General features: G+C 37.3%; 2 protein-coding genes across 3 annotated transcripts; both read right to left on the reverse strand.

The window, feature by feature from the left end:
* Positions 1–14,068: 14,068 nt before the first annotated feature.
* Positions 14,069–77,558, reverse strand: CEMIP2 (cell migration inducing hyaluronidase 2). 2 transcript variants are annotated; one of them, XM_015812481.1, is made up of 24 exons: positions 77,443–77,558; positions 70,503–70,842; positions 65,996–66,136; positions 58,608–59,169; positions 52,013–52,182; positions 50,209–50,397; positions 41,879–42,048; positions 35,328–35,537; positions 33,816–34,021; positions 33,037–33,106; positions 31,007–31,135; positions 27,903–27,991; positions 25,711–25,842; positions 25,311–25,346; positions 24,792–24,947; positions 22,346–22,523; positions 21,962–22,177; positions 20,542–20,753; positions 19,580–19,762; positions 18,795–19,014; positions 17,267–17,347; positions 15,414–15,562; positions 14,673–14,776; positions 14,069–14,444 (listed from the first exon to the last, which is right to left on the reverse strand). In XM_015812481.1, the coding sequence occupies exons 2-24, from the start codon at positions 70,828–70,830 to the stop codon at positions 14,248–14,250; spliced, it is 4,128 nt and encodes a 1,375-aa protein (XP_015667967.1). In that variant the 5' UTR covers positions 70,831–70,842; positions 77,443–77,558; the 3' UTR covers positions 14,069–14,247. The 2 variants fall into 2 exon arrangements, with proteins under 2 accessions (XP_015667967.1, XP_029139271.1); XM_029283438.1 differs by lacking the exons at positions 41,879–42,048; positions 50,209–50,397; positions 52,013–52,182; ... (2 more) ...; positions 70,503–70,842; positions 77,443–77,558 and adding an exon at positions 37,264–37,429.
* A 9,301-nt stretch (positions 77,559–86,859) lies between these two features.
* ABHD17B (abhydrolase domain containing 17B) lies at positions 86,860–95,470 on the reverse strand. Its single transcript, XM_015812482.1, has 3 exons — positions 95,004–95,470; positions 91,995–92,174; positions 86,860–90,442 (listed from the first exon to the last, which is right to left on the reverse strand). Exons 1-3 carry the CDS (start codon positions 95,468–95,470, stop codon positions 90,223–90,225), a joined length of 867 nt encoding a protein of 288 aa, XP_015667968.1. The 3' UTR covers positions 86,860–90,222.
* Positions 95,471–102,111: the final 6,641 nt, after the last annotated feature.

Below are 102,111 nucleotides of genomic sequence, written 5' to 3' on the forward strand. Positions count from 1 at the left end.
AACTTCCTGACAGTGAGAACAATTAACCAGTGGAACAACCTGCCTCCAGAAGCGGTGAATGCTCCAACATTGGAAGTTTTTAAGAAGAGACTGGACAGCCATTTGTCCGAAATGGTATAGGGTTTCCTGCCTGAGCAGGGGGTTGGACTAGATGACCTTCAAGGTCCCTTCCAACTTTACTATTATTATTATTATTAAATAAAAATTAATTTTAATCCAAATGAAGGCTAACTGCTTGTTGGAGTCGGGAAACAGAATTTCTCACACTTATGATGTGAGCAGATCACAGGCTAGAAAAAGTGATTATGCTTGTCAAGTCGAAGGGAAATAGGAGGAAATAAAGAATATTTCTAACTCGGGGTTGAAATGAAGGGACTTTGATGCTCTCTTGAGCTTGGTTGTTTTCTTGCAGATGTTTCGTTACCTAAACTAGGTAATATCATTAGTGCAATAGGAGGAAAGAAAATAGATAAGGGGAATGCACAGAATTATGGAGATTCTGGGAATACCCTTGGAAGTATTTTGGATTGTTAATGCAAACAAAAGCTAATGAACTTTTGCAAACACCATGCAAACTCCAACAATTAAATACAACTGAATGCATTTGGGTAATTAGGGCTAAACAACCAGACCATAACATATAGTGTGGGTCCAGGCACTGAATCAGGTCAGATCTCACAGTTTATCTAGCATATCCTAAGATTTAATCCACACAACCATATTTGGTCCAGTACAATGTGAAAGTGATTGCTGCTTTACTCAGGTCAAGACGAAAAATTTACAGTGTAGAGGAGATTGCGTCCCAGTGTTGGAATTAGTTTAAGGTTTATCCTACTAATTGTTTATGGGCCGTGGCTTTGCTCTAAGTCCCACTTTAAAAATAAAAATGTCAGATATATTTTCTGGGAGAGCCAGTTTGGTGTAATGTTAAAGCACCAGGTTAGAAACCAGGGAACCATAAGCCCTAAGCTTGCTTTAGGTACAAAGCCAAGTTGTGACCTTGAGCCAGACCCTCTCTTTTAGCTCTAGGAAGAAGACAAGGGCAAAAAAAATTGCAGGGACTAATCCAGACAATTGCCAGAAGTCAATACAGACTCAAAGGTGCACACTCAAAATTGCTGAATGTTTATTTGGTTTTATTTGTACAGCTGCCCAGTCAGCAAGCAGCCATATAACCACAAGACATACTAACAAAAATAAACAATACAGAGGCCTTGTATTAAGCAATACGGCTTATTTTTAAGCTGTAGGCAGGGTACTCACAGTTCCCCTGTTACAAATAGTGACAGATAAAGGAAATACAGGGATGCCTATATTGGGAGGGCCAGAGCCTTGATTGATTCTCAAATATCAAATTGATTCTGAACACTAAAGGCCATCAGAAACTTATCATCCAATAGCATGCGTCCTTAGAACATGAACTGCTGATAACATGTCTGAGTTACTGCCCTTCCTCCCTATCATAATAATCCTCTTTGGCAATGTTTGTGTTGTGATTGTGGCTTGCTTACAAGATTGCAGATTCAGCCAGAATGTGTAGATCTTGGCCATGCACAGTGTCAGGTTACCCAACTCTTCTCTCTGCAGTTTGGTTCTCTTCCAACAAAGAAAAACATCCTGGAGGACATTATTAGGCTGAGAAGAGCACAGAATCGCCATCATTCCTCAAACTCTCCAAACTAAGTTTCAAGTTTCCAAGAATCTGGAAGAAGTCCAGATTAATAAAGCAGATGAACTTTTGCTGCAGAAGATGGTTCTTTCGGTAGACATAGGTAAAACCTCTAGTCAGGAATTTGCATAAGATACTTTGATTTTCTTTTGCTTTCTATATTGTACTGAAGCCTCATTGGCCAATGTTCTTATTTCTCTGGACTCATTAGGAGCTGTGTGTAAGCTCAGCGTGTGTTCAGAAACTTAGATTTTCATCTTTAGAAATTATAATCTCTAACATGTTAATACTCCTTCAGCATCTTCCCAGAGATTCTGGCAAGGGAAAAAAAACACAATTTGTAGCAGAAAAATGCCATCTTGTGGCCTGTCCAGACTATTATATTCTAATTTTTTTTAGACAGTTTGATCATTCATCTTCTTCAGCCCTGAAAATCTGTTTATCTGAATGTTAAAAACAGGTTTTACAATTTGTCTTTCGGTTTTTAATAGCACGTTAAGAACTTTTTTTTAAGGAAGTGAGGCTACAGTACAGTACATCATAATACATGGCTACACCAAAGCATTAGAGAAATTGTATCACTTTTTGTATTTTAATCGTCTGAAAGGCAATCTAGGATGTGAGACCCTGGTGGTGTTTCACACCCCAAGGATTAGTGCCATATGGAACTGGGTACCCTGCATAATCCCTCTCAAAGAACATCAATACATGACATAAAAGCCAGATAAGGAGAACCATGATGGCAAAATTATCTCAAAATAAGCTCCACTGAACTCATGGTGTATTACTTCTGGGTAAGTTTTTACGTGAGCTCTGCAGCCAAGTGAAATGTAAACAATTTTCCAATAATTATTCCCACTTAACTCCGAGCGTGAAGCTAGAAAGTCAAAAGGAAAAAAAATATATGTCTATCCCATTTCATTATCTCTTTTTCTGCCTTCCTGTAAACGAATACAGAAATTGCATTTCCACTCGATTCACTTGAGAGCCTAGCAAATCCCTGAATTATTTGGATGCTGCAGCAGCTGTTACATTTGCTCTGAAGCCACATTGCTCCCATGCTTCCCCCGGGCACCACATCACTGCTTCCTCTTGCATAACCAGAGATATTTTCTCCCATTTCTGTTGTGTTTAAACTTCTGTTGGTTTCACTGTCACCGATTGCACGATTAACCCTTTAGATGTCATTCTGACGGATTCATTCGAGGAGCTGGGCGTGTGCATTTTAATACATATCTGATCAGTCATTTCAGTTCCTCACATTATACTAAGACACGCTGTGTTTCAGCACGATTATAAATGACAGCTGAACACAGATTGCACTAAACCACAAAACATGGAAATCAAAGAATGACTTAGTCTAAGTCATGAATCCAGGTTGGCTTAACATGATCTGTGAGTCATGTTGTGGCTTTGCGAAGAAAAAAGATGTTTGGCATTATTCCCAGGCCACCTTGTAGAGGCCAAACTTTCATCACCTCCCATTTCCCCCTCCTGTCAAAGAGGCAGACAAAGAAGAAGGGAAACATTTCTCAATGCTCAGCAACCCTTTGTGTTCTTTGCAGGTACGTGACTGTAGACATAACAGTCCTGGTACTGCAGTCAAGACATTTGCCAAAACACAACTCATGGTAGACAGTTCCATTCTCACAAACTGAATTCTGAAGCTTTCCTCCATATTCTAACAGCCTGGAATAAAATCAACAACATTTTACTTGCTTGAAAAAGTCAATAAATAAAGAAATAAAAGAAACAATGGGATCTTGACATTGCCGTCACATTGTGCAATTTTATAAAATGAGTGATAATACAAGCTCAGGGGTAGGCAACCTTGGCTCTTTTATGACTCGTGGACTTCAACTCCCAGAATTCCTGAGCCAGCCATGCTGGCTCAGGAATTCTGGGAGTTAAAGTCCACGAGTCATAAAAGAGCCAAGGTTGCCTATCCCTGTATGAGCTAATCTGTTTGTTCTTATTTATTTATTAAATTTAGATGCCACCCAATAACTCTGCTCTTAATGAAGCAGACGTTGAGGGAACTGAATGAAAATCCCTGCCTTTCTGTGTGCTTTCCCTTTTTCTTATGCATAGACACAGGCATAAATAGTTTCTATGATGGAAGGCTAATTCTTCTAGGAAGATTGAAATATGGTTCAAACATTTTACATTGCAACAACATAGGAGGAGACCTGTGTTAGTCTAAAGCAACCAAGAAAAAAAAATCGGGAGTCTGTTAGCACCTTTTTTCATTAACAAATTTTATCAAAGGCAGAAGCTTTCATGAGCTGCAGCTCTTTTCATCAGATGCATCTAACACAATATCAGGTATCTTCTGTTTGATGTGATTTTCCCCTGCATCAGCTGTATAATTTATTATAAGAGCACAGTAATTAAAGACCTACAGAATGACAGTTTTTAATCTTATGGAATTCTTAACAGAGAGTAAGCTCTGTTAATACTTGGGTATCTGACTTTGCAACAGCAGCCATTATTAAATAAATTATTAAATTAGCAGGTTTCCTGCAAAAGTATTCTGAACATCTTGACCACAAAGTGCTCTCCTTAGTTTCATTCGCAAGGCCTGAAAAAGGCCTAAAAATCCTTAGTGAAGGAATGTTATTTGGTATGCATGTTCTGTTTTGCTGATTAAGATCTTCTTAGTATTATTCCAGTGAGAAATAGTTATTTCAGTCCCAAGTTAGCCATTTCTGCCACCTGGCGGCAAACCTCCTGTTAGTTCTTTAATATTAAATTTCCCTTCTCCATCTTCGTTGCTCAACATTGCTTTTGTCTTGTCCAGCTTTGACCTACTGGTTCCATGTCCTTTTGTGTCTACTAGGCAGGCTGCTTGCTATCTTGGAAGAAAACTGTTTCGTAAAAGGAGTGAGGAACTGAAAGTGCCCCAAGAAGCAGATTCAGTTTTCCAATAGCCTCTGTGGACTAGGTGGAATATGGTTTCAAAGTCTCATCCCCCTTATTTTCTCTAGGATTGTTGACCTACAGATAAGGCCAAGTGTTGAGAAAGTGGAGAAAAAGCTTCACTTCTGGTACCATATCCCAAGTGGGCTAAGCAGGTGGACTGGACGTTCCTTTAGTGATGTTCTCCAGAATGATTTTGATTGCATTCAACAGAGCGATTTAAGATGCATAGTCATTCTGGTTTTGGTGAATAATAAAATAGTCCTTTATTATTTCAACATGCAGCTGCAAAATATGCTGAAATTCTTTTAAGTAAAAACCAACACGGCATACGTAGATAGTAACCCTAACAAAAGAAAGTAGAATCACTAAATATAATCTGACTATAAGACAAAAACATTCACAACATTGCTGATATCAATTCTGAGATAGTACAATAGGGTCCAAACATATATGTACACAGCCAGGAACAATTATTTTCAGTTAGAGGTAGCCACTGTTGGAATCGTAGCTGTGTTTACAGTAACATATTAGGTCGGCCTCGCCTTGTGTAATAGTGAGTGAATCATTGTCTTGTTGAAGATGCCATGAAAATAATGCTTCATTAAAACATATGTTTTTGCAATGTCCTCAATTATGGTCTAAGAAGCAGTAATTATATTAACTAATTTGATCTGGAGACCAGGTTTAATATTTTTAGATGTCCATATTCTTTTGAACTATTGATTAATAAATGGAAATGGTCAGCTAGATGAAGCTCTGTACTGGAGATAAATTTCTCGTGTGTCTAACCACATTTGGCCAAATAAAGTATTCTGTTCTACTCTATTCTCAAAGGTGTTTTTTCAAAAGGCAACTGAACTTTCTTGGGTTTTTTTTTCCTTGAAAAGGTTTCATTTGGAGGAGAGGCTTCTTCAGAGCTGCTAGAGCAGATCCTTCATTTCCATCATCCTAGGAGAAGGCAGTGCAAAAAGTATCAGCTTTATCCTACTCTTAAATAAGTTGCAGATTCTTTCTTTTGAATATTCTTCTCCTGTCAACTACAATTGCCCGATGGGAATTGGAAGATAAGAAAAAAAATAATTAGGTGATTTGCTGATAAGGTTCTAGGCACCAGTCATAATACTGGCATATATGTAAGCAATCCTATGCAAAGACTCCAGACCACAAATTAATTCCGCACAGATAATTTTTGGCACAGAAAGATGCAGGAAGAATTCAATCCAGCTGCTTAGCCCTCCTTAGGTAAGGGACATCAATAGGACACAAGGCCACTTGGGATATGGTACCAGAATGGGATATGGTACCTATTTTAATCTCCCCAAATTGTTTTATTGTACCTACTGTCAATCTGAATCTATATGGAGATACCAAAAAGAAAACAAATACCAAGAAATATATTAAACTTGTGGAAATGGCCCGGCAACTTCTTTAGCATCAGTATTTGGCCCTGAGGAGCGTAACTATTGGAAAGAGACTTGCCAGCTGCCAATGCAATCCAGAAAATAGGAAGTGAACAAAATGGATTGAAGACTGAGAAAAACAGTGTGGCTCTAACAGGTTTGGGAATCTCCCTCATCCCTCCTGAATAAGATACACAATAAATCTAAAAGGATGAGCTAGTGCAGAGGTGTCCAACCTTGGCAACTTTAAAACTTGTGGACTTCAACTGTCAGAATTCCCCAGACAGCATGGTTGGCTGGGTAATTTTTGGTGTTGAAGTCCACAGGTCTTAAAGTTGCCAAGGCTGAATGTAATGTATTGAGTTAAATTTGAGAAATTAGTTGCTGAGCTCTGTGTAGTAAGGTTAGCTGGCCGGAGAATGCTATGTTTCTATTGGCTGCCGCCTCCTAGGCTGAATGTATAAATAGGGGTGGAGCAAATGCTTGTTAGTTTCTGTTTTGACCTTCAATAAAGAAAGTAGTTTTTCACCTGCTGCCTCTTCAATGCCACATCGAACAGAAAACATAACACTGAACATCTCTGATCTAGTGCTTTAGCTAGAAAAAGAATAAACATCAAGAAAATTATTCTATTATTTTTTGAGTTGCATAACAATCCTACCTAAGGCAGACCTCATGAAAGGGCAGAAAATTGATACAGACTGTGCTTTCTGTCAGGATGGAGAGAAATGGAAAATTCTTGGCTGATTTTGGGTACTCTACAGCTTGACTTAGGTGAATGAAAAAACAACAACAATGTTTGCTCATATGCTTCAGGCAGCCAACTGTCTGGAGCTAGTGCTGTTACATAAAATCATCCACAAAATGTACAAGAAGAAAATTACTAGCTATTACCCAGGGATGGATGACCCTAACACTTAATCAGTCTCTCAAAATGCACAAGTACCTTTTGGTAGCTCCCATCTGCTAAAGATTTTGTAACAATAATTATATCTGGAAATTAATTCTCCAGAGTAAGAAACTACAGAAATGGAAAATCTCTTCCTTAAAGTTATTTGTGATGCCTGTTGTAAGCTGTCTTCTAACCCAACCATCTTGGTGGCTGGTAGCCATAGCAACAGCTCTTTATATTTCTTTATCCCGAACTTCTGCAAGGAAGTGTTAATTTGGTTGAGCTAGAGGTTATTTCAAGGCCCTGCTTCATTACAGTTTCAAATTACAGGCATGCATTAACTCTAATGATTAAAGTGACCTTTTCTGAAAAAATGCTTCAAGTTAATCAGACAGAATGATGGGTGGTCCTTTGTTGAATCTCTTTGTCTTCTAGGAACTCTGTTTAGGCATCAGCCTCCATTGGACAAATGCCCAGATCAACCTCAATAAGCCATCTTTGTAGCAAGCTCTAGGGCAGGGGTGTCAAATTGCCGGCCCGCGGGCCAGATGCATCATGCCAAAACTGCACCCACCCTAGCTCCGGCAATGGAGAAAAAGTTGCGATACATTGTGACACGTCATGTGACATTGCGAGTTTGACACCCCTGCTCTAGGCCTAGCCCAGGGGTCTTCAAACTTGGCCCTTTTATGACTTGTGGACTTCAACTCCCAGAATTCCTCAGCCAGCGTGCCTGGCTGAGGAATTCTGGGAGTTGAAGTTCACAAGTCATAAAAGGGCCAAGTTTGAAGACCCCTGGGCTAGGCAGTACTGTATGTATCAGATGGAAGAACTTCCCAATTTAGCTGAATTAAGAAACACAAAATTTTTCCATTCTGTTGCCACATTAGCTGAAATTGGCAGTTGTATGTGGTCAGCAGAAGTCAATGACCAAGGAAACTTATCTTGCACATATGAAACAACTCTAAACATTTGAGGAGGGCAGAGGGAATGTGAGTGTGAATTAGCAAGAACACCTGTTCCTGTGGCTGGTCATGGCAATCGTCATCAGAAACCTTCTTGATTACTGTTCATCTGCTACATCAGTTACAGACTAATGGATGCCTTCTAGGTGTTTAGAACTTTGATCCCCAGGAGCCTTGACCAGTGTAGTTAGTGGTAAGGGATTGTGGAAGTTATATTCCAAAACATATGAAGAGCAGATGTTGGTCTTGCAATAGAAAAACTAGAAGATGGGTGCTTCCAATCTTTGGAATGCTTCTCTCTCTCCCCAATCTGACCAGAATAAAATGAATATCAACTTTGACTGGAGTACACATTGTTCTTTAAGAGGGGGATTTTTTTAAAGATTTGATTTTAACAGCTGACTCTGTTATTAAGGGTTGTTGCATATTAGTCTTCTGATGCTGCGATGTTAAACTTATGGCAAGCAGGGTAGGATAAGGTTATATAAACGATGACATAAAACAAAGGAAGGAAATTAATAGTTGCTTGATGTTTCTGCTGTCAGACTATTTCCTCTTGGGAGAAATTATCTTTTTTCCATACTGATTGGGCTACCTTGAGAATTTTTCAGTCACACAAATCAGCTGGAAAGGTTTTTCTTTTTTATTTAATATGATTACTTGCTTCTTCTCTGACGGAGATTCCTTACAACTCCATATTAAAAAAAATAGCATCTGGTTATCTTACAAAGACAACTAGATTGTATGGTTTTGTTGTCTACATCTGGACAGAAGCAGTTTTCAGCTTTTTGTAGCTTTTCTGCATTCTCTGTGTTGTTGGATCTGAATGTTGACTCTTGGGTTTACATCCATTCCTATTGCATAAAAATGCTATCTGTCGGTCTGTCTGTATACATGCTTGGAAAAAGAGCCGTGATTGATCTCCAGATGATCTTTAAACTGTAAGTTCTAAATTCAGACTTGTAGGAACTGTAACTGAACTAGTCGATCACAAGTTTGACTAATGCTTCCAACTTGGGCTTCTAACATTGCAGAAAAAGAAAATGAAAGGCAAAGCCCCATTGTGGTGGATTTAGTATGCATTTGGCAGGTCTTGTGAACTCAATTATTTTTTTATCGTGTTTATGTAAATTATGATTTTGATGGCTTAGGATCGTTTTACATAGTCAGCCACAGTTAAACAAACATGGCTTAAAGGGTGAATGAACCAGACAAAGCATGGAACTTGGATGCTGGCTTGTGCTAGAGATGAACAGGAAAGAGGGAATCTCTATTGGGCTGCCTGGATATTTGATAAGTTTTGATAGCAGTTATTGTCCTTGAATATTTCTTTCCCAAATATTTATTTTGCACAGAATAGAATTCACAGTTAGTAACAAGTTCACACATAACGTGAAATAATATTGTGCTGTTTGGGGCTTTGATCCCATAGTTCAGTGATGGCGAACCTTTTAGAGACCGACTGCCCAAACTGCAACCCAAAACCCACTTATTTATCGCTGGGTGCCAGGTGGGCGTGGCCCACTGGGTTGGCATTGCTGTGGTGGTCATGGCAGACTGGATGGGTGTGGCCAAGGTCACCTTGATGTTGCTTATGGGGAGGGATGCCTGTGGGGGCCAGGCAGGGTTGGGGGAGATCCAGGGGGTCTCTGGCAGGTGGGGTGCTGGGCAGGTTCATTTTGCAGGGTGAGGTGAGGCAGGGTGGGGGTGCCATTGTCGCAGGGCAAGGCGAGGTGGGCCGGCTGCTGCCTGACACCATCGGCCCCCGCACACAGAGGCCAGCGAGTGCATGGGGCCGACAGTGTCCGTCAGCAGCAATAGCCTGCCGGCCCCTCAACCGGCGCACTCTGGGGCTCTGCAGCCCGCCACCAGTAATTCAGAGAAGCCGCCTCTGAGCTGGAAAGCCGGCCGACAGCTGAGGAGATGATGCAGTGAGTCGTGCCCAGGAAAAGGAGAGCATGCGAGGCCAGGAGGGATGGGACAGTGGGGAGGGAAACCAGCCCTGCTGGGATGCATCTGACCACGTGGGACCTCGGCGAGTTAGAGGGCAGCTGGTTGATGGTTGCCATCTCCAGGGCATGGCACGCGTGCCCACAGAGAGGGCTCTGAGTGCCGCCTCTGGCACGTGTGCCATAGGTTTGCCACCACTGCCATAGTTTATTGATCACTCATCATTCTAAATTATAAACCATGTTCTCAAACTTCAATGAATGCATTCATACATTCTGCTAAGCCATATTATTGTTTTGTCTTAGATTAGTATAGGTTCTAAAGTTAGCCGTTTATTGTTATTTCTGGTTTATTTAACCACCCACGGTTATGGTTAAAAAAAAAAAAGACTGCTACAGTGGATAGGGCCACTCCCCAATCACCAATTTACTAGTAATTGTTGTTCTTGCCACATCTTTCTTGTATGGGCAGATGTGCATATTTACCAAACTTTGGGTTGTAGCCAATTCCAATCTGTATTTTATAGTAATGCCTAAGGCAGGTGCGTCCAACCTTGGCAACTTTTAAGACTTGTGGACTTGGAGAATGGACTTCAACTCCCATGCTAGCTGGGGAGTTCTGGGAGTTGAAGTCCACAAATCTTAAAGTTGCCAAGGTTACACACACCTGGCCTAAGGAGAATCCAGGAATATACTTGGGGTTTGATTACCACAGTGGGTGGAAGGAGAACAAAGGTCATGACTTGTTAATATTTGGGAACTAGACTAGTACAAGAGGTGAATCAGTGATATTAGAAATAAGTCATAGAATATACTTACTCAAGTTTCATAGAGCTCAGAAATTCTAATCCAAGCTATGGAGACCTATTTTTTTAAATATACTGTTACTGAAGATTTTTTTTAATGATAAAGAAATACAAATATTAGAAAAGAAACACAGGAATTAAGAATAGTGAATAAGCGAGAAAGTGAAAAATGAAAAAGGTTATAAAGATGTAGCTTCCAATCCGTTTGACAGTGGTTATAAATGTGTTTATATTTTACCCTCCCTTTCTCCAAGGGCACATCATAATTTCCTTCTTTCCATAAGCAATCCTTTCTAATCCTCAAACCCATAAATCACATTTTTTCAGCAAATAGCTCATAAGGGTTTTACAGTCACTGATAAATATAGTAGATCTTTTTCAAATGAAACAAATTAATTTTGGCTGCCATATTTCCAAGAATCAGAATGATTTTGATCTTAAGGTTGGTTAGCGCCTTGAAGGCCCCCCCTCCAGCCTTAGCTTTAAATTATTCTATCCTTGTTTTAAATGTCTCATTTTACTGAAATATTATAATTTTATATGGTTTCAGAGTTGCTTTGTGAGTTAGATCACTAAATTAAATATTTTAAATAAATGCATCTAGAGTAGCTTCAACAACCAACCGGTATGTACAATACTATGAACTGATAAAAGAGTTTAATTATTTTTTCAGTCTCTTCTGACCTTTAATCCTGCTGATGATTTGCAACTCATCCAGTAGAAAACTGAAGGCAGGGAATATTGCCCTATTATTGCTAATGGAGACAAAATAACACCACTGTCCATCCCCTTTTTATTGTACAATTCCTGATCAAAAGTGAAGGCCGGTCATAATGGCTGTGTTACACATGTGATGCTTATGCAAGACAGGCTTCTGGCAAATTGTTCATGTCTGAATCATCTTGGATTGAATCTATATAAGCTTTTCATGAGCAGCACCTGTGGCAGATTTCTGATACAGCATCAGGAAAATAGTGGGTCTTCTTCAAAGCTGAGAATTGTCTCTGGCTATTTTGCTAAAGGGCATTTTCTGAACAAAATGTTGTTTGGCATTTGTTCCTGCTGGCAGAGTAAAAACTCAGTTCAACCCTTTATTTCCTCACTATTTCGACCAGTGAGCAATGTATTTGTCACATATTGCCATAATCAGCAATATGTGGTTGTACTCATCAACTTAAATTGTTATATATTCTTATTGCAGAGTACTTGGTTATACACTTGCCACAAACATTTTAGCATAAAAGGAAGCTATTACTACAAGACATCTGTTGGTAATGCCCAAGGTTGTACAGTGTTTAAGATTTTCATATTTAAGTGGATGCTCTCCAAATTTATTGGACTACAATCCCCATATCAGATTGACTGACAGTGATGGAGGATATAATCCACCAGAACTGAGACATATTCAACATTGCATCTTGGTGTATCTTGTGCAAAAAGGAATATTTGACAGGAAAAATGCTATAAAAAGAAATCTAGGGCTGCTAGGACCCCAGAAGAATAGCTGTGTACAATTTAAGAACTATCTGCTTGGCATTTAGTTCCAGACTATCTGCAAACAGTTCAGATCTTTCTAAGGTGCCTTGGTTTGTTTGTAAGCTTTCTGCATCATCTGCTAAATTCATGCCTAATTCTGATTTGTATGCTACAGTACTTAAATCAGCTTCTTGATTATTTGGAGGCATTAGGCCTACTATGTTCTGACTTCCAATACAGCTGCTAGGATAGAAACAGAGTAACAGAATAACAGAACTGAAAAGGGACCTTGGAGGTCTTCTAGTCCAACCCTCTACCTATTCTGTCCCAGCCTACGTCCGTCCTTGTTACGTCACAAGAACAAACCCCTCTTAAACAGTAGGCTGGGAAAACCAACCTCTTTTTATTTCCAAAACAGTCCTGATAAGTTTTTCTCCAAAACAAAAAACACAGAATACTTTCCTAACAGATAATTGGTTACAAAAGCAAACAGAGCAGAAGTTTAAACAAGAAATTCACTGATAAAACAAAACAGACCATGATCCTTGGAAGTTCTTTACAAACGGTTGCCTTCAGCAATCAGCACCACCCACACCTTCCCTTTTTATAAAGCAGTCCCAAGGTGTGGCTTCTCAATGCCTTCTCCTCCTCCCCTGGAGTTGTCGTATTGACTGCTGCTGATCTGCTCTAGATAATTGCCTGCGTCTACGAGCATCAATCATGTCCATCAGCTGTGAATCCTCCAAATCCGACTCACTCTCCCCACACTTCATCCGTAACACGACTGGAGGGGCCTGGCTCTTCATCAGACCGTGAGTCTTGTAATTCATCAGAGCCTCCCTCTGACCCTGATGGCCCTCCAAATGCCTCCTCCACCTCTTCCTCAGATTCCCCGGACTCAGCTGTTGGGAACACAGGCTGGCACGGAATCACGACACTACCATTCCAGACAAATGGCTATCCAATCTCTTTCTAAAAATCTCCAGTGATAGAGCACCCACAACTTCTGGAGACAAGCTTTCCACTGATTGTTTTCACTGTCAGGAAATTTCTCTTTAGTTCTAGAAAAGTTTTCATCCGTTACTACTTGTCCTGCTCTCAGATGCTTGGGGGAATAGGTCGATCTCCTCTTCTCTGTGACAGCCCTCAAATATTGGAAGACTGTTATCATTTCACTCATAGTCCTCCTCTTCATTAGACTAGACATACCCAATTCCTGCAACTGTTCGTCATATGTTTTAGCCTCCAGCCCACTAATCATCTTTGTTGCTCTTCTCTGCACTCTTTCCAGAGTTTCAACAATTTTTTGTATCGTGGTGATGCAGTATTCCAAGTGTGGTCTTACCAAAAGCAGTATAAATCAGTGTACTAATAGTTCACATGATCTTGATACTATTTGTCTGTTGAGGCAGCCTAGGACTGCATTGGCTTTTTTGGCAGCTGCAGCACACTGCTGGCTCATAGATCCCTTTCACAGTTACTGCTGTTGAGCCAGGTACCACCTATTCTATACCGTGCATTTGGTTTTTCTTTCCTAAGGGTAAAACCTATCCTTTCTCACCACTGAATTGCATTTTGCTTGTTACATAGGGCTTCAGTTTCCTAACCTGTCTTCTCTATATCCAATGATATCCCAATGAGATGACAGAACGCCCTAGAAACAGCATCCATAATTTTCTCATCCAAAGAATTATTGTCACAATAAATCAATTTTTGTCTGACTCGTTCATTATTCATGTGCATAGCCACAAAGACAAGTTTTTTTTAAAAAGAAAAATAAGCTCCAAAACTGGAAATAAAACTGGCTTTTGAATAACGCACTAATATGCCAGTCTTTGGCTAAGATTTTCAAGCAATCCAAGGTAAACAATCCTAATTCTTCAATACTTCTTTTTCTTGAGATTATAATGCCATCTCTCAAATGAAAGACTTTTAAAACAAAACACGTAATAACAGAAGCACACCTACCAAAGGACTGATATTCTTAACAAATACTTTTTTATTCTTTAATATTTTGTACAATCCAAAGGTGCACAGGCTGCCATTCAAGCATTTGGTTTAGGCATATATCCAGATCAAAACAGCAAGTGGGATAATATATTTTAAAATCCCAACAAATAAATAAATTAGTTCACATTGTCTTCAGTACTCCTAGGCACTTTTAATTCCTACTGCATTCTTAGAGCCTGCTTTAAGAGTTCAAGATCTTTCCGTTTGCTTGTATTCACTCTGGCGCAACCATATTCCTCCAGTTGTAAAGGGATGTACTTTTCAATCACACCTAAGTCCTCTTCGGCAGAACCTGTAAAGAACTTGACCCAAGAGGGCTTAAAATTCCCTCTGAATCCCAGAAAACGAATGGTCTCTGAAACAGACAGGAGAGAAAAAAATAATAGCAAGTCTAAATGATATTTGACATAATTATTCTCAACAAATAATTATATCATTTTTAAAAAAAGAGTTTTGCTCTGGTAATACTGCAGGTTTGAAAAATGCCCCAATCTCATAAAATAACATACCAGTTCTAATTTGCACACCCTTTAGAATTTGATTTCAAAAGTTGTGGGGAAAAAATGTACAAAAGCAAACAAACCTGCATTGTGAAGATTTGGTGGTTTTGCTGCCCCCAGGGTCGTTAAGGCTTCAGAAATGTTAAGGTTTGTTATGTTCCCTCTGCTGGTTAACACAACTACAGACCTAAGAGAAAAATGCGGATCGGATAAAGTTGGAGAGCAGAGAAGAACACTGACTTATTGCAGCTAATAAATATGAATCCTGAGTGGGAGATTTTGAAAGCTGCAGAAATAATTTCAATATGCTTTGAAAATATTAATCTCTTTTACACGTTGTACTAACACATAACATGGTACATTCTCTGTAAAATACTAGAATTTCTGTTTTCTTTCTCTTCTTTAAAAAATAAGATTCTTTTCTTTAAAAAAAAGTGGTGAGGTCTTGGAAGCCAAGGGGAAACCAAAAAGATTTTGGAAATATTCAATGCTGTTTTGAGATTTCCCATCTATTGAATGCAACTAAATCTACAGAACAATACGTCCGTATGCTCAATTTCCAAAACTGATCAAACTGCAGAACCATTTCAGGCACCACAAGTCACGCATGACCAAGCAGTTTTAATAAAAGAGTATGATAGTTCTTCTAGCATTCTGTATTTTTTTAAAAAATGACCGGTTCACAGCAATCATGAAAGTTCTTTGTTCTTTTATAAAGCACCTAACTATTCTGACAGCATTTTTGTGGATTTTAAAAACAAACACTACATTTGCATTTCTCTTTCCACTTACATTAGTTTATGGGTTTATACTATATTGCCTACCTTTGGGGAATTCCGGTTTTTATATAATTTTCTATGAGCTTGGTCTTCTCTTCAGGAAAAAATGTTTCTTTTGTTACTTTACCCAAACAGGCATCAATGACTAGGGCAAGAAGGCCCACCTTTTTCAGTGGAAACTTGACATCATTGACCTGAAAAGGAAAAAAAAAACTCTCTTAAAAGCATTTATTTTCTCATGCCTATAAGAGTTATTTGTAAATACATTAATCTTCTGCCACTAACAGAATGCCCCTGCATTTAACCATGGTTTGGCTTATAAATGGCAATACGGGTGGTCTTCAACTTACAAACCATTTGTTTAGCAATCGTTTGAAGCTACCGTGGTGCTGAAAAAAAGGGACTGATGACTGGTCCTCACGCCTATGACCATCGCAGTGTTCCCTACAGATCAAAATTTGGGTACTTGGCAACTGCCACATATTTACAAGGGTTGCAGCATCCCAGGCTCACTTGGGATTTTCACAGTCGACAAGCCGTCAGGTTCACTTAAGGACCACTTAGCGACTGCACAAAATATAACTGTAGAATTTGATGTGACTCACTTAACAATTGCTTCGTCTAGCAATGGAAATTCCAGTTCCACCTGTAGTCATATGCTGAGGACTATCTGTGCTAAATTTCTGACCATGGACAATTACTATTAATGATGTACAAAGAAACTATTAATGGACTCCTTTTAAAAACTATGTTTTATGGCAACCACCATAAAGGGGGACCCATTTTGAACCCTGGAAAAGAGAATTGTGCAGGGGACCCATTTTGTGCAGGGGACCCATTTTGAACCCTGGAAAAGAGAATTGTTTCAAGCCTTGTACAGATAATTTTACTTAGAATTTTTAATGGTAGAACTGTGGTCTGCAGTTTATGCCTTCCTTTCAATTGCCCTGGGATTTAAATAAAACTCTTACTAGTAAACCCCCAGCCTACTTTTTCCCCCCTCCGATCCTGGTTTTTTATCACAGTGTCAGGATAATGTTTGAATTAAGCTCTAGGACATAAATACCAATCAAGTGAAAGATTTACTCTGAAGTTCTGTATTCAGTCCTGAAGTAGAAAAAAACGGAAGGAGATCAATTAATGCTACCTCGTCCTCCCCCCACCATTTAAAACAACTACTTCTCTTCTAAGAATGAGGAGTATTAAAACATCACTACTGTGTGTTAGTGTAGAAATTCTCCCACGGAAATTTATCAAAGGCCTTCTGAAAGCCAATCCTGACAAAATATGCAGCAACAGGAATGCCAAAAATGTCAATCCCCTCACTTATTTTCTTTCTCCTGTTTGCAGAAATGTGTGAAGCCTATTAAGCAGTTTTAGCAGATCCAGCTCGGTATGTGTTGTGTGTATGTGTTAAATCCAGCTCTCTTCCTTATAGGACAAGAGACTAACTTGCGTCCACTTTATCCCCTGTGCATCAAACTGAGATAAGCAGAGACGCCTGGGAGCCTCCTTCAATTCATGCTTCAGACTGTCTGTTGTTTTCTTTGTGTATCAGGCAGGGTGAGCAGCTAGCTTAGAGCAAGGAGAACAACACATTTCTTCTTTTCACTAAGCAAGATCTTCTTTGTTCTGTTCATGAAGCAGCCAGGAGATGGTACTCTGGGCTGGCCAGATTCATAGACAGCCTCACCCTTTTTACAAGGGGAAGTAGTCTGAGCCACGGCTTCCTTGCCTTCTCGTGGAAGGCAAGCAAAGATAACTCACACACTGCCAGGGAAGTGGCAAGGGCCTTCATCCCTGCCCTAACCATCTGCTGTCAAATCCCTACAAGTTTGTAAAATACTTTCTCACACTGAGAGGAACGTAAGGCCCAGGAAGAGAACAAGAATACTTACAGATATTGAATATTCTTGTGATTCTGAAGTTTGGATTTTCACAAAGATGTAGGTTTGATGAGGATCACTGGTAAATACCACCTGAAATGTTAAGGATACCATATAGATTTAAAACTAGTAATTTTTGGTATTATTTGACAGTTCGTTTTGGAACAGACTATTGAATTGGCAAAAAATAATAATCATACTAAGATGTTCAAACATCCACGTAAGATGAGAAAGAATGTATTTTTGTTGAATCACAGAAAACTTGTTAAAATAAATCTTTGAATTAAGATATAGTGGTCCTGGGGTGTACTGGATCCTGTACAGATTTGCACATTGGTAAAATCCTGTTCAGTTTTATATATGTATAAAACCCCATTTGTAATTTTATAATATGGATAAAATTACATTCTGGATACCGACTCTTCCCATGAGTCCATTAAACTGGTGGCTTACTGTAAAAATAGTATAAATCAATGGACTATAATTTTTCTAAGAAAATATTTTTAGACGATAACTCATGAAGCAATACAAAAAAAGGTCATATTATAAAAAGTACATATAGAAAAAGAGCCTCTACAAACAACAATAAATTATTTTGTTGGCAATTAAGCTGCTTCTTTCTTTCTACTTTACTTACCACTGTTTTATGACCACCATAAGGGCAGGCTATCTAATAATTATCAATTATTTTAGATTTTGTACTCCAAAGCCTAAATCAGCAAAATTCCTGAGAAGAATTGTAGAAATTGTAGTATCAAATATCTGGGGACTTATTTACCTTTACATACAAAAGTCCACCCTAGGGCTTGAGGTAGTTTACAACTGAAGTAAAAAACCAATAACAACAGTAACCTATGACCACCCACACCGGCCATGATCTCCATCTACAGATTTAAGAATACCTTGGGAAGACATTTTCCACTTCCAAATAGTGGAAGTGTGAACCATCATTGGGACTGGATCAGGCCACACTGACAAATGTTGACAAATAACATGTCCATCTTGCAGGGATTCTTTCTTAAGCTTATTTTGACCCATGCAAACTCTGATGGAAGCTACGACCAGCTAGTACTTTGAAGCATTCCTTAGTCTGGCCCTGGGATATTATCAGCATCATCACCTGAAATGAAGGATCTTCTAAATAGTAAATATTGCTCTTATTCTAAAGAACATCCAGGTTCTACTGGAAGAACTTTGGACTTAACTCCTCCATTCTTTTTGGAAGAGTTTTTAATCTGCTTCGTTGTTTTATGATTTTAATGTTTTTTTAATGTCTTTATGCCATAAGCCATCCAGAGTCATTTGACCTGAGATGGGCGGCAAACAAATTTTGTAATAATAAAATAATAATCTTTTGCTAGTTCTACTAAACACAAGCAACCATTCTGTGAACTGTGCTTGACAGGTTCCCATGCCTATTTTCCTTGAGAAATACATTCAATTCTTTCTGCAACTCACCTGCCAACCTGACAGATAACCATGGAATAAACCATTCAATATTTTTGTTTCATACAATCTTACCTCCACAATCATTTCTCACCTGATCTGAGCCACATTTCAGACAGATGTTAGTTATTTTTGTGGGCATTCTTTTCACAGCTGTTGGTTTCTGGAAGTACTTTGGATAAGCGTTTGCTGAGCAGTTACTGTAAGATTTTGACTGAAAGCTGGCCTGTATTTTGACTCTTTCACATCCCTGAGATGAACAGTAACTATGCCCTTCTCTGTGATATTTGGCTTGCAGGAACAGAAACAATAGCCTGCCAAGGAACACAGAAGTAGAGAAATATTAAGCAGAGCACACGCCATTCCACAGGATGCTACAGTGGCACAACTGTTTACTTGTGCGTCTTACTTTATGCATCTTCCACCAGTGCTATTGATTTCATTTTTCTTGTTGTTGAAATATGATCAACTCCCCACTCAGACTGTGAATTACATTCATTCTGCCATTTATAACAGCCATTTTGCTAGAAATGAAAGCTCCTTCTTTCTAACACACTGTGTATGTGGTAGATGAGAGAAACAATGTTTGTGTGAGTAAACATATTCAAGCTCATGGAGGAGACAAGATACAGTCCTGGATAGAATTATTTAAGATAGACAATGAAATTGACAAACTGAATGGAAAATAATTTCTGGGCGTACTTAACATCCTAGCTTGTGCTAACCTTGAGAAAAATGACCCTTCAGTCATAAATCTGTTCATAACCACAAACCACAAGGATTTCTCTTAGAACTGCATCCACGCTACATCTCTCAACTCTTAGACAGCCAGACCAAACAGTCTTTAGTCATTACTTTAATTTTATGGAAAACGTCTACCCAGTGCTATCATCAAAATAAAAAATTTTCTCTGTTCGTCTCTTCTGCAGCTCAGCCATTGAAGACACGGCAACATAATCCTCCATATTATAATAAGCAGATGCCTGTCTCTGGAATACATCGAAGGTTACTTGAAAAGAGGCATCTGGTGGGTAACAGAGGCCAACTCGGATCCAGTCATTCCTGAAAAAGAGAATTGATGAAAAACATTGTCATTTATGATTTTATGATTTGCTCTTTGTTGCATTTAACGTTCTTATTCAGCAAAGACTATTTGGGAACTGGAAATTTTGCACGAAAAGACAGCGGCACTTATTAGTGGACTGAGGCAGAGAAAAGACAATTACAGCAGAGACAATTAAACAACGCCTTAGGGAAGGGACATGATGCATTTCTATGTAGTCCTCAAAGCCCTTATACACTTGGAAGGTATTTAACCAAATTCTGTTTTCAAAGGAGGACCTCAACTTTGCCATGATTTGATGTGCTTTAACAGTGGTTTCAGAAGGCATCCCATTCAATTTCAGACTTTGCCTATCTGGTGAAAAAGGTTTTGAAACCACCGAACAAGTTTCATTATGCTGTCCGTTTTATGCTAGCATGTGTCATAAGTCATTACCCCACATCTAATTAAATATCCTGGTCACTTTTATTAGTTTTATTTAAAGCCTTAACTTTCAGATTCAAATGATTCTATTTCCTTAAGTATGGTTGCAATTATTTGTGTAATATGTAAGTTACACAGAAATTGGGTTGATCTGTGTATCTAACTGGCTATCAAATATTACCAATATATACACAAGTATGTTTTATGGACTGGAGATTGACCACAATAAAGATCCTTACCTACATTTTCCTGAGGACTGTCAGGTTCCACAGGATTTAAAGCCCACAAAGACTATTGATTACATGCTTAAATAGTATAGCAATCTACCACAAAAGAACACCACATGCAAACGTACTTGTTGAAATTAATGAGGTATAAGAAAGTTATTTGTGGGGATTGTCCATTCCAATGTATCGTGTAGCCCTTTTGAAGCATTACCACTGGCTGGTATTGCTGGAAGTCAGCTTTTTGATTATTAATACCTCGAAGTATCATAGGGTTGGAAGGATATTCGTCTCGTACCATAGTCATGATTAGATTCTGTGGGTTCCGGGTCTGGATGTATACCTACAAGAAGAAAGGGAAATGCTAAGTCCTATGAAATGACAAAGATCTGATCTATCAAAAACACATGCAGTATAAATGACCTGGATGTAAGACAAGTTAAATCTCAATTACATAAGAACTCTGAAGGACGAAAACTATTTTTACAAAGAATTATATGATCTAAGGAAAACAATAATAAGAATGATTCAATTACAACTATGGGGTAGATATAGGTTTTAGGGCTTAGCAAATCCTCCTTGTCAGCAGTTATCCTCTCTCTTTTTTGTTGTTGAACCCTAATAATACGTTGCCATAAAAAAAAAAAAAAAAATAGAAGTTATGGGTTGAATTGTTTTTCTGATTTGACTGGTAATCTTGTATGACTGGAGGAACAATTAAGCTTTAGGTTGCCCTCAAGTCAGAAAGGAAACCGCAGTCAGGAATGCTGGAGAGACTATGAGTCAGATATTTAAGTTTTCTAACCCTCTAAGCCACATTTGAACAGGATTAGTTCCATCATAATCTCTTCCGTGTGAAGTCATAGCTCTACTCTAATCTTTATACACAATATGACACATGAAAAATGCATTATTAAAACAAAGCAATATTATTACAGAACAAGCATAGATACATCAACATGTTACTCATACTTCCCTCTCTCATGTCCTAAGGAACAGAAAAACTGTGAATATGATATGGATAAAACAATATAATGGAATTATTCTTTCTTCATATATCTGACCCTATATTTGCTTTCTTCATGCTAGTGTTTTACATTAATTAGTATTATTTAAAAAATATAGAAACAGAGATGGTGGTGAATGAATGATGCATTTATTTGTTTAATTTTATTTATTTATGTTCTATAGCCATCCACCTCAGTCAATGGCTCTACAGTCTTTGTGTAGCTCTGTTTTTATTCGTGTTAACCTAATTCTCATTTCCTGAATTAACTTAATCTTCTGGGTTTGCATTGAACCATAATTAGCTGCCCCACAGGATAAAACGGGGAGGATAATTTGTGGTTTAGACAATAATTCAAACACAGCCATTGTATGAGTGTGGGTGAGAAGACAGAAAGATAGAACATATATACTCAGCTAAAAAATATTCAAACTGCTGAATTTAAATGTAAATACAAATCAATAATTCAACCTTTTCCTCTAGAAAATCGGACACACTATTCATGTTTCATGCATACAACACAACATTCACATCTCTCTTTTAACCTGAGCAAAAGTTCCACTGCAGACTACACCATTCCATGTGATAAAGTTAGAACAGTCTGGATGTCGAATCAGATAGTTATCCATTCTACCAACGTAAGTGTCCTTGAAACCCGTCACCGATCCATCAACATCGTGGAATATTGAATTCTTGTCACCATCCTGATCAGCTTCTTCAAACCATGGGCCAGGTTTTCCAAAGAAGACTTTTAAAGAAACCTTACAAGACAAAAAGTACATTATTATTTATTTGTTATTTAATTTATAAATTGTCCATTTCCCTCACAGAGACATCAGTCTAATGCCACTGATTACCATTATTGTCTTCAAAATCCTTTCCTTTTTCATGTGGAAAAAGCAACTTTAATTTTTTTTAAAAAAACTTACATTTTCACCAAATGCCACCAGGGAAATATTGTTTTGAGGTGTAATTTGCCAGGTGTTTTTCAGTGGGAACCCAATTGCACTAGTGAATCTATCAGTAGTTGGCACAAAGTTATTGAATGTACATTTGGTGAGGCGAATAGGTCCATCATAAATTTGAAATCCACGGATTGGGTAAGTCCTGTAAAAGCAGAAAAATGTTTAGAAACATCACTTTCCCTGATATAAATATTTACAGAATAAGCAGCTAAGAGGAGAGTTATTAGGGAATAAAAGCTATTAAATATAATGAGACTCAGTGAAATAAGCTTTAGATTATGGCAAAATTTATGAAAATATTTGCATGCTTATTTTTAAATGTAGTATTTATTCTGGGCCCTATTTTACTGAACTTTCCTGGCCCAAGGAATAATTTAAGACAGGATGACATAAATGTATGTATGTATCTATATTTTAGACCACAGGTCGGCAACCTGCGGCTCCGGAGCCACATGCGGCTCTTTGAGCCTTCTCCTGCGGCTCCCAGCCTCTTCTGCCATTTGCAGAGAGAGACAGAGACACAGAGAGGCACTTGTGCTTTCTCTCTCTCTCTCTCTCTCTCTCTCTCTCTCTCTCTCTCTCTCTCTCTCTCTCTCTGTGTGTGTTTGTGTAAAAAAGAGAGTGGCCTCACCCTGTTCGACGAGCTGACAAGCTTACTGGGTAGGGCTCCTGCCTTGGCTGCGTGTTTGCAGGAAGCAGGAAACAGGAAGGGCAGGAGAGAGCCAGCCTGTTGGAGAACAGCTTGAAACCAGCTTGCCAAGTGAGCAGAAGATTGGAGAAAGGGAGAGAGAGGGGACAGAGAGAGGGAGAGAAAGAAAGAGAGAGAAAAAGAGAAAGAAAGAAAGAAAGAAAGAGAGAGGGAGAGGAGAGGAGAGAAAGAGGGAGAGGAGGAGAGAGGGAGAGAGGAAAGAGGGAGAGAGGGAGAGGAAAGAGAGAAAAAGAGAGAGAGGAGAGAGGGAGGGAGAAGGAGAGGGAGAGGGAGAGGGAGAGAGAGAGAGAGAGAGAGAGAGAGAGAGACCCTTTTGGCATCTAAAATGAAGATAACACTGCATATATCCTTTTTTACCTTTATGTGATATATATATACCTATAATAAAGGTAAAAAAGGATATATGCAGTGTTATCTTCATTTTAGATATCAAAAGGGTTTTGCGGCTCCCAGTGTTTTGTTTTTGGTGGGAAACGGGTCCAAATGGCTCTTTCAGTGTTTTGGGTTGCCTACCCCCGTTTTAGACAAAGTCCCCTTCTCAGTGTGAAAACTGTAATTAATGAATCTGAACTTTGTTCTTCTCCCGTTGATTATCCTAATGGCAAGTGGAAGCTATTGAATCCCCTGAAGCTCCTTAAGAAGAATAATTATATAGGTAAAAGATATCAAGGAACAGGTGGATGATGGTTTAATTTTCAGTCATATTTTCAATCCATTTGAGAATAGATAAGCACCAGATCTTGTAATATTGGTAAATTAGCAGATCCAAGAGAAAAAAAAAAACAGGTTAAAAAAATATTGTCATGGAGAAAATATATCTATGTGGTCACTAGTAGCAGAAAACGACTTCATGGCACATAATCAATGAATATATATTTTAATACTATTGAAACACTTTAGCTCACCATAATTCTACATATATCCTGATTGGGCTGGATTTCTGCAGTACATATACAGTACAGGCTGATTAAAGATGCACGTATGTATTTATTGGTGATTTTTTTTTACTATTCAATTAAATAAATACTCTGTGAAGTTTAAAGGTATCATTTAAAAATACGACAGAAATACAAAATGTGTTTAAAACCATGGCAACAAATAAGCAATCATTTTCTGACAACTGGGAACAAGTGTAGATGATAAGAAGAGAGGATAACATGGTAATATCTGCAAATCTTAGCTATGCTTTGCTCTATTTAGGAGTAACAGAAGAACGAGTGAAAGTGGCTGGCAACCATCCATGTTAACTCCTTGTCAAGGAATCTATGCTGGTATACACCCATCAACTTACATCTTGCAGGGGCAATCTAAGTTTCTTCAGGAACTATCTGATTATCATCTCTTTTAAAGAAACGGATACTGTCCTCTTTGTAAAGAAAAAAAAAGATGCATAATTTCTTAAATAAGCTGGACATCCTCTTTGGACTGTTCTAAAGAATGAAAAAAAAGCCCATACAGGTGATCAGATATACCAGGCCAAGTGTTTTCCTCAACATTCAAATGGATACAATTGCCTTGAATCTCTTTTGCAAAACAATCATAGAAAATTTCTAAGAATTCTGCAGTATAAATTCAAAGCTAAATTGTGGTAGGTTTCTAACTAAGTAACAAAGTCATGTCAAAAGCTATCCTTGCTAGGGCCACAAAATCAGCCAGATAACAAAATCAGTCAGATAAACCCACATAGCCAGAAACACTTACCGGTTTCTAGGTAATGTGCGTGTTTTATTGTTTACTCCTCCAGTCCCCCAGTATTTGTTCTGGCCTCCTAAATAGCCATAATTCTTACTTTCACCAACAAAAAGAGAGTTTGAGACTTCTTGGCTGGATCCTTCATCACTCGGAAAACTTCCATCACTATCAGAAACAAAACCAAAGACTTTTCGCAGATGTAAAAGATCTAATTCTAGTAAGGCTTGTGCCACATTTAACAGAAGAAATGACCACCACTGTGTTCTTGCCTGGTTTGGTGCTTCACCTCATCCGTATGACGGCCTGATGAGAGAACTAGGCTAGTAATATCTGGTGAGATTTAAATTTTTTGAAACCCCACTATCTGGCAATATTGCCAGGAAATTAAAATAGAAAGGAAGATGGCGTGCTACCCTGATCTATTTTAGAGGAGAAACAAAATATAATAAATGAGTTTCTGTGTGTATACATTGTCCAGTGGAGTCCAATAAATGACAACCACTGAAAATAAAGCCAAACAGTACTAACCTGGCAAAAGTTAAGCCTATTCCATTGTCAGCAAATCTAGGAGAGAGAAAAAAAAATAACTTGTTTTAAAAAACAGCTTCTTTTGATTAGCATTAAAATAAATACATTTTTAAAATGCGGCTCAGAACTTAATCCAGGCAAGGTAGAAAATGCTGAATCAGAGCTTGGCAGCTGAACCCATTTTCCTCAAATACAAGCGGCTGGTTCAAAGCAAACTTAAAACAGATAACAGCAAAAAAATATGTTTGTATATTTTTTTAAGCATACAAATCCAGTATGTTTCTGCTACCTTCCCAGAAATTATAATGCAAATAGATTTAATGAATGTAGTCAGCTCTGCCAGCCCTGTTCAAAATAATTTACTTTAGCAACATGCTCACATTTGCTCTGGAGGACTCACCCTGAGTTCTGAATGATGATGTCTCCACCTCTGACCCAAGCCCCGTGGTCATTGTTTTTATAAGCTATTAGTCTTTCTATAAGAGCAGCAACCCGGGGCTTCTCAGGATTTGCATCTTGATGAGGACGAAACCTGATAAATGAAAGACAGACAGAATTGTACTGGCCTGTGAGCAAATCTGCCTACATGTCCAAAATATTAAAACTACTGCCTGACGCAGGAGATCAGCTCCAGTATTAAACACGTCCAAAGAAATGAAATAGAGAATAAAAGATTAGCTTGGGTTTGACACGGAAAAAGAGACAGAAGATCTTTGTGGCACCATAGTTGTTAAACTACAAACTACCATGCTAGCTAAGTCTAACATGAGTTATCTTCCAATAGCAGTCTACTTCCACCCTCTCACCTAAATAATGTGTACTTTCTCCTAGTAAACTCCCACTGAAATAGAGAGAACCGTGTACTATAATATTTACGTACATTACACTCCTTATATTCTTTGTTTTCCCAATTTCTTTATAAGAAAGCAGGGAAGCACCGAAGTTATGAGCAACCACCTAACTTGTAGACAAAGTTCAGTGGTGATTCAAATACCTCTAATGCAGGGCCTAATATAATGTACTATGGTGTAATGTGGTGTGTTGCAATGAAGAAGCTAAATCTTTAACAGTGTGGTCACTAGGACATCAAGTAGCTTAGCAGTTCAACAGAGAACTGGGGACAAAAAAACCCTGAATGGAATGGAGTAACAGATCTATTCATAACAGCAGTCAGCCATCAGAGAGGCAGGAGAAAGCATTCAAAGAGACCAAGGAGGCAAGAATAAAAATGAAAACTGGAATATTTTATTATTTAGCTAAGGGGTATCAGCAGAAAAATAGCTAATATTTAGCTAATATCTGCAGAAAGAAAATCATAAACACTAACTTGCGAAAAGAATGTGGGCTTGTAATTCAAAATTACAAGCAACAAATTAGAAGCAACAAAAAGGGCTTTTTGTCTAAGTGACTACTTATCTTTTTTCAAAAAAGAATGCATTGCTTTGTAGCTACTAATATTTATAATAACAAATTATGCCACATCATTATTTCTCTTTTTACGAAGTAATTTAGTTGATCAGTGGAGTGCAGTTGACATAGATTACCTTCACTTCAGGAAAACATCTAATAAAGTTTCCTATATGTCCCTAATAGAAAAGATAGCAAGATGTAGACTAGAAACTACATTACCATCTGGTTGAAGATCAAAGGCTTCATTCTAGACCTTGTATCATTCAACATATTCATAAGTAACTTGAATGACATGTTAAAATATGACTTCTAGGTGGCACAGTGTATTTGACAGCAAATACTTTACAGAACAGCATTAAGATTCAAGCGCATCTTCTTATTTGGAACAATAAGCAGAGGCAGCACTCTTTCAAGAGGCACAAATGGAAAATCCTTCATTTGGATAGAAAATTCAGTGGCATAAATACTGCATAAGATAGGGACAACATCCAGACAGTAGACCCTGCAAAAAGGACCTAGCTGGCTTGATGAATCACTGACCGAACGTAAGCTAGTAGTATGATACAGCTGCTAAAAAAGCAAATATAATCCTAGGTTTTATCAATAATAGTGCCAAGATCAAGAGAAGTTATTCTGTGTTGCTCAGACTTAAGTTATGGTACTGCATTTTAGGAAGGAAGCAGCAACCAAGAATATAAGGATAATAAGTATAAGAAAGTTCATCAGGACAGTTGAGAGGTTACAGGCATTTTTAGCCTGTGCCTTGATTATAGAGAGCTGTAGAGAAACAAATGTTGTGTCCAATCACTTGAAGAACAGTCATACAGAAGATGGGAAAAAATGACTGTAGCTCTTCCAGAAGAAACAATACGTTTAAATTAAAAGTGTGGACATGGGGATCACCCCACCTCCCCATATTAAGAACTGTTCAACAATGAAACAGGCTGTCTTGGGAGATGGATTTAAACCAAAGCTGACTGGCCATTTGTTAGGGCTACTGTAGTAGTGGAACTCTAAACTGTCCAGAGGCAGAATCTTCATGGTCCATATTTAGTTCTTGCATTCTATGATTCTGTCTGAAAGATTGCTACGTACTTTGTCTTTCGATATTAAAATTCTGGGCAAGACTTTCCAGATGTAATCTTTAATCATTCTGCTTTCCATCCCAAAATTTCATTTTACCTTGCATTAGTGTCCAAAGACAGGTATTCCCTTTTATCTGTAGCACTTGCATTGGTGATTTTTACTCCTTTATCAATGAATAAGCCAGCCTCAATAAAGAAAAAAAAAGACAAATTAACCTTTTCCACAACTGAAAATCTGTGGATAATCTTGCGAATCTTAGTGATATCCTCTAACAAGGAACAACTAGGTTGTTTCCCAAGTGCTCGAGGTTCCTTCATATTAACATATATTAAAATAGTCTTATCTTGCACACTAAATATTTCAGAAAGACCCTTTATGAAGGAATCAAGAGGCAGATACTCCTTTTGAGCTGAACACATGACTTGTATAATACCATTCTCCCCCCCCCCAAACCAGATAATTGGCATAGTTACAGGTAAACGCAACATATCTAAATTGACCAACATTTTTAGTGATATAATTTTTCAGCAATTGATGTGTCCTTTTTAATTGAAACAAAAGGAGAATGACTACAAAGTCGTTTTAAAAGATTGTAAATCAGTTTCTTTGGGAGCTTGAGAAGAATGCCAGGTGCCAGGTTACTATCTACTAATTAACATGTCTTTTTTCAAAAAAAAAAAAAAAAAGAGCTTATAAAATACCTTCATTGAAAGGATGTAAAACAAAACAAACAAATATTCCCCTGAGGGAAGGAGTAGGGACAAGGAGGCCATCCTGTTTTTTGATCATCTGAAAATGTTAGGGGAAACGATGGATTGTTCTCGCATATCCTGATGCTGAATACACATTGCAATATTTATTCAGAGACCAGTTTCACTGCATTCAGTGGGGATTAGTTTTAAGTAGAGATACATAACTTTTTATTATGTTCATCGAAACCAGTGGCAAATAGTTCAGGAAGGAAGGAAGGAAGCCATACTTAACAAATGCTTATACATAATGAGCTGTGGATTATAAAGGATATGAGCAGTTTATTGTTTTCTTTATTTTAAAAAAATCTCTCTCAAATTACTGAAAAAACAAAACGTGGCAAAGGCATAAAAAGAACAAAGAAAAAAAAGATATGACTGTCCTATCTTAACATTAATCCCTGTTTAAGCTCACCAATATATGACTTTGGGTTGATGTTAACAAAGCTATGTAATCTGCACATTCTTTAAAATAGTATTCTGTATTTTATACAGGACCATTTATACTGCAATTGCAGCGTATACACTGGTTTTAATAGTCATGGTTTTATAGCCTTGGAAGAAAAACAATCCCTTTGATTCTAATATCTCAAAAAAAGATTAGCTAGAATTTGATGCCATTTCCATCTTATTTCCAAAAAAGCCATTTATGAGTACAGTAGGGAAGAGATTATTTCAGAAATATATATTCTTAACTAAAATTCCAAACCAAGACAAAGAAGACGGTTAGGAAAGAACATTGTGCATTTTTTCCTACATTAAAAATTTAAGTAGGCTAGCCAAAAATAATAAGAAGCCTTTTTCTGTGGTGACTGCTGTTGGAAGAACCCCAAAGGCTCTCTGAGAAACTGGCTTACCCCAATGGGGTTAGCCCAGTAGTGGGGAACCTATGGCACAGGTACCAGAGGCGGCACTCGGAGCCCTGTCTGTGGGCACACGTCCGTTGCCCCAGCCTTGCCTCCTCCCATGACCCCCTCCTTACCAGCAGCCCCCCTGGAGGAGAGTCACCCCTGAGCGTGGCCCACGCGGAGCAGGGCAGCCAAGGACATGGCAGCCAGGCAGCCTAGACAAGACTCTGCCCTCACGCCCCATCGCGCAGTTGATGCTGCGGGGTGCGGGCAGAGGGCGTGGCCGCCATGGCGCTGCTGGGCGATCTGTGGCGGCCCTGGAGGCGGTGAGCGGCCCTGCGGGCAGGCAGGGTAAGGGCGGGGCAGGGTGGAGCAGGGGCGGGGCCAGTTTTTGGGCACTCAGCCTCTAAAAGGTTCGCCATCACTGGGTTAGCCCATCCTACCCGCACTGGCAGAAGAGACATGCTGAGCGTCCTATCAGCCAAGAAATTTCAGCTGGCAGGGTCCAGAAGAAGAGCCTTCTCTATGCCATGTGAGACATCTTGCCCTCCCCAGGTCAGATCTGCGTCCGCCCTTTTGGCCTTTTGAAAGGCCTTGAAGACATGGCTGTGCCAACTAGCCTGGGCCCCAGATGGGGGTGTAGTATTTTGAACAACCCCACCTTCTCCCTGTACACACTTTGCTTCCTTTCTTCTCCATCCTGCTTAGTTTTACTTTAATTGAATTTTAAGATCCTTATTTATTGTTTTAATGTTTTATGCTGCGTTTCATTCAATGTCTGTAAGTCACTTAGAGTTGCCTTTAAAGAGATAAATAATAAAAAATAAAAATAAATAAAATGTTGCTGGAAGTTCAAAAACAAGCTATACAGCAGGTTAAGTTGTAAATAAAGGCATTCCATTGTCAAAGCATATATCAGACAAGTAGTTCTGGCCACTAAAAAAGTATGTAACCAAGTTTCAGTAAATATTAACCAAATGATTCTGTTTGGTTTTTTTGTGCCTGTTCAATATTTTCAGTCAAATGTTCAGATGAATTAATCTTAAAAGAAGTATCTGATTGCTTACAAGTGAGACTATGAAGCCTCAGTTAGTATTAATATATATTACCTATGTTAATATAAGTTAGTATTAATATATGTAATCTACAGGATTAATAATGCGATATAGATTTATACTTTATTTAAGCTCTTTAGGAACCTCTCCTGAAATTATTTCCACAAGATGATCCCTGTAAGCACACAATACCATATCAGATGTGCATATAAAAATAGTAAATCTTTGTAAAGATTTTAGCAGCATGCATACTTACATTTCTGTGTTATATGGTTGATCGTATAAATAAACATAATGAATATTTAAAAATGAACAAATGAATCAGTGTAATGAAACACAGAATGGCTTAAGAATCATAATTATAATTCCAAGCACACTTATAACAAACAAGTTATAGTGAAACAGCAGGACATCCCTTTTACCTAAACATATTAAAGAATGCCTTTAGTTAAACTGTATGATTTGTCTTGCGTTGAGTACGGCCAGTTTTGTTTAATTTAGATCATGATACATTCATAAACATATAAACCATTAACAGGTTCAGTTACCTTAAAGTTGGAGTGGACTTTGTTGTTATAGAAAATTCCTAGGGGGGTAAGTTCAGCTTTTGTTTCAAGGAACAATCCATGGGAATCTCCTGTAGGAACTTTATGAAATATATACCATATTCCAGCATCCTAGGAATAAAAAGTGAACTTCAGGGATATGCCACCCTATTTTGTTTGTTTTGTTGTTGGATTTTTATCTCCAGGAGTTCAAGATAGTGTACACAACATTGCCATTCATGCTGGCTCAGGAATTCTGGGAGTTGAAGTCCGCAAGTCATAAAGTTGTCATAGTTGCCAACCCCCTGATTCAGATCTATTTCTACCTCCATCATTAGAGTACTAAACCATTTGGGTAAGAAAACCAGAACACAATAAAGGACCGTGCTATGTTTTAAAATCAAATTACAGTTTGGCTCCACAAGGTTTATCATCATCAACTGTAGTGGTTAGCTGCCATAGTGATCAAAATACTGGACTATAGTTAATGGAGCACAGTTCTTCTCTTTAAAAGTTGAAAATTATATACTTTTTTTTAAATAAAAAAAAAACCAATTGGTATTATTCAGTGGCCAAAGAAAACACTAGGTTTCTATCGATTGGGTAATTTTCTGGCTCTTAAGATAAAGCCTTCTTTGAATTGAGCTGAGCTCATGGTGATTTTGTGGACATGTGCACGCAGTTTTCTTGGCTACAGTATGGAAGTGGTTTGCCACCGACTCCTTCTGGGATGTTTATTTGATTTTCCAAGCTAGTGTAGAGTTGAAATTTCCTGGTACTATTTCATCCAAGTACTAACTGGATCCGACTCTGCTTAGCTTTTCAAGATCAGACAAAGTTGGCTAGCTGCTATAAAGACTCTTAGCAATAGACTCTTTTGATTTTCTCTTCCTGAGAATATATTGGAGGTGGGGGGAGGTGTGTGTGTGCTTTTCTTTTCTCCATAATTTTTAAAAGTCTCTGGAAGGGTTAGTATACTTATTTTGACAAAAGAATGGAACATTTGGTACCATCTTAGAAGATTTTGGCAGGTCATTAAAAAAGCATTTAGTTCATTGATCTCTGTCCTATAGGTAGTCCTCGACTTACAATAGTTTGCTTAGTGATCATTTCAAGTAACAACGGCACTAAAAAAAGTGACTTATGACCGTTGCAGCATCCCCATGGTCACACAATTTACATCTGAATGCTTGATAACTGACTCACATTTATGACAGTTGCAGGGTCCCAGGGTCATGTGATTATCTTTTGCAAACATTTGAGAAGCAAAGTCAATAGGGAAGCCATATTCATTTAACAACCGTGTTACTAATTTAACTATTGCAGTGATTCATTCAACAAATGTGGCAAGAAAAGTCGTAAAATGGGGCAAAACTCACTTAACAAATTTCTCACTTAGCAACATAAATTTCCTGCTCAATTATGGTTGTAAGTTGAGGACTACCTATATACAATATAATATAATACCACACACAACTGGAAATAAAGTTATATAATTTATATATAAATAAAACTTTATATATAAAGTTCACTGTTTTTTTTACAAATAATAGCTTGTTCATGTTTCATCGGTATTAATATAAATTCAAACGTTTTAAAAGTTTTAAAATGTCAAAAGTTTTAAAATAAACCAGTCCATTCAGATCTTGATGATATTCAGGAAGTGTGAAATAGTTTAATCCACATACATTATGAATAATTGAAGCCTTCACTTTTAACGAAAACAGTTGTTCTCTTTGGAAATAGAACATTTCAGTGTGTTGGCTGAACAATTCAACTGATATGAAAGACACAGATATATATTTCTGTATATCAGAAAAAGCTGATAAAAATACTGTTCTACAAAATATATGATTAGCAATGCAAATATAGATTTAACCTTTTTTATACATCTAAGAAAGATTGCTTATCATTTAGGATACTACAGAACTAGTTAACCAAAATGAAATTCATAAGAAAGCAAATGATCTTATAAATATATTGGTGCCCCAGAGAAAAAAACATTAGTTACTGCAATATGTCAGACCTCTCACCTGTGAGCCAGCAGCTACATTGCTTATAAGATTATTGTTGGGATGAGCAATCCAAAATGTTGATACAGCCCTACAAACAATTGGTGAAACACAATTAAGAGTGACAGATCCTTAGAAGACTCAAGTCTAGTCACGTAAACAACAGTCATTAGTATTCAGAAACAAAGAGAGATCTCCAGCAATTCAATTTTCTAGCAAAGATTGTGAGACTTTTATGTTGCTCTTACAAAAATACTTGTTTTTTAATGCTGAGAATAAAAGTCTATATATATATATATAAATTAATTTTTTTCTGGAATATATGACATATTTGTGATATGAACCATCTTGAACCATCCCCACTGCATTAGTAATACATGAAAAATGTTGTTCAGAACATTGAGAAGGATTTTTGTTGTAAATCAGCTTTACAGGGTTGGTGAGTCCTCTGGAACAGTGCAGAAGTAGACCAACGGTGATCTACCTTCTACCAGAAAAGTGGATAATGAAATGAGTCCTTCTGATTCTGGAAGAGCCACCCTATTTAGGTTCTTCTTCAGGTAGACCTTGCAAGCTGTAACATATATTTAGTTACTTGAATCTGACTCAGATTCTCTCTCTCAGACTGGCCTAAAATCTCCTAATGAATTACATGTGATTTGAATCTAGATTTACTTAGTATACCATTCACCTTATTTCCAATTATGTCAGATATGTACGTTTTCTCAAAAGAGAATGTCTTATATAGAGACCATCAAGATCGTAATCAGGACATTCAAACATTTCTCTAATTTACTCACATGCAATCCGTGGCTGGTACGGGTTCATAGTTTCCATAGACATGATCCCTGATTGCTGTGCACATTGTGCTATTTCTGTCTGTTGGAAGAAGGGTGCCTGGTTTGGTGACAAGTCCTAGATTATGAAACAATATATTCCTTTGCTCAATACCATCCTCCATGAAAAAACAATGGCCTAGTGTATTGTATCCAACAGTGTCTTTTATCTGCAGAAATAAAAAAAATGTTTCATCAGATCTCTCTATATATAAGTAGTTCTAAATATAACTATGGGGACACGACTCTTCTTGGGGACTACAGTTCAATTATGATTTTCCTATGTCCCCAAATAAATCCATGGTAAACAAATCTTCAGGGTGTCTTTGAATCTGTTTCCACTAGCTTAATTTCTGACAATATTTTTTATTTCACAAAATAATTAGTCACCAACAGCTATGGCACTGCCAGGTTAACACATGAAATGTCCCTAAGTGTTAGAAATCATGTTTATACTTCTTGCCAAAGAGTTGTCCCATATTCTCTCTCTTTTATGAGATGGAGAAAGGCCTGGAGGCTAAAACATACGAAGAACGGCTGCAGGACTTGGGTTTGGCCAGTCTAAAGAAAAGAAGTCTAAAGAAAAGAAGAAATAGGGGAGACACGATAGCAGTATTCCAGTATTTGAGGGGCTGCCCCAAGGCAGATGGGGTCAGATTGTTCACGAGAACATCAGAGGGAAGGACGAGAAACAATGGCTGGAAACTGACCAAGGAGAGAAGCAACCTGGAATTAAGGAGAAACTTCCTGACAGTGAGGACAATCAACCAGTGGAACAGCTTACTCCCAGTAATTGTGGGTGCTCCATCACTGGAGATTTTAAAGAAGAGACTAGACAACCACCTGTCTGAGATGGTATAGGTTCTCCTGCTTGAGCAGGGGGCTGGACTAGAAGACCTCCAAGGTCCCTTCCAGTTCTATTCTATTCTATTCTATTCTATTCTATTCTATTCTATTCTATTCTATTCTATTCTATTCTATTCTATTCTATTCTACTCTACTCTACTAAGATAGTTCCCTGAGTGATGATTCCAGCACTCTACTCTATTAAGATAGTCCCCTGAGTGATGATTCCAGCAATTCATGATGTGCATGATCAATGCAAGCTGAAGAATCAAAAGGCTTAAAAGTTTGTCTCTAATCTAGAAAAGGTCACAGATACAACATTATGAACGTGGCAGCCCTCTCATACATACGTTTTCTTTCACTTTGCTTTTGAAATATAAACATAGCACTGCCTAGGTTATCTCAATTACATTTCTAAGTATGGTTATAATCTGTGGTTTGGAGGAGATCATTGTTAGCAAAGCAATGCCATAAACATAATGGTTTGATGTTAAAAAGGAAAAACATTTCTTTCTGTACCTCTGCAATCAGCAAAATCAGGCAGCAAAATCAGGAATACCGAAAGACCTATTTCATTTTGGTTATTTGCACATTCAGTCTCCAAACTTTTCATTCCTTCATTGCTCTTACCAGCAAACCATTTGTGGCATGAATTGACACACATCTGGAGAAACAATGATGAATTGAGAGGCCTTCTACATAAGTTCTATATGTATATCCTCCTTTCTCATCCACATCGCCACAAAGGTAAAAGTGAACGGGGTAACTGCCGGGTATTTGTTGACCCATCTGCTTCAGCTCCACATGAGAGAGATGAACAGATGTGAAATTCTTTAAAATCTGGAAGAATATGCAAAAATAATCCAACTTATTGTTCACATTTTCTTCAATGATAATGCTTTGTACATCTTAGAAAAATATTTAAACAAACAAGGCATTATCAATAAACTAAAAAATATATGCATCATAATGCAAAAACTCCAATACACGAGAGGGGGGGGAGAGGGAGAGAAGAGAGGGAGAGAGAGAGATTAGGGCAAAATATCAAAATTTAAATTTCCACTTTAAACTCTCTTAACATTTGGGTAAATACAAATTATCTAGGATTAACTATATTAGCAGTACTAAAAAGGGTAAGTAAATATTACAAAGAGTAACTTATTACTAAAAGGAGACTATTTATAAAAGAAAATTCCTAAACTAGAAGATTTTTCAGGGTTCTCTTTTTTGTTATGTTAATTTTCTCTGCCAGGGCTATTTCCAACTTTATTAAATATTAATGATCCAGATTTTTTTTTACTTTTTCAATGTTTATTTAATAATAAATGAAGACTCTAGCAGCATGAATTTAATTTTCCACACTGTATCATTTTATAAGATGGGCAATAAAGCCACTTAGAATTAATTACCAAAGTAAGTTCTGTAATGTTTACTATTTCCTCAATCAAAAGAAGTGTGTGTGTAAGAGAGAAAGAGAGAGAGAGAGAGAGAGAGAGAGAGAATTGCATGTGCAGGAAAGAAAATCAAACACCAACGTAATTGTGGTCCTTCCAACATAATCTATAAAGTCTTCGACTGATAGAATGCAAAATTGTAGGAAGGTTTAGTACCATATATGATTTTTTTATAATCAAATATTTATGCTTTGATAAAATGGAGTTTAAGGGAATTTTATACCAAAGAGTTCTAAGCAGACAGATCCTCTTATACAGATAGTCCTTGCTTAGCGACAATTGAGACCATGTTGTGGTCGCTAAATAAAAAATCACATGAGCACAACTGAGCTTGCAACCTTACTTCTCCTATGGTCATTAGGAGAAGCATCACATGACTAAGACTTAAAACTTAACTCTGCTTGTGGCAAGTCAGTGGCACCACACACAAAAGGTGAAGATGGGACAATGGCACGCTGCAATGATCATAAATGCAAAGATTGGTTGCAAAGTTATTTTTTAGTTATTTGGTCACTGCATGAGGCAGACAGTAAACAAGGCGTACCTATACTTTTAAAGGCTTTCAAGAGAACTCATACCTGCTATAAGAATTCTGTGTAAAATGGGAAGAGAATTTTTCCTTTTAAATGATGTGGCTGTACACCTTGCTTTAAGTATTGCCTAGTAACAATTAATGCCTAGTATTAATTTAATAAAAACACAAACATAATATTTAAAGTAACCTAACCATGAAATTAAATATAGAACAGCAGGTGGAAAGCTCCTCTGTTTAATAACCTCTGTTTAATCATAAGCTGCATCATCTCTACAGTATATAAATCAAGTATCACTGCAACTGAGTTGTTGCAGAATAGAATTAATGGGCTAAATTTAGCTTCTGTATAAAGGCAGCTTCACTTCTTCATGCCATAAAAATCAACAAGATTTAATGAGTGGAAGTACCGATGCTGCAACATGATCAATATTTTACACAGCTGCTCAATCTACTGCTTAACTGGCAGCAGGCATTAAATGGTATGAAACAGGATGGAATTCCCTCCACTGTGTCCTATTTGCAAGATCAAAAGCCACTGGTGCCTTGATACGATGAAATTAAACTTTTCCTTCCATACCTTGATATGTCCACCAAAAGTATCAAAACTGAAGAATCTGCAGTCTTTGCCGGTATAGCAGGAATCTTCCATCTCTCCTGTGATTATGATGTTTCTGGTAAGAATTCCAACTTCTGCCCTCATATCCACTCCATCAACGATTTCTCCCATATGCAGGAACTGAGGCATTTCTGGTTCCAAAGAGAGAAAACAAATGAGAAAAAGATGAAAATGACACACCTTTCATTACTATAAATCAGGGGTCTTCAAACTTGGCCCTTTTATGATTTGTGGAGTTCAACTACCAGAATTCCTCAACCAGCTGGCTAAGGAATTCTGGGAATTGAAGTCCACAAGTCATAAAAAGGCCAAGTTTGAAGACCCCTGCTATAAATACAAGTAGCCAACCGGCTCATTTTAACTTCATTCAAAAAAAAAGAAAGAAAAGCTACTTGCCTCTGAATAGGTTTACAAGGATTCAGGTTTTAACACTGCCTGAAAATACAATGCATCAAAAAGGAGAGTAGGAAGTTTTTTTTAACCATTTTTTTTCATTTAGTACATGACAAAAAGTGGATTTCGCCTACATAAACTCTTGTTCTTTGAAAAAAATTTTTTTTTACCAGGCTTAGAATATTTTTCATAATTTAGGTTTATAGATCACTTGAGATATCCTTATTTATGTTAACATTTTTATGTCTATCTGCTTTTCTGCTCTCCGTCTTGCAGCTTATGTAGTGTAGTTGTGTTCAACATCATTGTTTTGGTAAGAAAATTGTTCTTGACTAAACATCACATCATCTCTTAATGGCAGGCCCTAAATTCCAAGTTTTTCCCAGTTAGGAAAAATGATTATTTTCAATAAGAATGAAACAAAAGCTTTACTGACACCTTATCTGAAGCATCAAGAACTTACAAAGTCTCATTCACCAGCTGATGACTGCAATGAGCAACAGGAATGCAAAGATTGTGGCATGCTATGACAAGGCTACGCAAAATTAGAATCTCTTTGTTATTCATACTATTTGTGAATATAGGTAAAAGGTTCTTCTGAGAATAAGAAAAATGTTTCCATAATGGCAATGAAAGCAATGTTGAAGTTCTAATCCTACGTATAGAAAATGATTGCTAGAAAGGAAACTATGGGAATAGAAGTTCTACCAGGGAATCTGGGTGATTTCTTAAAATAATAGACTTGTTTTAAGTGATATCCTAGAACAATAATATATAATACTGTGGAAAAGTCTTGGGCCACCATCTGCTTTGTTGACCATCAACAAATGACCATCCATAATTATTTTTTGGTCCTGAATGCCACATCTTGAATATCCAGTTTGTTTGTTGATTTCCCTTTGAGAGTGCCCTTGCTGATACAAAATGATTTTTTGTCTGCCAAATTCTGTGATCTTTGGCATTTTAACTGGAATGATAGGACATAAAGTTGGTCTCATTAGCATGCTTTTAATGAATTACAGGTAGCCCTCGACTTACGATGACAATTGAGTCCAAAATTTATGTTGCTAAGTGAAACATTTGTTAAGTGAGTTTGCCCCATTTTACAATTTTTCTTCCCACATTTGTTAAGTGAATCATTGCATTTGTTAAGTTAGTAGCACAGTTCTTAAGTGAATCTGACTTCCCCGTTGACGTTGCTTGTCAGAAGGCTGAAAAAGGGGATCACATGACCCCAGTACACTGCAACAGTCATAAATATGAGTCAGTTGCCAAGCATCTGAATTTTTAACATGTGACCATGGGGTTGCTGCAATGGTTGTAAGTGCGAAAAATGGTCATAAGTCACTTTTTTCAGTGCCGTTGTAACGGTCACTAAATGAACTGTTATAAGTAAAGGACTACCTGTTCATTAACACAACATGTGTCTATACTGATGTAATGCTCAAGCATGTCTTACACAAACCTGGTGTAATAGACCTTTTTGCACAGCAGTCATTTTGGCAGGAATTCATAGGACACATACAAATCTTAGCAATCATAGTACTTAGGGTTCTGTTCCATTTAGGTTTACAGGAGGGGCCCCCCAACTCCCAGACCACAGAACTGGGCTGCACAGCTGGAGGTGACTGGCAGGCGAGCAAGCAAAGCTTCATCTGTATTTGCACCCGCTCCCCAGCACTAGCATCATCACCTCAGTTCCACCTCAGATGATCAGACATTAGATTCTGATAGGAAAACGAACCTTAATGTAAACTGCGCATGCAAAGGATCTAGGTTGTGTGCTTCTCATCTACCCCCCCCCCAGTCTGTGGAAAAATTGTCTTCCATAAAACTGGTTCCCGGTGTCAAAAAAGCTGGGGACCGCTGGTTTACAGCAGGGGTCCCCAACCCCTGGTCCGTGGACCAGCACCGCGCCACGGCATGCCAGCAACTGGTCTGCACAAACAAGCGAAGCTCCATCCACTGGATGCAGGCAGCACACAAACCACGCACCCTCCAGTCTGTGGAAAAACCTCTCTCCACGGAACCGGTCCCTGGTACCCAAAAGGTTGGAGACCTCTGGTTTAAGCAATCACAAGTCTGTAATTGTGTTATAAAAACCTTACAAAGTCACTACTTTGTCCTGGGTAGCAGACAGAGTGATTGAGAATAAGGAAAGGGGCGTTGTCTTACCTGAACGCCTTTTCTCAGCACGGAGATGGAGGATCCACCCATGGGTAGTAGACTGTATTCCTGCCCAATCAGATTAAGTCAGCCAAAGTTGCCACGCCCGTCCTGGACCATAGATTCCCAGTCTTGACGCGAGCGAAGCCATTGACTGACATAGGACGTACTGGCTCAGAAACTAAANGGTATTTGTTGACCCATCTGCTTCAGCTCCACATGAGAGAGATGAACAGATGTGAAATTCTTTAAAATCTGGAAGAATATGCAAAAATAATCCAACTTATTGTTCACATTTTCTTCAATGATAATGCTTTGTACATCTTAGAAAAATATTTAAACAAACAAGGCATTATCAATAAACTAAAAAATATATGCATCATAATACAAAAACCCCAATACACGAGAGGGGGGGGGAGAGGGAGAGAAGAGAGGGAGAGAGAGAGATTAGGGCAAAATATCAAAATTTAAATTTCCACTTTAAACTCTCTTAACATTTGGGTAAATACAAATTATCTAGGATTAACTATATTAGCAGTACTAAAAAGGGTAAGTAAATATTACAAAGAGTAACTTATTACTAAAAAGGAGACCATTTATAAAAGAAAATTCCTAAACTAGAAGATTTTTCAGGGTTCTCTTTTTTGTTATGTTAATTTTCTCTGCCAGGGCTATTTCCAACTTTATTAAATATTAATGATCCAGATTTTTTTTTTACTTTTTCAATGTTTATTTAATAATAAATGAAGACTCTAGCAGCATGAATTTAATTTTCCACACTGTATCATTTTATAAGATGGGCAATAAAGCCACTGGAATTAATTACCAAAGTAAGTTCTGTAATGTTTACTATTTCCTCAATCAAAAGAAGTGTGTGTGTGTGTGTGTGTGTGTGAGAGAGAGAGAGAGAGAGAGAGAGAGAGAGAGAGAGAGAGAGAGAGAGAGAGAATGAATTGCATGTGCAGGAAAGAAAATCAAACACCAACGTAATTGTGGTCCTTCCAACATAATCTATAAAGTCTTCGACTGATAGAATGCAAAATTGTAGGAAGGTTTAGTACCATATATGATTTTTTTATAATCAAATATTTATGCTTTGATAAAATGGAGTTTAAGGGAATTTTATACCAAAGAGTTCTAAGCTGACAGATCCTCTTATACAGATAGTCCTCGCTTAGCGACAATTGAGACCATGTTGTGGTCGCTAAATAAAAAATCACATGAGCACAACTGAGCTTGCAACCTTACTTCTCCTATGGTCATTAGGAGAAGCATCACATGACTAAGACTTAAAACTTAACTCTGCTTGTGGCAAGTCAGTGGCACCACACACAAAAGGTGAAGATGGGACAATGGCACGCTGCAATGATCATAAATGCAAAGATTGGTTGCAAAGTTATTTTTTAGTTATTTGGTCACTGCATGAGGCAGACAGTAAACAAGGTGTACCTATACTTTTAAAGGCTTTCAAGAGAACTCATACCTGCTATAAGAATTCTGTGTAAAATGGGAAGAGAATTTTTCCTTTTAAATGATGTGGCTGTACACCTTGCTTTAAGTATTGCCTAGTAACAATTAATGCCTAGTATTAATTTAATAAAAACACAAACATAATATTTAAAGTAACCTAACCATGAAATTAAATATAGAACAGCAGGTGGAAAGCTCCTCTATTTAATAACCTCTGTTTAATCATAAGCTGCATCATCTCTACAGTATATAAATCAAGTATCACTGCAACTGAGTTGTTGCAGAATAGAATTAATGGGCTAAATTTGGCTTCTGTATAAAGGCAGCTTCACTTCTTCATGCCATAAAAATCAACAAGATTTAATGAGTGGAAGTACCGATGCTGCAACATGATCAATATTTCACACAGCTGCTCAACCTACTGCTTAACAGGCAGCAGGCATTAAATGGTATGAAACAGGATGGAATTCCCTCCACTGTGTCCTATTTGCAAGATCAAAAGCCACTGGTGCCTTGATACGATGAAATTAAACTTTTCCTTCCATACCTTGATATGTCCACCAAAAGTATCAAAACTGAAGAATCTGCAGTCTTTGCCGGTATAGCAGGAATCTTCCATCTCTCCTGTGATTATGATGTTTCTGGTAAGAATTCCAACTTCTGCCCTCATATCCACTCCATCAACGATTTCTCCCATATGCAGGAACTGAGGCATTTCTGGTTCAAAAGAGAGAAAACAAATGAGAAAAGGATGAAAATGACACACCCTTCATTACTATAAATCAGGGGTCTTCAAACTTGGCCCTTTTATGATTTGTGGAGTTCAACTTCCAGAATTCCTCAGCCAGCTGGCTAAGGAATTCTGGGAATTGAAGTCCACAAGTCATAAAAGGGCCAAGTTTGGAGACCCCTGCTATAAATACAAGTAGCCAACCAGCTCATTTTAACTTCATTCAAAAAAAAGAAAAAAAAGCTACTTGCCTCTGAATAGGTTTACAAGGATTCGGGTTTTAACACTGCCTGAAAATACAATGCATCAAAAAGGAGAGTAGGAAGTTTTTTTTAACTTTTTTTTTTTTCATTTAGTACATGACAAAAAGTGGATTTCGCCTACATAAACTCTTGTTCTTTGAAAAAAATTTTTTTTTACCAGGCTTAGAATATTTTTCATAATTTAGGTTTATAGATCACTTGAGATATCCTTATTTATATGTTAACATTTTTATGTCTATCTGCTTTTCTGCTCTCCATCTTGCAGCTTATGTAGTGTAGTTGTGTTCAACATCATTGTTTTGGTAAGAAAATTGTTCTTGACTAAACATCACATCATCTCTTAATGGCGGGCCCTAAATTCCAAGTTTTTCCCAGTTAGGAAAAATGATTATTTTCAATAAGAATGAAACAAAAGCTTTACTGACACCTTATCTGAAGCATCAAGAACTTACAAAGTCTCATTCACCAGCTGATGACTGCAATGAGCAACAGGAATGCAAAGACTGTGGCATGCTATGACAAGGCTACGCAAAATTAGAATCTCTTTGTTATTCATACTATTTGTGAATATAGCTAAAAGGTTCTGAGAATAAGAAAAATGTTTCCATAATGGCAATGAAAGCAATGTTAAAGATCTAATCCTACGTATAGAAAATGATTGCTAGAAAGGAAAGAAAACTATGGGAATAGAAGTTCTACCAGGGAACCTGAGTGACTTCTTAAAATAATAGACTTGTTTTAAGTGATATCCTAGAATAATATATAATACTGTGGAAAAGTCTTGGGCCACCATCTGCTTTGTTGACCATCAACAAATGACCATCCATAATTATTTTTTGGTCCTGAATGCCACATCTTGAATATCCAGTTTGTTTGTTGATTTCCCTTTGAGAGTGCCCTTGCTGATACAAAATGATTTTTTGTCTGTCAAATTCTGTGATCTTTGGCATTTTAACTGGAATGATAGGACATAAAGTTGGTCTCATTAGCAAGCTTCCAATGAATTACAGGTAGCCCTCGAGTTACGATGACAATTGAGTCCAAAATTTATGTTGCTAAGTGAAACATTTGTTAAGTGAGTTTGCCCCATTTTACAATTTTTCTTCCCACATTTGTTAAGTGAATCATTGCATTTGTTAAGTTAGTAGCACAGTTGTTAAGTGAATCTGGCTTCCCCGTTGACGTTGCTTGTCAGAAGGCTGAAAAAGGAGATCACATGACCCCGGTACACTGCCACAGTCATAAATACAGTATGAGTCAGTTGCCAAGCATCTGAATTTTTAACATGTGACCATGGGGTTGCTGCAACGGTTGTAAGTGCGAAAAATGGTCATAAGTCACTTTTTTCAGTGCCGTTGTAACGGTCACTAAATGAACTGTTATAAGTCAAGGACTACCGGTACATTCACACAACATGTGTCTATACTGATGTAATGCTCAAGCATGTCTTACACAAACCTGGTGTAATAGACCTTTTTGCACAGTAGTCATTTTGGCAGGAATTCATAGGACACATACAAATGTTAGCAATCATAGTACTTAGGGTTCTGTTCCATTTAGGTTTACAGGAGGGGCCCCCCAACTCCCGGGCCATGGAACTGGGCTGCACAGCTGGAGGTGACTGGCAGGCGAGCAAGCAAAGCTTCATCTGTATTTGCAGCCGCTCCCAAGCACTAGCATCATCACCTCAGTTCCACCTCAGATGAACAGACATTAGATTCTGATAGGAAAACGAACCTTAATGTAAACTGCGCATGCAAAGGATCTAGGTTGTGTGCTTCTCATCTCCCCCCCACCCAGTCTGTGGAAAAATTGTCTTCCATAAAACTGGTTCCTGGTGCCAAAAAAGCTGGGGACCGCTGGTTTACAGCAGGGGTCCCCAACCCCTGGTCCGTGGACCAGCACCGCGCCGCGGCATGCCAGCAACCGGTCTGCACAAACAAGCAAAGCTCCATCCACTGGATGCAGGCAGCACACAAACCACGCACCCTCCGGTCTGTGGAAAAACCTCTCTCCATGGAACCAGTCCCTGGTACCCAAAAGGTTGGGGACCTCTGGTTTAAGCAATCACAAGTCTGTAATTGTGTTATAAAAATCTTACAAAGTCATTACTTTGTCCTGGGTAGCAGACAGAGTGATTGAGAATAAGAAAAGTGACGCTTTTAAAGGCACTTTAACGCTAAAGCAAGATTACAGCCAAGAATGTTTTGATTAACCACTCAGATTCTTAGCTATTTTATTTCAATATTTCTCGGACTTGCTGACTGAGCAATTTCCTTAGATTTGCAATTGCCTGCAGAAATACAACACCAGAAGGCAGAGAATCTGCAAAAAGCTTAGCATCCAATATAAGACCAGGAGCACATGTGCATGCATGTGAAGGGGCACAAGGCTAATGACTATAGATAAAGATACTTTACTGGTGCCAGCCTTGTCTTTGAGAAATTCTGCAAAGCAAAGGTTATGTAATGGAAGAATTGTTTTCAACTTGAGAGTGATGTGAAATATGCATTCAAAGCAATAATGCATAATACATATGCATGGATTATTGATCTGAATTGATGAGAAATATTACAATCGTACAATTCTCCATCTAAAACTTTGAATAAAGACCATTCAAGACTTCACTATTTTATTGATGTTCCTGGTGGGTTAGATCCAGTTAAATACATGAGAGTGGCCAAAGGTCATCTCACTTTGTTTCCCATCATAGCATTTCTATCTCTCTAATTATGTTATGTAAATCTACTGGACCGTCTAGACCAGGGATCTTCAAACTTGGCCCTTTTATGACTTGTTTACTTCAACTCCCAGAATTCCTCAGACAGCGTGCCTGGCTGATGAATTCTGGGAATTGAAGTCCACAAGTCATAAAAGGGCCAAGTTTGAAGACCCCTGGTCTAGACATAGAATGAGGGCCTGAATAGTGAAAGGGATTAAAATCAGCAGAGGTGCATTCTATGAGTTGATGCCATAAGGGAAAAAAATGCCAGCTAGCCCACATGCTTAATTGTAGACCAATCCATCATTCATGTCATCCTTGACTTACAACCGTATAGGGACCAGACCTTCTGTTGCTAAGCAATGCGGTCATTAAGTAGTTGCGCCCAATTTTATGAACTTGTTTGGAATAGTTGTTAAGGGAATCCAGTTTCTCCCACTGACTTGCTTATTGGAATTTCCTGGGAAGATCACAAAGGTAATCGTGTGACGTGAAGACACTGCAACCCTTGTACATACATGCTGGTTGCCCAATGCCTGAATTTTGATCACACGATTGAGGGAAAGCTGCGACAGCGGTTAAGTGTGAGGCCCAGTGTAAGCCATGTTTTTCAGTGCTGGTGTAACTTTACAGAGTTGTTAAACGAATTGCTGTAAGTCGAGGACTACCAAAATTGCATAAGACAGCATTCTCAGAAAAAAATAGCTTTCAATATGCCTGCACCCACAAACCAACTAAAACATGAACAATCCAACTGAAAATGAGAATCTGATGAGGCAGCGAAGATTTACTTTCTTCCAAATTCCATATGCTGTTGAAATGTGTGTTAAAAACTCAAATTTTGCCCCAAAACATTAGAATAGAATGCATACATGCATACACATCATGCGTGCTCATACACAGGTGCACCCACAAAGGAACACACTCACAGGCAATAGAACAAAGTGTCTTTATAGGTCAGAGAAGCTCTTTGGAATATTAGATTATCAAAATACTTAAATATGTAATGAAGACTCCAATTTATTTTTTATGAATTTATCTTCTATATTGGAAGCAAATATTTCCACATAAAAATGGCAGTTTCTTCATTAAAATATACAATTGTCGTGTTGCCTTATAAAGCGTAAAATTCTCTTTGCACTGAGTAACCTTTTGCTATGGAAAAATCATTTTTATTATTATTTTTGAATAAGACTAATGTGTTGAATCTTAGCACATTAATAATATAGCAGATCTTTGGCTTTATTATGGTGACTTCATTATGGCGACTTCATTATGGCTTTTTTTGGTAATAAATCATATATAGCAGAGGTCCCCAACCTTTTGGGTACCAGGGACCGGTTCCATGGAGAGAGGTTTTTCCATGGACTGGAGAATGCGTGGTTTTGTGTGCTGCCTGCATCCCGCGGATGGGGCTTTGCTTGTTTATGCGGACCGGTTGCTGGCATGCTGTGGCCCGGTACCGGTCCACGGACTGGGGACCCCTGATATATAGAATATAATTTTTCCCCAGACACAAATCCTTCAAACCAGTTGATGTTAAGATCTAATTCAGAATTAATTAATACTAGCATGCAAAGTACAACAGTTACAAAAAGAACATTTAATGCATAGAGGCTGTGATCGATGTTAACAGGTAAAGTGAAGTTGGTTTCTTGCACAAAAATCCAGCCTGACTGTACATGCCCGCGAAGTAGGAAGGTATGAAGCTCTTGACAGATTTTTGGAACGCTGAAGGAAACTGGATATTAAATGAATAGAAAGCTGAGGAACTGCTTCCATATGGGAATAGTTTGCTTGCCTTTCCTCATTCATGTGAGAGGCGATCGTGTTCGAAAGACGTCTACGACTTCAGACTCCAGATTCTCTTCGCTTCTTATTTTAAAGTGATCATTCTCCTACTCTAGGCATAAAGTTTGTCTTCCCCGTCGAGTGATGTCGTTGTATTTTAATAGGGCTCTTATAAATCCTAAGTGAACTTTAATTTCCGTAACCCCTTTTCTCTTTAAAGTTACAGTGGCTTTCTTGCAATATTAGGGCTATTCCTGTGTTATCTTCAGTCCCATCTAAATTAAAGTATAGTAATCTCTTCTTCACCACAGTAATAATCTGGCTGGGATGACATCATATTTTCCTGCCTTCTTACATCCATGCTCTACAACCTTAATAATACACATTCAATCCACTGCAAAATCACTTCCGAGGTGACACGTCCACCAGTTTCTAATTCTAATTCTTCTTGCAATCTTTAAGATAAATTAGAAATAAAGCAAGAAACGGTTCACTAAAAGTTAGCTCTTCTCTTAGAAGCTAAACTACTATTAAACCTTCAAATCATAATTAAAAATTAGATTTCAATAAATATTAATCATGAATTTTCAAAATAATTATAGAATCAGATGTTAACCATTTAATCATGCAAGTGCGATGGGCAATATAGAAATTTGATAAATAAATGATTATATTCATAGTGATTTTTACACCATTATTATACTTAAAGAATTCAAAGTTTACACTGACCTGATCCAGACATTATAATCACTACTAGCGTAACTCAGCTTAAATGGATGCCCCTAATCTGAATACACCTTCAAATCATACATTTAAGATCATTTATGAGTTACTTTAAAACAGCCATGCTTTCTGCTAAGAACAATAATTATGAGGACCAGAATAGAAGAATAGAATAGAGCTGGAAGGGACTTTGGAGATCTTCTAGTCCAGCGCCCTGCTCAAGCAGGAGAACCTATACCATTTCAGACAAGTGACTGTCCATTCTCATGTTAAAAGCCTCCAGTGATGGAGCCCCTTAATTCCAGGTTGCTTCTCTCTTTGATCAGTTTCTAACCATTGTTTCTCATCCTTCCCTCTGGTCCTTTGGAGAAGTTTGACCTCCTCTTCTTTGTGGCAGCCCCTCAAATACTGAAATACTGCTATCATGTCACCCCTATTTCTACTTTTCTTTAGACTAGCCAAACCCAAGTCCTGCAGTTGTTCTTCATATGTTTTAGTCTCCAGGCCTTTGATCATTTTAGTTGCTCTTCTCTGAACTTTTTCCAAGGTCTCAACATCTTTGTTGTTAGTATGGTGACCAAAATTGGTTGCAGTATTCCAGGTATGGTCTTACTAGGGTTTTATAAAGCGGTACTAATATTTCGCGTGATCTTGATTCTATGCCCCAGGATTGTATTACCTTTTTTGGCTGCTGCTGCACACTGTTGGCTCATAGTCAAGTGATCGTCCACTAGGACTCCAAGGTCCCTCTCACAGTTGCTGTTTTTGAGCCAGGTCTCACCTAATCTATACTTGTACCTTTGATTTTTCCTGTCTAAATGTAAAACTTTGCTTTTCTCCACATTAAAACTCTTTTTATTGGATAGAGCCTATTGTTCAAGTTTGTCAAGGAGATTATAGATTTAATATTTTTATAGTTGTTTAAGATTATTTAGAGTATGATTATTTCATTATTATTCCTGTGATTGACTCTGGGAAGTGGGGGGGAGGGAGGGGGGCTGAAGGGTGGGTTTGAGGGAGGGATTTATATTGTAAAATGTTATAAAATTTTCAATTAAAAAAAAAAAGATCTTTTTGGATCATGAGCTTGTCTTCTAGGGTGTTGACTATTCCTGCCAGCTTGGTGTCATCTGCAAATTTGATGAGTCCCCCTTCTATTCCATCATCTAAGTCATTAATGAAGATATTGAAGAGTACTGGTCCTAAGACCGAGCCTTGTGGTATCCCACTGCTTGCTTCTCTCCATGTGTATGTAGTACCATTGAGGATTACTTGCTGAGTATGGTTTGTCAGCCAGCGACAGATCCATCTGATGGTGTTGTTGTCTATCCCACTTATATATGATTTTGAGAGAGTGGGCAGATCTCCGCTATTTTCCAACCTCTGCAACATTTCACAAAATTCATAGAAAATTGTTTATTTTGTTTTGCATGTTTTTTCTCTACCAGAATATTATATTTCTTAATATCTCAGAAGCATTAGGCTGTGAAGAAATATAACATCTTGAACACACCTGTCTTATTGAGTAAGAATTTGCATCAAATTCTGGTTAGCCAGCCTTAGATGTAGTTATAGGCGGTGTTAGAAATCCAAGATAAGAAAAGGGCAAAGAGTAGGGGGGGGGGGGAAATGACCCCAATCTCTTAGTGAAGAGACCTGTACTAAAGTTTTACTGTTTGATGTGAGGTTAATTATCCTAATAACATTATTGTCCAACATGAGAAGTCATTTATCTCTATAGCAGGCATAAGACAAACACTAAAGAAACAATGGTATGCTAAATACTTCAGTGCTTAAGACAGCCACCCCAAATAAGGAAAATGCATGGGAGGCAGGAACAATAAAAAGGGAAAGTTTTATTTACAGATAATCAAAAATAATAGACATTTTTGCATTGGCATTGATCCAATTTTAGTTGAACAGACTCATCATTTGGACTATAAAAACGTGTATGTGGATGCAAATGTTTAATCAACTCAATGTCATGGTTCTGACAGATGAAATTCTTCAAAAGAACTTCGAGGCATTGTTTACCTTAGAGAATCTTTTATTCAAGAAACCAAGTATTGGCACTACATAGTTAAAGCCAAAAACTGAATTCACCTCCCCTGGGCACAAAGTAGCAAAGCACAAATCCCTCCTCCAATTAACAGTCATAAATCACATTCCCCAATTAGCTTGAAGTGCGGCCTTTCTCCCCAGTTCTCCAGCCCTGGGCGCAATAACCTTGGATTCCCACGGCTGAGTTATTATTGTTATGATTAAACTGGACTCTCATCCATATCCCCCCTCCCAGCATCAACTAACTCTAAAAAAGAAAGAGAAAAGATGGCTACATTCCCATGTGTTGTCAAAGCAAGAACATCCGATGTTAGCAGCATTGACATCCAGAGCAAATCAAATTCATTTCACATCTTACGAGCAAATAAATTTAAAGCAGTCTTTCCTTGTGCCTACAGAATCAATGCCATACATGCCACATCAGAGTCAATTGAGGATTTTAGACAGTGGTGGATATTAAGCACCTAGAAAAATATTCTCAAAGCAAAAAGTCACCAGGACTACATTAATGTCAAATAGCAGAACCATACGTTGTGAAAAAATACAAAGATTACTAGATACATTCATTTTTACTTCTCAGCTCTTACCTTTCACCTTGACTTGGTATTTGTTGCATTCTGGGCAAGGAAGGAGTGTAAATTCCTCTGTTTGATACATAGAGTAATCAGTGCTTGCTACAACAATCTGGTCTCCAGGCTCCCAACTGCTAACATCTTCTGACAAATCCATTATCACTCCATGCACAGCTTTAACCTGAAAACCCCATTTTGGAACACCTTGGAGCAAAAAATTAACAATTTTCTTGGTTCAATTTTTTTTTTTAAGTGACCACCTTTGCAAATGCTCAAACTGTATTACATCAAAACAGTTTAATGTACATGCAAATCAAATCAGCAAGACCAAAGGTTGCACAGAGCTAGAGTTGAAGTTGTTAAGTACTTTTTTCTTCGGTAACTCCCTATGATTTTTCACCCTTCTCCTTGCTACACTGCTATGTGCATAATTTTGAATGCAAAGTCAACATTATGGAGAAGTCAGAAAAGCTCTCCAACAGTCTTTCCAAGTTGAGGTTCCCAAGATATATGGATTTCAAGTCCAACATTCTCAGCAGTATCCTAGATAAGCCTTCTCCCTTCCTTGAACCATGCCATTTAAATTAAGGCCTGGTTCTATGGGCAGAGCTGAAGTTTCCTTTTCCCAATGCTAAGGGGCTACCTCACTCAGACTGGGAAGAAGCAATAAAGCATGGAGGAAAGAATTAAGGCTCTCCTTGAACTCAGTCCATCAGGTGTCATTACTACTTAACCCATTTCTGTCTCAGCAAGCATAGACAATGATTGCTCAGATGAAAAACAAGGCTGCATTGGCAGAATACTCCGAAGTTCATATTATTTTTATTTTACAATACAATCTGCCAGAACTGTATGTAATATTGAGCGGTGTGGTGGCTTAGTGGTGAAGACACTTGCGTCCCACTCGGAAGGTTACGAGTTCAATCCTAGGTAGCAGCAGATGTTTCTCTCCTAGGGTGCAAAGAAACTATTTGCTGTGAACTCCTTGTGGCATCAGGAAGGGCATCTGGCCAGTAAGCGCTCAGCTCCATCCAACTGCTCGACTCTACCCCGAATTAAGGGATTACAGGGAGTGCTGTATGTAATATGACTGAATGCACATCAGAATGTAACTGAAATGCCTGATATTAATTAATATAGTCAAAGCATTTGAATTAAAATCTAGATTGCTACCGGCTATGAGCTTTCCAATTTTGCCTATCTATAACAGACAGGAATCTAAGAATCTATTTTTTCTTTCATACTTGATATATCTCAATAAAGTTCATTTCTAATTTAAGAATATTTAATAAATCATTATGGTTTAAGTGTATTGATTAAAGAGCTACCAAAGCCATGATTTATTTTTCCTATTTAAAAGTAAGAAGATAGCATATGGCCATATGAAAAAAAACATTTTAATTAATTTCCGTTCCTTTTTAAGGTAAAAAAAGATTTTATATGATAGCTACAAGTTAACAGTTCTTCTACAAATATAAAAACATTGACGTTTTGTAAAAAAATAATGTCTCCTCAAAAAAATAAACAAACAGCAAAGCAATACTGGGGTTTTTTGCCAGCAGACTTATCTTTTATATTTATCCCCACATTCCATATTTCATGTGCTTATTAAAACAAAGACATAAAATAGCCATATAAACTTTAGATTTTTCTTTTTTTTACTTCTGTTCTCCAGATTACAGCTTCTTATGATCAACACAAGGTACATAGCAATAAGAGGTATTCAAAATATAGCAAAGCTAGCTGCACAAGATAACCAAAATATTTTTTTGTTATCTGGTTTTCTAAAAGAAAAAGAATAAAAATAGCATATTCCTACCAGCAATCCATTCACTGAAAGCCCTCACAATAAATTTCTGGCCATCCACTGTGAAAAATTCTTTCTCTGCAAGAGCCTGTCCTCCGGTATTGTGGTTTTCATAGTCCCTCACAGATTCATTACAAGATGAATTTCCGTCACCAATTACACTCACTAAAGCCCAGGCTTGCCTGTAAAAAGAGAGCACAACTTTTAATACTTATCCCAAACAGGGTTCCTTTAAAAAAAACCCCAATAATAATACATGCAACAATATCAGTATAAAAAAATCCCTCATCAATTTTCCAAATAAAAATACTTCTTCACTTCGATGCATTAAGAAATACTTCTTAGTTGTTCAATTTCATTTATCAGAAGTAGCTTTCCTCAGCTTAGTGTGCTTCAGTTGTTATTATGGTCATGGGACTACCAACCAGTCACAAACACTTGACATATTGTCTGGGGCTAATGGGAATTGTAATATTCTCATTTTGACAAGTATCCGGTAGTCACATGGCTGGAAAAGCTTGTTTTGATGTAGTCAAGAATTAATTCCCAGGAAAGGACTGCAGAAGTCTTTTGAACTTAAGTCTTCACACTTCTAAGCTCACATGCAAACCAAAAGAGATAAAAGCTTAAGGTGCTTACAGAAAAATATTAGATTTCAAATAATTTCACAATTTGGAAGTTGGCACTTTCCACTTAGTCTAACTTAAAACCCATTACCGTATATGTGAATCTTCTATGATAATAAAACAAAATTAGTAAAAGACCAAAGGATATCATTTTTTTTTTAAAAAAAAGTACCACTGGTTTTATTGGTTTAATCTTCTAAAATATTGTAAAGATTGATAGAGGCAGTATGTGTCAAGGAAGTTTTTAGTATGGGGATAAGCATTGTGCATGCTTGTTTAGCCAAAAGGAAGACAACTTTGAACTGAAGACACTTCCTCAAAAAAGGAAATTATATAAGAACAAAATTATAAATACTCTAAAAAAATCCTATCCATTTGCTGGGGTGGGGTGCGGGGGAAAGAAAGGAAATGAATCAGTCTGTGTCAGCTGGTGTGAAGGCTTCATTGCGGATACCCTATAAATTACTTGTTCAAACTAGAAAGTAAACCAAGATCAACCTCTCTTACTCCTCCTCCCTATCTCCTGACAATCTATAAATCCTTGACATGAAGTTTTGGTCTTTACAGCTACTCCTGGTTTCTATATTGGGTCTACTTTAAGACACCTTTGATTTCATAAGACCAGAACGAAGAGATTCCATTTTCTTTCCACCATAACTTTTTTCCCCTTCATTGTGTGCTTACAGGTATTAACATTTCTAGCAAATGATTTCACTTACAATATCTAGAACTGTTCGGGAAGGAACTGTTTTCATTAAAAAAAAAAAAGTCCTTGAAATTGTTTGGTAAACATGCCATCTAATTAACTTAAAAAAACCTGTTTCAGTCTTAAACACAAGAGGAAAATAATCTTACTGCTATGACTTTGGTTCTGGAAATACAATAGATGAGCAATTTTAGGACAGAAATGTTAGAATAATATTTCAGGGGCTTAATTAAGAAATAGGATTAATTATAAAATATTATTTTACAATGATGAATAACTTTTAGAAATGTAGTTGATGTTTAAGTCCATTACAATTCCTATTTTGCTGAAGATGCAATTTTCAAATGCAACAGTAAGATGTATTTGTTTCCATCAAACCATTTAAAAAAAAAATAGGGAAAAAAACCAGTTTCTATTTACATATAACTATTTCTCTTGTTAATGTTGGATCTAGAATTTGGTACCTCAGTTTCTAAACTCTTGGCTAAATTTTGTGGTTGCTTAGAAGAGACCAAGGTCAGAATATACAATAACTTTGTTTTATTATGATGTTAAAATTTCCCACAGTTTTAAGTTACTGCCTTTTTCTCTTGAACTGAAAAAAATTCCCCGAGAGATGCTAGATTTGTAGCTTATCAAGCTGTAGCTATTACCGGCTTCTTTAAAGCAAGAATGAAACCTCATTTTCCAAGACCCTCAATTCCAGGTCAAAGTCAAGATGATGACAGGCAGCAAGTTGATGCAAAGAGGAATAACAATATGATTTAATCTGTTTTGACAACATGGAACTAAAAAGGAAAGAATATTCAGTTGAGTCAAAGGATTTAAAAAACCACAGATTGCATCTGTGGATGGAATTCAGTCTAATTTTAATAGACTCTAGCACAATAAAATTTCCTTCTCCCACTTCTCAAAATCTGCTTTGAAAAGTGGAATTTTCTGAATCTAATTTTGAGGACATAGCTAATTTTGAGGATAGAATACATTTTTACAGTTTCAATTTCTAGAGGAGGATTAATGAAACTGCTCTCACTGTCAGAAATATGCCACTGGTACTCTAATAAATTTAATACACTGAACATGATGATTTTTACGATCAAATCCTAATTAGTTCAGGGAATTTTCATGAGTCATTTGCAAATTGAGCAGCCTATAAGCCAAATAAAATAAGTTAAAACACACCACCCAGATTGTTTCTATTTGTTTTAGGGCTATCTGCAAATTGAGTGTTTCAAAACATTAGTAAAGCACAAAAATTGGTTAAATAACAACGTGCAAAATAGTTCTTTGCATGTTACCAAAATAACAGACTTGGCAATTTGCACAACATCATTATGGAATTACATGGTTTAGAAAACCATGTTTTGGGGCCCGATTTATGATTTATTTCTTCTAGACAGACTGTGTTTGCTTGACTGTTTCAGCTATGACCTGATATAGATTCTTAAGATGATACTAATATCCTGAAAACACTTTTGAATTTGCAATTTTCTTCCTCCTTCTTTTTCTTTTCTCTGCTTCCTTCCTTCCTTTTCTTCCTATTCTCTCTCTCTCTCTCTCTCTCTCTCTCACATACACACACACACACATCCCCCCCTTTTGTGTTGGCAGTGCACACTCTTGATTAAGATACAGAGAGTCTCATAATCAATTCACAGCTATTTTTAATAATGGACTATAAGAATTTTTCTGGATATAGCACATAATCCTAACATGTTTCTCTCTGGGATTAGGCATTATTATTATTAATTTATCTTTAAACAGTTAGTAGGAAAGGCTGCTTAAGTACGGTAATCATTAAACTCATTCTACTTAACAGATGCCTCATCTCTACAGCTCAACAAATCCCACAGCAGTCAAAACTAATAATGTTGCTATGAAGTAATTCCTCTAGTGAGGAATGTATCAAACATAATAATCCCCCACAAATCAATCAGAAATAACAACTTCTTGAACGATATTCAGTCACTTGTACAATCATTATAATTACAATTCAATTATTTCTACTGATTTATAAACCACACATTTCAACAGCTTTCCCTAGTGTTGGGAAGTATAGATTTCAATTCTCAGAATCCCCTAATTCAAGGGTCTCCAATCCGATCCATGGACCGGCAACGGTCCATGGCATGCCAGAAACTGGTCCATGCAAACCAACCACGCCCTCTCCGGTCCATGGAAAAACCTCTCTCCATGGAACCGGTCCCTGGTGCCCAAAACGTTGGGGGCCTCTGCCATAATTAGTATAATCATTGCTGAGAAATTTTGGAGTTATAGTCAATATATCTGATTTGGGAAAGATTATTTTAACCGCCATTCTATTTTACTGAAAACAATAGCTTAGTAAAGGTAGCCTTCAACTTACAGTTCATTTAGTGACCGTGCAAAGTTACAGCAGCACTGAAAAAAGTGACTTATGACTGTTTTTCATATTTATTACTGTTGCAGCATCTCCATGGTCACGTGATCAAAATTCAGACTCTTGGCAACTGACTCACATTTATGACCGTTGCAGTGTGCCGGGTTCATGTGATCACCTTTTGTGTCAATGGGAAAGCCAGATTCAGTTAACAACTGTGTCACTAACTTAACAACTGCAGTGATTCAGTTAACAACTGTGGCAAGAAAGCTTGTAAAATAGGGCAAAATTCATTTAACTGTCTTGGTTAGAAACAGAAGTTTTGGGCTCAATTGTGTCAAGGACTACCTGTACAGCACAGTGAATTTTTTGAAGAAATCCACTGTAAGACATTATTAGGACCAATCAAACTGTGAAAAGAAAGCTATGTGCTTTGTGAACATCACAATACTTGATCAAAGCAAAATTTTACATAATTTGCAAAGGGGGGAGAGAAAAGAGAGAGATGATTGAAGATTTAAAGAATCAGTATTTGCTCAGTTTATTCCAATGCTTAAGATTTTTGGACTAATCAGCAGTTTTACTCTCAATTTGAAGGACAAAAGCAGTTATTAATACCAGTTTATAGTCTTATGCAAAAGATACTGGTTCTTAGTTAGGCAGATAAATGGCAGCCTTGAAAATTTAGGCATGCAATTCAAACTGGTGCAATTGGACATCAAGCTTTTACAGGGCTCTAACTACATCCTTACATCCCTACATGCTAAACTCTTAACTTTTCCTCTGCAAGGATCAAACGGTTTACACAAGAAATGCATCCAAAGATGGAGCCACACTAAAATCAAGCAGCAATATCTATTCCTGAAATACCCGGTTTCCTAGATGCTAAGAAAATTTACCCAAGAGTTTGGTAAAGAACACCACAGCTTTTGAAAGAAACTTTACGGTTTTAGGCATTTTTGCCAAAGGCTGGTTGGTCCCTCCCCCTTTTTAAAAAAATTACAAATAGGTTAAAGCTGCTCTCTTTTCCTGTGCAGTCATTTTACTGTGTGTGTGAGAGGGGGGGGTGTATAAGTTGTTGTTTGTAAACGCTGATGCATTAACAAATATTAAGGAACAGAGTTTATTATCATAATATGTACAAAATATTCAAGCTGGACATTCTTCCATATAGCTCAATGCTGCATCCTTAACTACAGCATCTTATGATGTTCATCAACCTTCAAAAACATAGTTAGCATCATGGGGATGTGGGGAGGAAGAAAATCCCTTCTGTTCAATCTCCCTACTGCTGACAGACAAAAGCAGTATCTATGACCTGTGACATTCAAATCAAGCTTTTCTGATGATTTTTAACTTCTTTTAAGGACTACAGAAGATAAATGTAGCCACTGATGCTTGATTCTCATTCTTTTATCTTCTCATAATCCCTTTTAATAGGCCTTTATCCTCTTTTAGAATATTAAGGAAATTAGCATAAGAGGTACTCTTATTCTACATTTCATTAAAAGAATAATTTCAAAATCAGGCCAATGTCTTTAAGTGATTTCTCAGAATAGATATACCCGAGTAGGCAATAAATACATATTTAGATTGTATTAATATGTTTAAATGCCACTCTTAACAAATCCATCTGTGCATGCCTCCTTTAGATGTACATGTAGAGTCATTAATTTCCCAATTGTCAAAGCCAAAACATCTGGTTGCCTTGTGCATTATGAAGGGCAGAACTGACTTTCACACTGCTGGCTATTAAAATGTATAATCAAATCATACAGATTATAAAACAGTTTGCAATAAAAAATAAAATAGAAGGGTAAGAGTCTGTTTTCTTTGCCAGTGCCAGAGTAGGCTAATACATGTAACTGAAAATATTGTGGATTAAATCTAGGCATTAACCTAACTAAAATTTTCTTATCCCATCCTCCTATTGCCAGCCTTTTGAGTAACCCTGAAAGTGTTTTCTTGAATTTTAGAGACAATGTTGAGCAGACTAGTTAAACTGCAAGTACAAAATAGGAAGGGAAATATTGAATAAAATTGGGCAACAATATATTTGGCTCTATAGAGGATGCCCTGCCCACTATCCTGCAATATCCTTCCTCTTTAGGTCCCAAGTCTTCAATCATTTCTACCCAGCAAGGCCTCTTATCTTTCAAAGAACATTTTTATTGCCAATCAGGGGAGAAGTCCTGGATATTTGAACGTGTCCTGGAAATCTATTTTTATACCAAATGATCAATACTGCCTAATAATGGGTATGCATTCAATTTTTCAGAAGAAACCAGCATGGAGATATTTCTGCTTAACCATTTCTCAACAAACAGCATTAATACTTAATGCAAAAAGCAGTAACATTAAATGTGAGGGGAGACTGGGGTGTGAATTTGAACAGAAAATAAACAGCATTTGTTTAAATATATACTGTGCAATTGAATTTGGAACATGGAATTGCTTTATGTATTTTTCATGCCATAATCAATTGGCCTGGGGTGGAGGTAGGAAATATATATTTTTTTCCTTAGACGCTGAGGAGGAAAGTTAAGTTGTCTGAGGCTGTTTTTAGAGAGTATAAGGTTATTTTTGTTGCTTTTGCTCACTTCAACCAGATATTATTTACCCAGAGTTTAATGGCAAGCGGCTAGCCATGTGCATCAAAAAATAAATTTATCACTTAGGTTGGAGTTGGGGGTAGTTTAATGTCTTTTGTAAGAATTATCAGAATTGTGAAGTGTTGATAATTGTTATGAAATTTCCTGATGCGGCTCTGCAAATCATACTCAACAGAAATGTGTTTAGTCTTTATATTTATGCATTAAAATAAGCTGAGGTCAGATCTCAACTAATATAAGGACCACCTTTAAAAGAATTGGTTAACCAAGAGTATGGAGATTTTTTGCAAAAGCATTTTTTTACCTATAACTCAATCCTTTAACGAGCTTACTTCCCAGAAGATCCTGAATGATTCTTTTGGTTTCCTCTAGTAGATTTTTAGCAGCTGAGTCTGCTACAGCAATAGCAACAATGCGACCAAAATGTTGAGTCTTTAGAAAATCCTCAAGTCTTTTGCTGTCATTGTGAGATTCATGAGTATCAAACCTCTCCGTTTCCAAAACCTCTGCAGTGTCTTGGTCAATCACTCTCACGTGCAGAGCTCGGAAAAACTCATTTTCAAATGTGTAGGATCCAGAGGCCAGCCCTGAAGAATACAGAGTCTTTGACAAGGAAGTCCATGATAATTTCTGAGAGCCATGCAATTCCAGTGTTCCACCAGGGCCCACGCCCACAAATTTTTCACCAAATGTTGGCACATAATCACCTTCGTTTAATTTGCCGTATAAGATTATAGTTGCTTTGGACTTATAGCGACATTTTTCTGCTCCAATATGAAGCATTCCACCATCCTTTATCAGGATAAAACGTGTTTTCAGGGTAATATGTTTAGATCCATTTTCATCATCCCCAAAGACAAGTAATCCTGTAGGAAATAATATTGTTAGGTAAGCAATTCTTAAATATGTAACAACAACATATACATTGCTTTACGTGAGGACAGAAAATCACTGAGTACTCTCTGACCAGCACTATACAGATAACCTTTAGAGTAGAAATCCCAGGTTGCATAAAATACCATGAGTATATTTGGGGTTAAACTGGAGCTTTTGATATGTTTGTATCATACTTGCCAAAATACCCCCAAACAAACTGATAACTTTTTCTTACTATTAGCCATAAATGCTAATATGGCATTGATACGATAAAGCTGAAAAACCTAAGACTACTCTTTATAAAATCATTATTTACGAAAAGCAAGATGATGGTAAAGGTCCTTTATGGTTGTTCTTCAGGAATCTTCTGCTGACAGTCAATGTATGGCAGACTGTAACTTGGAAAGCACGAAGAATATATAGTATTAAGAATAAATTAATGAATGAAGGGAAAAATAAACATCTTCTGGATATTGAAGGTAAGAGAAATGGAAAGAATATAATATAATTGAAGAAAGATGGTCTGATCTTGCTGAGCAGGGTTGATTAATACATGCAGAGAGATAAAGGCTAAAAAGTATGCTAGAAAATATGATATTCTCTAGTTTGTTGTGGATCCATACAAAAATAGGAGTTCAAAGATAGATGAGCACTGTTTATTACATTCCACTAAATAATGGTAATGGGGAAAAAAAAACAAGTTTGGGGGAAATTGTGTAACATTCTGAATAAATGAGATAGGGGAAAGATTATTCCATTAGGTGATGTCAGTGCTTTTTTTCTAAAAAAAAAAAAAAAGGTGCCGGAACTCACACACGTCATACAACCCGCCTTGCCTACCCTACAAGGTTCCATCCAAAAAAGGTGCCGGAACTCCGTTCTGGGCGTTCCATGAGAAAAAAAGCCCTGGGTGATGTGAATGGATATCAGGAAGAAGAAAGTAGGGGAAAAAATTATCTGGATATTTGGAGACTCAAGAATAAATGAGATTGGTGGTGGCAAGTATCCGCTTAGAAATATATATGATTTAAATACTATTGACTTCATTTATATACATGGGGAATGAACGAATAAAAAAGCATGTCTGATTTGATTGTTTATGATGAAAGAGTTAAAAATTACGAAGGGCATTGAAAGTAATGAGAGGTTCTGAAGGTGAGACATAGCAGTCTTCAATGGTGTCAAGAGTGGAGCCTGTAGAAAAAATAGAATGGAAGAAGTACAAGTGAAAGGGAATTACTGCAGAGACAAAGGGCAAGCCCTGTTTGAATAGATTAGAATATAGATTACTCTCACTACAGAATAGATGGAAAATGGATATAAGAAAAGGGATGTGGAAATTGCTTACAACAGTGGTTTGCAGACAGGTGGAGGGGGGATGGTTCAATGCGACCAGCAGGCAAGTGTGTGCAGCTCCATTTGTGCGAATGGCATTTGTGCCCGCGTGCACGCCGCTCACCAAATGGAGCTGTGCACACACACGCTCACCTGCCACTTCTGTGACCTGGTTCCAAACGGGCTGTGGCCATGGGCCCCCTCTGGCTTAGAACCAAATGAAAATAATGTGTTATAGAATGCCATAGAACAAGGGTAGGCAACCTTGGCTCTTTTATGACTCGTGGACGTCAACTCTCAGAATTCCTGAGCCAGCCATGCTGGCTCAGGAATTCTGGGAGCTGAAGTCCACGAGTCATAAAAGAGCCAAGGTTGCCTACCCCTGCCATAGAAGAATACTGAGTTTCGCCAATGGGACGTATGAAAAATGTTTGGTAGAATGATGAATTGAAAGCTCTAGCTAAATGCAAAAATCTAGAATGATACAAATTTTTATACCTTTGTAAAATTTAATTTAAAGATGGGGAAATGTATAGAGAAATATTAAGGTCTGCCAATGATTATTGAAATACAGATTCAAAAGTACTGTGTTGTGATCTTTTGCAAAGAAGATAGGAGAATGTGTAAGAGAATGTTTCTGCCCGACTTGTTCAGCTGAAGTGAGAACTAGACATATCAGGATAAGTAAGTTGAAAGCAATGAGGAACGTGGGTGGTAGAACAAGAAGCAATATGCTATAATAAATAGGCAATGAATGAGTGTGGATTTAATTCAAAGTATGAAAGAAGTACATTCTTGGGGCTTGGTCATACAAAGGATGGATAAGGACTAAACAGCAGTGAAAAATGTAAATAGGCATTAAAATTTAAAGATATATTGTATGCTGTCTTGCTAAATATGGCCACTGTCTCGTAAAGTTATCAGTCAAGCTTATTGTGTAAGGTTCCTAAAACACTGATGGCTAAGCAGTATTTAATTTGCTTGGTATATCTGGCAGAGCAGCAAGAAATACAATAAAAGATGAGGGTGAAGGTTCGTTCTCCGAACATTTCATTACCAGGCTAGGTAACATCTTCAGCAGACTTTAGGGGATGTCAGTATCAGTGCTCTGTTTATAAGGCCCTCAGGTACGGGTGTGTAGAATGAAGGTCTTGTGATGGGTCAGGTGTGAGTCATCAGTGAGTCTTGTAATGGATCTTGTGAGGGTTTTTTTTACATCAGTCAGGGTCATTGGGAGGTGAACTGCTGGGGGGGCTTGCGTGGGTTGGTTGAGGGCCTGGCACACCACAAGCAATTCCATCAACAGACACACTGATCTACAACCAGCCTATAACCAATCACAAGACCCATTAAAAGACTCACTGATCACTCACACCTGGCCCATCACAAGACCCGTCTCATGACCCTCACTCGACACACCCATACCTGAGGCCCTTATAAACAGAAGAACACTGACACTTTGACATCCTTTAAACTCCACTGAAGATGTTACCTAGCCTGGTAACAAAATGTTTGGAAACGAACCCACAAGCTCAACCACAAGAAGCAACCTAGAACTAAGGAGAAATTTCCTGACAGTTAGAACAATCAAGCAGTGGAACCACCTGCCTCCAGAAGTTGTGCATGCTCCAACACTGGAATTTTTTAAGAAGAGACTGGACCATTTGTCTGAAATGATATAGGGTTTCCTGCCTGAGCAGGGGGTTGGACTAGAAGACCTCCAAGGTCCCTTCCAACTTGTTGTTGATGATGATGATAGTGATGATGCTCGGAGAACAAACCTTCACCCTTATCCTACACCTGAGCTACAAATATTTGCCACTATTGCATACAATAAAATATTCCACATAGTAATAAAGGCTAAAAATAGACACAAGAGCAGAAAAGAGCAAAGCAAAAAAATATATATGCAGATGTATAGGCCAAGATGGTTTTAAATAAAAAAAGGGATTGGCTAGAGATATACAGTTTTAATAGCTACTTAATGATGTCTTATTTACTACAGTTACAGTCAGAGTGAGAAAGAGAAAACTACTACAAAACTTGCTACAAATGGCGGAAACAAAACAAGTTACAAAATGGGTACCTGGTAGAATTTTTATCTAAATAAGAAAAAGAGAAAAAACAGTGTTCTCGGGCAAATAATCTGGGTGAGAGGAAACCTATCTTCTTTTTTGCCATTGTTTTCTACATTACACTTTACAGAGTTAACTGGTGTAATTTAGTGTGCATTTTCTCCCTTTGCTTCTTCCCAGAAATATTCTTGAGCAACTTTTCCAAATTGTTTCTACTGGCTTGGAACATTGGAAATTCTCACTTCAAACCCTCTAGGAGACAGCTTGGTCAACCACCGTTATATTTTATCAGACTAGCTGTGTGTTCTTCTCCAAAGGACAGGAAATGAACTGGGAGGAGACTTCCTTCTGGATAAAATTATTTGAAGTATCTATTCTAAACTTGTGTGGTTATTCAACCATTTTTTCCTTCTTCAGATATCACTTGCAGTAAATATGGATAACTGCCAAGATGCACAGCAATCCTGACATATGTGGATTTTTGTAATTGGCAGCACGACAGCTGTAATTTCTTGGAACTCTATTAATAGCCTGAACGGATAGTTTTTCAAAAGTTGTCAAATGAAATAACAANAGACCAGGGAAGAGCTATTTTGTGGGGAAATATTTTGAGAATTCAACGATGGGTCTCTAACCTGCAAATCTAATTCTGATCCTGAGAGCCAAACCTTGAGACGTCTGCAAGAGCTTGAGACCAAGATAAGACTGGATCTCACAGCAACAGGGGGCGTGTCAAAGTTTGGCTACTTGGTCTCAGGAGCAGGCATCCAATGGAAACCCACCGGTGGATTCTCCATCTCCTGTACTGGAGAAGAAGTACATTCTTGAGGCTTGGTCATACAAAGGATGGACAAGGACTAAACAGCAGTGAAAAATGTAAATATGCATTAAAATTTAAAGATATATTGTATGCGGTCTTGCTAAATATGGTCACTGTCTCATAAAGTTATCAGTCAAGCTTATTGTGTAAGGTTCCTAAAACACTGATGGCTAAGCAGTATTTAATTTGCTTGGTAAATTAAATACTTGCTTGGTAGAAATGATTGCTTGGCAGAGCAGCAAGAAATACAATAAAAGATGAGGGTGAAGGTTTGTTCTCCGAACATTTCATTACCAGGCTAGGTAACATCTTCAGCAGACTTTAGGGGATGTCAGTATCAGTGCTCTGTTTATAAGGCCCTCAGGTACGGGTGTGTAGAATGAAGGTCTTGTGATGGGTCAGGTGTGAGTCATCAGTGAGTCTTGTAATGGATCTTGTGAGGGTTTTTTTTACATCAGTCAGGGTCATTGGGAGGTGAACTGCTGGGGGGGGGGCTTGCGTGGGTTGGTTGAGGGCCTGGCACACCACAAGCAATTCCATCAACAGACACACTGATCTACAACCAGCCTATAACCAATCACAAGACCCATTAAAAGACTCACTGATGACTCACACCTGGCCCATCACAAGACCCGTCTCATGACCCTCACTCGACACACCCATACCTGAGGCCCTTATAAACAAAAGAACACTGACACTTTGACATCCTTTAAACTCCACTGAAGATGTTACCTAGCCTGGTAACAAAATGTTTGGAAACGAACCCACAAGCTCAACCACAAGAAGCAACCTAGAACTAAGGAGAAATTTCCTGACAGTTAGAACAATCAAGCAGTGGAACCACCTGCCTCCAGAAGTTGTGCATGCTCCAACACTGGAATTTTTTAAGAAGAGACTGGACCATTTGTCTGAAATGATATAGGGTTTCCTGCCTGAGCAGGGGGTTGGACTAGAAGACCTCCAAGGTCCCTTCCAACTTGTTGTTGATGATGATGATAGTGATGATGCTCGGAGAACAAACCTTCACACTCATCCTACACCTGAGCTACAAATATTTGCCACTATTGCATACAATAAAATATTCCACATAGTAATAAAGGCTAAAAATAGACACAAGAGCAGAAAAGAGCAAAGCAAAAAAATATATATGCAGATGTATAGGCCAAGATGGTTTTAAATAAAAAAAGGGATTGGCTAGAGATATACAGTTTTAATAGCTACTTAATGATGTCTTATTTACTACAGTTACAGTCAGAGTGAGAAAGAGAAAACTACTACAAAACTTGCTACAAATGGCGGAAACAAAACAAGTTACAAAATGGGTACCTGGTAGAATTTTTATATAAATAAGAAAAAGAGAAAAAACAGTGTTCTCGGGCAAATAATCTGGGTGAGAGGAAACCTATCTTCTTTTTTGCCATTGTTTTCTACATTACACTTTACAGAGTTAACTGGTGTAATTTAGTGTTCATTTTCTCCCTTTGCTTCTTCCCAGAAATATTCTTGAGCAACTTTTCCAAATTGTTTCTACTGGCTTGGAACATTGGAAATTCTCACTTCAAACCCTCTAGGAGACAGCTTGGTCAACCACCATTATATTTTATCAGACTAGCTGTGTGTTCTTCTCCAAAGGACAGGAAATGAACTGGGAGGAGACTTCCTTCTGGATAAAATTATTTGAAGTATCTGTTCTAAACTTGTGTGGTTATTCAACCATTTTTTCCTTCTTCAGATATCACTTGCAGTAAATATGGATAACTGCCAAGATGCACAGCAATCCTGACATATGTGGATTTTTGTAATTGGCAGCACGACAGCTGTAATTTCTTGGAACTCTATTAATAGCCTGAACGGATAGTTTTTCAAAAGTTGTCAAATGAAATAACAATGAACATGATAATTGTTGTAACTACCCAAAGTAGAGAAAAACAATCTTAGCAATGAGCCAATTCATACTACCTTAATTCAATGAATGTTTCCCTGGTCTTTTTAATCATACCAGATTTTAAAATGCAACATGATGGCTAGGATTGCCATAAGACTCTATGGATTTCTCTGGCAAAATAGGTTTCTTTGTGGATAACAATGACAAAAATGGAACCTTTGTGCCAATGAATGTTATTTATTGTAAGAAAACTGGCAAAAAAAATATTCATTTTTCTTCCTTTCAGTTAATAGCAGTACTGCTGCACACAACTATTAAAATAAAATAAAGACAATGTCAAGGGTCAAAGTCTAATAATGGAGACAAATGCATTAACTGTGTACATGATTGCCCAATTCGGGCATACAACTAGGGGAGATATTTTTTGTAAAAGAAATTAAGAGCATGTCTTTACTCATCTTATCCCAAAAGGCCAGTTTTCTGGACAAAAATGAATGAAGCTGGGGAAAACTTTACATAGATTAAAGAACGATGGGTGAGAACTATGCTTCTGTCATCTGAATAACTTTTAATGCACAATGTAGATTCCCCCCCCCCCAGATGCCTGCTCTATTCAGCAAATAACTGCAGCTAACACACAAATAAATAAAAATACTTGCCCTCGTCCCATTCAGTTTAGCATTATGAACAGCTTTGCATACCTCCATCCTGTATAACTATGGAATGCACAGTGGCATCCACATTCAGACGGAAGAGATCTCCTTTTTGGACTACGATTCTCTTTTCTCTATCATGTCCTGGATTCCAGTTTTTAAGGCGTGGATTTTGATCTGGACAATTCTCTGTAATACAGTGGGATAATAATTACAATTAAAGTACTATAGTGTTCAGAAAAGTAGTAGAGCAGTGATAATACACCACTTACTATGCTAATTTTTAATCAAATTAAAATGCCCACAATTGAAAACAAATTCCTATAGATGAATGGATATTTTAATGTTATAGTCCACTAAATTTTGAATATTCCACAAAACCTTGTCTGATGAGTAAGGTGCCCTTTCTTGCAATTTATGTACTGAAATCAAACTACATTGTAGATTAGTCTTCTCCAGACATGTTGGACTAAATTCTCAATCATCTACAAATGCCATAGCCACTGACTGATCTGACTGCTGTCATTAAATGTAGCTGAAGTCCTGACTGGGGATGACAAGGATCATTCTCAACAAGTACCGGTAGGGAAGGTGCTGATTGGAGAAGTCTTACTGAAGTAGGTATGTACCCAAAACTTTCTTTCCAGAACAAGCTCTACTAATTTAGGACCCCTCTAATTTAGACAGGAAACTATTAAGAGGTCCTCCCTTGGTTTTTCATCAGTAAATAAAATAACTCATTTGCTTTTAAAAATAATTTCATTTTTTGACAACTTCAGCATTTGGGAAATGTTTCAGGAAAAACAAATTTAACCACTACTAAAGTCACTTGAAGATCCTCCGACATGGCATTAGGGGCATTTATTCTACAAGATCTTAAAAACTTTTTAGTGATAGAAATTGCTAAATTCTGTAGTCCCCTTCTCTGTTCCAATATGTATAGCACATCTGAAAAAAAAACCTCTCTTCACTCTCAATTTTAGTATTATTTGTGTAAATACTCCTAGATTGGAAGTCATTGTTGTTGTAATTATTTTTCCTGGGAGGTCTTGTATAATTTTTTTAGATTTTTAACAAAAAAAACCCTGGTGTCCAGATCCTTATGACACAGATATGCAGATATGCACACAGTATACTAATTTAGCTTCGCTTTAAACAACACAAAATAAAAATGACTCTTTTTTGTTAAAAGCTTATTTGAGCAATGAATGCCAACAGATTTCTCTACCCACTAGGAGAGATTGTTATATTGTTAATTATCTGTGAGGGAGATATTAGCAATAGATGCAATAGATTAGCAACAAATGCAACTAACATGTAAGAATAGTTGAACATCACTCTGTGCATAAAACATTCTGAATCCTAAATGCCTAATCCGAAAATATTTAAGATTCCACAGGACTTCCCACTTTATATTACATTTCATATTGGCTCCCAGGAATATGAATAAATGGGAAAATGTGTTTTGTTCTGAGCCTGAAACAAGGCATCTCATTTAAAATATTCCATTAAAACATGTCAAGCTGCCTGAGGTTTGGCAGAAAAATTTAAGTGCCTCCATATATGTTGAAACAAAACTTTAAATGTTTTGACTGCTTGGACCATAGGAAACAATGGTAACACAGAAGTCTCTTTTACCTTTTTTATTATTTTATGATCCTAATAGATGAGGCAGGACACTTGTGCTGAATTTTACCAGGGAGCTAGCTTGTAAAAAGACTGGAATAAATAGGGGAATAAATTCAGTACTTTCTAAAAAAATTCCATTAGTTTTCTCCTCTTTCCTCTCCACCTTGTTGCTTTAACTTTCTTCCTTTTCTTTGGGATGTGTTAACTGAAGCAATGTGAAGAGACATGACTAGGTTGGTTCTTTACAACATAGGGAGACTTCTTCCCCTGTCTTAGTCTCATCCAACTTTCAAATCAATTGCTTTATCCGGGGTATGAGAACCACCTGGCAGAAAATGAATACCAGTCTATTAATTCAAATGGTATTTGCATGTATATGTTTCAAATGTTGCAAATACATTTGAAGCACATATATGCACAAATATACAACCTAAGTTGTGCACACAAGAAAATTTACCTAGTTGGGAACAAAGACAGGTTCCTCCTATCCCAGCATTTAAAGAACCACCTGCAGGTTTACTCTCCCAACCCCTATCACCCTGGCATTGACTGGCTTTGTAAAAAATCATAGAATCATAGGGCTGGAAGGGACCTGTGGAAGAGTCTTCTAATCCAATCTCCTGTTCAAGGCAGGAGACCATATACCATCCTGATCAAATGGCTGTCTAGTCTATTTTTGAAAACCTCCAATAATGGAGCACCCAACAACCCCAAGAAGTAAGTTATTCCATTGATTGGTTGCTCTCATTGTCAGAAAATTTCCCCTAGGTTATATCTCTCTTTGACAAGCTTCCACCCATTATTTCTTGTCATGCTCGCTGTTGCCCTAGATCAGGGGTAGGCAACCTTGGCTCTTTTATGACTCATGGACTTCAACTCCCAGAATTCCTGAGCCAGCATGGCTCAGCTTGGAAACTTCTCTCTTTCCCCTCAGTGCGGCTGGCTCAGGAATTCTGGGAGTTGGAAGTCCACGAGTCATAAAAGAGCCAAGGTTACCTACCCCTGCCCTAGATAACAAGTCAATCCCCTCTTCTTTGTGACAGCCCCTCAAGTACTGAAAGACAGCTATCATATCCCCACCAATCCTTCTCATTGATAGGCTAGTCGAGTATCTAGATTCTTCAACTGTTGCAATTTTTGCCTGACAGAATGGGAACATTACAGAAGGAATTGTTAGCTGCTATGGCCAGGAAAGAGTCTCCACCTGGAAAATCACCAAAAAAAAGCCACCCTTTCCTGATGGGCTGCCTGTATTTACATTGCTTAGTAGCAGGCAAAACAAAGGAATCCCTACTAATCGTGGGTACATCCTTACTCAGCAAAGTACTGTAACTGTTTATTTTGCAGTTAAAATGTGAAAGGGATAGAAAAACCTCAAACGAATCTTTGCAGCAAACTGTAACAAAGACTGCATCCACTATGCACAAGTGCATAATACAGACATCACACCCTTTTAAGTTTACAAATCAGAATAGGGGGGATCGTTTTGTTTTTTTACTTTTAAGTGCACTCTGAAGTTTCTAAAAAAAGAGGGTTGAAGAGTCATCACATGAATTCTAAACATTTATCAAACTAGTCAGTTATTCCTTTTAGTTTTTCAAATTTACAAAACAAAACCAGAATGGGTTTTTCAAGCAGCCAACCAAACCAAAGTAACCCATCAGCACAGAAAACTGTTAAAAGAGATGTTGATGGCTTGTTAGGTTTTGGGGTAGGTTGCAGAGAATTGATACTCTTTAGTCATGCTGATCAGAGTATTTCAGAGTGCATTTGAAGATACAGAGGCATTGCATGTGGGCAGGCATGTTGAATCTCAGCATCAACATTTTAAAATCCTGTTTTTAAAATCAAAGTTGACTGAGTAAGGCCACAGTGTCTTCATTCCCATGTAATACTAAGCTCTAAGATGCAAATCATGTTATCATGTTAGGTGACCAATTTTCAAACTAAGTAAATATTGAGTTTACATATTAAGCTAACCCTCAAACCAAACACTGATTTATGCAGAATGTGGAGGCCTCCCTATAGCAGCCATGCATTCCTGCAAAGAGACATGGTGCTTTAATGAATCATAGCCAGCTGCACATTGCACTTCTACACTTCCAAAAACCCTGACAGATAGATATGAGTTTGAACTGAACATCCTTTACGTGTGTGTATATGTGTGTAGGTATGTGTGTATGCATATTTATATAACTGTGTGTATGGATATGTGTGTATATTAACATTTTTTAAAAAGTGAGTATCAGAGTCACTCCTACACTAGAAATATCCAATGACATTTGGACTTTGTGAAAAATGTCAGGTACAAATAAGTCAGGTCCAGGTTACAGAAGCATGGAAATTAAATTTAACTTACATTATAATCTAATTAACATTAATTTTATTAAATATAGTGGTTTTCTTCCCAATTATTTAATGTCATAATTTGGCAGCAACTTTTGGTGGCCCTTTTGAGACTGGCTTGAGTTCCAGATTCTTTAATTAAGTGGCTTCGGAAAAAAGGTAAAGCTTGTATTTCTTGAGCTTTTGTGGCAAATGTGATGTAGTATAGAGTATAACATGCAGTTTTGTACTTCAGAGAGAGACATTTATGTATTGATGAGACTGCATCAAATATATTTTCAGAAAAAGACCAAAGACTAACTTTGGTCTTTCATGCTATTCATGCTAACCAACTCTTGTACCAATTAAAATATTTTCTGTGATTTTTCATGTATCAAAGAAATGAGATCTATTAAATACTGTCATCATTAAAAATTGCTATTTTCCAATTTAAGGATAATTATTTGTGCTTTATTATCATAGATAAAATAGTGTTCTTAAAATCTGTATAGTTTTCTTTACGTAACAGCAAAAAACTGGTTCCCCCCCCTCCCCAGTCAGTAGCAATATTCAATAAAGAGCACAACCTACTGAAACTTACCATCAGGAGCATACTTTGATGCTATGCCCAAAATAATTCCAAGTGCAATAAAAAATGAAAAGCTGGACATGGCAAAGCAAATAAATGTATTTTTGTGCCTATTCTTTCTGCTTGCTTCCGCTTGATAGCGTTGTCGATCTCCTGGAGAGGCTACTGTGGCACGAGCTTCCTGTCTTGCACAGGAAAATTTGGCTGAAGCTTGATTATTTGGAGGTGGTGGAGGACGAAGTGGGACAACTCTTCCTGGGACGTAACCAGATTTGTAGCTGCTTCCATTCTGTGCCTGAAGGAAGGAAGGAGAACTTCCCCTGGGACCAACGGTGTGCATGTTATACAATCACTATAACAAGAATAAGAAGGATTATTCAAGCAGCTGATGAAAGAATGGATACATGATTTTCAAAGAAAAATCTAAAATTACTTGCAATGAAAGGAGGCCCATCTTTTGTATAACATACCAAAAAAACATGAAACTAGTTTTCCAGTTTAAGCTGAGACTGACCTCAATTTATTTTTATATATATACATACGGAGATTTGTCAAGCAAATAAATGCATACGTTTGAGGAAACATGTTTGGAAATTTCACAAGCATTTAAACCATTTCAATCACTATATTCAATAACATAATATGACACACTATTGGGATGTTCTGTAAGTTAGCGATCTCCAACCTTTCTGGCTCCGTGGACCGGCAGTGGTGGCGGCAGTGGGGATGGTTTTGCACGCACATCCGCTTGCGCAATGGAGCTTTGTGCGCTCACCTGCTGCTTGTGTGGCCTGGTTCACAATGGGCCAAGGCCCCGTACAGGTCTGTGGACAGGGGATTGGGGACCCCTGCTGTAAATGCGTCCTTATCCATTGGCAGAGAAATCCATTAATGAACAGTTATCAAAATTTACCTCGTGTACCCTAAATTATATTAGGTTTTTCTTTGTCAAACTATTTAGAATGATGGCACAGAACACAAGGAGACTCTAGATTCTGAATACAATTTTATCTCAGCTTGTGATTTATTTAGAATATGATTGGTGCAAGTTTTAAACTTTGTATTTATTGTGGTACAGGGAGCCAAGTGTTAGATAATCAATACAGATTTATATTTTTTTGCCTTTCAGGTCATTGTAGACTTTTTTTATCTAGATATGCAAAAATAATTCAACAAATATTCAATTATGTTCAAAACTGGAATAATTAAAACATGATAAAAATTGGATTTGGAATATGAGAAAAGATTATCATAAATATGGATTATGATTGTGTGTATATTTATATAGGCGTGGCAGTTATTTTGGTCAGTGAAGATCAGAACAGAAGTCTAGTAATGAAACCATAAATCTTATATGTAAATTTTCTTTCAATTGCATGCTAATCTAAGAAGGTATTTGTGTCCCAGCTCATGAATAGATATCAGAATATGTAAATACTTTGCTTATATCAACTAGTTTACTGAATATTTTTCTTGAAGGCAAGAAAATCCTCATCATATATCAGTGAAATAGTGATTGATAATACCATTTTCTAATCTATTGTCTGGCTCGCTACCAAGCCATGAAAATAAGAGATTCTAATTATTTTATTGGTATCAAAATACAACAGTGTACTTTTTTCTTGACGTATTCTAATCACATATAACATTGTCACTTCAAATATTACTACTCTTTCATTCTTGATATCATTCTTGGTCTTTATGATGACTTTAAAAGTAAAGCGGATAAATTTGAATGTAAAATCATTGTTTTATACTGGCACACAATGAAAGTAAATAGCTCCCTTGGATTTTATCTAATCTTAACTTTTTAGATTCATCTACAAATCTACTATACCAACCTTGCCCATGCTTGTGCTTTCTAGATGTGTTGGCCTTTCTACTTCACTAATTTGCATCAGCATATAGTAGGCACCAGGAAGGTATATTTAAGCTAATTTGATATACCGGTAACATGTCTTCACTAAAGGTAGGCCATGCTTTATTGAAGAATACATAAAGCAGCGGTTCCCAACCTTTTCTATACCCCGCATCCCTAGAACGCTTCTGATATATTCTGGTACCCCTTACAAAAGTTCAAAATAATGGCAACAAATTATGCATATACACTATAATTCTGAAATTTCTAAGCCTAAGTTTTTGCACCCTGTGGAATATCGTCTCATACCCCTGGTTGGGAACCCCTGACATAAAGACTATATAAAGATCCTACTGGATTAAGGTGAAGTCCTATAGGAAACTAATCTTCAGAAACTTAAAAAATAGAAATGTTAGCAAGACTCCTTTCATTTCACAGCCTATCAGCAATTGAAATAGAAATAGGTTGACTCAATACTTGGAAGTTTCACAATACCAACAAGATGACTAGTCATAAATTATTGGATATATATAATCAGATCTTTTCAAATTTATAAACATGCAAAGACTTAAATTTTAAAACCTGCAGAACAGCAAGAACTATATGGCACCAGAACTCTCTCAATAAGCTACTTCCAGCTCCAGTTGATCCGTAAAATATATGCTGAAGCTTCTTTCTTTGTGTACACAACAGCATAAGATGATCACTCAATGCCTCTCACTTCATTAATTCATTCTGTTAAGCATCTGGGGCTAAATGTGTATATATATCTTTGTCTAAGGAGTGAGGACTGTTTGCAATAAAGTCTAACAGTTCAAGTATAATCATGCTTTATTTTTAATATCAAAAATGGCAGTTCAAAATTGCAATACATCAATATAGATGTATTAGGAAATATACCATTATGTTTCAACTCAGAGAAGACAATGTTTGTGAGGCACACACACAGAACAAAATAGTAAAAAGAGGTGCAATTTCCTTCCATATATAATCAGTTCAAGAACAATTTAAAAAAACCCTCAATCACTGGGACGGGGTGGATAGATGGAAAAATAGCTTATTCTGAAAGCAAATTATATGGATTATTCCTTTGTTTTAAGTAAGAAACAAAGTTGATATCAACAATTAATTGGATTGCATTTTAGAACTTTTAAAAATAATACAGGTTTAAGCTATGACTGCATGCATTTCTAACTGCAACATGTGCTGATAACACAAGTGTCATTGTATCCTGAAAAAAGTTCTGGAAATTTCTTTTTCAGAGCAAAGGTTCTTCTGGGGCTTTACAAAAAAATACAGCCTAATTCCCACTTTAAGGCTTTCAATCTAAAAGGTAACAAAGGGAACAATTAGTTCCTTGATTTTACCTTTTCTGCTATTCTTATTTGAATGCTTCAGTAGATTGTTCAATATTAAACTCTGATTTTCAAACACTTATCAAAAGAGACATGGTGCAATCAGACTTTTAACCTTCTTCAAATGGTAAAGTTGGAAGATTGTCAGTTCTGAAGAGTTTATTGCAAACAGCCCTCACTCTTAGACAAAGGTGTATATACACATTTAGCCCCAGATGCTTAACAGAATGAATTAATGAAGTGAGAGGCATTGAGTGATCATCTTATGCTGTTGTGTACACAAAGAAAGCTTCAGCATATATTTACAGAGTTTCTGCTAATGGAAGAACAATACAGCATCCCCCATGGTCATGTGGTCAAAATTTGGTGCTTGGTAACCGGAATATATTTACAATTGTTGCAGCATCCTGGGGTCATGTGACTGCTATCTACAATCTTTCCATCTGGCTCCTGACAAGCAAAGTCAAGGGGAGAGCCCAGTTCACTTAATTACCACATGATTAATTTAATACATTGATTCACTTAACAAGGCAAAAAGGTTGTAAATTTGGTGTGACTCACTTAACAACTGCCTTGCTTAGGAACAGAAATTCTGGCTGCAATTGTGCTTATTAGATTATCCATAGTCAATATTGTATTCTTTAAGAGGTACAGAAATTTCTTCCTTTCCAATGAGAATCCTTGTTCATTCAGCATCAGCTACTTGTAAATGTTTGAAGCACTTGTGTTAAAAATGCATTGTTTCAAGAATTAAGGATTCCTATTAAGTTTTAATTAATCAATTAAACTTTGTAGCCTATTTAGATAATTAAATTCTATGTTGACTATGCCGCATGCTGAGTGCAAATAAAAGATACTTTCAAACTAGCCTTTGGCTATAGTCTTAATTATGCCTTCACCCACAGCTTTTGTACCAATTAGCTTTATACTATCATAGTTAATGCCAGCATATTACACTATCACTGTAAAACTCATTTCTACATGTTACTGCCAGTATTATCTTTTATAATTGAATGAGCATGCTAACTATTAAAACTAGATAGGCGCCTATCTAATGCTTGAGTATTCCCACATGAGAAGAACATCTCAAAAGCTGTAGGAATAAGTTTTCCTTTTGCCTAATTTCATTACACTGAGTATTTTTACTTAGTTTTGGCTAGGAAAATTTTTCATTTTGTTTCAGCAAGAATGCACATGCCAGAAGTACCCACACACCATCTTGGCACAAGTAAGGAATGTAGTACTTTCCATTAAAGAATTCAAGATGTATTAACAGACTTTTAAAAGACGTAGCTTTTTGGCTCATGAGAACTTTCACTGTCTGTTGGATACAACTCTGTATTTCATACAGTTCAATTCTGTGCGTATAAACGCAGTGTCTAATAGAGAGAATTTTGAACAGTTCTATCCTTGGCCATCTCTTGGTTTTCCTAAAAGGATGTTAGAAAATGCATTTGTTTTGGCCATCTATCACTTTTCCCAAAATCAAGAGTGTAGGGCAGCTAATATCAAGCAAGAGCTTGTTTGAAGGCTCTCTAATTGGGGATGTTCTAAATGCTGGCAGGTCAATGACTTCCAAGTGCTCATATTGCTCCATAGCAATTCCATCCTGGAAAGTAGATGGCAGAGATGGCATTTTGGCCCTGTGACAATAAGCCATCGAGGGGACCAACCTGTGGGCGACATCCCATTTGCCATTCTTGAATAGTATATCATCTGCAATAGATGGACTGCCTACAACACACAGAACATGTGTATATGTATGAGTTTATGTATGTATGTATGAATGTATGTGTGTGTGCCTTTGTGTGTTTCTTATGTTGAGTTCCTTTCCTAGAGATTCTTGAGAGAAGCTACGTAGCCCAATCCAGTATTAGCCTGGAATTCTTCAGATGCGGATTACAACTTCCATCAATCCCACTTTGTATAGTCAATAATCAATGGCAAGTGGTATTACTATTGGCAATAGTCTACACCAGTTGTTCCCAATCAGCATGGCTGGCTGAAGAATTCTGGCAGTTGAAATCCACATGTCTTAAAGTTGCCAAATTGGGAATCCTTAGTCTACTCTATACAATTCTGGTATAGACAGGATTAAGCTGCATGGGTGTAAGACAATTCCTCCTCAGCAACAGCAGCTTAAAAGGATTTTCTTAACATAAAACACCACTTCTCCTCCAATTCATGTCAAAAGCACAAAAAGAAATTTAATATCTCCACTTCTACTCTGTGCGATGGTTAGTATTTAAGCTACAACCATCAAGACCAGAAGTTGATCCTCCATGAATTTGGGTAGACCCCTTTTAAAACCACTTAAGCTGGTGCAATCAATTGCGGCAGATTTAAAAGGACTTTCTATGATTTATCTTGAATCTCAGTTTCAGTAGATGACACCAAGATTTAATATTGAGAGAAGACAAAGAATTCTTTCCACATACCACATGCGTTTTCCCCCTGAGGTAAAAGCTGCCAATTCTAGTCTACATATTTTAATTTTCTAATAATTTCAGCACTCTTCTCATATTCCCAATGCCCTTCTTGAGTTCAGTGACCAAGTATATACACAGCATGTCAAGGTTCTTATAACAACATTATTCAATTAGCCCAATTAGGTGGGAGCACTTAGCTGACCTTCCATGAGCTCAAAAAAAAAAAGGACCCAATTATCTTTGGATGAAAAGCAAGAGCTTAAGTTTCAGTTCAAGTTTTAAACTTGAAGTTTAAAAGGCATGTCCAGTCTTTTCCCTCTACTGGAAAAGGCAGAAGGAAAAAAAGAGATCAACATCAAGGAGGGTGGACTCAGTTTCAGTGATGATAGCTGGACCACTGGAAGATCTGGAAGGTCAGGTTAGAGACCCACATCATCAGGGAGAAAACCCAAGTGTTGCCAAGAGTTGATTTGGGTTTGATGGCACATAATCAATCAACCAGTGGCCACAGCTGCCTGAGGTAAGCCACTGGTAAGGAATGTGGAAGCTGTAGACCACAAAGAGCTCCTAACTGAGGTGGAGAATTTCTAAAGAAAAGAAAGGGGGGGGGGTGAAGAAATGGCTTTACGTTTTTGTTCCACGTTCTTTATAAATAAATAAAAAAGTGAATTCTGAAATATTCTCGCTCCGCTAAGCAGTGCTGTAGGAGCAGCTGTTAGCAAGAAGCCAGACACCAACCACCACCGAGAAAATGGGTGAAAAGGCTGGAGTAGGGCACTCAAGAGAAGGGAGGACTGTCGAGGGGGTTAGCTTAACAAAACAGCCCTGGGAGAGAAGGGCAGCTCGTGGCCACCGCTTGCGTACAACAGGCATATTTTGGCCTTCAGCGAGGAGGAAAAGGGAGAGAGCGTGACCCCAACTCTGGGGTTGGGGGCAACTTTTTATTTTCTTCCTTCGGAGGTTGCAAGGAGGCAGGGCAGCTGCTCTGCATTTGAAAGAAAGCTCGCCGGATACCGAGCAGGCGCCTCTGCAGCCAAGGCGGGAGAAGGGCGAGAGGCAGGCAGCGAGCGAAGAAGAAGAAGAAGGAAAAAAAAAAGGTATGGGAGAAAAGATCCCGAGGAAGACCGAAAGAGCCCGGAGGGGGAAGGAGGCAGAGCGGGAAGTCCAGTTGGTGTGGCGGGGAGGGGGGAGGGGGGAGGGAGCCCAGAAGAGCTCTCCAGGAATGCGGGGCGCGCTGCTGCTGCTGCTGCTTTCCAAAAGATCCCGGAGGGAAGCGCCTGCCCAGCGGGAAGGAGGAAGGCGGCACTTACCGGGGCCTCGAGGACGGCGGGAGGAAGAGGAGACGGCGGGTAAGAGGAGCTCAGGGCGGAGGTGGCTGAGGCATGGTGTCCTCTCTCATACACCGCAGCCGCTTCTCCCAATGGCACCGAACCCCCCTCGCGCCCCGCTGGCGGGGAAACAGCCCTGCCCGACGCTCCGCCCAGTCGGCTGCAAGCGCCTCCTTCGCCCTCTTTCCGCTCTCCTCCCCGCAAGAGCATTTGCCCGCGTCTCGGCGGGACTCTGCCAGCCTTCCTTTCTTCCCTCTGCTTGGCGGGGTGGAGCCTTCCGCGACGTCCCTCCCCGGCTGTTGGGGGGGCGGGGGAAGAACAGAGGGAGAGCGGCGCCCAGGGAGGCTTCACGCCCTTCTCCTGGAAAGGAGTCGCTGTGGGCGGCGCGCGGCGGTTATGTGCGCGAGGGGAACCGCGATCGGCTTCGGGAATGATTTTAACACTCCGACCGTTCGCGTTTCCAGCTCGGAAGTGCTCGGCGTGTTTCGGTGTGTGTGGTGGGGGGGCTTACCTAAGCGCTCCTGGGATTGCAACGAGCGTGAAGGATGCACGGCCGATTCGGAAATCCTTAACCAAGCAAGAGGCACGGCCCGCTTTCGCCCACGCGCGTTGTTTTTTGCTGCTGCTTCCCCTCCGGCGAAACTAGATTTGCAGGGCTTTTTGAACAACGCAAAGCCTTGCAGCGACTTGCTGCTGAGGCGACGGGGAGATTAAAGATCGGAAAACATCCTCGCTTCTACCCAAAACAACACCTGACGCCTTTTGGAGCAACGGCGAGGCACACTGTGGCGCGTTAAGTCCGTTGACACGCGTTCCTCCTACACCGCCGTCGTCGCTTTTCACGTCGCCCCCCCCCCCCCCCGGGTTACGGGCTCCTTAAGACTGGAAGCGGCCGGGCGAGAATACAGCAGCTGAGAATAAATTGAAATAAACTGACCCCGTTGTCCGGTTTAATCGGAAGCAAACAGTTTCATTGCATTTAATACTTGGCTACTTGCAATGTGCTCGCGATTGTGGTGGTCGCCTTCCAGAGCCCTCAGAACGTGCGAAAGAACTGGCCAATCTTGAATCTACTCCACATAGTTAACAAAAGAGCTACTCATCTTCCACTAATTACTTAGTTTCTTTCTCCCGTCGCGGTGGTGAAAGCGAGCCCTTTTTTACACAATTATTTCCTCGCTTTACGACGGAAGGGTTTATTCCTCGAACGCCACTCGCTCCTTTGATTTGTACACGAAGCAATCGGAGCTTGCGTGAGGAGCCAGGAGCCCGTTAGCAGGACTGCTATTGTCCCTTCATCCTGTCAGATGGAGGCGACTGCTAGTTGTGAAGAAAATTTCGGTTACTGCAAGGCCGTAGACGAGGGCTTCCCCTCCCACAAGTGGTTTCGAGATAACCCTGTCATGCTACCGGTTTTGTGGTTGTTGCCTCTGGGGGCGCATATGGCCCCCCTCAACGACCTCCAGTTGTCAAATGGAGGAACTGTCACCAAACCGAGGCGGGTTTTCTTGAGTTTCTACAGAGAAACTAACAAAGAACAGGTTCTATTAGGATATTCAGGTCTAGTCAACTTCACAGCCACTACAGAATCCAGGACTTCTCTCTGTTTAGGGCAGGGGTAGGCAACCTCGGCTCTTTTATGACTCATGGACTTCAACTCCCAGAATTCCTGAGTCAGCTATGCTGACTCAGGAATTCTGGGAGCTGAAGTCCATGAGTCATAAAAGAGCCGAGGTTGCCTATCCCCTGGTTTAGGGGTACTCAAGAAAGCACCTTATCTCCTAACTATCCCAGCCCTGCAATAGTGAATGGCTCCACAGGAATTAATGCAGTTACTAACAAGCCCATAACCAGGTTTTGAAAATAGTTTTAAATCAAGGACTTCAATTGCAAAAGTAAAAAAAACATTACAACTGGATAAACCTGCGTTTGACTAATGTTCTATTCCTCCTATTCTATTGTTGATATTTTTAGGAATGGCAAGGTATTTTTTCATTTATTTTCTGAGTTGTTCCTTAATGAATTTAGTTTAACAAAGACCAACTGCACATATTGTGTACTTATTGTATTAACTTTGCCAGTATTTTCCTTATATATATTTAGTAGTTTTTGAGCACTAGTCATAGAATAGCCTCATGTGAATGGAAGGCCCCATGTTAGTTCAGTTCATGGCAGCCCAAAGCAGTCTTTTATCCTGTTGCTTCAGATCATTGGCTGCCACTGATTGGGATAGCACTGGCTTTTCCCTTTCTAGTTTACAGTGTAGGATGGCCAAGCAAAACAGCATAAGTTACTGTCCTAGGATTCCTTGATAAGCTTTCTAAGGTAAAATCCCCATAAAGACTCTGAAAAATACTGCCTTTAATGTAACAAAGTACTACTTGTATATGTCTACTTTCGGGAGCACAGAAAACAAATGACTTGCTTGGAAACATGAAGTTGTATCCTTGACTTGATCAGAATTGTTTTTACTGTAAACCGCCATAAGTCAATTTATCTGAACTAATAACATATTATACCTAAAGACCATGAATGGATGAAGTTAGTGGATATCCATGCAGTTCCTCAATAACTGAAATGAAGAAATAACTTGGGTTCTCTTTTTAAAGAGAATGTTAGTATATATGACTTATTCTCCAGTGTAACTCTACACAAGATCGAGGATGATTAAAAAAATCCATTTGTCCTTTGTCATTTGCTCAACATTTTGTTTGCTCTTGATGTTCCACATTGACACTGAGCAGAAAAACGATCAATAACCCAGCATATATTTTCCAAAAATCTATTTTCTTTGAATTGATATTCATAATTCAAACTGATGCCAATTATTTAGACTAATTATCTTAAGTTTAGATAAATAGATGTATTGTTCTCCTTTAAAAAAGCAGCAGTACAAAAGAGGCATTTTTCCTTAATAGCATATAAAGTCAGTTTCAGTTTGAACTGAGGTCATATTAAATGTTATAATAGATACCCTTATAGATACAACAAAACAAAGAGTTGTTCTTTAACAATGAAATAGAAAATGCATTAACCTATTATATAGTGGAGGGGAATGCTGCATTTCGGATAGCTCTGAGTTTTTCAAATATTTTAATATATTTCCACATTCAACATATCATATAATATGTACCCTTAAATTATATATGATTTGTTTGTTAAATTAGAGCTATCAAATAAAAGGTAGAGGGAAATCTAGGCTCAATAGATAGTTAAATACAGTTCTGTTCTATGAACAGTATTGTTTGTTCACCTGAAAATACAAAAGCAAATAAGGTTACATACATGAAGAAAAAAAATACCTAGGAAAAGTCATAATACAAACAACTGTGAATGTCAGAAACAAGCCTCTGAGACAAAATGACTTTATAAAAAGTCTGAACTCTCAGTTACCAGAATCATATATATTCTGTAATTGTGAAAATCAGACTGTATGATTTAAATAGACTTAAATTTAAAATACATTGTAGAATAAAGTATTTTAATGCTTACCTCGATGATAGCATGTATATATGAAATAAGGAGAATGCAGAGACCTGAAGCAGACTTTTAGTTGTTTGTCTCTATATGGGTAGTCAACAATGGAGCAAATGGTCCTCCTTGCTTTCAGAGAATAAATATCCAGGCTTGACACTGGTACAGGAAAAGCATTATCTCTCAGATTCTGTGTTCAGGATGTCATGCCAAACTCTTATTTTTCTGACTTAGAAAAACAGGAATTGTCTCATGTGACACCCTGGTGTGAGCCAAATATTATGATTTTTCAACCATTAGAATCACGAGCATTTCCACCTTTGCTAATTTTACTTTTCAAGGTTAAGTGACTTAACAGCGTAATTTAATGCATTTTTATTGAGAGTCCACTAAGTTACATAGAGCTTATTCACATTCAGCACTGACGATGTTACCTAGTTTGGGTAATGAAACGTCTGCAAGAAAACCAAGCTCAACGACCCCCCCTCATTCACAGATAGGGCCATATGCAAAATCCAGCTTTCTTTACAAATATCTTCTCCCTTAATAATAATGCAATTACTGTGGTCAAGTAGGCACCCCAAGGGAGGAAGAAAAGAGATAATGGAGTTTCTTTTCTATGGTAATAAGCAGGGGTGTCAAATTCATGTGACGTGTCGCGACGTATCCTGACTTTTTGCCATTGTCGGCAATGGGGTGGGCGCAGTTTCACCATGACGCATCCGGCCCACTGGCCGGCAGTTTGACACCCCTGGTATAAAGCAATAATATGCTTTAAAATAATCTAAAGCCAATGTTGCTTCCAGCATCAGAAAATTTACTGTTGTAGGAGACGCTTTGTCTAAGTGAATGTTAAAGTAACGTGACAAGAAAAACCCATATTCTGAATTATTCTAGTTTTATAAACTGTTGTGTCAAATAATTTACCACATTTTTATCTTCATTATAGTTCCTTATAAGACATTATACCACATTATGACATAACATCCAGTAACTTCTGCATTGGAGTGTATAGCCCATGGTAAAACATGTTTTTCTTCCACACCATATTCTTCGGATACAAGAGCTATATTTTAATTCATATTCTTCTGTATTGCTTGCCCAACAATCTTATATAAATAAAAATGTAAATGCTCGTTTGTTTAAAATCTTAAATCTCCGAAAGTTCTTCACCGATTGCTTTGAAATTTTGACACAACGTTGCATTCGAATACGCGCATTTTTATATACCTATATTATATAGATGTCACACCTGTGACAGGTAAAAACATGCTTTTTTTGAAAAACAGCACCATCTGTTGGACGTAAAAGCAACATACGCTGTTACCAGACTGAGCCACAGCAACGCGTGGCCGGGTACAGCTAGTACAGCAATAAAATGCATCTGAGTACCGATGGCAGGAATCTCAAAGATTTTAATGACATGGAGTCCCTCTTGACCCTTTCAGTTGTAACTAAGAAATATATAACCTATGTAATTATAATTCCACTAATCCATGGATGTAGATTCTAGATTTTTTTTTTAATTTCCAATTTGAAACATGGCAAAATAATCATTGGAAAGGTAGCATATCCTGCCCTAACCAAAGGCTAAAGCAGGGGTGTCAAACTCGCCACGTAACATATCGCGACTGTTTTCCCATTGCCGGAGCTGGGGTGGGCACGGTTTCAGCATGACGCATCCGGCCCATGGGCCGGCAATTTGACACCCCTGGGCTAAAGGAACAAGAGGCACAAATTGCTTTTTAAATGAGCTTTTCAAACCCCTCAGGTGGGTTTGAACTGAATGATTATACATAAATGCCAACAAATGCCTCACTGCTTTCTGGCCTTGACATGCTTTCTTTAGTGTAGGTGTGTCAAACTCGTGACGTCATGCGGCGTATCATGACTTTTCCCCCATTGCTGGCAATGGGGTGGACACGGTTTCAGTGACGCATCAGGCCTGCGGGCCGGCAGTTTGACATGCCTGCTTTAGTGTCTTGTCCTTTTAAATTGAGTTTAGTGTACTATTATGATTCAGCATATTTGCTAAGTGGCTAGGCCCAGGTCTGTTTTCCCTTATTGCTTTCCCTCCTTTTTCTCTATAATAAATGTTTATTTTGCAAGACTTGGTTGGGCCATGCTTCACTGTAAAGGACACTAAATGTTTTGTATGTTTTCTCCTGTGTATGTTTTTATGATTGTGAGGTACTCTGTGAGACAATATGTTCTGCTCAAAAGAGAGGAAAAATGCAGCAAATAAAATACATTTTCTGAAAAACTTTTATACACACCCACTGTCAACCATTTTTGTAAAGCTAAAGCTAAAATGTCTATAATGTATTCTTATTCAGAGTCCTTAAAGACCCTTTACATACAATTAATATATATGGCTACCTATATTATAGAAAATGGATTTTAGAAGACAAAGTTTAGAAAGCACAAATGCTGCAAATGGTATATGATGCAATTAAAAAAAACAAATGCAAAATAATTATCTCTGCAGAGAGATAAAAAAGAGATGTAATTTGGAACTGGAATCCTGTATTTTTGTGGTACATAATACTGAACTTTAATAGGATCAGATAATATGGGAGAAATGATCACTTCCACAAAATAGTTCTGGGAAATTCAGTTTAGTAGTTCAATTTAAACACTGAATTAACTCTTTGTGACTAAACAAATTACATAGACCAGTCTCAATGCATGCTATTTAATTAATTCTTCTGTAATATTCCTTACCCTAAGTATAAAAATGACAAATGTTTGTGGCTGCTAGTATAGTGTGGCATTGAAGGAACACATATTTTCTATTAAAATTTCCTGTTGCAGTTTACCTTTGCCATTCATATGATTTAGCAATAGTGTCATTTTCTATACAGTCATTGTACCATTATGTGCCTTTTATTCTGTTGGTTACAACTGTCATTTAACTGAATGGACTATTGGAAACTCATGCATCATTCCTGTTAGCAAATGTAGCACAAAAACAGGAAGTACAGTGATCTGTTACCAATCTGGCATTTCATCATACTCATTCTGAAATACTGCTGCTTCTGCAATCAACATAAGACTGGAGTAAGAATCATCCACTTCGGTGTACGTATTACACAGGTTGCTATTTAGCATTCCCATTCAGAATGTTTGACATTTACAAACCTGTTTGTGTAGAAACGTGGTTACACTATAACAGATATATTAATATATGTGAAGTTGCTAGCGTTATCTAGGAAACTATATGAAGGTCAGATCCCACTAATGAGGCCAAGAAAAAAATGTATAACTCCCTGAAAGGTAGGAAAATATTTTTTTAAAATACCCATGAAAGTATGGTATTCCATTGGCTATTGTTACTAGCCAAAAAAACCTCAACAACCCTAGCCCAAACAATACAGAAAAATAACAAGTAATATTTTGAGTAAAGAGCTTGACATTTGTTTTTGTGAACAGTTGGTATATGAGCACTTTTTGCCATTTGGCAGAATCCGGAAGAAAGTTTAAAAATTCTACATCCTCTTGAATAATTAGTTGGACTAACCAAGCACTCACATTCCAGCTTTAAATCTTTGTTGGTTATGGAAATGGTAATTTTAGAATATTTGTACTCTTTCTAAAACTTAAAAGAACAATTATTAAAATACATTTCTAAATTATGTTATAATTTAATAATTAAGAGATATCAATGCTTTAGTAAAGGAAAATGATAGCCTACTAGAGTTAAGGCAACTGAAGAAGCTGTTTTCTGAAATACAGTCCCTTGAAAAAATTATTTAAGACTGCTCTTTTAAAAACCATGGCAATATGAGACAAACTCAAGCAAAACCAATTAGGATACTTCTACTACTGAAATATAATGTAGTTTAGAATATTCCAGAATGAGTTATTTTAAATAAATAAGCATCATTAATCAGAGTTTAAGCTAGCTTTTTTTATCTTGTAAAGCAACAAAATACTGGTAAATACCAACCAGCTAAGCAATACAAATTTGTGTCAGTAGAGGGCACACATTCATTCTAAGAACTACTACTAAAATATTCTAATAAAGCCTGGTACAGTATAAAAATCTAGTTCTTACTAATCTGTCTCATTCAGACAGCAAAGCCATGAATAAGACAAATTATCTTTCTCTAAAAAGTGAAATGTTGGGGAGGAAGTTTAGTCTTGCATTCTTTCAGAAATGCAGTCTTATTTTAACACCTTGCCACAGGTGTTCAAGCTTTGCAAAGAATTTCATTTTGCTAGTTTTGAATTGACATCTCTCCTTGAAGCAAAGCCGTGTTGTGGTCTACTGTCTCATTTCAGCTTGCTTCACCAAACTAGCTTTTGTGAAAAATGTACTGCTGAGCAAATGATTAAGACATTTTTTGTTTCTGTTGCACAAAACACAAAATGGATATGCTTTCTTTACATACCCCTAAAAATGGTTTGACTAAAGAAAATTGGTGTGTTATAGCAAAAACTGTAGGGGTGAATTAGCTTAAATACTGACGCCTTATCATAATATACATTTTCTGGTGTTAATCCAATTATGCCTTTCAATACTATTTGTTCAATTCAAACTTTAGTTCTCGAAGAAGTATAAGAAAAAGTTGCCTATTATCAGCCTTTTGATAATTCATATTTTTTCCACTCTGAGATGTACAGTATTTCCCTTTTAAAATTTCATTAAGACATTTTCTCCAATAATGCATACCTATATATAAAAAAATATTCTGTACCGGATCTTTTTTGGTGATGAATTTTCATTTTTCTTCATTATTAATGGCCCATCCTGCCTTTTGAATCTCTTTGCTAAATGAATACTGTTTAGCATTTTCACAGAACCCTTGCCGATCATATATAGTTTCATGCAAAAAATTTAGGCAGTCCTTTTCAAACTTATATTTTGAATCTGCAAATAAATAGTAAGCATGCTTATTTTGATTTGCAGAAAAAGATAATGTTTAAGTTTGTACCATGTAAAGGTTGTGCTATCTTCTGTTGCTTGGAAATTCAGTGAAACATACAAATTTACCTGGGGTGCCTAAATTTTTGTATGCAAGTATAAATATGAACCAGAATGGATGAATCCTCAACAAATATACCTAAGTTTCTCTTAACAGAGACATCCATGAGATTAAGGGCTCACTTAGAAATTAAACTGAAAGCCTTAATTAAATTATATATTTTAATGGGGTTTTATTTTTCAGTACACACAATCTATTGCAATACTCAGTCCTGAAAGTTCTTCTCATACATGCATTCTGATACTGAGAGTATAAAACTCAGGTTTGGTAGCATGAAGTAGATGAATAATGAAGGAAGGGAAGAGTTGGAGTTATGATTCCTCTGCCAAATTTTTAACAGTGGAAATTTTTTTATTTTATTTTACTACTAGATAAGCATAAAGATGATTTGGCTTAAAAGAAAATAAATGAATAAATGAATACAGAGGATTCATCCTCTCCAACGGCAAACCTAATATCACCAAATTGATTTTTAATGGACAAAAAGGGGACATTAAATATGTGAGAATATTAATACATTTAATTGATTTTTTTTCCTCTTGCCCTAGCCTCAGTCCTGAAATTTTGCACACTGGCAGCAGTCTGTACATACATTTATTACTATACCAGTATAGTAGTTCCCATAATTAGGTTCAATTTTACAATTTACAAAGAAAAACTGATTAAAAGTTTTTTATACTGCTAATAGCCAACCAGCCAACACCAGCATGCATTCAAGAAATTTAATTATTCCCACTTCAACAATTTCAATTGCACTGCCCTCGCCCCGAAAAACAACAGAAGTTCCATAAGCAATATCTCATAAATTTAGACCATACTGATATGTTCCAGGTGTCTTCTGAAAGAAGACCAAAATTACATGATGGTGAAAATTATAAAACAATACTGCTGAAAACAGGATTCCATTACCATTTATAAAAAATTGAAACACTGTAATCAAAAGCTAGGTTTTTATTTGAGCTGTCTGAATGTACAATGATTAGCAGGATTTTTAAAACAGAAATAACTCCAGAGTAAAGCTTAGGGCTAGCCTTGACTCTGAATTAATCCAATGTTAAACAAAAGGACAAACACAAGCAAACGTAGTAAAGATTAACATTCAAGATTTAACTTCATCTAAATAGTTTCCATTTACAAGACTTCTTTAAATTGTTTTATATTCTGGAATAATGTATATATCTGTAATTACCTTGTATCCACATTTCCAAATGTGGAGGCTCAACTACCAAAGAGTAATAAGGTCAGTTTGAGGTAGTGTGCAGTATTAAACCAGACAATTACATCCATTTACTTGCAAACTATAGCAACCCAATTAGGCAGTATATCAGTGATCCTTATAGTATGCAGCACAAAAGTGAATATTTATTAGTGTACAAAGTTTTTTTTTAAACCACCAATTCCATAATAAAGATGGCAAGTTGTTTTTTCACTAATGGCTTTTATCTCATGTAAGGTTCTGCAGAAATTACCATGACTGTCAGTAATAATGAAGAACCAGAAACAAATTCAATCTGGAATTGTCAGTATTTGCTTAAATGCTTGCCAAATTCTTAAAATCTCTTGGTGAAAAAAAGGCAATTTGCCACCCTTTACCTCATCTTCTAAAAATTACTGTACAAAGTATGTTTTAGGAGTACAATTTTACTACTAAGGAGTACAATTTTACTACTAAGTAAAATTGAAGTAATTTATTTCTTAACAGTATGCTTGTGTCCTATTAGAAGGAATCATATTTCTCCCACTCCATAAGAGCCAGTGTGCATCAAAAATACATAATTCAGATTACTTAAAAGTCATCACTAATTTGTTTTGGTAAGGTAAAATATATCATGCTTATTCAATATGGATGGAATGAACGGAAGTATAGTGTTTACATCTTTTATATTAAGTTGCTACATTTTGAGGCAGTACTTACCTCTTTACTGCTAGTAAATAAATGCACAACTTTACCCATATACTTCTCCTATATGTATGCAGCTGATTGTTAAGACAGAGTAGCTAGTTGTAAATTACTGTTGGTAATAGCAACTAGGGGAGAACTCATTGCCTAACAACCAAATCATATAGAGTGGCAAATTCTACATTCTTTATAAATACAATCTGAAATGTAGGGCATTATAATTGTAATATAAATCAGCTTGCTACTGATACATACAGTTGCAAACATCCTATTGTAAAATAGCAAGTTGCTTGCACCAGCACACAACAGTAATCCATATATTCATCAATCACAATCTACATCTTTGGCTGGTATATAGTCACTTATGTCGCTATTTATTCCACTGTTCTAAGAAAGGATATATGAAACAATACTGAGATTAAACTGAACTTTCCTGGAGCAACTTTTAATTTGAATTATTAAGGATTGTAGAGAAAAGATGTAGTATTTTTAATCTGAAAGTCAAGAAGTTAGACTACCAAAATGTAATTAATTTTCTCAGTATTTCATTCAAATCAAAACTATTTTTAGGATCAATGTTCAAGCTCCAAGCATTTGAGATTTTATTGATTTTGAAATACACCCACTGAAGTCATTAAGTCTATGGGACTAATAACTAAAACTGAATCCAATCGCTAGTGCAGTAGTCTAATTGGAGAAGGTATGTATTTTTAAATGTACTAATAAAAGATTTCCTTTAATCTATGCATCTCAAGCAAAGAACTGGTTGCTAATTTTCTTGAATTCAATCTCTGTGTGATCAAATTGCCATGTGATACAAATAGTTCATAGAGGTTGAGGTTGGTTTAAGCATATTAAACATATTAAAACTAATTGAAATATTATTTTTAAATAGTATGGATTGAATCATTACATTCCTAGATCTAACACTGTAACTGACAAACATTTGCTAGCTATTGTGACAACTCATACTTTGCCTTATATATTTAATATATTAAGTCCTTCATTTATGAAATCAAAAAAGCAATTTAATTAGAAGCCAGAATGGCTTGCTCAAAATGGGAGCATACATTTGTCAAATGTCTTCTATCCCCTAAAAAAGTGGATGATATAAGTAGGAAAACTTCTGGCAACAAGAAATCAATCTAGATTTTAGGGATTACTAGATTTTAGCAAGATGTCACATCAGAAATTGTGCTTTCTTACTGTATCACAGAGAAAGAACTAATCAGGAACAGTTTATGTTTCGCACAAACACTTCAGAATTGTAATTTTTTTTCTTAAGAGTTAAACACATCAGAATCTAAGCATTTACAATACATCATACAATATTCTCAGACAATCACAAGAATAAGCAGAACAGGTTAACTAAGTAAGGCTTTAAAATAGAAACACAGTGTGTATTTGAATATTATTTTGCTTACAGGACAGGCTATATTTTAATTTTATTCAAGCAAAAATGTATTCTAGGGAAAGGCAGCTTATTTTATGATGAGTTGTCAACATTTGTTTTACTATATAGGAGTACATTAGTAAACTTTTCATAATAATTGAAACAATTCTATATTGTAAAACATTCAAATCAAATCAAGTGTCAACTAAGTCTGTAACTTTGCATGTTTGTCTATATAAAAAAAAATCAAATCAACCTTAGATTTTTTGGGAAGATTTTTACATGATTATTTTAAAATAGCTGTATATAAAGTTCCTTAGATTACTTGCCGATATCATGGAGATATTGGTTCCATCTTTTGTTGAGTTTCTATTGGCCTTGTTTAGTAGAGCAGTGCTTTGAAAACAGCATTTTTGGCCATTAATCAGTCAGGAAAAGAGGAAAAAAAACACTGAGAAGACAAGGTAATAAAATACTTATTTTGATTTGCTCCCTATATAAGGCCTGTAAAATTCAAGTGGTTGTCTTCATTCTTTTTTTTATTCCTTCAAATGTAATGGATGTTTGTATTTTATAACTGCTTCACTTATACCTGTGCAACAGAGTATGTCACAGTACATTTTGAGATGTTTTAAAAATATTGTATATAAACTTGTTTGGGATATGCTAAAGCATTTGGCAACACTTTTACAGCATCAGAGTTTACATAATTAAAATTTTACTTCCTTCTAAGATTTTTGTACATCTTAAAAAGACTTGCAAATTGATTTAAGTATAGAAGAAAACTTGCACAAAATATATAAACTACACAGGTTTTGTTCCATCATCTACAATTCCAGTTAATACTGGCATTAAAACCTTCATTAATTATGTTTACAAATCATTTTACCTGTACATTTATGAAGGCAACTGACCTGATTTGAAAACAAAACCATCAGGTTTTATGTGGTGGCTATTAAGATCTGGAGTTCAGCAATGAAATTCAACAAGTAACTAAACAAAGCAGTTTACAAATTCACCAGTTCCTGTGATACAAACTGTTTTAATCTTTCAAGATACTGTACGTAAAGTTCCACATCATTATGTCCTGCCCCTTCAAGCCACAATGGTTCCACAGGTCTTTGGCAACGTTCAAATAATGCTAGGCCATGTGAAAAGTCAATCACTTCATCTTCAGTCCCATGGATTATTAACACTGGAGAAGTTATTTTAGATATCTTGTCAATACTACATGAACACAGAAAAAAAAAATAACACACATAACAGAAAATTCCGCAATATCTTACATGTGCATATGGTTAAAACAAATATTTACTATGCTTTATTGACAGTGTGCCATTAGAGCAGGGGTCTTCAAACTCGGTCCTTTTATGACTCATGGACTTGAACTCCCAGAATTCCTCAGCCAGGCACGCTGGCTAAGGAATTCTGGGAGCTGAAGTCCATGAGTCATAAATGGGCCAAGTATGAAGACCCCTGCATTAGAGTTTATTTGGTGGAGATATTCAAAACCAGGACAAATTCATGTAGAAATTAAACTTTTGGGGAAAAAATACAAGACTGACATCCTGCGGTATATATAGCAGAATTCTCCTGGTACTGATAAACAGTATAAAGTGAGGTTTTTTCCTAACTTCCCCTTAGGCTCCCAACACCACCTTCACGTTTCAAAGAAGAAGAAGACATTTTGCAGCAATATATTAATGATGCTGAAAACTAGAGGAGGATGGAAGCACTGGAGAAAGTTGCTGGCCTATCTTTCTTTCATGTAGCCCAGTTCTTTCTGCAAAAAGTAAAAACTTGAGTACAGGTAGTCCTCAACATACAACCATAAATGGAATCAGAGTTTCCATGGCTAACAACTGCCAAGGCCGTTGTTAAGTGAGTCACACCCAACTTGATAATCTTTTTTTGTCACAGTTGTTAAGCAACTGACTGCAAATGTTAAGTGAATCATGTGGTCATTAAGTGAATACAGCTTCTCCCACCAACTGATTGTCAGAAGCTAGCTGATAAGATCCCAAATGGTGATCCCATGACTCTGGAATGCTGCAACCATTGTAAATACCTACTGTGTTTGCCCGAAAATAAGTCTTGTTATTTTTTGTCTCCAAAAGAGGCACCAGGTCTTATTTTCGGGAAGGCCTCTGATTGCGAAATGCAGGCTGGAGTTCCATTCTGCGGATTGAATCCATAGCTCGGTTCTCGGCTGCAGAGACCTTCCAGAAAGGCCTCTGATTGCAAAATGCAGGCTCGAGTTCCATTCTCAGCTGCAGAATGAGGCTGCTCCTTCGGCTGCAGAAGAACTGGGCTGGCGAGGCAAGTGTCGATGTATGGGAGGCCTAGCTGCAAAGGTAAGCTCCACCCACCCACCCAAGCTAGGGCTTATTTTCGGGGTAGGTCTTAACTTTCAGGGACTTATGGTATCAATTGTCAAGCACCTGAATTTTGTTCTCGTGACCACGGGGATGCCGCGATGCTTGTAAGTGTGAGGACCAGTCATAATCACTTATATCTATGTCATTCAAACAATCACTAAACAAAATGGCTGTAAGTCAAGGACTACCTGTATTCAGATGGGCAGGCCTTATTGCAACCCACAGATTTTATTTAATATATTTTAACTGTCTGATTTATAGTAGGATTGAAGTGAAAACAAAATCCAGCTACCCAAAACAGGTTTCTAATTTAATGACTTTTCTTTTGACATTCAAGCAAGAGCATATGGATGAGACAACTAATTTCCAATTACATTTTTTAAAAATGCACAGCAACTTACTTTGGGAATGCATCAAAGCAGTACGTCTTCTTTATATCAGGAAAAGCTACTCGCATTCCTGAGGTCAGTGGAGAATGAAGAATTACAGCAGCACTTTCATAACGAGCAGCAAGATCCACAGATGGCACCGTTCCTATGCTTTGGCCATATATAATCACATTTTCAGGGCGAATTCCATATCTGAAAAAGTGGTTTTTTTTATGTAATTTCAGTGATGAAATATGCTATGAATAAAGTAAATATACAAGTGAACATAAAATAGTAAAATTATCTATCTTACAGAATGTAAAAAATAAATCATTTTATCCCGTTTATGAAGGGTAAAAAGTTTCACAAGTACAATTATATTCAGGCAAATACTTTTAAGTGAAATGTACCAAGAATATTATACTTTTAAGACTAAAAAATATAGTCATTAGTATATTTTTAAACAGAGATTATAAAAAAGAGCTTATAAAAATGACATTCAACATTTGATAAATATCTGTCAGATGGCGGTTCAATGTCTATATTGCTTTCTGAAAATTTAAGAGCACATACAGCTTATTCATCCAATTAGATTTTTCTAAACTCGTTTTACATACACAGAATCACACCTCATTCTTTCTGGTGAGAGGAATGTATGATGCTTCTTTTTTGCTGAATGACAACTTCCGTTTTATGCCAACTAGAATGCCAGCCAGGAAGCCAAACAAGCAATGAGGCAAGCAGTATTTCAATATTTAGAGCAGTGTTTTCCTAAGTTGGCAACTTCTAGGTGTGTGGAGCAACTAACAGAATTCTCATCGGCTGTCATCTGCTTAAGGAATTCTGTGATGTGAAGTCTACACACCTGGAAATTTCAGTTCAATTCAGGCACACTGATTTAGAGCATCAGTAACCCTCACCCCACCCCATCTTAGAACATGTGCAAAAAGTGTACTAGTAACTGCACAATTTCTAATTAAGAAATATCAGGAAGTATTCTGATCAAGGAACTACTCAAAACTATAAAAAGTCATAGAGAGTATACAATTCTCAACTTCAATGTCACCTGAATAAAAAGCCATTTAAAATGGATTTGCTATGTTACTAACATCTACTGTTTAAAAACAAATAAGTATACAAGTATGTTCAAACTTCAGATTTAAATTATTATTTATCCCTACTCCACCATAAAATCACAACAGACACTGACCTACTAATTTATAAGTATTTAGGCAAGGATCCGGTTTATCTTGTTTCAAACTAGAGGTTCCAATAATTACTTAATTATTACTAGGCTTAAGACTTACATACAATCCTATACACAGTCAATAAAATCAAAGGGGTTATTTAGTCAACATATGCAAGTTTTTAAGGACAAATAAACAAGTCCCTATTTCTATATGCATTTCCAAATAATTAAAACATGAAGAGTGACCTTACAGTGCAAAAATATTTTTGAAAAATGTAGGAATGTTGAAGACAGAAATAATGTATTGGAAACATCAGTCTTAATTAGATTACATTTTTTTTAAAAAAGGCTAAGAAATTAGTTTGTAAAAACAACAACATCATGCCTAGTAACAGCAAGAAAAGATAATCCACTACCAACTGGAGCAAACAGTAACTGCTCTGGATAAACAGAAGCATGACAACAGCTTGTTCACAGATATTCTTCCTCTCCACCCACAAGAATGTAAAATACAGTGCAACCATCCACTATGATATTGCTGAAACTGCATGTGTGGTTTAACCAGAAATATTCAGGTAAGTAGTACACACATTGAGTTAAAAACAGCAACAGCTGCTGCTTGTACTATAATCAGTGAGGAAAGGATGGCACAGGTGCTGTTGGGAAGGATGTAGGAAAACGAATTAATAAAAATTTGGAATGTATCTTATCAACATAAGAATGAACAGAGCAAAAAGATAAGAAGTCTTAGATTTTTATTTAAAAAATATGCATGTCAAAAAAAATCCTTAAATATGTCTCCAAATATGCATATTAGAATGACTGCCTAAAACTTTCATTCTCAATGTTCAAGCCACAGAAGAGCCACAATAGCTCGGTTAATACTATGCCATTATTTTAAATTAATTGTTGCTCTAGTGATATAGCTCATATATAACAACAAGCCATAGAGCATGGTTTACAAATCAAAATGTTTGGATTTCTGTAATACAGTGCTATACCTAAATAAACTACATGATGGCTTAGAATAGGGGTTTCAAACTGCCGGCCCGCAGGCCGGTTGCAACATGCGGAGACCATGCCCACCCCAGCTCTGGCAATGCGAAAAAAGTCGCAATACATCGCGACACGTCACGTGATGTGGCGAGTTTGACACCTGTGGCTTAGAATGATGGGAACTTACACCATGATGCTTTAATATAAAAAAGTGTTCAATGTAGAATCCTTACCACACTAAATTAGCTTGATTCCAATCATTTATTTTCTGAAGATATGAATTAATCTGAAGCACTGATTCAGTGTAGCACCTGATTTTCCTTACCAATGAAAAATATATCAATAATATTAATATTTTACTAATCTATACTCTATTGAACTGAACTCCATTGCCACAATGTAAACAAAAGCATTATTTATCACAAATTAGTAACATATCCCTTACCTTATTTAGTGCATTAAAAAAAGACAATATGAACAGATTTTTAATGTAAAATCTCTCAAAGGGCTGAGCAAACGAGGGCAAGTAGAGTCCAATTTCCTCATGTCTTATTTTTTACAAGTCTCTAATAAAGCCTTCCTGAGGATTGAAAGAATCTAAATAACATAGGCTTTGGAATAGGGGACTGGCAAGGAAAAAAATGTGAGCACAGTTACAGTCACTGTGGCACACACCCATTCACTCTACCTTTCCCCAGTCCCCATGCCACAATTGGTGCTTTCTGCAGACTTTTCCCGATACTCAGATAAACTTTTTCAGGAGGGCTTCTGCTAGGCCTGTTATGCACACAGTCAAATTCACTATGAGAATAAACAAAAATTCTACTACATTTGTAAAATAATATAACTCTATTTACCTTGTTCTAAGAGCTACCCAAGCAGCATCGATGTCAGCATACAAGTTCTTCTCTGTTGGTTTTCCAGAACTTGCTCCATATCCAGAATAATCGTATGAAAATATGTTGCAATTAATCCGTGAACCAAGTCCTATGTAAAAGCTGCTCATCTGACCTAAATCAACAGCATTCCCATGCGAGAAAAGTAAAGTATACTTGGCGTTAGGGGAACAACGCACAAACATACAGGCAATCCTGTTACCTTTGCTGGTTCTAGTCATGAAACATTCAATAGCATCTTTTTCTCTAGAAGAGTATTGCCAGTCTGCTCGATCAGAAAGATGTAGAGTCCAACGACTCCCACTTTCATCACACATGAGTGTATAGGTGGGGTCTGGGGGCAAAAATGCCAGTTTGGAAGCTATTTTTCCCGGACATGGTGGACAACAGAATAGGCAGCAGAGTTCACTAAATGAAAGATTGTTCATCCTCCAATCTGAAATAAGAGGGAAAGGATGTTACCTTCCAGTAGGAATTCCATCATCATCATCATCATCATCATCATCATCATCATCATCATCATCAAATACTAATGTACCAGGAATTTTAGAAAAATTAAAAAGGAGTAGATCAAATTCATTACATATTATTTTCAGTAAAACATTGAGCTTTTACATATAATATCAATACCACACAATTATTGCTAAAACAGCCAGCATAGGGCCTTCAAATCAAAATTTTGATTAAGAAGGAATTAGTGTTCTAAAAAAAAAACTGGTTTAATAGATTATTACTCATTAACTTTTCTTCCTGAAGTGGAACATCTAATAACACCATTAGGAATGTTATTCAGCTTTCTACTTATAATAGCTCAGTTATAGATCAACACCACAACACTGAGTTATTTAGAAACCACTTGTAAGTTGTAACCAACTTAAGTATGACAAAGCAATGATTAATACAGCAGGTGTGACATTCATAATCAACTGAAATTTTGAGTGTATTTTTTTCAGGAACTGCCAATATATTGCAAAACTTAGAATTTTTTTTATAAAATATAACTATGGTCAGACAGCAAATAATAAAGCAATTCTGGTAAAAGGTGCCTTATGCACAGAATAGTACACAAGCTGAAATACTGATTTGAAGAGGCCTTTTGACTTAGGAGAAAAAAAATGGTTTTCATTTGCCTCAATGAGATTTTATTTTATTTTTAATTTAACTTTTTAAAAGTCTTTATGTTGTTAATTCTTTAAGAAGTTCAAACAGGGAATAATGAATTGTTTCAAAACAGTGCTTGACAAAAGGATTCTAATGATACTACTTCAACCTAAGGAAGTGCTGTTTGACTAAATAATACAAGAGTTGCTGAGATATACCAGGTGAAAAAGAATTTGCCGAAATCAAGTCAAGCTTTATATGTAATTCCAACAGCACACCGCATTTGTTTGTTTACTTTTTACTAGTACATCATGTGAACATTTTAAACAAACTAAATCGTAACTTTAAATCACAGTGTTAATCATAGTTACCATGCTTGAACTATACTTTTTAATATAAACAAACTAAATTGTAACTTTAATCATCGTTATCATGCTTGAACCATACTTTTTAATATCCAATTTTCTTAAACCCATGCAGCAATCAAGACACACCAGCAAAAGGAGCAGTCACAGACAGGAATCTATCAGAGTTGCTATGCTGAATCCAAACACTTTTGTCTGTTTTATATCTGAATACTGACTACTTATTATTTTCAAAATGTCTGGCTTCATACATAACTTTAGGGACCAGAGTGATTTTGTTTGGCGTTTAATTGGCTTTAGTTTGATTCTGTTTCAACTACGGACTTGTAACTTCTGTTGTATTTTTGTTGTTCTTGTAATAAATTTTAAAAATCTTATTAATAGCATTGGTATCTTAAAAACATCACCGCATCGAACACACTATTCTAACCAGAACACATTACTGTACCAAGAATGCTATGATCTTCCTTAATAATAAAGCTTTTGATTAAGCATTTTTTTAAAAATTATGCTGTGCATTTATTCCCCCTCCTTAAAAAACAAGAGCCTCAGGAATTAAACAAAACTGAACATAGCTGAGTAGTCTGCAATTCTTGTGTCTGGTTTCTTTAAAAAGTAAATTAGATGCACAATAAATCTATGAACACTTTCTCAAGAAGTCTAAGTACATTTTATTACCGTACTAGCAATGGTACCACACAATAGTAAATATTACACAAAATATATCACAAGTCTCCAAAACAAGTTTACGGACTAAGCAGAAATTTAGATAGAAACAGAAACTTTCATTTTTGGAAAAGGAATTCATTTAGTTTTAGACAAATGAATTTTAGTTAAAATAATTCAAATTATGTTTTTTACTGAAAACTGGTAAAAATTGTACTTTCTAAATGTATGTTATATTCCATAATTATTTTGAACAATAAATCCCATGGAAGTTGCTGCTTGGTACAGTTGTATTCTAGCAATTCTTTGTCTATTAGATTGCTAAATAACTTAGATATTAAATCTGTTTTCTCTTATTGAGCTACTTACAAATTTAACACATGCGCAATATGCTGTATTAAATATGAGCTGGTGTAACACCTCTGCATAACAAGGAATTTGATAGCAGCACCCATGATGCTAATACTACTTCCTTTAGAAGTGTGACTAAGAAATATTAAAGGAAGCTGTACAGTACTGTAGCACATTCTCACTATGCAGTTAGCTCAGCAATGTACGTGCTTAAAAATGGAAGCCTAATATTTACAATATAAAATTCAGAGACATTTCTGTACTACAGATTAGGTGAAAAAAGACTATTTCATTAAATATATCTTTTCTCACAACCCCATCCATTTATAAGACTTCCATTTGAATGTTTGATAGAACCTGAGCAAATGGAGGGATTATAGATCAATCTTGCAACCCAAAATCAACCCAACTCAAAATCACATTCTTTTTAGTTCAACAGGGTTAACGCCAATGTGTGCACAAGAAGAAAGCAGATGGACCTTTTATGGCTTTTTTAGGTGCATTCAAAAAAGATGAGAACTCATTCTAGTTTTTTCAGTCTTCAAACCAACAGATATTGAAATAACATTCTCTGATAGTAGTTAAAGACCAGTTGTTGCTTTGAAATTACAAAAAGTTTGCTTAAATTACAAAAAGTTTGCTTAAATTTTATTCCTAAGCTTCTAAACAGATCCATGGTATGAATCAGAGAGAATGAGAAATGAGTATACACAAAAGCCCTGACCCTACTGTGACATATCACACGCTGACAACCCCAACCTTTTCCCTGCGTCATATATGGCTTCAGCCTACGAGTGAAAAAGCCAAGTCATCATAGAGGCTATCAATATAAAAGTAGCACAAAACAAAAAGTGCAGGTAGTCCTCAACTTATGACCACAATTGAGCCCAAAATTTCCATTGCTAAGCAAGGCATTTGTTAAGTGAGTTTTTGCTCCATTTTACAACCTTTTTGCCACAATTAAGTGAATCACTGAAGTTGTTAAGTGATCATGTGCTCATTAGTGAATCTGGCTTGTTGGAAGCCAGCTAGAAAGGTTACAAATGGTGATCACATTACCCCAGACAGTGCAACTGTCATAAATACATGCCAGTTGCCAAGCACCCAAATTTTGACCAGGTGACTAGGGTGATATTACAATGATTGTAAATCCAGTCACAAGTCACTTTTTTAGTGCTATTGTAACTTTGAATGAGGACTAAATGTATTTCTAATTTTAACACTGATATTTCACCAGTCTTTCACAAGAAACAGGAAATACCTTTATTTTATTTGCAAAGAACGAGGATACTGTATAGCCACACAATTCCATTTTAATAATATTCTGAAACAAAAGCAGCATATATCTTTATCTTCAAGTGCAGCAGCTCCACTATTCCTCACTGCAATGTCCATTGCAATAGTGAAGGATGCTGAATTGCAGTTTTGTGGCTTATCACTTTTTCACAGTCCCACTTGAAAATAACTCTGCCTAGTAGCCAATCAACTCGTTAGATTATTCTACAATATCTAACTAGTCATACTATTTTACGTATGGTTATTTCTGCCCTCCTATCTTCCTATATAGGAAGAAATAGGGTGCCTTTTTCCATTTATTAATTTTGAAAATCAAGGAAGAACTAATGCCAATAAGAGTGCAACTGGCTCTTCTCTCCTGGTAGTATCATTCAAATTCAGAAATATACTATTCTATTTAGTGTGTGAAACATACATTTAATTAAACTATATAATGAGCATTTCACATTTAATGAAAGCTTTTGCAAACTAAACATTTATTACACTTATATGTCTGCCAAACTGGAAAGACTCAAAGTGGCTTACATTAAAAACTCAATAAAAACAACCAGAATGCAAAACGTATTTTAAAAAAAACACTATTGGGAAATACATAAAAAAGTTTCAATCACCTTATAGCATGATCACAAACACTTCATTCCATAGTCTGGTCAAAGTCACTTTTTTACACCTTTTAGAGCCAGATTTGTGCCAAATATTTAGGAGGAGCAACAACAGAGAAGGTACACTATTGGATCCCATAAGATGTCATTGTTTTACTGAAAGGATCTGAACCATACCTACATGGTCAGATCTTATTGGATGGGGAAGGGCATTTGGAGAAAAGCAATTCCATAGATAGCCAGACTCAGATAACATTGTGTAGATCAGGGTAGGTAATTTTCCCAAGGGGCCACATAAGAAGCTGGAACTGTTGTGGAGGGCTGAACCAATAGGACTGTGAAGGTGCATAGGCACACATACACGCGCATACATAAATTTTTAAAAAAGCAGTAATCTCCTTCAAAATAAAAGTAATGCAGTTGTATTGCATGCATGGCATAAACTTATTTACATTTGATTTCTAATTTCCAATTAACCTCACATGGGCCAGATAGGGACAGCCAAAAGATTGGTCCAAGGCCGTAAAATGCCCAGATCTGTTATAGATAATAACATTTTGAATTGTACATGCTCTTCTTAGTTAAGCTTCAGGGAACTCTCATGAAACTATGTTTAGTCAGGACCATATTTTTTTGAAAATCTTATTTGTGGAAAAGAAATATTTTAGCATGGTATTTTGTGGAAGAGAAATATCTTGATATATTTTTCCCCACAAATATCTTTCTACAAACAAATAATGTACCAGAAACCTGGGCATGTTGAAAGTCCTTTAATAAATAATAAAGCTAGTTGCTAGCATAACTAACTTAAATATTTTGTGCTATTTCCTTTTAGCCATTCTTCCTTACAATGCAATGAACAAGTCATCAAAATGGAATGTTAGGGTCATGGCATACAGATTGCCATGCATTTTGAATATGCATTCAAACCTGGAAGTAAAATATGAATTTGTTCCAAGTTTGGAGTTGGTAACATACAAATTTATCTGAGCAAGAATAGGATGCATGACTGGATGAGTATATGTTATCAAAGAACACATGGGATAAACTATCAGAAGAAATAAGAAACTAAACTATATTACTCTTACCCTGACAAAATGTGAAGCTACATAAAATGCTTGATTTCTTGAAATAAATTTTAAAACAATAGACCCTCCCCCAAAAGAATTTAAACAGTAAAATAACTCTTTTAAAAAGAGCTTCAACTAAACTCATTTAAATTTTAGCACACACAAAAGAAACACACGACAGCACTGTTACAAACAGAAACACTATCTACCCCATCTAGGATTGCCAGGTCTGCTTCCAAAAAATAGCAGACAAGCAGGGGGGGAGTTAAGTAGTAAAAAAAAGTAGACTGTACAGCTTTAGATTCCGTACCATTTCATCATAAAGCTTTTGAATAAAAAAAAATGTCCACTATTTTGTGGAAAAAAAAAAATAGTGGACATTTTTTTTATTCAAAAGCTTTATGACAAAATGGTACGTAATCTAAAGCTGTACAGTCTAATTTTTTTACTACTAAATCTAAATTTACTACGTAATCTAAAGCTGTACAGTCTACTTTTTTTACTACTATTTACTACTATTTTTTTACTACTATTATGTTCACTATTTTGTGGGGAAAAAAATAGTGAATATAATGTGAAAAAAGTGGACTGTCCACTCAAATAGTGGACACCTGGCAACCCTAACCCCATCCTAACAACAGAAACCCCATCTTGTAGGTATGTTAGTCATTCCAAATTGGTCACACTTTACACCCTTCAAAAGGCTAAAGGGTTAGGACATTTTTAGGATCCCAATAAGAATGAGAAACCCACTTGTTTATCCTAGTTTTAAGCCAGCAATAGAAGCCTCCAAGAAAAGTCTTTGAAAGACCACAGTACAGTATAGTCCTTCCAAGAAATTCTCATCCAAAGACTTCTCTTTAGATCTTGCGAAAATCCAAACGGGGTCGCAGGAGTGGGGCGAGGCTGGCGGGAAGAAAAAGCTTTGTTCAGAAACCCGGCCAGCACTACTTGGCGCTTTTCTATCCCCTAGAACAGTGTGCCTTTCATCCTCCCTCTCTCTCTCTCTCTCCCTCCCAAAGGCTGCCTCGCATACAAAAGAAGGACGAGCACAGCGTAGGACTCAGGGGTAGGCAACCTTGGCTCTTTTATGACTCGTGGACTTCAACTCCCAGAATTCCTGAGCCAGCAGAGCTGGCTCAGGAATTCTGGGAGTTGAAGTCCACGAGTCATAAAAGAGCCAAGGTTGCCTACCCCTGGCGCAAGTCATTCTCTCCACCAAGACCCGAGAGAGTTTCCCCCTCTGCAGAACACACACGTTCATCACCCCGGCGCTCGCCTCGCTTTCTCGGCCCGCTGAACGGCCAGACGAGCATCTTCCTCCCCCCCCCTTTCCCCTGGGGCTCAACCCCCCCCCCCCGGCTCTCTAGGCCGGGTCGCTGCTCACACCGGGAGACGAGACGAAGCTCTTTCCACGGTACCCCGGGATTTCGCGGGCAGACGAAGGCGAAATGAAGGACCCGCGTCCTGGCGCCGAGGTGGAAGGCCGGTGTATTGCAGAGGAGAGAAGAGGGGACGGGGGGGAGGAAAGCACAGTGGGGTTGGGAGAGATGGAGGGCAATTGCGGGCACGTACGGAGGAGGGCGCTATCCACTCCATGCGGGACAGATAATCGGGG

Source organism: Protobothrops mucrosquamatus, unplaced genomic scaffold (assembly GCF_001527695.2).
Source record: "Protobothrops mucrosquamatus isolate PMUCROS unplaced genomic scaffold, P.Mucros_1.0 scaffold87, whole genome shotgun sequence".
Taxonomy (NCBI): Eukaryota; Metazoa; Chordata; class Lepidosauria; order Squamata; family Viperidae; genus Protobothrops; species Protobothrops mucrosquamatus.

Excerpts from the sequence above, each read along its gene's own strand:
- CEMIP2 (XM_015812481.1), bottom strand. The coding sequence starts at position 70,830 with ATGCACACCGTTGGTCCCAGGGGAAGTTCTCCTTCCTTCCTTCAGGCA. Across the intron at positions 27,992-31,006 it reads AAGTCCACTCCAACTTTAAG|GCTGGCTTATTCATTGATAA; the intron begins GTAACTGAACCT and ends TTCTTTATTGAG. Across the intron at positions 14,445-14,672 it reads ACCAAATCTTCACAATGCAG|AGACCATTCGTTTTCTGGGA; the intron begins GTTTGTTTGCTT and ends TGTCTGTTTCAG.
- ABHD17B (XM_015812482.1), bottom strand. The coding sequence starts at position 95,470 with ATGAACAATCTTTCATTTAGTGAACTCTGCTGCCTATTCTGTTGTCCA. Across the intron at positions 92,175-95,003 it reads TGGGTAGCTCTTAGAACAAG|ATATGGAATTCGCCCTGAAA; the intron begins GTAAATAGAGTT and ends CCACTTTTTCAG. Across the intron at positions 90,443-91,994 it reads TGCTTTGATGCATTCCCAAA|TATTGACAAGATATCTAAAA; the intron begins GTAAGTTGCTGT and ends GTGTTCATGTAG.